Below are 125058 nucleotides of genomic sequence, written 5' to 3'. Positions count from 1 at the left end.
TACCACCTGAAGGGTATTGTAACCATGGGCACTTCCAGGAGTAGGGCCAACGATAGCCAACACAATGAATTCCCCCGGGAATCTGATAAAATGTATGGCATCAGCGTAGACTGGTCTCCCTTACTAGTTGAGTCAGAGCCCGGTCTGTAAGTGAGAAATATATGCCATGGACAGAGAAATCATACCAGAGTAGTCTCAAGAGACCTCCAGCCGGACAGAAAAAATATATATACTGAGAAGGAGATGAATCCTAGAGCTAACTGGCACTGTAAACACCCTGTACAGAGTCTGTGTAACAGAGTTCATATACCTGTAACTCACAATAACCTGCAATATATCCCATCAGGCACTCACAAAACCTGTTAATATACACTGACAGTAAAAAACTCACAGCGATCCGTGACATACACTGTCAGCAAAACTCACATCAACCTGCGATATACGCAGTCAACAGAAACACGCAGCAATCTGTGATATACACTGACAACAAAAACCCACAGTAAACCACGATACACACTGTCGGTAAAAACTCACAGAATCTGTGGTATCACAGTCAGCAAAGCAAACCAACATGTCATGTACACTGTCAGTAAAACAAATATGTGATATACACAGTCAGTAAAACTAATATGTGCTATACACTGTCAGAAGACTAATATGTGTTACACACCGTCAGTAAAACTAATATGTGTTATACACTGTCAGCAAAACTAATATGTGTTATACACTGTCAGTAAAACTAATATGTGTTATACACTGTCAGAAAACTAATATGTGTTATACACTGTCAGTAAAACTAATATGTGTTATACATTGTCAGTAAAACTAATATGTGTTATACACTGTCTATGTGATGTACACTGTGGGAAAACTAATTATGTGATACACATTGTCAGTGAAAAAACCACAGCAAGAACAGAATCTGTGCCAATAAAACTCACAGCAGATATGAAATATATATCACTAAAAAGGCTCAGACTACTATATATCCGACATGAAAAATGCCCTAAGACACACAGAAACTGTGGGATACACGCTGAAAATAAATAGCACATAGGAAAAGGGATAGCACATTGCCTTCCGGCAAAACTGAAGGGAATCCGCCGGGGAAAAGGCAGGGCAACAATAGCCGCGATCCGACCACCGTGGGTGGAGGAGGGGTCGCGAGTAAGTGCGTTCTCCTCCACCCGGTCGGCCGCCTGCGGCTCTGTGATGAAGTTGAGCACGGCGGTCGACCACGTGGCGGACGGGGCGGCCACGAGAGTGAGCGGAGCGGCCGCCGGGTACTCGCGCCCGACCGCGAGTACCTCGGTTGCCGGTATGAAACTAGGGGGTCGGGAAATCAGGAGGCAGCCAGAGGCTAGTCTCCTGAAACCCCTATACCGCGCAGGCAGCCCGCGGAAAATGGCGGGCAAAGAGAGTGGGCGGGGAGGGGGGGGGGGGGGGGAAGGCATGGCGAAACAGAGAAAAACCCCCAAGACTCCCCTAAAACTACCCCCTGAAAGGGAAAGAATCCCTAAGAAGACAGGGGAAGCAAATGCAAGGCAAGTAGTAAAAATGTATAAGCAAAAGTAACACGAAATATAACCAAAAAAACACAAGATACTAGATAAAGGTACAAATAACAAATAAGAAAATATACTGAGATATCAAAATAAATCCCAATAAGTCATAAAACAACCCAAAGCCACCCACTATAAGCAGGAGGCAGTGGTACTCTGACCTGTACTGGTGCGGAGCAGCAAAGAAAGAGGAAATGATGCATGGGGAGGGGAGTTTTATAGTATCTAACTTTTTTCTGATTGGTTGTTTTTCTGTGCTGCTGTGGAGTTCTAGTAAAGAGAGACTTAAGCAAATACGAAGCCTCCTGTCATGTTATAAAATTAGCATATATTAAACACGATTTAAAAATTTAGATATCGCTACAGGAGTTCCGTAGTAATACAGTTATTGTGGACAGCTGCCTGATGTATAATGAATATAATGTGCATGCTCCAACCATTGGGGACTCATTTTTTTTTGTCCCAACCCAGGATTTAAAAACCAATGGCTTGGAACACGTTTATTCAAGTCTGTATGATAAAACTCATACACAATCTAAGAGGCATGTTATCACATAAAAAAGAGAAAATCGAATTACAATGAATACTTGTCAAATATTTTTCATTAAATAGGTTTTCATTTTTAACAATAATCATTGTAAAACAATGAAATATGTGGAATAAAGAATAAGAATGTGTAGCGGATTGGTACCGGGCTGTCCCACGACATGTATGAGAATAAGTGTATTTGGTCATATGGCTGGTTTAATGTGTATGTACATGTATAGAAAGCATGGTATCCGGGTATAATGACAGTTAAATGTATGTAAAGAATTGTATTCCTCTAGTTGTTCGGTAGAATCATTCAAATAAAACAAGGGAATGAAACTACCGAACAACCAGACCACCCAGGAATGAGTGTGCCTCCAATTACCGTTTGCAACAATGTTGCAAACAGGTAATTGGCAATCAGTGCAGTGTGGTCTTTGTCCTCTGGGTGGCCGCCATTCGGGAAACAAACACGTGGCGGCGGCCATCTTAAACTACCGAACAGCGGTGTTTTGCCGTCGAGTGTCTGGAACTAAAATCGGACACTTGACTAGGCAAACACCGCTGAGACCTCCATACTTCCAGAAATTCGTATGGAAACTACCGAATGACCCGCCGTTCGGTAGAAAGAGCCCCATAAACAAGGGAATTCATTCAAACCCTCTCCAGGCTCTATAACACAGGCAATTCGACTGTTTTCATTCCCTTGTTTGTGACCGACCGCAGGGCCAAAATGCATGGAACTGTTTTCGGATACTTTACCCATGCGGTCGGTCAAATCTTTGGAACCCCATATCTCACGAACCATTCATCCGAATGGGCTAATTTTTAAGTATGTTGGTCCCCCAGAATAGAGCTATCTGGGGATGTTGGATTTGTGGATGTACCCCAAGTATTTAGGGTACATCCAAAACTCGGGGAAAACTGTGTACACAATAAGGGGATTATGATGCTAGAGGAGGGGAGGAGATCTGTGGGAGGTTACTACTTAGAGATTGGATAATGTCTTAAGTGTTAGAACCTCCTCCCTTGCATGGGAGAGGGCTTTATAAGGAACTGTGGAATAAAGCTTGTCAGTCTACTCCTGAAACTGTGTGTCGTCCAGTTATTGGGATTGCGATGGGGATACTGCTGTATTACTTTACCTGCTGGAAACCTTGCCTATGGACTTAACATCACCTTGTTCCTGAGCCTCACTGGAATCTCTAGTGGAGAATAGCTGTGCAAGATCGGCTCTCCGCTACATTGGTTGGCAGCGCTGGGATCCAAACTCACAGAGGAACAAGCGTAAATGGAGTACGGATGGAGATTGATTTTTCATCGCTAAAACGCTCCACGCTAAAGGACCTCCTAGAGGCAAGGGGTATACAAGCCAGCAATAAGAAGAAAGCAGTACTTGTTACAGAACTCATGGCAGAGTACAGAATGGAGGGCGATTCAGTTCCGGCACAGAGGGAGCCGGGAGGAACACCACAAGGATCGGAATTCCAGAGGCAGGTTCAGTTCAGGCTATCCTTTTATGGGGAAAACCCCCCAACAGAAATTGTTACCAGGACAATGGCCGAGGTACAAGAATTCATCCTAAGGACACAGGCACCAGAACAAAGCTCTGCAATTAATGTGCCACAGGAAGGTAAGCCTAAAATACCATACCAGGCTTTTAAAACATATGTGGAGGCAGAGGAAGATATAGACGCTTTCCTGCAAGACTTTGAAAGACTGTGTGCACTGCATAAAATTAACGCAGAGGACTGGGTACCTATTTTGGCCGGAAGGTTAACCGGGAGGGCAGCAGAGGCATATCGGACTGTACCTAATGACGAAATAAGGAATTACAGTAAAGTGAAAGAAATTATACTCGCCAGGTATGCTATAACACCCGAGGCATACCGGCGGAGGTTCCGGGATCTAAAGAAAACAGAGAAGGACTCGCACGCAGAGTGGGCATGCCGATTACAGGGGGCAGCGCTCGGGTGGGTGCAAGCTAGCAAGGCACGTTCTATGGAGGATGTAATACAAATGTTGCTGATGGAGCAGTTCTATGAGGGAGTAACCAATGAGGTCCAGGAATGGGTAAGGGACAGAAACCCTACTTCCCTTACCGAGGCGGCTAGGAAAGCGGATGACTACCTGGATGCACGCAGGTCACAAAAACCTGCAGCTCCAAAAGCAACCTTTAAAACATTCGGGGGAAACAACTACACCCCAGCTCCACCGAGACCGCTACCACCACCTCCACCACCCGCTGCACAGCCCCGGTTCCGACAACCCACCGCTGGCCCCTGTCATCACTGCCAGAAGTGGGGACATTATAAAAGGGAATGCCCACAGCTACGGGACCGTTCCACCTGGATTCGTCCAGGCCCACCTCCACCCAGGGCGGCCGCAGCCCACCACTACCAGGACCTAGTCACCACCCCATATGGTTCCGCAGTCCCCATTACTACTGTGGAACAATGGGAGGTACTGCACGAGGCAGATCCGGTCCAGGCCAATGTGGATAATCTACGGCACCATCGACAGACGGTATATCTGAATGGTACAGCAGTCCGGGGATTACGAGATTCGGGAGCCACCATCACTTTGGTACAGAGCCACCTGATTTCAGATCAGGCAAAACTGAACAAAACTGTTGCCGTCCGGGTAGCTGGGGGAGCAGTGTACCGGCTACCTACAGCAAGGGTACATTTACATTGGGGAGCGGGGACAGGGGAAGTGGAGGTGGGGTTGATGCCACATTTACCGGCGGAGGTTTTATTGGGGAACGATCTGGGGAGGCTCACTTCTGCTTTTGAGCCCCAGTCACCCACCACAGGAGAGGTCAACCCTGTAGTCACCCGACAACAGGCCCGCACCCAGGACCACAACACACTGCCGGAGGTCCAGGTAAGCAACCCTACCCCCCCTCTAGAATGTGTCCCCTGGGCTCCACCTAATGAATTTGTAGCTGAAGTCGCAACAGACCCCACGCTTCAGGTGTATAGGGACAAGGTTGGCACGGGTTCCCCCGGGGCGGAGGGAGAGAAGTTTATCTGGGATAAACAACTTTTATACAGGGAAACAACCAAACAGATTACGGGGTTAGACCCGATAGCGAGGAGACAATTAGTGGTACCACAGCGGTACCGGGCTGAATTACTCCGGATAGCGCATGATATTCCGCTATCCGGACATCTAGGGGTTAGTCGCACCAGGTACAGACTAACCCAGAGTTTCTTCTGGCCAGGGATTAGCCAGGAAGTACGCAGATATTGCACGACTTGCGATACCTGCCAGAGAGTGGGAAAAAGGGGGGATCGCAGGAAGGCTAAACTTCACCCCTTACCCATAATAGAGGAACCTTTTAGCCGAATAGCGGTGGATCTGATAGGCCCCCTCAATAAAGTTAGCCCGTCAGGAAAACGGTATATTTTAACGGTCGTAGATTATGCCACCAGGTATCCAGAAGCAGTGGCTCTGACCAACATCCACGCTGAGACGGTCGCGGATGCCCTCATGCGGATATTCTCCCGGATGGGATTACCCAGGGAGATTATTTCGGATCAGGGTACCCAGTTTACCGCAGAATTCACCCAACACCTCTGGAGGATCTGTGGCATTAAGCCTATTATCAGCGCCCCTTACCACCCCCAGACGAACGGGCTCTGCGAACGATTCAATGGTACCTTGAAGCAGATGCTCCGAACCTTCGCAGAGACCCACAAGGACTGGGAACGATTCCTGCCGCACCTCCTATTTGCATACCGGGAGGTGCCGCAGGAATCCACAGGGTTCTCCCCGTTTGAATTATTGTTTGGAAGGAGGGTCCGAGGCCCATTGGATCTTATTAGAGAGCATTGGGAGGGAGACCGGAGCACAGATGGCACTCCCATCCTACCATATGTGTTGGCCTTTCGGGACCGCCTAGAAGCGTTGACCAAGACGGTACGGGAAAACCTTCAGGAGGCCCAGACCCGCCAGCGTACATGGTATGATCGGGGAGCCAGGGACCGTAGCTTTCAGGTCGGGCAGAAGGTACTAATTTTAAAACCTGTCCGACATGATAAGTTACAGGCCGCCTGGCAGGGCCCATATAAGGTGGTGGAGCAAAGATGCGATACCACCTATATTATCGGCCCCTGCACAGGGACTGGGGGGCGACGCATGCTCCATGTGAACATGCTGAAGCCCTACCACGAGCGTACTGAGGAGGTAACCGCCATCTGTGCCCCTAACACGGAAGAGTTTGACAGCTTACCCCTCCCCGATTTGCTGGGGGATGGGCAGCTGTCCGGAGATTTAGGGGAGGTTACGCTGGGAGATCGGCTGAGCCCACAGGAGCGGATCGAGGTACAGCAACTATTGGAAGAGAAACGCGACACGTTCTCTAATGTACCTGGATACACGCCTCTGGCAACTCACCGGGTCGAGACCCCAGGGCAACTACCCATGCGCCAGACGCCATACCGCATTCCAGAAGCGGTACGGGCAAACATGCGTAAGGAGATCGACGAAATGCTCCAACTGGGGGTGATTGAACCCTCAGACAGTCCTTGGGCATCTCCTGTAGTCCTCGTACCAAAGCGAGACGGTACGACCCGCTTCTGCGTGGACTATAGGAGATTGAACGAGAAGACTGTATCTGACGCCTATCCGATGCCCCGGATAGACGAGTTACTGGACAGAATGGCCAGGGGCCAATACCTCACCACTATTGACTTGTGTAAAGGGTATTGGCAAATCCCCCTGGCCCCAGACGCCATCCCGAAGTCGGCCTTTGTCACCCCATTTGGCTTGTACCAGTTTAAGGTCATGCCATTTGGGATGAAAAACGCCCCAGCCACCTTCCAAAGGATGGTGGATCGACTCCTAGATGGATTCCAGGACTATACATGTGCCTACCTGGACGATATTGCTATTTTTAGCAATACGTGGCAGGAACACTTAGCTCACATCGGAGCTGTACTAGATAGGATAAGGGAAGCAGGTCTGACCTTGAAGCCGGCCAAGTGTAGTATCGGCAGGGCTGAGGTACAATACCTGGGACATAGAGTAGGGTGCGGTAAACAAAAACCCGAACCCGCCAAAGTAGAGGCTGTAGCCCAGTGGCCCACCCCTAGGACTAAGACCCAGGTTTTAGCGTTTCTAGGGACAGCAGGGTATTACCGGAAGTTTGTTCCCAATTATAGCGCCCTGGCCAAACCCCTCACTGACCTGACCCGTAAGAACCTTCCCAGCCAAGTAAACTGGACCCCGGAGTGTGAGCAGGCATTCCAACAATTGAAAAATGCACTGATAGATGCCCCTGTCTTGGCAGCTCCCAATCCAACTAAACGTTTTCTTGTTCACACAGACGCTTCTATGTTTGGATTGGGGGCAGTACTGAGTCAAGTCGGGGCCGATGGCGGGGAACATCCAGTGGCTTACATCAGTCGCAAACTGTTACCTCGAGAAGTAAGCTACGCCGCCATCGAAAAGGAATGCCTGGCTGTGGTGTGGGCCCTAAAGAAGCTACAACCCTATTTATATGGACAGCCCTTTTCCTTGCTCACGGATCACAACCCGTTAGTCTGGCTGAACCGGATGGCTGGAGACAACGCCAGGCTGCTGCGCTGGAGTTTGGCGCTACAGCCTTTTGACTTTAATATCCAGTACCGGCCGGGTAAGCAGAATGGAAATGCTGATGGGTTGTCAAGACAAACTGACTTAGAGAAATGATCCGTGAGCCCCCGGACATCCCCAAGCCGATCCGTGTTGGATCAGACTGTGTATGCCGGCTTGTGGGCAAGGGGGAGCAGTGTAGCGGATTGGTACCGGGCTGTCCCACGACATGTATGAGAATAAGTGTATTTGGTCATATGGCTGGTTTAATGTGTATGTACATGTATAGAAAGCATGGTATCCGGGTATAATGACAGTTAAATGTATGTAAAGAATTGTATTCCTCTAGTTGTTCGGTAGAATCATTCAAATAAAACAAGGGAATGAAACTACCGAACAACCAGACCACCCAGGAATGAGTGTGCCTCCAATTACCGTTTGCAACAATGTTGCAAACAGGTAATTGGCAATCAGTGCAGTGTGGTCTTTGTCCTCTGGGTGGCCGCCATTCGGGAAACAAACACGTGGCGGCGGCCATCTTAAACTACCGAACAGCGGTGTTTTGCCGTCGAGTGTCTGGAACTAAAATCGGACACTTGACTAGGCAAACACCGCTGAGACCTCCATACTTCTAGAAATTCGTATGGAAACTACCGAATGACCCGCCGTTCGGTAGAAAGAGCCCCATAAACAAGGGAATTCATTCAAACCCTCTCCAGGCTCTATAACACAGGCAATTCGACTGTTTTCATTCCCTTGTTTGTGACCGACCGCAGGGCCAAAATGCATGGAACTGTTTTCGGATACTTTACCCATGCGGTCGGTCAAATCTTTGGAACCCCATATCTCACGAACCATTCATCCGAATGGGCTAATTTTTAAGTATGTTGGTCCCCCAGAATAGAGCTATCTGGGGATGTTGGATTTGTGGATGTACCCCAAGTATTTAGGGTACATCCAAAACTCGGGGAAAACTGTGTACACAATAAGGGGATTATGATGCTAGAGGAGGGGAGGAGATCTGTGGGAGGTTACTACTTAGAGATTGGATAATGTCTTAAGTGTTAGAACCTCCTCCCTTGCATGGGAGAGGGCTTTATAAGGAACTGTGGAATAAAGCTTGTCAGTCTACTCCTGAAACTGTGTGTCGTCCAGTTATTGGGATTGCGATGGGGATACTGCTGTATTACTTTACCTGCTGGAAACCTTGCCTATGGACTTAACATCACCTTGTTCCTGAGCCTCACTGGAATCTCTAGTGGAGAATAGCTGTGCAAGATCGGCTCTCCGCTACAGAATGCATATACCGTATATACTCGAGTATAAGCCGACCCGAATATAAGCCGAGGCCCCTAATTTTACCCCAAAAAACTGAGAAAACGTATTGACTTGAGTATAAGACTAGGGTGGGAAATGCAACAGCTGCTGGTAAATTTCTAAATAAAATTAGATCCTAAAAAAATTATATTAATTGAATATTTATTTACAGTGTGTGTATATAATGAATGCAGTGTTTATGAGAATGCAGTGTGTATGAGAATGCAGTGTGTGTGTGTATGAGAATGCAGTGTGTGTGTGTGTATGAGAATGCAATGTGTGTGTGTGTATGAGAATGCAGTGTGTGTGTGTGTGTGTGTGTGTGTATGAGAATGCAGTGTGTGTGTGTGTGTATGAGAATGCAGTGTGTGATGCAGAGCCTTGGTGGGGGGTGGGCATTTTTATTTTTTAATTATTATTTTAATATTTTTTTTGTTTCATTACATTTTTATGATTATTTTTATTTTATTTTTTTTATTTTTTTTATTATTATTAATATATATAAATTTTTTCGTCCCCCCTCCCTGCTTGCTAGCTGGCCAGGGAGGGAGGCTCTCCTTCCCTGGTGGTCCAGTGGATGGGCACTGTGTAGGAGGGGGCTGTGGGGGCTGCAGAGAGATGTTACTTACCTTTCCTGCAGCTCCTGTCAGCTCTCTCCTCCTCTGCCGGTCCGTTCAGCACCTCGGTCAGCTCCCAGTGTAAATCTCGCGAGAGCCGCGGCTCTCGCGAGATTTACACTGTGAGCTGACAGAAGAGCTGAACGGACCGGCAGAGGAGGAGAGAGCTGACAGGAGCTGCAGGAAAGGTAAGTAACATCTCTCTGCAGCCCCCACATCCCCAGTCTGTATTGTGGCAATGCAAATTGCCATAATACAGACTCTGACTCGAGTATAAGCCGAGTTGGGTTTTTTCAGCACAAAAAATGTGCTGAAAAACTCTGCTTATACTCGAGTATATACGGTAAATCCAACAAACAAAAAACTGGGGGTGGGGGGAATATTCATCTATTATAAAATTGATAGCATATACTTTATGAACACTTCACATGTACCAGCGATAAATAGTATACAAACAGAACAAAAAGAGTAAAGGGAGAGGCACATAAACTACAATCCGGCAAAAATTTCATCATAAGAGTATTTTCATTTGAAATTATCGTCCTGTATGTTCCAGTGGTAAGTTAACGTATATTACAATGAATACTTAAAGGGACACTATATTCACCAGAACAACTACAGCTTATTGAATTTGTTCTGTTGAGTAGAATCATTACCTTCAGGCTTTTTGCTGTAAACACTGTCTTTTCAGAGAAAATTTAGTTTTAACATTACAGCCTAGTGTTAACTTCACTGGCCACTCCTCAGATGGCTGTTAGAGATCATTCCTGGGTCATGGCTGCCTAAAATGAATCCAAACATTCAGTATCTCCTCTCTGCATGCAGAGACTGAACTTTCCTCATAGAGATTCATTGATTTAATTCATCCCTATGAAGAAATGCTGATTGGCCAGGACTGTGTTTGAATTGTGCTGGCTCTGCCCCTGATCTGCCTCTTTGTCAGTCTCAGCCAATCCTATGGGGAAGCATTGTGAATGGATGAGGCCACCACTTCTGATGATGTCAGATGAAGTTCACAGGCAGAGGCAGCAGCTTCAGACTTGAATACAAGTAAGATTTTGCTATCTTTAGGGAGGCAAATGGGGGCTAGATAGTGGTTTTAACACTATAGGGTCAGGAACATATGTTTGTGTTCCTGACCCTATAGTTCTTCTTTAATCCTATTATTTGTCTCCACTATTCCTGGTATATTTAATTTGACTTGGCAGGGCTTGACAAATTTGTTTGGAATCTAGGGGACAGCTAAAAAAGTTAGGAGCCAGTCTTTTTTTAAACTAACAAAGTCAGCTTAACCCGTTACGGCATTCCATGCTATCCCCATTATAATGGACTTTAAAGCTGTTGCAGTGGCATGGAACGGCTCTCATGTCCAGGAGCTCTGTTACTTACCTCTGCCACGATCTGCTTTGGGAGGACTGCCTAACAGCCCAGGCAGTCCTCCCCTGGCAAATCAGGCCCCTTGAGGCTATGTGATTGCTCTCACAGAGACATCGCCTGGTCACAATAGCAGGCTGTGGAGATGTGCTGCAAAATAAAAACAAAAAAAATAGTGATCCCCAACATATATTTAACCCTGTCTCTTTCCAAAACAACATGGACAGGGGGGTACTTTTGTACTTGTGAGACATTACTGTACACAAATGAGTTTTTAGGAGCAATAGAGTAAAACTGAACAAGTAGAAGGAAAGTAGTGCAACAAATGTGCAGGCAAGCCTCTATATAGGGATCACTCCCCAAATCCCCCAATACAAAAGTGTTCAATCACACAGAATATACAAAAAAAAGGGCGCCACAATCACAATGGTGTGATAATTACACTCAAATGATGGATCCATATGTAAAAGGAAAAGAAAATAATCATAGTATAGTAATTTATTAACAACAAATAGTTAAAATCCCACTCACAAAAGACATAGCACAATTAGAAATACTCCTAAATTGTGCAAAAGAGCTTTCAAGCCACTAAATGGGCTAGGTTCCCTGGTGTAGCCTATGGTTCTTCTTGACACCAGCAGTCTCACTTTCTTGGATGTCCAATTAGTACTGAAGGGTCCATAAAAGTTCATCAAACGGAGATAAACACTATAAAAATCCTTTTGGGGGAAAAGCTCTTACTATTGCCACTCAACACGTTTCGTCCTCATCGGCTTTCTCAAGAGCCTCATTCTTGAGAAAGTCTATATATATATTTCCTGGCTAATCATGGCAGCATATACACATGGGTTAGCTCCGCCCCATACAGCCGATAGGACAGGAAAAACACCAAGGCTTTAAAAGGAGGCTCCATTCCTAAGGTCCTCAGTCTTTTTCCTGTACTACAGCTCTTAGGATGTGAGCAATTTGCTCCCTTTGCTTACGGACATGTGTGTTTTTTCTTCATTACTTTATTTGCTTTTTTTGTGATTTAGGGTACCTTTAAACTGTGGTACATTATGCAGTTGTGCTTTTATGCTGTGATGCATTTAATCTATGAGGAATATAGACTGTGATGCATTTAAGCTTTGATGTCTTTAAACTAGTGCATTATACAGCTGTACCTTATGCTATAATATCTTTACTTTGTGGTACATTATGCAGTTGTGCTTTTATACTGTGATGCATTTAAGCTGTGTTACATTTAAGCTGGGTTGTATTTAAAACTTGCATGTAAAACTGCGGTACTTTTGACACTGCGGTGCTTTCAAAACTGCATTTTGCAGGTGTGCCTTAAGGCTGTGAGGCCTTTTTATACTATGAGGCATTTTTCCTACCTTTCAGTCACTTTTACATTATCTTTTTGCTTCCTCTCGATCCCAGTGATTTTTCCCGGTTCTCTGGATGTTCAGGGACCATGTATGCTACAGACCGAGCTCTCTCCCTGGTCTCTAAACAACACACACACTCAGAAAGGGCTCCATGTGCAGTTTGTGCCTTAACCCCTTAAGGACCAAACTTCTGGAATAAAAGGGAATCATGACATGTCACACATGTCATGTGTCCTTAAGGGGTTAAGGACCTAACACAGATGACTTGCATTGTGGGAATACAAGTTGTGGCAGCCATCTTGGATAAGGGCAATTGCCAGAAAGTACCTAAAATGAAGGGAGAATTACAGTAAACATCCCAAACTTATTTGGTAAGTATTTGAGGGTGTCCAGACAGGGATATGTGCTCTCTACAGTCAGTTTTTAATGTTTCACTGTTTTTTTAATAGAACTACTTTAATAGAACAGTGCACTTTTTTACTTTAGTGCTTAGCCACAGGTAAGATTTATTTTCTATTTATTTATTATTTATCTGATGTCTGAATCTACATCAGGTTCTGGTTATGAGGGGAAGACAGTGGAAGGAAAACGGCTATGCACTGACTGCCTCCAGAAGGTAGCCATTTCAGCATAAAATATCACTGTGCAACCTCATGACATGCGGCCATGGCTTACAAAGGAAGTTCTAAGGTCTTACCCTGTGGAGGAAGGTATTTCCAACCCCTGAACTACACCACCTAAGTTGCAAACTTATGGATCAAAAGTGGACTCAGACCTGTCCAAATTTATACGCCTGCCAATGCAGGATGTTAGCCAGCTGTAGCTTTCGCTGCTGTTTCTTCAACCATGAAAAGATTATTAAGCATCTGAAGGCTACTATGAAGAGAGATATTAAGAGCCAAGATTGAAGATGCAGTCTGAAGTCTTCAGGTTACAACTGACTTCTTCACAGAAGCTTCCCTAGAGGTAACTAGGATATTCTCTTGATCAAATGGCTTTATCTATAGCAGCTAGGAAAGTATTGTGGTTCTGTTTCTTGGATGATTACTCATCCTTCAAGTCTGCCCTCTACACTATTATTTTGAAGGGGAGGTGCTGTTTGGGAAAGCTTTGGATGAATCCATTGAAAAGGCTATTGAGCGCTACAAGGTATTTGTACCTCAGGACTGAAGTTCCAAGAATCCCAGCTTCTCATAGTCTGACCGGAGAACCTCCAGTGACCAGCATTTCTGAGATACATGGAGCTACTGACCTTGCAGGGAATACTCCAGAGGTAACTCATGGCAGTTGGTAAACCTGCCTTTTAAGGTTCTAATGGAGCTATGAAGCAGTAATTTGCTCTTTAGCAATGAACGGGTCTCCTCCAGTACTAGGAGCCTCATTTTCTGATCAGACAGACCTGGGCTCGTCACATTCTGGAGACTTGGGTGGTATCCATAGTCCAGATTGATATAAACTGGAGTCTTTTTTTCTGACACAGGAGTCTCTATACAAACAAAGAGAATTAAGACAGGTGAATAAAAAGTTAAGCACTGAAGGAATATGTAAGAAGCCTTCTGGACAAAGAGGTGAAATTCTTAGGTCCCATAACAAGAGCAGTTCCAGGGACAATATTCGCCTATCTTGGTGCTAAAAGAAAAAGCACATGGAAGCCTACACTGGACCTATGAAGGGCCAACAAAAGGCTGAATATAGCTATATATATATATAGCTCATGGACACTTACTATCATTCCAATCGACCTAGATCTTCAGCATTATCTCTGAAGAGAACTTCCAATTGAGTACCCTACCATTTGGCCTCACTGCAGCCCGAAGAACCACCTGGTTCCATTATCTGGATGATCTACTTCTGGTAGCCTTAGACCCACATAAGGCAGGCACACATAGGAAGATAGTTCTTTCAGAACTCCTGAAGTTTGTCTGCTTGATGTATATCAAGAAAAGCAGTTTCACACCAGTTCAGTGGTTGACATTTCTGGGTGGAAGATGCTATGCTCTGCTCTTTTGATAACTCAGGAACAGTGGCACAGATTGTGGAGGTTTTATCTCCCAGTTTCTTTATTTTGCTTGGTAACAGCAAGAAAGTAGATGCAACTACTAGAACTCCTGGCTTCCACCATCAGACTTGTCTGATGTGCCCAATGGCATCTCTGCATTTCTCAAAGATTCTTCCTATCTTGGTTTAACAAGAGAAAGATTATTGGAGCCAGCCACTGACTAGGTCCCCATTAGTGGAGTTACACCTTACTTGGTAGCTGAAAAGAGAGAATATATCTCTGTGTTTCCAGTGAACAGATCCTCATTGGTCAATTATAAGTTCTGATTCCATTTTTCAAAGATTGGTTGCACAGTGTTTGGACCATGTTGCACATTATTTCCATTCAATTGTATGGAATCACAAGTTAATTTCAGGGCTCTTTTTCACTTCAGAGGGTTGCTGAAGATCAAGTGGGTCCAAATTTGCTCAAATTTCAAGTACCTGTATCCTATATCTATCAAGATGGGTCTCACAGCTACGTATTGATGGAATTACAGTCCATGATGATCAGGGCACAGAAGAACAACCAGTGGCTCAGAAAACAATGGCTGATTACCTGAGCCGAATAACTGTGGACAAGGGGGAATGGCAACCATGTCCTGAAGTATTCTCAGGGTTACATAGTTACATAGTTACATAGTTAGATAGCTGAAAAGAGACTTGCGTCCATCAAGTTCAGCCTTCCTCACACCTGTTTTTTGCTGTTGATCCAAAAGAGAAAAAAAACAAAAAAACAAAAACCCCAGTTTGAAGCACAATTTTGCAACAAGCTAGGACAAAAAATTCCTTATTGACCCCAGAATGGCAGTCAGATTTATCCTTGAATCAAGCAGTTATTACCCTACATTGAAAGATTATATCCTTGAATATTCTGTCTTTGCAAGTATGCATCTAGTAGCTGTTTGAACATCTGTATGGACTCTGATAAAACCACTTCTTCAGGCAGAGAATTCCACATCCTGATTGTTCTTACAGTAAAAAAACCTTTCCTTTGCCTTAGACGAAATCTTCTTTCTTCCAGTCTAAACGCATGGCCTCGTGTCCTATGTAAAGTCCGGTTTGTGAATAGATTTCCACACAATGGTTTGTATTGGCCCCGAATATATTTGGTTGACGCAGATTTGTCTGATACCCTATGTAGATCTGCCAGGTCCAGAAGTATTTTCTGGATTTTACGACCAGAATGCTCAAGGTCAGGATACGCTGACTCAAATTTGGAATTTTAATCTGATGTACATATTTAGATACACTTATATAGTTTCCGGTTTTCAACTTTTCTAAAGGTAATTCAAAAGGAGACCATAGAAGGCCACGTCGACTCTAAATTCCTATGATGAATAGATGATTCTGGAACCTGCAAGGGAAATTCCAGTATGTCTGGACCTATTACAAGGTCCCTTGACACACCATGATCCTCAGATTCTGGTATTGATGCGGGAGTCCCCATAAGTATGGGCATTCCTGAGACAGTCATTGAGATCCTCTTACTGTCCTATAAATACTTAGCAAAACATGGCATGCATTTGTCTGTGGGAATTACTCCTCAATCAGGCCTAGAAAGGGTCCGAGTTATAACACTCTAGAGGAGCACATATCTGCACTTCTACATAGGTGGGTGCCCATTGAACATTGGGGCCCCTGGTGCTTTGCTTCATGTTAGCATTGATTAATCTCAAGCCTCCACTAAGTGTGGTGAAGCCAATATGTGACGTACCACTGGTCTCACGGGCTCTGATTGAACCATTATTCGAACCTCTAGCAGGAGCTTCCATGGTGGTAGCACAAAAAGTGCTGGTGACTGGTAAATCAGCAAGGAAAATATGTAAACTCCAGGCCTGGTCCTGTGAATCCCCATTCACTGATTTTCAACAGGTTATGATTGTCGTGCATTTAACACCTGCGATCCTGCCCATTGTGAATGCTTATCAAGGTCATTATCTACCTGTACTGAAGGGTACCCATTGAGTATTGATGCCCCTGGTGCTTTGCTTCATATAAGCAGAAATTGAACGCAAGCCTTCACTGAGGGTGTTGAAGACAATATGTGACATGCCACTGTTCTCTCGGGCTCTGATTAAACCATCATTTGAATCTCTAGCAGGAGCTTCCATGGTTGTGGCACATAAGGTGCTGGTGGCTAGTACCTCAGCAAGGTGAATGTGTGAACTCCAGGCTTGTTCCTATGAACCCCATTCACTGATCTTCAACAGGATATGATTTTCTTGTATTTGCCATCTGAGTTCTGGCCTAAAAGGAAAAGATTATTGATGCCATTCTCTACCTGTGCCGGAGGGTATCAGGGCACTCTCCTCTCATGCTGTTTGCAGCATCGTGGGCTGCCATGGCAATGGTTTCTGCTGACACTTTTTGTAAAGCTAGCATTTGAACCTCTTTAGACACATTTGTCCAGCATTTCATACTGTTCGTTAAAGCAGTCAATGATGCACAATTTGGACGTCAAGTACTTCACTCAGTTCCTTCTATCTATGTTGAATTGTTCTGATTATTTGATTGGCATTTCTGTCGTGGCATTTTCTTACGTTTCTGTTCCTCCCTTTGTAAGCTTGGGTATTCCCCGTGTGTATATGCTGCCATGATTAGCCAGGAAAGTGGAAAATGTATTCATACTTACCGTAATTTTATTTTCCTGGCTATTATTCCTGGCAACATATACTACCCACCCATTAATGTCTCTACTTATCTACTGTAGCGCTTGTAAACTGACTGAGGACCTAGGAATGGAGCCTCCTTTTAAAGCCTTGGTGTTTTTCTTGTCTTATCGGCTGTAAGGGGCGGAGCTAACCCATGTGTATATACTGCCATGAATAATAGCCAGGAAAATAAAATTACGGTAAGTATGAATACATTTTCCACTATATTCGTATCAAAATACACTTAGAATGAAATTATATATGAATCTTTAAATATATTAATAAATATATACATACAAGTACATACTTACATAAGTATACATGTAGAGTTTAAATCGATATACATATGTATGTAATATTTTTGCATAATTATGTGATTTTACTAATTAACCTTTGAGGGACCTTCCTGATAACCCAAGCAGAATGTCCTGAGAATGTAGTTTGCAAGCTTAATATTTAAACCTGTAACTTTCCAAAACACCATAAAACCTGCACATGTGGAGTACTATTGTACTTGAGAGACTTCACTGAACACAAATATTAGTGTTTCAAAACCGTAAAACGTATCACAACGATGATATCAGTAGAAGTGCAGTTTTTGTGTGAAAAATGCAAAAATCAAATGTTAACCCTAACTTTGGACAGCGTTTATGACTAAGTGGCTACTAAAAAAGACTGAACATACCAGTGGGAAAAAAGTTGAGTAAAACACCTTTCCCATTCGATAGGAGGGGAGCAGATACCTAAACAGCCACACCTATACCAATAGAGACACACAAACTTGACAGAGACGGACACACATTTTCTCTTCACTTATAAATGAACATTTTTATTTTAATTTATGTCCACCCAGCCTCTCTACCTGTGCGACAGCTGAGTGGATCTTTCCCTGGGGTCCGGTGGTACTTCTCTGATCACCTCAAGTGGATGGGCATTCGCTAAAGGAATGCCAGGACAAAATTCCAGGCAAAATTTCTAGTCGCCCGGGATTTGTCGAGCCCTGTGACTTAGTATTAGTGCACCTTAAAAATAGCTAGTGACTGTTCCCATCCCCGCTATACCCACTCACTCACAACCCTTACTTTCAAGGAGGTTCCGCGGGTATCCTACACGAACACCAGTACAACTCCATCCCAATACAGTTACGAGATGTAATTCATGAAGGGAAAATCAAGGACATCAGCCAACTAACGCGAAGCACAACCTACACAGGGAATCAACAATTCCACTATCTCCAATTATCTCAATTTATCAAATCTCAAACACTCCTACCTAGAGGAGACAGACAATTGACAAAGTTCGAACACATATGCTCCACTCATCCAATATCAAAAAAAATCCTCTCTACTATGTACACACTGCTTAGGGAAACACAAGACTCGAAGCTCCCAAACTACACTAATAAATGGGAGACCGAACTCCATAAAGAATTCACCCCTCACCAATGGCGATTGATACTCAATACCACCCATAAATCTTCTACCTCACTAACGGCACGAGAAAGTAATTATAAACGTATCTCCCGCTGGCACTACACACCAGTTAAAATACATAAAATACACAACACAACCTTAGACATATCCTGGAGATACGGGCAGGAGGCAGCACATCATGCTCACATTTGGTGGCAATGTCAATCAAAAACTAAATTTTGGGATAGGATCCACAAGATCATACAAACTATACTACAAATCAAATTCCCTCTTGCACCAGACAATTATATTTTCCTCCTAAAACCACCAGGTCTCACAAAACTTAAGACTGACTTATTCTACCATTTAGCTATGACTGCCTCACAACTGATCCCCAAAAACTGGAAATTACCAAACGCACCCACTGTCAGGGAGTGGATCCAGAGAGTAGAGAATACAAAACAGATGGAAGAAATAGCACACGCCAAACACAGAAATTTCGAAAAATTCACCAAGATTTGGAAACCCTGGATAGAGTTTATCACCACAAATCACGCAAAATAACCACTAGAAAGTCACTTAAATCTAAAACTCGACCTCCTAGATGAAGTCCTCGACAATAATTACCCAAAGCTTGAACAACTGGATAGCTAAATATCAGGCACGGTAGGAATACGCTCGACAGATTGGCACTTTTAATACTACACCAGACACCAGCGTAGAAGAATCTGCTGACAAGAGACACACACCCAGACAACAACGACTCTTATATACATGTAAAAGCCTTGTGTAGTATTCTCTTCCTGACCCAAAGTCATATTGACCATACCTTCCTTATGAAAGATCACGAGCGGTAACCGCGAGATTTCAGTATTCATAGTCCACCAGGTCAATTCGGTACATTTACCGTATAATATATTAGTGTTTAATCTTCTTTTACCATAGTCTTATCTCCCGTTATCAAGGCGAATTTGATATCACCAAGAAACATGTTGGACACTGTAACTTGCTATTCCCTTGTATAATAAGGTATCAATGTATCTACCGTACCTTTACGATTACTGCCTGTATCTGTACCATTACGTTATTCATTCAAACCATTGTATGCATTACTTTGTCTGATAAACATACAAAAACAAAAAAAAATTTAAATATATAAAAAAAAAAAAATCCCAGACTGCCGGTGCACCACAAGGACCAGCCAGGAACCAATGCTCTAAATGTTGACGAATGTATTCCATAAGCCAAAATTTTCCAGTACCAGAAAACTGAAATGTCAAACAATGAAAATAATTTAGCTCTCCGTAAATCAGCTTGACTTCTTCTCTCACACCACATCTGAAAAAATACAAAAGCCTAAAACCAATTATTATTATTGTGATGGGATTCCAGCATGGTCAAAATTTAGTAGGCCGAAATCTCCACATGGCATATGCTAATTAGTATCTGATTACAAACAGTTGGATGAGTCATCAGTGTAATGCGCATGTACGGAAGTGGATAGTACATTCCTTTGTCTGTAAGTGACATGTGGTCTGCCCATATAAGGTTATCCTGAATATCCTGTGTGCTGATTGGTCTGAGGAATATAGGAGGGGTTATACTGTATGGGAGGGGATATGCTGCTAACAAAAGGCCTCTGCACCATACTTTCGGCCTCTCAGATATTTTTGGAACAGGAGTTCATCTGAGACCCGATCGGTGTGTAAATAAAAGACCTGTTACTTCCTGAATAGACTTGTGTCCATCTCTCTATGTTTGGCTTCTGCAATTGATTACGGTAACATTTCTGGTGCATTGGCCGGGAATCTTATCGCACGGAAGCCTGTGCAGATATTTGAGACGGTAAACTTTTACCAACTCTTCCATGGCTGCACCCCTGGACTTCTACTGCGTGGACCTCCTTTCGTCTCGGCGCCACTGGCCTTTTGTCCAGGAGATCATCGGCTTCTGCGCAGTGAGTACCGGGGTGTCCCGTTGATGAGTGTGAGCCCAGGTCCAGGAACTAAAAGGTAAGATTGTTACTGTTAGACGGTGAACCCACAAGGGGTTGAATTTGTATCTGGAACCGGTAATCTGGAACCTTTTTAAAAAGGGATGAAGCAAAGGCGAACCGCTTAACTGGAAATTAGATGCTCTGTAGACAGCCCGTCTAATATAGGTGGATTGGGTCCGGCTGAATTCTGGTATAAAATATGTTCAGCCGGACACCGGTATCCTGACTTGACTAAGTGGAATCTTGTTGTAAATTCAGTACTTAGATCAGGGGATACCTGCAGGACTAAGCAGATCCTGGTATATATTTCATCTGCTAGCTCTCACACTATCTTGGCTAAGTGTGTCATAGAAACATAGAATGTGACGGCAGATAAGAACCATTCGGCCCATCTAGTCTGCCCAATTTTCTAAATACTTTCATTAGTCCCTGGCCTTATCTTATAGTTAGGATAGCCTTATGCCTATCCCACGCATGCTTAAACTCCCTTTACTGTGTTAACCTCTACCACTTCAGCTGGAAGGCTATTCCATGCATCCACTACCCTCTCAGTAAATTAATACTTCCTAATATTATTTTTAAACCTTTGTCCCTCTAATTTAAGACTATGTCCTCTTTTTGTGGTAGTTTTTCTTCTTTTAAATATAGTCTCCTCCTTTACTGTGTTGATTCCCTTTATGTATTTAAATGTTTCTATCATATCCCCCCGTCTCGTCTTTCCTACAAGCTATACATGTTAAGATCCTTTAACCTTTCCTGTAAGTTTTATCCTGCAATCCATGAACCAGTTTAGTAGCCCTTCTCTGAACTCTCTCTAAGGTATCAATATCCTTCTGAAGATACGGTCTCCAGTACTGCGTACAATACTCCAAGTGAGGTCTCACCAGTGTTCTGTTCAATGGCATGAGCACTTCCCCCTTTCTACTGCTAATACCTCTCGGGTTTTTACGTCCAAGATGCATTATCTTGCACTTATCCACATTAAATGTCAGTTGCCACAACTCTGACAATTTTTCTAGTTTACCTAAATCATTAGCCATTTGGCTTATCCCTCCTGGAACATCAACCCTGTTACATATCTTAGTATCATCAGCAAAAAGACATACCTTACCATCAAGACCTTCTGCAATATCACTAATACAAATATTAAAGAGAATGGGTCCAAGTACAGATCCCTGAGGTACCTGACTGGTGACAAGCCCAAGCTTCGAATATACTCCATTGACTACAAGCCTCTGTTGCCTTTCACTCAGCCACTGCCTTACCCATTCAACAATATTGGAATCCAAACTTAAAGATTGCAGTTGGAGGGCAGAGCCAAGCCAGCAAGCTGACAAGGCGTGCCTCACATGAGCTCCTGCTGTATGAGCCACACACTCGACGACTACTCGGGCTACAGTGCTGGAAACCCCACGTAATGCAACTACATGGATGGGGGAAGCCTGTAGGTACCCGTGGATACAAAAATCGACGCCCGGAACAACCGGGAACAGCTGCTGCATTTCGAGGCCTAAAGGAGGCAGCAGAGGGGAGGGACGGCAGCTTTCCCCGTACTGCTGCTAACCATAAGCGAGCAAACCACACTCCCCCCCCCCCCCTATGGACCGGTGGGGGTTATCCCGGTCCCCACTTGGGCAACAGCAAACACAGCCTCAGTGCACCATCAGGGAGCTCTGTGTAGCCGCACCAAAATCACGAGCCACAATCAAAATGGCCGACGCATCAGGGAAACAGCCTGAGACGAACTGGGAAGCCAAGTTTCTTGCTGACTTTGATAGAATCTGCATGGAATTCTGGCAGCAGATTGAATCCCGAGCATTGCAAGCACAGCCACCTGCAACCCATTACATAAAGCCCACGACGGAAGGCCCCATACATACCAGCTGTCCAACATCCCCCACTACTCAAGGGGTTGACGTTGTTCCTGTGACTGCACAATTTTCTTCCGAGCTGGGAGCTCACATGGAGGTAACTCTCCAACACCACCCATACACCCAGGGAGGCTGCCGAGACCCGGTGGAACCTTGAGCCCACGACCCTGATGATGGGGTCAATGGACATGTGGTAAGGGCTCCCACTAAGGCCCCAGGCCGAAGATACACGGCACTCAAGCGACGGAAAACCAGGAGGTGCAAGGGAAGAATCGCAGCACTGAGGGTCAGCCGACCGGATGGTCAGAGCAGACATGCAAGAGAAGCAGGGTAGACCCCAAATCATATGTGGGATCGAGGAGGTTTCCCCCCACAACCTGATGGACTAGCTTCCATATATTATAGCACCATCACACCCTGTGGTGTAGGCTGAACACTCTTGTGGACTATTGCAATGCTCATTACCCTGGTTTATTGCAAGTAATTGAAATGTCACACTGACACTGCTAGAGGGTTTTAGGGCATCGCTATAAATTGATACATTTACACACATTCTTAAAAAAGGAATAATTGTCTTTATAACACAGATTACCCTAACTACTACTGTTATATTGCAACCTAGAATGTGGGCTGTAAACCAACTGGGCTTAGCGAACTTGCTTACACACCCAGTGGCATTCTCAACAGAGCAACACGTGGGCAGTTGAGCCATAGCGTATTTACACATGGCATATGTGATTGGTTGACATGTTAGACCTACCTACCCTATAATCTACCTGGTCCCCTGGACAGTTAACCTCCCCCGATACCTAAGGGCTGGGCATACCAGCATAGCCAGCTACACTAACCTGTACAGTACTCTGACAGGGGCCTAGCTTGTTATCTCTAACATAATGTCAGACTCTGTAGACTGTAGAACTAGCAAAAATTAAGACATGCCGTACTCAGTGAAATGTTCTCTTAATCTCAGGGGCAGAACACCCACCACATATGCGACCCCAGGCTCAATTGCCCTTACTAACTGTAACCAATCTGTATCTACCTGTTTAAAAATGTATAATAATACTCAGTTGAAACTTGTAAAATATAGGCTGTTATTCACAGGAGTTCCAGCAGTGACTTTGCTATCTTTATGTTTTACACACCGTGTGATTTATGTGCACTAACTCCATGCTTTGCTTTCTGTGTCGTTGAAAATGCATGATAATACTCAGTTGAAACTTGTAAAAAAGAGGATGTTATTCGCAGGAGTTCCAGCCGTGATGTTGCTATCTTAATGTTTTACATACCATGTGAATTATGTGCACTAACTCCTTGCTTTACTTTCTGTATTGTTTTACTGTATTGTCTCAATAAAAACAAAGATTGACAAAAAAAAAAAAGATTGCAGTTAATTGATAAGCCTTCTATGTGCAACAGTGTCAAAAGCCTTACTGAAATCTAGGTAAGCAATGTCTACTGCACCACCCTGATCTATAATTTTAGTTACCCAATCAAAAAAATCAATAAGATTAGTTTGGCATGATCTCCCTGAAGTAAACCCATGTTGTCTCTGATCTTGAAATCCATGTGTTTTTAGATGTTCAACAATCCTATCCTTTAACATGGTTTCCATCACTTTCCCCACTACTGAAGTAAGGCTTACTGGCCTATAGTTGCCCGACTCCTCCCTATTACCTTTCTTGTGAATAGGCATAACATTCACCAGCTTCCAATATTATTGGACTACTCCTGTTATTTAATAGCTTTGGGTGTATTCCATCAGGTCCCATTGCTTATTTGTCTTTACTTTTGACAGTTGAAATAGAACCTCTTCCTCTGTAAACTCACGTATAATTAATGACCCATTTATCCTTTTTCTTAACTGAGGTCCCTTTCCTTCATTTTCATCTGTAAATACCGAACAAAAATATTCATTGAGGCAGTCAGCTAGACCTTTATCCTCTTCTACATACCTTCCTTCTTTTGTTTTTATTCTAACTAATCCTTGTTTTACTTTTCTTTTCTCATTTATGTATCTAAAAAATGTTTGTCCTCCTTTTTTTACTGACTGTGCTATTTTCTCTTCTGTGTGTGATTTGGAAGCTCTTATAACTTGCTTAGCCTCTTTCTGCCTAATCTTATAGATCATTCTGTCTTCCTCACTCTGTTTTTTTTTTATAATTACTAAATGCTAACTTTTAGTTTTTTACTATTTTGGCCACATCTGCGGAGTACCACAGTGTCCTGTTGTAAATCCTGCCACTAGACAATTGATAGAATATATAGACTAAGTGGATCCTGGTGTAAATTCCGTCCACTAGATCGTGGTGCCTAGGCACCGAAGGCTAGTTGAATTCTGGTGTATATTTCGTTCACTAGACCTCGAGGTGCTGGCTAGCTAGAATAGTTGAGTTTGTTGTAAAGATTGTTAAATACGTTGTAATTGGTGAATTTTATGTCCTGCTAGAAAGCTTGAGCTCTGCCGTTTAGCGGACGTGTAAATTGTGTGTATAGTGTAAAATAGCGCACGGTACCATAACCACTGACTGGTACCATAACTACTGATATTGCGTGAATACTAAAAAGTACTGTTTAACATTGTATGTGTAACACTTACTGTTACTGATGGATATTGTAACTCTAATACCATAATTATCTAACTGTACAATAATTACTAACCGTACCATAACCACTGACTGTAGAGACAAAATTGTTGAAATGTTATGTGATCGGTTAGTATATGTGGATTAATAGTGTGGATAGTTGTATGGTTTGATTAATAGTTACAGTGATGAGTATATAGTGTTTGGTGAGACTTTTTGATTTTACTTGTGTGTGCGACAGCGTGATATTGTTGAGTGTGTGAGGATCCTGTGCGTGTGTGCACGTGTGTGTTTTGGCCTAGTAACTGTGCCACCTGGTGCTGTTGCTAAGGAAACAGGTGTGACTGTTGGACGTGTGTTTGAATACTTGTTGTGTGCTTGAATCAGATACTTCATTGACAGTATGGGTGCGTCTGATTCAAAGATCGTTGATTCCTTGTCCTGTATGTTAAAAAGAGTTTTCTAAGGGCTATGCTGCTTGCGATTATGGTGTAAAGCTGTCCCCAAAACGATTGACTACACTGTGTAGTAGGGAGTGGCCTATCCTGGTGGCCGCATGGCCTCCATGTGGCAGTCTTGACCTAAATTTAGTGCAGCGTGTACATGTGGCTGTAACTAGTAGGCCGGAATTCTATGATTGGTTTCTGTGTGTTGATGGTTGGAAGCAGATTGTTGAGAGACAGCCTAAGTGGATCAAGATAGGCCATAAGGAACAATAGAGCCACATGGTAGTTTGTCCACTAAGGCCTTAATTCCACCGAGTTTGGACACCTCCCCCCGTTGCATCTGATTACCAACCCCCTTATTCATCCTCTAGAGCCAGAGTAGCCACTCCCCCACTCTTCCTCCCACGCTAAAACTGGTATAGCTGGTATTTGCACTCCCCCTGCTCTATTGTCCCCGCCTTCCCAGATACCGAACTCAGACTCTGTTCTTTTGTTTCAAGCTCTCCTATTTCTGTACCAACCCCCACTGGTTCTTTGTATTTTGAACGGGCCCCCTTTTGGTAGGAGTGTATTTTAGCATTGAATTTTATTAACAATTAAAATTGTGAGGAGAATTTTAATAACAGTAACTGAGTCTATTGGATCAGATAATTCTCAGCAATGACATTGTACCAAAATCACTGAAATAGCACTACAACTACTGAACCCTGTGTGCCTACAGTAACAGTCTAAAATACAACTGGAAGAAATGATCAATGGTATAAGACGCTAGAATATACTTTTATCCTTTTTAGTTACTGGTTGGGCCCCTCCCAGCTTTGTCCAAAATAACCCCTTTACTAAAATACAAACTGAGATGCTTAATTTACCTTAGAAGCACTCAAGAGCCACCTACTGGCCATCTTCAGGGGTTACATTGACTTACATTGTTTAAAATACTAATGACTGTTTACAACAGACAAAAGTAGGACTGCTTACCCTATTTTAATATTTCTTGTTATAAGGTTTTATTTTAGGTATAAATATATTAAAAGTTAAGTTTTATTATTAGACCTATAAAGACTGTATCTGTGATAGGAGCTACTGGGAGAAGCGCTGCTAGACCGGTTCTCAGGAGTCGCACTTGCATTCTAGGAGGCCATTTTGTTAAGCACCAGTTCCTATAAATGCCAGAGTGTCCAATCCAACTTCTAGGACGAGATCTATTATCAAAGCTTCAGGCTCAGATAACTTTTCTACCTAATGGATCAACATCTGAAGTTTAATAAATCACCAGGCATGATAACGGTATTGGTGCCAAAAGAAGAAGAATGGCGTTTCTATTCTGTAATGATAAATGCAAACTCTAAGAGGGACGGAACTTTATTTGACATTCCAGGAGTATGGGCAGAAAATAATCCTCCAGGACTTGCTCGTAACATCCCACCGATACATATTGAGTTAAAGCTTGGGGTGTATCCTGTTAGCCTTCGTATGTTGTTCTTTTATCTACCCCAACAGCTGTAAAGGTGGCAGAGGTGACTCTTTGGATCCATCACTCTAGGGTTAAACCAGGGGCAGATTCCTGGCAAGCTACTCCAGATCCTGAGAATCCTTGCAAGATCCAGTTGAAGCGCATGACCCAATCGGATTGAGCGTGACTTGAGAAGTACGAGGTGATTTTTGAAGTATCGTGGTTGGAAACAACATCGGAAATCATCAAGTAGGTGTTTTGACGGCCATAATAAAGCCTGACCACCTGCCTACTTGTCATAGTCAGAGTGTCTCAAACGGACCTCTGTGAAGGTAAGTGAGGATCAGAAGGACAACAATCCTTGCAGCCCTCACAAGCGGGAAGCTGAGGTGCCGTCGCACGGTCGCAGAACAGGATGAGGATCACACGAATGATGTGCTTAATTATGTGTTTTAGTATTTTTATAATTTTTCAGGAAGGTAAAGGTGAGGATATTCCAAGCTGTGTTAGTTGTATTAAGACTACGAAAACAGGTAACCAAATATCCCAAACTCTTATTTGGCACTCACAGTATGAGTGTAGAGGATCCGTGTCTAAATGTAGATATCTAGATACTGATTATAGTGTGTGCCAACCAATATCAGGAAAGCCTAAATGTTTTGATCCCCAATTCCAACCCCGTACAATTTGGTTGGTAATCCAAAATAGTAACTCTCAGGGGACATTGATATATAGGACTTTGATAAGCACCATACATTCTACGGGTATTCTATTATTTGATGCATGTAAGGCGATTTCGGGTAGCAGAAAACCCTGGAATGTATGCGGTAGTCTTAAATGGGAACGGACTTATGGGTTTAACAATAAGTATTTATGCCCTAGCAAAAGATCTACTGATCCTGATTGTCCAAATAGAGACTTTAACTTCTGTCCATATTGGTCATGTGTAGTTTGGGCGACCTGGGGAAAAACAGTAGATCAAGACATGATTATCCAAAGGTTGCCCACTACACTGTATTGTAAAACTATGGAGGGTAACCCCGTGCATATGACCATTTCTAATCCACAGCACTTCATTGACAAGTTTGGGAATCTCTTTGGGTTTCAAATACATGGTAACCAGGGACCATAATATATGTAGGTCTTGAAACTGAGACGATAGCTACTCAAACTCATCAGGTTTTTCATTCCTTCTATGAGGAGATGAGTGTTGAGGATAAAATTCCCCATAATGTTAAGAACCTGTTTATTGATTTGGCTGAGAGTATTGCAGGTAGTCTTAATATAACTAACTGCTTTGTATGTGGAGGCACAAATATGGGAGACCAATGGCCATGGGAGGCAAAAGAAGTATGGTACCCTGGTTCGGAGACAGTTGAACAACAGATGCCTTCCCAAACTGGCCATCAAGTAAATGTAAGGGGTCACAAGGGGGGGAGGAGCGATGACGTAGGACGCGAACGCACGGGTGCGTACGTCCTCGCTCGCGGAGATGCTGGCGCCCTAGGGAGACGAGCCGCAAGACGCCTGGACGGACGAGACGAGACCAACCTGAAGGTGAAGCCCTGAAGCCCTGAAGCAGTAAAAAAAAGGAAGCTGGGGGCGAACCGAAAAGCTGACTGTAAACGTGTTCGCAAGCCCGCAAGCCCACAAGAGAAGTCACCAGGCATAGACCCACTCGAAGGGAAGCACTGACTGCTGGAGCCTTGCTTAGCCGACAGCTGGGAACAAGGGAGAGACGCACCAACGGCACCCGTGGGGGCAAGGGGAGCGATTACTGTCTGTGCCCCGATCAGTACACCCAGAGAAGAAATGTAAGTGCCACGGTGGGAAAAAAAAAGCCAGAGGGCTCCTGTGTATTGAGGCAATACTGTAATGAGGTAATAGCCTCAAAGCCTCATTAAGCCTCATTAAGCAATTTAGCCCCACTAAGCAAGCTAAGGGAGAATCTCCTATAAACAATACAATATCTATTTACATAAGACGGATGAATTAAGATTTATAATAAAAGAGAAAAGATAAAAGAGAAAGGAAAAGAAAGGGAAGGGGTAAAAAAAAAAGAAAAAAAATACATATATATAAAAGAAAGAAAAAGAGAACATTTCTATGTGGGCAGCGAATACTGAGACAGGAAGGCTGCTGAAAGTAAATCAGCGAGGCAAAAAACTGGTTAAGACAAGTGAAACCGACACAGAAGTGTATAATCTGCCAATCAGAAACAACTAAGAATTGATTTGCAACTTAGAGGCCTGTAACACTAGGAGGGAAAAAAAAAGAGAAGGAAAAGATTTAAAAAAAAAATGACACATGGAAAATACAACTCCTTCTGCTGGCCCTTTTAAAGTATAACACTTAAGATACTGGCTTTAGCAAAAGAAAGCTAATGATTGATATATCAACGGCCTCAAAGAAGCGATTTAATACTATAAAGGTCCGTCTGAATCTGGTTTAAAGGGAATTTTTTTTTGTTTTTTTTGGGGGGGTGTTTTTTTTTTTTTTGTGTGTCCAAAATGGCGTCCAGGAAAGGGCAAGATAATAAGCAGCTAATGAAGAGAGAAAGAGATAAGAAGCTAGAAAGCAAGACAGACAGAAGGCTCTCCTCCTCTGCTCCGGTTCAAACACAGAAACAAGAAATAGAGCAACAAAATGTATCGGACTCCTCATCCCAATCATTTAAAGAAGCAGATAACTTATCCCCAAAGAATATATTTACAAAGCTAGGCCCAAAAGAATATAGCTCGGACGAACTACTCCTGCATCTCGAGTCTTGCTTTGAACGCCAACTAGAAAAAATTAAAAAAGAGATTCATGAAGGCTTTATGGAATGCAAAATGGAGCTAACAAAGATGGGAAAGAAACTTAAGCAGAACGAAGAAAAAATAGAATCGATGGAATTTCAGCAAGCTTCAATAGAAGACACCATGAGAAAGTCAAACAAAAAAATAGAGGAGCTGGAACTTAAAATTGCAGAGCTGGAAGATCGCTCTCGGCGCAATAATCTCAGAATTAGGGGAATTCCAGAATCCATTAACATCGATAAACTGCAAGACTATATAATGGAGATTTTTTCTCAACTGGACATACAAATGACAGGCTCATCAAACTGTTTGGAAAGATGCCACCGAGTTATGAAGCCTGACTTTGTGGCTCAAAGTGAACCTAGAGATGTAATGATATGCTGCTCGTCATACAAAATGAAAGAACAAGTGCTAAAAGCATCAAGACTCATTAGGATGAAGGACTCCTATAGCAAAATTATGATCTTTCCGGACATTTCCTATCATACTAGGTTTAAAAGAAAACCGTTCGCAAATTACACAAGGATTTTGCGTCAGAAGAATATTAGATATGCTTGGCGATACCCCTGCAAAATCATTGTTTCGCATGACGCAAGGACATACTCCTTTTCGGATGTTACAGCAATTTCGAAATGGTTCACCGAGCAGAATTTTGATCTGGATAACACAGCAGAGGAGGATAAAGGACGGAGGAGAGAAGCTGCAACATAGAAAGAAAAGAGTTTTTTTTTTTTTTTCTCCGCCTCTCCCGCACTATCTACAGCCGACCAAAGAGATAGACAAGCAAAGGCAAGGAAGAGATACTACACAAAGCTCAAAGGACCACAACCACTGAATATCCAATGCTTATGATGAAGGATAGGAGATTGACCCCATTTCCAGAGACTCCTTTAAACTCCGCTCATCTAGGGCGCAAATTGACTTTGAAAATTGAGAATCAGTACTAATGTAGCTAGAGGGATTTACTATACTGTAGACACAAGTAAAATTAGGATACACAAAGAATTAGAATTTAAGAATGAAATTTTTTTTTTTTTTTTCACTACTCACCTGAAGATAATAGTTCTCCACAAAGTTGGTCCACTTAAACTTTTTTGAATGCATAAGCACTGGAATTAAAGGCTTTCTGCTACTGAATTGTAAAGAGACAGAGCGGGAGATGAAGCCCAGGGGATAAAAATGTCCCTGATTTAATAAGTTACAAAAAAGCACGAGCTTTAAGAGGATGGAAGGATTAATTAAGCTTAACACTGAGAAATTTGAGCACTGAGCACTTATAGATATAGCTTGAGAAATGTAAGGCGTCATTTAAGAAACGGGTGTAATTTGATAAACTATAGTTAGAAGAATTGAAGGATATATATAGATAATTGAATGTAAATAACTAGAATTAATTAAGGATAGAATGACACTGGTGGATATGACATATTAATTCTTGATAGGGGTCGTTTAAAATATCAAGGGACATAAGGAACTCTATAATAACATATATTTAATAGAGTGCAAAGGATGAAGAAGGTCCGGTACGATGATAAAGAGTTAGGTGGAGAGATGCAGTGGAGGGGGGGGGGGAAAGGTAGAGGATAAAGATAGCTTTAATGGAGACAGGGTCTGTGTTTTTTTGTTTTTTTTCCCTTTCGATAGCTCGAAAAATGCATAAGTCCGGGGTATAAATGAAATATCTGGCCAAATGCTCTCTAAGAGGGGCAGCATAGCATCACAATATTGATCCTGTACTGGATCTGATTGGAGGCTCTGCGGAAGAGGGTATACCGCAGGTCCATCCATACTTCCTTGAAGGGATGATTTTTGTAAATGTGTTTGTGAGTGTAAATGTTGTGAGGTTTGGTGAACGGTATAAGTTGACTACGAAAGACAGAATTCAATTTCAGAAAACAGTAACTAAAGATATCTTTCCTGATGGGAACGTAACCTTGAGTAAGTGGAAGGAAAAAGAGAAAGGGAGACAAGGAGAAAAGTAGGCTAAAAAACCACATGCTAAATGTTGTTTCAATCAATGCGCAAGGTTTGAACTCCCCACAGAAAAGAAGACTCCTATTTGATCAAATTAGAAGGGAAAAGGCGCAAGTCGCAGGCATTCAAGAGACCCACTGGCGCAGAACAGACGAAGGGAAATTTACTTTTAAAGATTTTCCCAACTCAGTATGTTCTTCTCTTAAAGATAAAAAAAAGCGGGGAGTAGCCATTTTTTTTTCATCGACATTAAATGTCGTGATTAAACACGTAAAAACTGATGCGCTGGGCAGATGGATTATTCTAGTCTGTATAATAGAAGATAAACTTTATACAATTGCTAATATATATGCCCCAAATACCTCGCAGATTCAGTTTCTATATAAATTCTTTACACAATTAAATAAAATCAAACAAGGCCATACTTTAGTTATGGGGGATTTTAATCTGGTAACAGATCCCAATATAGATAGAAAATCCGAAAAAGTCAAAACTCCTTCAAGGAATGTTTTTAATTTGGCAAAAACATTTCGGAATATAATACAAAGAGAAGCCCTCCTCGATTGCTGGAGGACCTTCCACCCCACAGAGGTGGATTTCACTTGCTTCAGTAAGACTCATTGTTCTTACTCAAGAATAGATTTTATATTTGGTGATCGAAATTTAATAGAAAATGTGAAATCTACAAAAATAATTACGGTGACATGGTCAGATCATAACATGGTGAAAATACAATTAAAGAACAACCGCTTAAAATATAGGACAGACTGGAAATTGAATGATAAACCTAATAGGGAACAGATCGCAAAGGCGATAGACATGTACTGGTTGGATAATGACAATAACGAAGTCTCCTCAATTACAAAGTGGTGTGCATTCAAAAGCGTCATAAGGGGACACCTTATTAGTTTAGAAGCACAGGTTAGGAAAAACCGACAGGAATCCCTTTCCAGTCTATATATTGAACTAAGTGACTGTTACAAAAAAAATACTACGGTACCGTCAAGAATGACCTCGAATCAAATTAGGATAATAGAAAATAAAATAAATGAAATACTGATAACTAAAATAAATAAGAATCTCCAGTATATGAAAACAAATTATTATTATAGGGGAAATAAGGTGGATAAATTACTTACTAATAAAGTTAAAAATATACAAAAAACTAAACTAATTACAAAAATAAAACAGGGAAATGAAATTATATTAGAACCCAAAAAAATTGGAGAAGCATTTAGAAATTATTATTATAAACTTTATAATTTGTCGGCCACATCTTCCCAAGAGGAGACAGATTGTTATTTTTTAAATATTCATCTCCCTAGGCTAGATGATTCTCAATTAGAACAACTGAATACAGAGATTTCATTCCAAGAAGTTCATGACGCAATTCTCGCCATGAAAAAAAATAAAGCACCGGGCCCAGATGGGTTCACAGATTTTTTTTTTCAAAACATATAAGGACAGGCTGATTCAGAGACTGGTAGACTGCTATAACTTAGCGATGAATACAGGTAAACTACCTAAAGAGATGCTGGCTGCAAATATTCTACCTATTTTAAAAAATAATAAAAATTCGGAAGAAATTAGCAATTACCGGGCAATAGCACTCTTAAATAATGACTATAAAATTTATGCCTCTATCATCGCTAAAAGGATAAAGAATATAATCTCCTCCCTGATCTCAGAAGACCAGGTAGGATTTATACCAGGAAGGATGTCCTCCAATCATATTAGGAAGATATTAAATATACTTACAAAGATTCATAAGAACAAAATCCCCTTTCTAACGATGGCCTTAGACGGAGAAAAGGCATTCGACAGAGTCGGATGGAATTTCATGCAAGCAACTCTGAAGGCTTTCGGGTTTTCTGGGCGCATTATCCTGGCAATTATGGCCTGTTACTCCTCGCCATCCAGTAGGATTGTTGGAGGGGGGATCAAGTCTGACTGGTTTATGGTATCAAACGGCACCCGCCAAGGATGCCCTTTATCCCCATTATTATACATCTTAACAGCTGAACCCCTGGCATATGAAATACGTAAAAACCCGGCAATAACAGGGCTAAAAAAAAGAGACAAACATTTCAAGATATGCCAATATGCGGATGATACACTGCTAATGCTAACCAACCCTCTCAAGTCTGTACCAGCTGCTATGCAGGCAATTGAAAATTACAGCCGCCTGTCAAATTATAAACTTAACGTCCAAAAAACGAAGGTTTTACCCTTCTATATGCAAGAGGAAGAGTATCAGTATTTATCCGAACATTTTGCCTTTAGGTGGGAAAAAAAGGGATTTGTTTACCTCGGGATCAATATAGTGAAAAACCCTGCAAATATAATGACGGCTAATGTAATCCCCCTGATTGAAGAATGTATCCAATCTTTAAAACACTGGAACTCCATGCAGTTATCCTGGTGGGGGAGGGTTAACTTTATTAAGGCATACATTTTTCCCAGGTTTATTTACCTCTTGAGGATGATTCCGATTCAGATACAGCCTCAACGACTTAAACTTATAAATAAGATTTTTAGAGATTATGTATGGCTACAGAAGAAACCTAGACTGGGCCAGGATCTCCTGTATATGAAACACAAACAAGGAGGCATTGGCTTTCCAAATATCTTTATATATCACCAAGCGGCTCAGCTAATGCATACCCTGCCATTAATCAAACAGGATAAAATTTCACAAAACTGGTTTGAAATAGAAGGGGAAGATATCACTACCCCTTATAATAGTGTAGATCTAATGTGGCCTATAAGGAAAAAAAGTCGAATTAAAAATACAGGATGTACTACAGATAACATGATAACAAAACCCCTTGTAAAATTTTGGACTCAACTCAAAAATCAATTAGATCTAAAAAACAAAATATTACCCGCTGTGCCCTTTAAAAGTTTAGAGGTCTGGATAGAAAATCTGGACACAACAGAATGGATTGGAAAGGGGATTAAAAAAGTAGCGGACATATTAGAGGATGGTAGGATTATACCTTTCTCCGAGTTACGGAGAATTTATGGTCTCTCAAATGCACAGACTTTTAACTTTATTAGGATCAGGAGCTTTCTGTTAAGCTCCCTCAGTAGTAAACTGAAGTCTCCTTTAGTAGTCAAATTAAACGAATTAATTGACACAGAGAAGGACATAAAACTACTAACCAGATGTGCTGAGATCATGAAAAGTATAAAAGGATATGTTCAGCCCCTAGCAAAATGTAAATGGGAAAGAGATCTACTGATAGAAATTAATATAAGGGATTGGAACAGGGCTCTCCAAACAGTATATTCTACGATACACTGTTTAAATATTAGGGAAGCTCATTATAAGCTTTTAAATCGATGGTACCTGACCCCAAAAAAGATCCAGAAGTTTTCGAAGGGAGAGACCTCTAGCTGCTGGCGATGTGGTGGTGAGGGGGCTAACGAACTCCATATATGGTGGGATTGTCCTCCAATTAAAGCAGCATGGGTTCAATTTATGGGACACATTAACATTCTTTTAGATACTACGCATAGTTGGACTCCTGATACTTTGCTCCTTCATATAAATTTACCGCAACTAACAAAGGAGAAGAAGTGTTTATTGATACACGCTTTGATGGCATTTAAAGTAGCCATAGCAAAAAATTGGAAAAAAACAAGAATTGAATCTTGGCCACACATTAAGGCGATTATCTTAACCCAATGTAAAATGGAAAGGGGTATAGCATCACATTTAAATATTAATACTCGCCTATTTGAGATATGGGATGAATGAATAAGGGTGCTTGAAAACCATAGGTGCTTGAAAACCGAGGATAGTTTCCTTAACTAGGAGAGGTATAATTTACTAAATGACAGATATAGAAAAGAAATGTCAACTTTACTGTTTGTATGTTTGTATATGTATGGGTTCAGGGACAGTATGGCTGCAAAGTAAGAAGATAGGGGCGGAGCGCACTATAATTTTGGCACTCCTTCCTCTACCAAAGCTTACTTGTTAGAAGTATTTTGTGGAGAATAGAGAAATGCTCAAACATTCTTATAGGGTAATACGATTTGTATTATTGAGTATATGCTTCTATAATCTTATCTATATACACAATGTACTGTACTTGTTTGTCTTTTATATTGTAAAAAAAAATACCAATAAACAGAAATTAAATTAAAAAAAGTAAATGTAAGGGAAAAATCAGTATGGCGTTTAAAGACATCTATAATAGGTCATGTATGTTTAGCTAGAGGAGGTCCAATGTATAATACACCTGTTGGAGAGTTAACATGTTTGGGACAGAAGGCCTATAATGCTAGTACTCAAAATACTACTTGGTGGTCAGCTTCAAATGTCTCGGAACCTACTAATCCGTTTGCCAATTACACCAATTTGAGAGAGGTATGGTTTGATCTGTTATATCTAATTGGAGAGCCCCATCGAATTTCTACTGGATCTGTGGTAAGAAAGCATATTCGGAGTTACCACAAGATTGGGAGGGGGCATGTGTGCTAGGTATGCTAAAAACATCCTCCTTCTTGTTGCCAATTGAAACAGGAGAGACCTTGAGAGTTAAGGTTTATGATGTGAATCATAGAAAGAAGCGAGCTTCATTGAATGTAGGTAGCTTGGTAAGATGATGAGTGGCCTCCCCAACGTATCATTAATTATTATGGACCTGCTACTTGGGCAGAAGATGGTACATATGATTATAGAACCCCTATATATATGCTCAACTGCATTATAAGATTACAAGCGGTGGTTGAAATTATCACCAATGAGACAGCGCAAGCACTTAACCTCTTAGCTAAGCAGAATACCCGAATGAGATCAGCCATTTACCAAAATAGGCTGGCTCTTGATTATTTGCTGGCAGTAGAAGGAGGTGTATGCAGAAAGTTTAACCTCAGTAATTGTTGTCTGCATATAAATGATGAGGGGCAGGCAGTGGCTGATCTTGCAAGCCACATGGTTAAACTGACGCATGTACCTACTCAGGTCTGGAACGGGTATAATCCAAATAGTTGGGTTAGAAGCTGGTATGAGCAGCTTGGTGGGATTAAAGCATTAATTGGAGGAGTAGTGTTTATTATATTCTTATGCCTCCTCCTGCACCTAATCCCACTAGTGGTCAGGTCTATACGCAGTGTTATAGAGAGCACTATAGAAGAGCACTATATGAACCCCTACCCCAGAGAGAGAATAATCAGGATGAGGAATGTTGAGAGAGCATGAAGTTAAGTTAGAATGATTACAAGGTCTGTACTGGTTCATGATTACTTGAGTGGTGTTGGTAGATTATGATTAGTGATGCATCTAGAATTATATCAGAGGCATCAAAGGGGGGAATGTGATGGGATCAAAATTTAGTAGGCCGAAATCTCCACCTGGCATATGCTTAATTAGCATCTGATTACAAACAGTTGGATGAGTCATGCCTTTGTCTGTAAGTGACATGTGGTCTGCCCATATAGGTGATCCTGAATATTCTGTGTGCTGATTGGTCTGAGGAATATAGGAGGGGTTATACTGTATGGGAGGGGATATGCTGCTAACAAAAGGCCTCTGCACCATGCATGTCAAACTCAAAGTCTGGCACGGGCCACATAAACAAGGTTTAAGTTTATGTGGGCCGCAAAAAAATCTTAAATTTTCATAGAAACGAAGGTTTATTTTAAAAAGTACAGTATATAAAAAAACAAAACAGCATCGCCTTCTACTAGATACCAGTCCCCCCCCCTCTACTAAACCACAGAACCCCCCTCTACCACCCTGTGCCAAATCTTATCCACCCAACTCTCCCCTACAGTAAATAAATTGAGAACAGTTGACACCCCTTAACAGCCCACAATCCAAGACAATCTCATGGATGTACAGTTTTTATTAAGGTTAGGGTCTCTACCTTTTAAGACTACTGACAGGTCCTTGTATGTGTAAGACATGTTTTCTATTATTTATTAGAGAAGCAATCAGTAATGACACCAAATAAATATATTACCCTTCTAGAATGATCATACTTAAAGTAGGAGGAACAAGGGGTGCTGGTGTAATCATGTTTGGGGAGGGACAGATGATCGCCCTGCTCTGAAACATGATACATGCCAAGAAGACAAATAACCTATTAATCATAAAACACTTTAAAACAAAAAAACCTACACTTAACTGGCAAGCTACTTTGTGCCACCAGGCAGAATACGAACTATGAAGGATGACGAGTGAGGCCCCAAACGACTGACAAGCAGCTTGAGAGGCTCTACTTTGATTGGGTCAAGCCACTGAACGTTGTGGCAGGGTGATGACCTTTTACATGTGAATTTTACAAAAAAAAATGGCTGTGACAGGTGAGGTCCCGCATCTAGACAGATGTGAGGCACTAGCAGTAGATTGGACCAAGGGGCGATGTGCCTTTGTAATGTGGCTGGGTGTTGACCTTGCACAGACCGCTAACTATGGCGAAGAAGCTTGGATCTTAAACTATGGGATACCTTAAACTTACTAAAAGGTCAGTTCAGCTAACCCTACACACTCAGGAATTAGCAAAGTATAATGTAAAAGTACATGTTGTAAAATGGGATCACGGAGCGAATTGTACCTAAATTTGTAAAGTTGAGGACACAAAAATTATTTCTAAAACTATGTAGGGTAAAGGAACCTAGCCACCTGAATGAAGAAAGTGAAAATAAATAAATTCACTTAAAGAGAATAGGAACCATAATAAGGAAACAGAAAATATAGTTGAATGGTGCAACATTTCTGATTGTTAGTGCAATGTAAGAACCTATTAATTATAGTTCAACTAATATTACAAACCTTTATTTCATGTTTCTTTGTGTAAAATTATATAATTATTCTGTGCATTTGTAATTTATTTTATAAGCAAAAGCTTAAAGAAACACTCTAGCTTGCCCTTCGCTTATGTGACGAGACCAATCTCGCCACTGTGCATTGGAGGAGCCTGGTTGCCTGGTTTTAAATACTTTATTTTCCTATGCAGAAAGGTCTATTCACGTATTTCTGCTCTGGCGTTCGGTAGATTCTCGGATTTAATGAATGAACTCATTTAACCCAGATAACTATGCCATGGAGCCTATTCGTGTAATAAAATACTTTGTCTCCATGGCAATTGAACTGTATGTGTGTGGTCTGAGAGCCATTCAGTAATAATGTGTGCTCAGACCTAAGCTATCTGGGGATATGTTGCATGTCTGTATTTTATGTGATAAATGTAACCTTGTGTATTTTATTGTATTTTTTTGTTTTTTTACTGCCATGTGCTTAATGGAGTTTTGCCTCTGTCCTTGGAGATAATTGGATTACTTCCCAATTATCTCCAGGATAGAAGACTCTGTGGAACTGGTTTTGGGCAGAAAAGCCATGCTTCATTTGGTCACAAAGGACTGCGATCTATCTTTTGAACCACTGGACCAATTTGTATGATTTTGATGTATGTTTGTATTTGGAGTATGCTGGTTCTGAAAATGTAATTTATGTAAATGTGATGCATACTTTTAAAGTTATCAATAATGTGGAAAAACTATTTCTCTGCCTGTGATAATTACATTACCCATTGTGTAAGGCAATTGTATCACAGGCAGAGGGGAGGATTTTGTGTGGGAGTGTCTGAGTGTATTGTACGTGTTTATTGGTTGTTTTCCAAAACCCCGTGGCTTGTACTAATGTGTAAGAATGTGTTTATAAGAACAATAAACCCACAGCTCTGTCTGTTCCTGCTTGACCCTCAAAACAGAGCCTTGTCTCGTTCTTGGGGGGGGGGGGGGGGGGGGGGGGAGATTTATGGTAAGCTGTTCCAGTTTGACTGCTAGGAGTGTAAACCTATTCTTATGGTTTTTCCTATTCGACTGTTTACAGCATTCGTATGGTTCTGGTTCAGCTGTTTACGGCATTCATATTCTCCGGTTCGCTGTATTGGTGTCTACAGTAGCTGTGCCTGTGTCTCTGGAAGGGAAGATCTACTAAATGGCTGTTAACCACTTTTATGCCTGGGGGTCCGTTACAATTGGTGGCAAGTGGTGGGATCGTTCCTACAGCCAGAAGGACAGCTACAGGAGACACCATTGCGTGGATTTTACAATTTGAGGGCAACGCATGTCCCAGTACAGCGACCCTTACAGCACCGGGATGGAACCAGCAGTGGAGTACGATGAGGGTGTCATGGATGACCGAGATGCAGTCCGCAAAGGCATCTGGTACCAGGCACTGGGTATTGTGGAATATCTGCGGGACGAGAGGCTCCCCAAGGACGAGCAGCGACAGCAGAAGCGACTGGCCCTGCGGATGCCTTTCCTGGGAGAGCAGCCCCTGGAAGAGTGGGTAGAAGATCTGAAGTACCTGGTAAGGCAGGAGATGTGGCTGAAATGATGCCTACCAGGCGCTATGGTGGTATGAAGCTCAGTACCTACCCTGAACAGCGGAGCATGACAAGCCAGAGGGAGACGAGTTTGATGGTCCTGGCTTGTTATGGGAGACTTTTGCAGAGCCTGAGTTTGGGAGCGCTACACGCCCGATTCCATGATCTCTTTGAGTGGAGGGAGAGCAGGTATGACTGGGATGACCTTCATGAGATTGAGCAAGACCTGGTCCACCTAGTGACCCGAGAGATGGAGCTGGAGCAGGGCTACCAAAATCTGTTCCACTCAGCAGGGAAGCGGAGACCCAGATCCAGACCCATTCAGCTGGGCAGATATTGTAGAGTGTTACTGGGAAGAACCCCAGGTGGCCGGTAGAGATGGGACCGAGGTCTCTCCACCGGTCCTGCAGGGAATTGGGAGCCCAGTCTCCATTCCCCAGCGGCAGTGTGATATGCAGGGAATTGGAAGCCCAGTCTCCATTCCCCAGCGGCAGTGTGATCTGCAGGGAATAGGGAGCCCAGTCTCCATTCCCCAGCGGCAGTGTGATATGCAGGGAATTGGTATTGCCCAGCTCTGTCTGTTCACTGCTTGACCCTCAAAACAGAGCCTTGTCTCGTTCTTGGGGGGATTTATTGTATGCTGTTCCAGTTCGACTGCTAGGAGTGTAAACCTATTCGTATAGTTTTTCCTATTCGGCTGTTTACAGCATTCGTATGGTTCCGGTTCAGCTGTTTATGGCATTCATATGCGTCTCCGGTTCGCTGTATTGGTGTCTACAGTATCTGTGCCTGTGTCTCTGGAAGGGAAGATCTACTAAACAGCGGTTTAACCCTTTTATGTCTGGGCTTGCCGTTACAGCTTAGTCCAGTCAGGTCTCAAAAATGTTTTTTCGTCACTTGCGCCATTACAAAGAGAACCTATGCCATATGCATATCAGACTGATCCCACCCAAAAAGGGCGTTGAGAACCGAAATACTGGCAAGTCCTTTCTGCACAAAAAATACAGCAACCTTAGACAACTTTGTGTTTCTTTGGGCCTCATCAGGTGTAGTTGGTACCCCTGTAAGCACAGTGCGCACGGAGTCCATATCTGGATTACCCTTTTAACTTTGTGAGAGCCGAAGCAATTGCTTTGCAACAAAGCCTGAGAATATAAAAACTCTGGGATCAGGAATAGAGAAATACTCAGCTTACCCGCAGCTTACAATGTGATGTGAGTGCAAGAGTGTGTGTCTGTCAGTGAGTGTGTGTGTGTTGGTCAGTGTTGCATTGGCTGCGACTGGAAAGTGGAGTACCTGGAAGTGCATGGAGGCACGCAACGCCATGTCACATTCCGACATGACATAGGCGTGCTCCACCATCACAGGGTTTCAAGAGATAATGAGAGGATCAGATGTGGCACAGGGTGCGGACGGCGCCATTTGGGGTATTCAAGAGGCCGGTCTGGGAATTAGTAGATGGGGGTGCGTTTTTTTTTTTTATACTGTACTTTTAAAAATAAACCTATGTTTCTATGAAAATGAAATTTTTTTAGTTTTGCGGTCCACATAAATTTAAACCTTGTTTATGTTGCCCATGCTAGACTTTGACATGCTTGCTCCACGTCCAAATCCTACTAGTTAGTTGATAAAATAAGCAGGACAGGAGAGTGCACAAAACATGTAACACCAAACAGCCACATTACACTTACAATGCACCCACAATGGGTACAGTGTGACTTAAACATAGGAGTCATCCAGGGACCTAATTAACGTGTCCATCTTATGCGCCCAGTGATGATGACTGTCACTTTACATACATAGTATCAAACAAAATCCAACATTTGTATCTCTAAATTTTATTTTGAGAATTGATTTAAACACAAAAAAAAGTATAAAACATATAAACTTTACAGACCGTATGTTGAGAATTAGTGTTTTAAATGCCACATAAAACATGTAAAAATGTAATGTGCAGGTTTAACAGGTCTAGGACTTAAACAAAGAACATATTTACAAATGTTTACAAATTTGGTCACCAGTAAAAGGTTTTGGTGAGGAAATTGGCTGCAGTATTAATCCAGCTTCCACGACAGTTAACCTTTAATCCAGGGCATGTTATAGCTCTTTCCAGATCTTTCTGAGGGCTCTCCTCTTCAGGTAGGTAGTCTGGCAAGCAGGAGTTTTTTTCTACAGGCAAATCTATCTTTGGAAGGGGAACATAAACCTATGGACAAACAATAAATCAGTGGATTAATTTGGACTGCCAAGAACATCAGATTGTTTCCATGCTTAAACAAAAGGTGCAAAGTATGTGCGGAGATGGGGAAAAATACTCACTGCCACCCACTAAAAGATCTTGGAGACCTCCCGCATGGCAGCAGCAATCCCATGTCTCACCTTGGTGGTAAACCAAGACAAGCTGCCATGACGGTGGTTGACTGAATGCAAACATTAAACTCTCCAGTCAAGCCAGGAGAAGTAGGTAATTTGCTCTGAGCTTGAGAACATTGAATGCAAGCCTTTCCTCCTTTAGTGACCCAATTCCCTCAACCCCTTTGTAGGCTTTGTAGTTCAATTACGGCTCCCAACTGGTTAGGTTTTGTCCATAATAACAACCAACCACTAGGGTCTCCTGAAGGAACACCTGTTGAGGGGGTCCAGCACTGATGGATCCCAGCTGTGAGAGATTACAAGAATTCCCACCCCACTGGCAGAGAAAGGACCCCTGAAAGGGTCACAAGTGGAACTTCTGAAATGGAATCGCAAAGGACATCACCATGAATCACAAAATCTCCATGCAATACACTGCCAAAGCATAGGCAAACCATGACGCTGAGAGCCAGTAAAGAGTAGTTTGTCCTTCATTTCCATGTAGTGCACAATAGACTCCAGTAACTGAACTTACATGTGAGGCACCAGTGAGCTCTTGGGGAGGTAGATACATCACCCATGCTAGAGGGTGAAAGAGGGATACTAGCAGGTTGCAAGAGGCTACTTGTACCTGGATATAATCAGGATTGATCAGAATATGAAGGTATGAATCCTTCAGATCCACAGTTATCATGAATTGGCCTTTCTGTATTGAAGGCATTACAGAGAGAATTGAGGTCCAGGTTGACAGACATATGACAACTGATACAAAAGGAGATGTCACACACTTGTAGGAATGGAAAAGACCAAAAGGTGCCTCATAGACCAGAATAGCATATTTCCTCTAATGACACACACAAATAGGCCAGGCACACAAGGACTGTTAAAAGGGTTACTCCAAAACCCCTCAACAAATTTAGATTGCTGAAAAGCTTTATGTGTCAAGAGTATGTCCTATTTTTTCATTTTTCAAAAAGTGCAGATTTCAATAGAAATTGGATTTGTTAGCTCATGGCAGCTGACCGCAAGAGGCAGCAATTGCCCAAAGCACCTGACTTACAAAGACTTCTCATTGAGCTGTATTGGGAAGTCTGTGATTGACAGCCATAACAAGTCTGTGCAGAGTTAGAAGAGGAGGGCTTGCAAAGGCAGACAAGAGAACTGCAGGTTTTGCAAGCTGATTTTAAATATATATCCCAATTGAAAAAATGCATAATTAAATGCATGCACAGTTTCATTTGGGGCATATTCCTAAACAGTGATTTTTATTTATTTAGGCAGTGGAGTATCCTTTTAAAATTCAGATTTAATTGGACCAATTCCGCCTTTATCAAGCCCAACAAATAGCACTAGAGTTATAAAACAAGGTGATACAAAGTACCGTAGGTTCCATTTATCTCCTCATATTTCGATGTACAGGGACATTTGATCACAGTGAAGTTACTGACATATTTGGCCCCTAACATGTAACTTTAAAAATGTATATTATATGCTTGAAAATGTATAGCTGAACAGTTACTACCATTTTTTTTTTTTTCCATATCCTCATTGTCATAATGGATGAGTGGACATACAGAAGAATTATTTGCAGTAAAACTTGTAGAAGTCCATTATAAAATTTGCAGTGGAATGTTTGCATGCCATACATTTTAGGTGCTGTAGAAGATTCTACATGAATTGCTATAAAATATAAAACATATCACTGCTGAGAATGTGTGCATTTCAGTAAATAACAAGCATACCTCATTTCCAGATTCATTCTTAATCACTTGCTGTGCTTTTAAAACTTTTGTTTCTGCAATTGCAGATGCTAAACACTGTGAAACAAAGAGAGAATGTCTTAAAATACATATGAGTCAAATGAATAAGAAAGGGTCGCACTTGTCATATAAAGATTTACACTTCGTGCTTCATTTTCAAAATAGGTCCTGACACACAAGCTATAGAATTAAACAGATTTTAATAGGAACAACGTGCTAAAGACTCTAGGGATGCAGTCGAAAAGTTATTTGATCTGTTTCTATGAAAATCTACTTTATTCCACGGCCTATTAAATACATAGGAAGCATCCCTCAGGATTACCAGTGCAAGAATTCACCAAATCCATGCATATAACTTATGAAAGCAAACTTCTAAAATCCTAACGTGAAACACTATACAAGTAGAAAACAGTACAGGAAAGATATAATAAAATGTGTAATTTGTCCCTATAGGTTATTGGAGATGTTATTAGCCATGACAGATATAAGTGATATTTCAGGATGGTTTCTATTCTAACCCATTAAAAAGAGGATAGAAAAATTACAGTTTATTCGAAAAGCCAAGAATGTGACTACCAGTGTGTTTAACTTGTTTTAAATAATATCATTTAAAGTGGCTCTGTCACCATAAACTTGCGATTTCCGTCTCTTAGAAACATAAGACAAATGTTGACAAAGGACGGAGCTTAAGGCTCCACTATTTTGACAAAGGAAGTTAAGCTAATGTTACACTCCATCCTTTGTCAGAATTGTCAAGCATAGGACAGATATATGAGCTAATCAGTTGTGTATTGATGGAAGGTTCCAGGTAGAGTAAACAAACTAATTACCAGTGTGTTGAAAGTTTTATTTTAACTATAAAATATCCTGACAGATAGCATATGAGAAATATATGAACAGCTTAAAGGAACACTATAGTGTTGGACTACAATTTTTAGGCCCCCAACCCCCTTCAGATTGGAGACTTACCTTTTCTCCATCACTGCTCTGGCCTTGCTGCAGCTGGTCCCGCCTTCATGGCTGAGATCATCAATCTGATGATCTCAGCCAATCCAATGCTTTCCTATAGAAAAGCATTGGGAGGCGACTGCACATGCACGGCAAAAGATCTGAGTGACTGCCACTAGTGTAATCGCAGCTGGTTCCCCTTTTTACCACTATAATGTATAGAATTTAGCAGGGCTCACAGTACAGATATCTTAGCTATAAAATTATATGGTAAGTAAGAGTTGCTCTATATAAAATATATAAATAATGGAGAATACAATAAACATAAGGATTGTCTTGGAAGCAGTAAAGTTTTGTCTTTTAAAATATTTTATTAAATAAAAATATAAATATGGACATATGAAAACTTAATCCATTACAATAACTTATAGCAGAGTTTAAAAGTTTAAAGCATATGCTTGCAATATCAGAAAACTAGAATAACATTTACCTAATATAAACAAGACAGGAGAGCGCAACTCTATTTAAATAAAAACTAATAAACAGTTAAAATATAACTCCAAATAAATTAAGCAGCTATACACATATAAAGTTTCCTGAAAACTTCACATATCATGGTATTTTAAACTTAAGTGCAAGCGCTATATTTTGAAAACCTTAAAATAGGTGATCAGTATCAATATGAAAGACACATATATGCATTCTTATGATTAATAAATAAAACCATATAAGCCACAGTGTGTGTAATTTCAAATGACCATAAAAACCGCTAAAGGGTCCAAAAGTCTTTGGGTAATAGTCTCTTTAGGGTTAATCTTGTCTCGCAGCTATGAACCAGCGTCTATTAATACACTGTATAAAACAGTGAACGTTGTTCCTTAAAAAGATACAAAAAAAAATTCATAGCATAACACTGTAATTTTTTTTTTTTTTGTAAATCTTTTTATTGAAGTATTAACATGACATAGAGAATGCGCAGTAAATAAGCAGTGTGAAACACGCAGGTTTCAGGCATTTGAAGTAATATGTCATAACACGAGATATGCAAATCTCAGCGGGATTATCAATAAGGAGATACGCAGGTCTCCTGGTAGGTAAACATAATATTCGTGCTTTATGGATAAAGTAGGCACTTAAATAGGTGTAATGAGGAGATCTCTTGGAGCACCAAGCAAAGGATACCTGTAGGGTTTCCCAAGGCACATCAATACGTTAAGGACAAGTGTGGCTAGTGTTGGAAGAAGCTGTTTTCAACTAGGTATGGGACACGGGAGGGATACGTAAGTATGGAACTCTAGAGTCTTTGGCGGAGTGCCAGGGCAGAAATAAGAAAGGTGGTCTATGTGTCTTTATCGAGTCAGGCGCACCAATCTGTAACTATGGCGTCTATCAGTCATTTGGACCCATGGATGTCGGGGTCACCATGGGTGCCTTTCACAGTCTGCTACGGGGTGCTCGGGATGACATCTATTCTCTTCAGTGTGTGGATTGGGGCCCGATCGCCCTCTCGAGACAAAGTGGTCGGAGAAGTTGCCCCTGCTAAGGCTTCGCGTTCCCAGGGGCCTTTCCCTCATGTTCAAAGACGTAAGTGGTCATGGGTTGAATCGTCGTCCCTATCGACAGAGCCTGCGGGTCGCGGGCGTCTCAGGTGTAGGTCACTTGTAGTTGTCATGGGTAGGTTAAGTGTTTGGAGTGAGAGATTATGTTGTAACTGTAGTGTGTGTGTCAGTGTTGTCAGGGGGGGAGTGTGAAGTGATGTGGCGCCTCATCGTGGGCAGGGAACCAAAGTCGTCCATCACCACGGCATTTGTCGTGAAGATGCGAGATGGTAAATGTATTTCGCAATTGCTTTGGTGCAGGCGGTCGTCTGCGCCACATAATGGCCGGGGGCAGAGGCATCCGTGGAATGGAGCCTATAATTTGGCAAGGCGGTATCTCCCCAATCCCGGTCTCCAACCCCGGGACCCCTAGGCCTAACAGTCGAGCCGCAGCAGAGTTAGAGAGAGAAGAGGAGAAATTAAAGGTGGGAGGAAGGGAGGGAGGAGGGTAAAGAAGGTCGGTCTGCGTCAAGGGGACCCACTGCCGCCGTCCCTCCACTGGGGTGGCCGCGAGCACCCCTCGCTAGTCTATAGCGGGTGATGTATGTGAACCATGGGAGCCACATCTCCAGATGTTTCGTTGTGCGGCCGGTCAGAGAGGCATGGATGTCTTCCGCTCCGTGTATGTCTTCCACCCTGTTGATCCATTCATTCTTCGTCGGTGTATCGCGCGTTTTCCAATGTGCCGGTATGTTGGCTTTGGCGGCGTTCAGCAGATGGCGTAGTATGGACCTCTTGTAAGTTCGGACGGGTTGGGTCGAGATGTGCAACAAGGCAAGCTCAACACTCCACTCCGGGATGTCACCCAGGATGTCGGTAATGGCGTTTTTTTATCATCGCCCAGTATGGGACTATGTCTCTGCACTCCCACCAAATATGAATCAATGTACCTCGTTCTGCCTGGCATCTCCAACACAACGGTGTGATTGATGGGAATATCCTGTGTAGCAGGGTCGGGGTCCTATACCATAATGAGAGCAATTTGTAGTTGACCTCCTGGTAGTATGAGCTCATGGAGCTTTTCTGCTGCCAGAGTAGAGCCGTATCCCACTGTGCTGGAGTCAGAGTTTTCCCGAGTTGTGTTTCCCACTGTCGGCGGAAGGTGGGCGTCTGGGTCCCGTCCCCGGCGATTAAGTGCTGATATAGTGCCGAGATTGTATGGTCCAGTCGGCTGCCCCGGTCGCATAGGTCTTCAAACCAGGTAAGTTCCCGATGCAAGCGTTCTTTATGCGGTATTGAGTTGTAATAATGTTGTAGTTGTAGGTATCTGAGAACATCTAGGGGGGTCCTAGGGGCAGTTCCCAACAGCGATGTCGAGTCGCGCAGTCTGCCTTCTGTAAGGACCCGGTAGATGGGGATGTATGCCCTGTCGCTGACGGCGGGCCATGCCCTCGATGAAAGACCTCCTGCTAGGGTCGTGTTATGTGTGATAGGGATCATGGGGCTGGGAGTAGGCGATACGTGGCTTTGGTTTCTCAGTGATCTCCAGCCCATTAATGTTTGTTGTATTGATCCGTTTGCAATTCCTCCACCCATCCGCCCCTTTGCGGTTCCCCATATCTCCATTTCAAGGGAGGGTCCGAGTAGTCCTTTGTCAAGTGTAACCCATTGTTTTGACGTGGTATCTGTGTGCCAGTCCAGTATTCGCTGCATTATCGTGGCCTGGTGATATTTCTTAATGTCCGGGAGTGCTAGTCCTCCACGGTGCCTTGGTCGGCAAAGGATGTCGTGTCGAATTCTAGAGCGACCACCTCGCCAAACAAATTTAATTATCGCCGTCTTCAGAGAGGAGAAAAGGGCATTTGGTACGGCTAGTGGGATGGTCTGCATGAGGTATAAGATTCGTGGAAGGACATTCATTTTGATGATCGCCACTCTGCCGTGCCATGTAATGTGGGGGTACGACCATTTATCCAGGTCGGTCACAATTGCCTTCAAAAGGGGTGTGAAGTTGAATCGGTAAGTGTCCTCAGGGTCTGTGGCCACCCAGATCCCGAGGTACTTCATCTTACCGTGACACCACCGGAAGGGGAATTGCGAGTCAAGGGAGATGTAGTCATCCGTGGGGGTTGTGATATTTAGGACTTCGCATTTTGAAAGGTTGAGCTTAAAACCCGAAATGCGTCCAAACTTGTCGAATTCTGAGAGGAGGCACGGTAGCGTCGTTCTTGGGTTCTGCACAAAAAACAGAAGATCGTCGGCGTACGCTGCTACTTTATGGTGTGTGTCTCGCCAGTTATACCCCTGGATATCAGGGTTTGAGCGAATTGCCTGGAGTAATGGTTCGAGGGACATCGCGAACAGGATTGGCGAAAGAGGGCAGCCCTGACGGGTGCCATTGCTAATCGGGAAATCAGCAGTCGTTGACCCGTTGACTCTTACTGTCGCGTGCGGTTTACTATATAGAGCTGATATCCAGGTGAGGAACCTCTGCCCGCATCCCATCTTCTGTAGGGTTGCTTGCATGTAAGTCCAATCAACTCTATCAAACGCCTTTTCGGCATCGGTTGATAAGAGTAGTAGACGGGTCTTCGTTATTCTGGCGTGTTGTTGGATGGCGAACAACCGCAGTGTACTATCCCTGGCCTCACGTCCCGGGATGAAGCCCGTTTGGTCCGCGTGGATCAGGTCCGGCAAAAGGCGGTTGAGTCTGCTCGCCATAACCTTGGTAAACAGCTTAGCGTCCACGTTCAACAAGGAGATGGGGCGGTAACTTCCACAAAGCAGCGGGTCTTTACCCGGCTTAGGCAGGACCATGATGGTCGCTGCCAGGGATTCCGCGCCCAGGCGACCACCCTCGCCCACCGCGTTAAGCGCTTTAGTTAGCCATGGTAGTAAAAGGGTGGAGAAGCTCTTATAGTAACCAGATGAGAAGCCATCGGGGCCAGGGGCCTTGCCCGATTTTGTAACTTTGAGGGCCGCTGCCAGCTCCTCCAGACTGATCGGGGCGTCGAGTGCGAGCGCTGAGTCCTGATCGATCGTGTTGGAGACCGTGTTGGTCAAGTAGGCCATTATGCGGGAGTTGTGACTGTCGGCTCCAGTCCCCTGAGGGGGTGGTGGCAAATTGTAGAGGTTCTTGTAAAAAGTCCGGAAAGGAGGTTCTCTCATTCGGAGCTAGTTGCAGTTTTCTTATCTGCCTGCGGGGTGCCGGGCCCTTCAATAGCCTGGCTAAATATTTTCCCCCTTTGTTGGCATGGGCGTAGTAAAATCCTTTCGTACGCTGCAGTGTGCGGAAGTGTTTACGGGTGATGAGGTCCCTAAGTTTTCTCCGGTGTTCCATGAGCTCCCCGTAGACCTCGTTCAGCTGTGATCTCTTATGTTGACATTCCAGGGCTGTTATCTTCTGGTGCAGGTCGAGCATCTCAGACATATTTGCCTTACGTTTTTGTGAGGCAATGCGGATGAGCACTCCTCGGATGGTACTCTTGTGGGCCTCCCATACGGATATTGGGAAGATGTCAGGCGTGTCATTTTCCCTGAAGTATTGTTCTAGTTCCTGGTTTATTTGGTCTTTTGTGGTGGGATCCAGTAACAGTGCCTCATTGAGCCGCCAGAACCAGGATGAAGGGCGGAATAGAGGGGATTCCAACTCTATCCAGACCGATCCGTGGTCCGACCAAGTAGCAGGGTCTATGTTAGCTCTAAGTAAGCGGGTGAGTCCCTCTTGTACGATGAATATATAATCAATGCGGGAGTATCGGTTGTGGAGGACGGAGTAGTAGGTGTAATCCCTCGCCGTTGGGTTGAGTGCTCGCCAGCAGTCGACCAGTCTCAGATCTTCCAAGGATCTGCGGATGGAACATATACTAGTCTGTGGGATGCAGCTGTGTCCCGAGGAGGAGTCCATTAACGGGTCCAGGGGTACGTTGAAGTCTCCTCCAACTATTAGTATACCGTCTGTGAAGTCTTCCAGGATGTGCAGTGCATTTCGAACGAAGGGGGCTTGCCGTCGGTTAGGGGCGTAGATATTGGCCAAGGTGTATATCTTATCGGCGATGACTCCCTTGAGAAAGAGGTATCGACCTTGGGAGTCCTGCGCCTTTTCGAGTTCCTTGAATTCTAGTTCGGCTGCCAGGAGGATAGCCGTGCCAGCTTTGTGGGACGTCGGGTGGTTGGAGAAAAAGTTAGTTGGGTAGTGTCTATTCCGTAGTGCGGGTGCCGAGTTCTCTCGGAAGTGGGTTTCCTGTATCATGGCCACCATAATGCGTTTTCTCTTCAGTTCACTGAGGAGTTGAGACCGTCGCTCAGGTATGTTGAGGCCTCTGCAGTTCTGTGTGAGGACCCTCATGGGCGTCGTTTGGTAGGGGGGGAGGGGGGGAAGTCAGTTGTGATTTCAATGTGTCTGCTTGTCGGGAGGGGTCTGGCATCCCTCCCAGGGTTACTGTTTGGTGCGACTGACTCTGGGTTGGGGTTTTACGTAGGTCCTCGTGTGGGTGAGTGCCATTACCAAGCAAATAAAGAAATTACATAACATCATGTAAAACACAGTCAAGCAGTTTATCAGAGGCAACCTACTGTTGCCGAAACCCAGCTCCCATACCATAATGTCTGCCTATGGGGGGGGGGGGGAGTGGAGAGGGGGAGGGGAGTCACAATTCCAGGCACCGGCACTAACCCAGGGCCTCTCGCTGGTGAGGGTGTGTTGTTCAGCCCGGGGGGGGGGTTGTCGGTTGGTGGGACTGAGTCAGGGCTGGAGCCTTGTATAGGCGGACGGGGGTGGGAATGTTAGTACCATGTAGACACATAAAACATACAATAACAGGGTATAAAATGGGATTGAGCAGTGTGTCTAGAGCAACCTTAGGCAGTGGAGGACCGTCCCCCATGCAGTAACGTCTGTGCACCTGTCCATCAGGTCCTTGCGGGCACCCGAGTCTCGTGTGGGGGGGGGGGGGTGAGGGGAGGAGGGGGGGCAGGGAGGGAGGAAGGGAAGAGGGGGGGGAGGTGAGTCTGAAGTTTGCTATTTGGCTGGACCGGCTCAGGGTTGGAGCTTTGTGGGAGCACCTGGGGGAGGAGGTGCTAGAATAATGCAGGGTAACAAAACATATAACAACATCGTGCGAGACAGAATCGAGCTAAACATTACCAGTAACCGAAACCCATCTCCCATCTCATAATGCCTGTCCGTACAGCAGGCCCTCTCAGTCACCTGGGTCTCGGGTGTCGGGGTGTGTAGAGGAGGCTTCTTACAGTTTAATTTACTAGGCTATACAAGATCATACTTAAGCTGCATCACATAACTCACCCCCGACTCTCCTAGCCATGCAGGGGGCAGGGACATAATCAAGGCAGTTCCCCCCCGACCCCTTGTGAGCCCCCCTCCATCCCCCGCGCACTTGCATATACGTAGGTAAAGCTCTCCTAGACATAACAGGGAATGGGAGACACAACCACTGGGGATTACCGAGGGTGAGAGGCTCTGCATTATTACGTTAAGTTCCCACCCCCACTCCCCCAGTACATACCCGTATGGTTCAAAAACACAGCCAGTGTTACACGTTACTGCCTCCCCCAGATGTGCACCCCACCCCCGCCCCCCGCACATCGGCACATGCATGAACAACCATAATAAAATAACAGCAGAAATATAGTTACTGTGCCCCGAGGGAGCCAAGGGGTGCGTTGTAGTGTTGCAGCGGCAAGTGATGCGACCGAAGCCCATGTTCTCACCCCGTGGTCCCCACCTCCCCAAACAAAGGTACCCCATCCCCTGCATCAATGCCGTTTAACCTGGGAGTCAGGTGGCAACTGGACTAGTCCAGGAGACGTTACTCAGTAAGGCTGGAACTTTCAGGGAAAAAGATAAAAAGGGGAAAGTTCTGAGAACCCCGGAATCAGTCCCCTGAGCCCCCCCACGAGCCCCCCCAAAAGGAGTCCCATCAAACCTGTGGGTAGCCATTACCCCAGCCGGGGCCAAACACATGACAGGTCCGGAATCAGCAAACCAGCGAAGGGTCGTCAGCCAGGATAGGAGGCCGTGATGGAACGTCCATGTTAGCGGGGGTGTACTCACTCCTCCGGGGATGTCGGGTTTCTATGCCGTCTTACAGGTTGAGCCGATGGAGAGCGGGCGTCTCTCCGTCTCGGTGCCCGTTGCGATCTCGTGGCAGGGGCCGTCTGGCCTAAGATCCAATTGGGAACAGGTGGCGGTGGAAGGCCTAGTTCTTCCATGAACCGCAGGACGTCCTCAGGCCAGCGGATGGAGATCCAACCATTGCCGTTTCTGGCCATCAGGGCGAATGGGAACCCCCATTTGTAGGGGATAGCTCGTTCCCGCAGAGCTGCTGTCACAGGGCGTAGAGCTCTCCGTGCCTCCAATGTGATAGGGGACAGATCACTGTACAGGGCAATTTGCGCGCCTCGGAAGGGCCACGTCGGTCGTTCCCTGGCCTTCTTCATGATGGCGTCTTTAACGGGGAAGGAGTGGAGGCAACAGATGATGTCTCTAGGGCCCTCTTCCAGTGATCTGGGCCGTGCAGCTCTATGCGCTCTCTCGAACTCTATGTGTTCCGGGGAAGTCGGTTGCAATATTGCCTGGAAGAGTTCGGTGAGTATGCTAACTACGTTTTCGGCCGGACCCTCGGCTTCAGGGATTCCCCGGACACGAATATTGCACCTCCGACCTCTGTTGTCTAGGTCTTCGAGGTGTCTCCTCATGGATAATAGCATCGATCCCTGGCGGGCAATTGCAGTGTCCGCAGATGTCTGGCGTGCCGAGAGGGTTTCAGCCGCTTCCTCAACACGTGCGATGCGGCCCGCGTGGGTAGTGACTTCAGACTGGATCCCCACTAGTTCTGCCCTGAGGGTGTCCTGTATGACAGTGGTAAGGGACAGCAGGTCGTCTTTTGTGGCCATGGAGGCCGTGAGGCTCATCAGCTTCTCCTCAATCCTCTCTAGGGCTGTGCCTTCCGTCGCCGGAGGGGTAGCCGGCGCCATCTTGGGGCTTCCCACGTCCCCGCTAGCGCCCGGTTGTGGGTGTAGGAATCCGTCCAGGGGACCTTGCTGGAGGTTCCTGGGGGTCTGGGGTTGCTCCGGTTTCTTGTTGCGACCCATTTAGCAGGTGAAAATGCTATTTATACGGCTATATCGGGTCCGGTGGAGCGGAGCTCTTCTTCTATGCGGCCATCTTGGTCGGCACCGTAACCACGCCCCCAACACTGTAATTTATTAACAATAAAAACAAGGAACCCTTACATTAGCATATGGTGGTACTCGTCGCCAAGATACCACAAGATATATCAGATGCTTAGAAGCGGTTACCGTCCGTTATTCTGCTAGTGAAAACTCCTGCTCGATCTCTATGCTGATAAGGCAAGTGTCGGTGCAGGGAGGAAACTGCAAATAGGGATCGGTATTGATGAATTGTTCTTCCTCCACCTCTGATTCAGCAAATATCACTCACGCTTCAACGAGTTTCGCCCATAACACCGGGCTTTCTCAAGATAGTGTAGCTGCTAATGGGAGCGTTATTATATACGCACCTATCAATTTAACTCATGAAGTCCCATTTACCTTATCCTTCCGTAAATAGGGCTCCCCTTACACGGACATTTCAATTTAGGGTTAAAAAACATTTCAATATACATTGTTAAATAGTGCTAAGCGTATATAAAAAGTTGAACTTATTCGAATGGGTACATTTCATAAAAGTCAAATTGTTGTGCAAATACATTCATTACATAGAATACACCAACTTAAATAAAGTTGTTAGAAAAAATAAAATATATAAATATGTCAATGTAAGAAAAGACTTGGTTGAAAACTACAATTACATTGACATATTTATCTCTTATTTTTTTCCTAACAACTTTATTTAAGTTGGTGTATTCTATGTAATGAATGTATTTGCACAACAATTTGACTTTTATAAAATGTACTCATTCGATTACGGTAAGTTCAACTTTTTATATACACATAGCACTATTAATGTATATTGAAATTTTTTTTAACCCTAAATTGAAATGTCCGTGTACGTTGAGCCGTTTTCACGGAAGGATAAGGTAAATGGGACTTCAAGAGTTAAATTGATAGGCGCGTATATAATAACGCTCCCATTAGCCGCCACACTATCTTAAGAAAGCCCGATGTTATGGGTGAAACGCATTGAAGCGTGAGCGGCATATGCTGAATCAGAGGTGGAGGAAGAACAATTCATCAATACCGATCCCTATTTCCAGTTTCCTCCCTGCACAAACACTTGCCTTATCAGCATAGAGATTGAGCAGGAGTTTTCACTAGCAGAATAACGGACGGTAACCGCTTCTAAGCCTCTGATATATCTATGCTTATTTGTGGTATCTTGGCGACGAGTAACACCATTTGCTAATGTAAGGGTTCCTTGTTTTTATTGTTAATACATTACAGTGTTACCCTATGAAAACTTTTTGGGTATCTTTTTAAGGAACAACGTTCACTGTGTTATACAGTGTATTAATAGACGCTGGTTCATAGCTGCGAGACAAGATTAACTCTAAAGAGACTATTACCCAAAGACTTTTGGACCCTTTCGCAGTTTTTACGGTCATTTGAAATTACACACACTGTGGCTTATATGGTTTTATTTATTAATCATAAGAATGCATATAGAAGTGTCTGTATTTCATATTGATACTGATCACCTATTTTAAGGTTTTCAAAATATAGCGCTTGCACTTAATTTTACAATAGAATAACATGCCCTCTTGAACAACCTTTCAGTCATGATAAAAATGGAGCAGCATCTCTGCATTCAAAATTCTCTCCTCTGTATTTTTAATATTAATAAGTACAGGTATTTAGACCTTAGATATTCAATTAGGTCATGTTAGGATCTACCTTAAGTTGGCAAGCATTTCAGATGGGAAAATCTTAATCAGTATATTGTCATGACCTAGACATCTTATCTATGTTTGGAGTAAAACTTAAGGTTGCACACGACATGAGAAATTCCCTGACTTGGTGTGACACCAACCTAGGGCAAGATGGCTTCCTAAAGTCTAAATACCATATATTTACGTATCTAGACAAGTCATTTGATAAGTAACGGAACATTGTATGAAAAACAATATTTTTTAATTTCTAACAAATGGCTAGTTTGCGAAATAGCTTAACCCCTTAGTGACCAGACCGATTTTCAATTTTCTTAACGTTTTTCAGAGCGATCACATGGCTTATGGGTACTAGGTACGTCCGCGGTCGTTAAGGACCGTTTTTTTGTTGGACGTACCTAGTATTTCCTCGGTCCTTAAGGGGTTAAAGACAAAGTTTAAGAAATACAACTTTTCATTCTAAAAACCTGTAATATTTGATAATGCCCATAACACTAGAGGTATTACTAGGCAGCAATGTGAAAGGCAGAGTTTATATTGCTGAACCTGCAGGTACATGCTATAGATACCAGAACCACTAAATTAAATTGCATTAGTTCTGGTGACCATAGTGTCTGTTTAAACAAACTATCAAAGATACTCAGTTATATACACATTGAAAGTACTGTACTATACATTAGCATTAAAATTATCTTACCTCTGTTGCCAGATCTGATTTTACTCGGATAGTGCATCGTCGCACGGCTAATTGAAATGTAAAGCTTATTACACCTCTCACTTTCAACAATGCCTCTTCACAAATATTCTTCTTCTCCTAATTTGAAGACAGAATAAAACCATTATCCGTGTGCAGTCTTTTTTGTTTAAGGTCACACATTTCCTCTGAAGTTCAAATTATTTTTTTTAAATGTATCTTTACCCCCCCCCCCCCCCAAACACACACACACAGCATCCCTAGCCCCCCAGGCACAGCACCCCTACTCCCCCCCACAAACAAAGCACCCCTCACACTCACACACACAAAGCTACCCTTACAAACACACCCCACCCCACACAAACACTGCACTCCTCAATGCAGTATGTGTGTGTATGTATTTAGCAGTCTGCGTGTATGTATTCAGCAGACTGTGTGTATGTATTCAACAGTCTGTGTGTACTTCACAATCTGTGTGTGTGTGTGTCTTCAGCAGTGTATGTATTCAGCAGTCTGTGTGTATGCAGTGTGTGTATTCAGCGGACAGTGTGTGTGTGTGTGTATTCAGCGGACTGTGTGTGTGTGTGTGTGTGTGTATTCAGCTGATTGTGTGTATGTATTTAGCAGTCTGTCTGTGTGTCGGTGTGTGAATGTGTTCAGCAGTCTGTGTGTATATATTGCATTTGTTGTAGATACTAATACATATAAGCTTAATTTTATCTATTTATATCATTAAAGATTTGTATCATTAAACTCTCTGTTGTGTTCTTCTTTTAAAACAGAAGATGTTAATTAGTTCAGACAACTGTACGAGTTGTTTCTTCTAAACGTAAAAATATTCAGGTTTAATTGCCGCGTTGGCACTTTTAGGAAAAAAAAGTTGCCATGTATTGCGGTTTGGGCACTCGGGCTCAAAAAGGTTCGCTATCACTGTTCTAGGGACTCTACATATTTTAGTGATGGGGATTTTTCAAAGGGGACAGCGGCGCATATTGTGCAGTGGATCAGGGTGCAGTAGGAGTAAGTTATACATATTTGATGAAGTCCCCCACAGGTGCCAACATCTTCATTCTACAGCTCCAGGCCCTTTGGCCACCAGGAGCCCACGTCAGTGCTCCAGTCTTACACATACTCATAGATTGCAAGTTTGTTTGGGCAGGGCCTCCTTCACTTCTCGTTTCTGTTAATATTTTTTATGTCAACTACTTTATTCTATCACCTCAGTTCTATGATTGTAAAGAGATGCGTAATATGTTGGCACTATAAAAATAATAATAATGATGATGCACAAGAGTAAACAATGATGTCCATGGAGGATCCCATGAAAGTCTCCGTTGGATATTATTTCACTTTTGGAGAGGGAAGGGGGTGTGGGGGCAGGGCATGACTTGACAATGTTCCCTACTTTGACTTATGATATCTTATTTACTGTATTGGAATTTCAAGGGAATTCAAACACAGTCTTTATGAGCATTTCACTAAGATTTTATCTTTCTAAAATTGAATAATTTTTTCTTAAATGTCAGAGCCTCTTGCATTACTTTGAACAGTCTACACAAATAAAAAAACAAATAAAAGACCCAGAAGGACAATAAAAGTAACACTGTAGCAAAAGGCATATGTTAAGTGGAGAAGGTACCCGTTAATGGATTTACAATTCTTATACCTCAAAAAAATGTCTGATAAACTAAGACTACTTATGTATCAAAACACACACACACAAGGTTCACCAAAGTAAACTACAGGATCTTTAGTCTATCTAAATTTAGGATACATTTGTGTGTGAGTCTTTGTGTTATGCGTTTATGGCTCCTACATCCCACAGAAGGTGGAATGGAAGGTAATTTTTTTTTAGTCATGTGGTAAAAATACACAACTGAGAAACTCTTATTATGGTAAAATAATGTCATGGTTGTCTCCAAAACAACCAATTATATTTTCATATAATGCACCGTTTGTTGTTACGTATTTTATTCTAATAGCCAACAATGTACATTTATTAAACTTTTATATTTGAACTTGCCACAAAAGCACACAAAAAACTCTAAAATACAAAACATTTGTTTTATTGCCAGGATTGCCTGAGTCTTTTTAACCATATGTAATCTACTACAGGACAAAATGACTTGCCCTGATGTCAAGATCTTGTCCACACAGACAGCTGATCTAGTGAACACCAGTTAACTCCGTATAAGTAAAGAGGCTTTGAACACATCATTACATAGCTCCTATTGAGGGTATTAGCATTGTCCTTATGGTCAGAAATGAGTGGACAGGAAAGAGTAGAAACAAATTTATTTCTGTCCATTTATCAATTACTTGAAAGAATTGTGTATGCGAGATTGACAGACTTCCTCGAGTCCAACTCTCTGCTAGACCCGCTTCAGTCTGGTTTCCGCGCTAAGCACTCTGTGGAAACGGCACTGACCAAAGTATCCAATGATCTACTCGCTGCAAAATCTCGTGGTCACTACTCTATCCTAATTCTCCTTGACCTGTCTGCGGCTTTTGACACTGTTGATCATCAAAAGCTTCTTCTCATCCTCCGCAATATCGGTCTACAAGATATTGCTCTCTCCTGGTGCTCCTCCTACCTCTCCCAGCGCTCTTTAGTGTTTATCTGCTTCTTCTCCCCAACTCCTCTCTGTTGGTGTCCCCCAAGGTTCAGTCCTTGGTCCCCTACTGTTCTCCATCTATACTGCCTCCCTTGGTAAACTCATTAGCTCTTTTGGCTTCCAATATTCTATGCAGATGACACGCAAATCTACCTGTCCTCTCCCCGTCCCTCTTGACTAGTGTCTCTGACTGCCTCTCTGCTGTTTCTAACTGGATGGCTGCCCACTTCCTTAACCCCTAAAGGACCAAACTTATATAATAAAAGGGAATCATGACATGTCACACATGTCATGTGTCCTGAAGGGGTTAAACTAAACTTGACCAAAACTGAAATTCTGAAAGTGTTGTTACTCCTGTGTCTGTCTCCCTCCAAGTCAACGGTTCTACCATCAGCTCCACCACGCAGGCTCACTGCCTAGGTGTTCTCTTTGACTCCGACCTCTCCTTCAAGCCTCATGTTCAATCTATCGCCAAATCCTGTCATTTCCATCTCAAAAACATTGCGCGCATCCGCCCCTACTTAACGCCAGATGCGACTAAGGTGTTGGTCCATTCCACTGTCCTTTCTCGCCTTGACTACTGTAATCCGCTTCTCAGTGGTCTTACGTGCTCCCAACTTGCGCCGTTACAGTCCATAATGAATGTCGCGGCGAGGCTCATCTTCCTGTCCGCCCGCACCTCCCATGCCTCACCCTTCTGTCAGTCCCTACATTGGCTTCCTATAAAATAGAGAGCTCAATTTAAAATTCTGGTTCTTGCTTTCAAATCTCTACATAATGCTGCTCCCACCGATCTATCCTCCCTTATACACAAGTATGTCCCGTCTAGGCCCTTACGATGTGCTGAAGACTTATGTCTATCTTCTGTCCGTACTCCCACCTCTGATGCTCGCCTTCAAGATTTCTCGAGGGCTGCACCATTCCTGTTGAACTCGCTTCCCTCCTCTGTTAGATGCTCACCCAGTCTCCACTCCTTCAAAAAATCGTTAAAAACCCACTTCTTCATAAAAGCGTATCAATTAAACTGTTAATAGCTCCCAACTGATTCCTCTTCTGCAACTGTCACTAGTCTAATACTATCCTTGCCTTTTTGTGTCATTTTACCCCACTCCCTCTAGCATGTAAGCTCATTGAGCAGGGCCCTCAACCCCCCCCCCCCCGTTCCTGTGTGTCCAACTTGTCTGGTTACAACTACAAGTCTGTTTGTCCACCCATTGTAAAGCGCTGCAGAATTTGACGGCGCTCTATAAATATCATAATAATAATAATAATAATTATTATAAACTACATGGAGAGTGCAAGATAAACATAACACATAAACAATACATAACACAGAAAACCTTTAAAAATTAGTACACAAATAAGAAGAAACCTACATTAGATTAAGAACAGGGAATCCCCTGCACAGAGCAGAGATACGTGTGGAGGGGGTGGTAGGCTCAGGCTTAAAATGACACTATAGGCTCACAGACCACTGAAAGCTAAGCTGGTCTGGGTGCAACGTTCCTGTCATTTTAGCCTTGTAACTGAAAACATTGCCGTTCTGTAGGAATGGCGTTATTTACATTGCAGAGTTAACATGCCTTCATTGGCTGTCTTCCAGACACCTAAATAGGTGTCTGGACACTAACATTAGGAATACAGATTTGTATTCCTATTGATATAAAGTTTAGGTTGGCACACTTAATGCTACCCACTTTGTGGTCTGGGCCTTGCATACTGCCTTAAAATTTACTGGGCTGCACACTATGCATGCTTTGTGTAATGGCATAATATCAACTCCCTCAAACATTATTATAAATGCATATAGCGGAAAACAGAATCCCCAAGGTGGTACCTAGACACAGGAGAGCTCCCTAAACAGGTTCGCTTACACCCTTTCAATGGAGCATCTCTGTCAATCTGACATACAGGTTTTCTTATCAACAAGCCCACATTACTGACAGCACTTGATGAAAAACTTTCCACTTCTGATAAAAGGTCTGTCACGGTTTGTTGAAAAAAACAAAACATAGCGTTAATGTTGACCTTCTACTCCTGTCTGATACAGTAACAGACAAACAAAGAACAATTATGGTATCATCAACGAAGACATTTTTAAAATTCTATTTGATCTTGGTCCTTACTTACATAGTGTAGCGGAATGGATATTTGCAAACTACTTTTATCCCATATATTGGCTGTCCGTATCTTCCCCCTGTTATGTTGTGTATTTTGCCCTGGTTATTTTGTGTGTTTCTTCTTGGGCTGTTCTGGAGACTTCATACGAACGGAGTCCATTCGTCTCCCAAACAAGGACCACCCCTGTACCCTATTAGAACGTTAACACCAACCACTTAAGTGTAAAACCGCAAGGGAAACAATTAATGAGTGTTTCTCCTGGGTGGCTGCCATTTCGTATAACTGAACATGTGGCCAGGGCACCTATTCTCCTGGAACTATTTTTGGCTACCACCTCGTGTCTGGCCAGTCAAATCTTCCACACGATGCAGTTCTCGTTCAACCGAACCGATCTGAGTGATTCTTGGATATGTTGGTCACTCAGATCGGGGCTATCTGGGAATGTACTTTTTGTGGGGTTCCTATGTATGGTTGGGGGAATTTTGGGGTACGTGATATTCTTGGGATTTCTTTGTACCTGAGAGATTAAATTGGAGGAGTTTACTCAGGCAATTATCTCTCAGGCACAAGGGATCCTGGGATTGAAACCCTTGCATTTTCTACAGGTGAGACCCCTTGCATGGGAGATGGCATAAAAGCTGTGTATGTGTGAATAAAATTCAGTTATACCCTCAGAGCTGAGTGTGGTCCAGTTGCTGGTGAAGAGGTGGGAGATTCTTGGAGTATTTTACTATGCCTGACTGTTCAATTGGATTGTTTTACTTGTTCCAGAGTATATTTTGGAGTAACCAGCAGAGGAGAGTTCCTGCTAGGACTAGGGCACCCCTACACATAGGCTTATGACATTGTTTGAGAAGCTCTGCTATCATGCCAAGCTGCTGCAGCTCTGCTTAAGTTTATGTCTTACTTGGAGGAGGTGTTACACATGGCATTCACTAAGCAACAGGGAATAGCGTGGGCAATTACTTGCTTTAACCCCTTAAGGACCAAACTTCTGGAATAAAAGGGAATCATGACATGTCACACATGTCATGTGTCCTTAAGGGGTTAATACAAATCAGTTTGATGCATGAAATTATATTGTGAAAACAATAAAATTTTTCAAAACATAAATATCAAGAGAGCAATCACGAAACGCTAATAACATCCCTTAGAGGCTTCATATGATCTTCTCTAAATTTGCACCTTTGGAGATGCCGGTGGGTTGTCAGATCGTTGCAAATTGTTTTAGGGAAATGTGCTGTCATAATCTCCTTCTGGAAGAATATTTATGAAGCTATGACTTTAATTATTAATATAGGGGTATCCCTTACACCTAGCTGATATGCTGCTAAGTCACACAAAACCTCCCATTTTTGGATAAAAAATAAATTAAAAAGGTGGGCGTGGCCTGGCACCGCTACAGCCTAGACGCCATTACTGACAGCTCAGCTACGAATCGCCTAAAAAACGCCGAAAATAACTTCAAGCCGCCGACTACAAACACTTACAGTGGGAAGGGGAACCCCTGCTGCATCGACCCATGCCATTCCGGTTCGGATCCGCCTCAGCACCACCCTGCAAGACCCGGCAGAAGCTCCGGTCTGAAAGCCTGAAGGCCGCAACTTACCACGCCGAGCTCCTCGCGGACTGGAGTGAGTATTTACACCCCTACCAAAACGACCCTGACACACCAATCATGGGTCGAAAAACGCAGAAACAGACAGGGGCACCCATTCCAGAGGCGAGAGACATAGGGACACTCCTCAAATGCTCCAGGCCCAGAACAGCAGAACCCTCACCACCCCCAGCCGTCCCAGACGCCATAGAGCCTCAGGAGACTGAAGGGGGGAACGGGAACGGCAGCAAGTACCCAGACACAGCGACAGCCGTCGCAATAGAGTCCCCAAGCCCAGCACACGCCACTAAAAAGGACATTGCAGACCTTTATGATAGAATCAAACTGCTATTTGACACTGACATCGCCCTAGTCAAAACTGAAGTGCAAGCGGTCACTGACCGTGTACAAGCCACGGAGGAAGACGTGATCGATCTCAAGCAGGGCCTGGCAGCCCTAGGGGACACTGTGCAACAAATGAGAACTCTGCACTCCTCTTTGACGCACAGAGTGGACACCCTGGATGACAGGAGTAGGCGCAAGCACATAAAAATCCGCGGAGTCTCCGATGCGGTGACCGCGGAGGAACTGCCGCACTTCCTTAGGCGGCTGATGGCCTCATCCCTACCCGCCAAACAAGCTAAACAAATCCCGCTGGACGGAGCTTACGGGGTCAATAGACCACAACGCGCCCCGACGAGCCTGCCCAGGGATATTATCCTCAAATGCCAAACCGTTACAGAAACAAAAGCTCATGAAGGCGTTCCAAGAAAGGGCCCCCATGGACTTTGAATCACACCAGCTGACATTCTACCAGGATGTCACCAGGGCAACACTTCACTGGAGAAAGACCATGCAACCTATCACAACTAAGTTGCGAGAAGCTGACGTGGCCTATCGCTGGTCTGCGTCCCGAACCCCAACGGTCCTCAAGGACGGAAAGGTGCACACAGCGTCTTCTCCAACGGTTGCCCCCACCTTTTTCGCAGCCCTGGACCTGATGAGAGGCGCTGGAACTCCACCGAGACCGGCAACACATCACCAATGGGACATACCCAATGTGACACCCTTTGTTCCAGCTCGGAATCGCAACCCATCTCAGGATCAAGACTCAGTGACTTAAGCGCAGCTTGAATGGCACTACCTAAAGTACCTCCCCAATGTTGGCGGCAAAGAAAGAATCATCTACCACCGAGCCACACTATAGTGGCACCCTGCAAAGCGGACTGTAGCAATTGAATAGTCCATGTTCTTCTCTCTTTTCTAATGTATTTAGTTTTGGTTTAATTTCATGTTTTTAATTTCGTGTTTTAAGTTTCATGGCGCATACTGCCAGATATTCCACTAATGCTGACACACAAACAGACGAACCCGTTAATTCTTTTCACAATCTCCCCCCCCGTCTCCCCATAGGTTAGGGGAACACAAGAACGACAGGGGCCTCTGCCACTGCCCCTCACCAACTACCTACCTAAGAGGCACACGCCTACAAACACACTGCACCACTGATGTACCCACCCTTCAACCCCTCATGGGTGGCCAGACGATACGACCCACGAAGGCAGCCGACCCCTGATAAGGCACCACCAGGAACCCACTCATCATACCCCGACCGCCACGGAAGCCCTTTACACATACACCATATAACAAGACGTTATAATATACCTCTGCCTGAAATCAATAGCCTAACCGGGTTACTTCTTGTTAGGTATTAACATCGACGCTCCAACACTAAAATGTCACTCACCAGTTTATTACGCTACTTTCTGACATCATGCTTTACGTTGGTCTATACTGTTTGAATAACGTTCCTGTTAATATTGAATGACATATAAAAAGAAAAATGAGGCACTTACTACCTGGAAATGTAATTAATGATAATATCTATGTACTAATCCATAAATGTGGAACACCCCTGCACTTCCCTTTTCTTCATTTTGTACCCTTGATATATGCCTTAACAAAATAAAGAATTAAAAAAAAAAAAAAAAAAAAAAACTATCGTAACACCTGTTAACCGCTACCAAATTCGGATCCCTGTGCCCCCTGGATGTAACCTACTGCCCCCATCTTCTGAAGAAGGCTGAAAAGGGTTGAGGATATACAGCTGAGGCTTTGATGAATAGGAAAGAGAACTACCTAGAAACTTTGACCTGATTGTTTTTCCTGTTGGAGCAAAATTACCTTAACTAACTGGGTAGAGTGTTTTTTTTTTATTAATAGGGTTCTACTTTTACTACATCAGGTAACCAAACTGGCTTATTAACCTTTTCTGGGATAAGCACCTTTCTAATTTTGATGACGTTTTAATGATGCCTGATGCGACGTACTCCTATAATGTCCATCTTGATATGATTTCTTAGTATAGATTTTCAAAATATTTAGATTTATAAAAAATAAAAAGGTACCACCAATAAAAATGACCACCACCACCAAGTCACATAATGTCTGTCATGTTACCAAATCTTACCATGTCATCAAGTCCATGAATATGAAGAGTTACAGTTTTCACTCTCTTGTTACAGCTGGAGATAAAAAATTGTGGCTTTGTCTTTTCTGGTGTGTACTTTTGAGAAGGGAATGTAAAAGAAGCATATATGCTCTGTGCAAGTTGTTTGAGGTCATCATTAATATCACACCTGTAAATACAGTTCACCGGAACATTAATCAGTATGTTATAGTAAAATATCCACTGGATCAGACCTCTACATGGTAGCGATAAATTAAATGCTAAGTACATTTGTCTTTCAACCACCACAATCATCTATTTTAGGCAAAATAAAGTATGAAGTATGAATTTCATATTAGGCTTAGGGTTAAAATGACAATGCTTTATGGAAAAATTTTACTAAAAGAAGCAAAACTAGTCAATATATGGGGAAAGAGAGTCATGTAGGGAATACATGTTCTGCACGTGAGATACAGCAACCACAGACGACTGTTTAAGCCTTCTTTGGGTCTCACCATTGAGGTATAGCCGATATCCCTCTAGGCACAGTGTTCACATCTGGATTACTCTTGATTTAGGGAGTGTGAAGAAATTACCTTATTCTTTCAATTATTTAACTTTTTTTCGTTCGGTAGTTGAAACTACCGAACACAGACCACGCCCCTGGTTCGTTAACTACAAAGAGAACAAGGAATTAGTGCTATCCCTGTGTGGCCGCCGTTCATATAGTTGAACGCCACGTGCAGGAGAAAACGGTGGCCATCTTGTTCGCAACAGGAGGGGGCAGCAGGACTTGGTCGCCGAGTGTCTGGAACGAAAATCGGACACTCGACTTCCCGAACACTGGTCAAACCATACGAACGCCTGCTTCCTTTTTTCCGAACAGCTAGGAGAGCACTGTTCGGTAGTTTTGTTCCCACGAACTAGGGGAACAAACGCTACTATGAGCCAGGGGGTTCTTTTCGTGGATTTATTTGGTTTTATGACTTTCTGAAATAGACCGACCGCACAACCTGAACTCATGGAACGGTTTCTGGACAAGAACCTCATGTGCGGTCGGTCAAACTAAGACTTCCATGCAACTCCTAAACCCTTGAACTGATCTGGGTGATTTTTGGATATGTTGGTCACCCAGATCAGGGCTTTCAGGGGATATAACATTTATGAGGATTTTATGAATTTTTGGGAAAATGTGTTTTTTTTCTGCCTGGAGATAATGGAGTTATTACAGTATCTGACTCAATTATCTCCCAGGCAGGGAGGAATGATTGTGTGTTTACTATGGGAGTGTTATACTTTGTAACCATGTTTTGATTGCTGTATAACTTTGTGTTGGAGTCCTTGCATAAAAGCCAGTGTGGCACCAATTAAAATCATTCCTGTTACACCCTTCATTTAGTTTAGGCTGATGTTTGGGTACCTGTCTACTTTACCAAGAGAATACACTTGGGAGACTGCCATTCGTATGGAGAATCGTTCGACTCAACACCTGAACTGCGAGCGATAATCACTCAGGCTCAGGCAGTTCGGAGGAAAATAGGTGAACGGGTATCTACTATACCAGCGTTTGTTACAGGCAGTCCCTAAGTGAATGCATTCAAGCAAAAACAGAATATGAGACCTACTTTGTCTTATGCATTTTTCCTACGCTTGACAAAAGACAGATCTACCTCTGCCAAGTTCTGTCATTTTCCCCAGCCACCACTATTGACGGCTGTAGGGAAAAAGGCACTGTCTATGGCGGCAGAGTACAGCACTGATGTTGGCTCCTGGCAGATAAAGCACCAGCACTGAAGAGGATCCAATGCAGATGGGATGCAGTTGCAAGGAACAGTTTCAGGTAAGTAAAACTTACCTTTCAGTTAAAAGGACCACTATAGGCACCCAGACCACTTCAGCTTAATGAGGTGCCTGGGGGGGGCGTGGCTTGGACGCCGGACAAGATGGCGGCGTAACCCGCGAGCTCCCGCCAGGCTCTCCGCAAAAACTCGCCGAACTGGCAACTACACCCGGCAACATGGGGAAAACACATCGGGCCACACAGGCCGCCCACGCAGCTAACACCCCGCGGGGATCCCAACCGGCGGGTATGCGCCAATTTCTCACGGCGCCGGCGGAACACGCCGCACAGGCCTCAAGAGACACAGAGGCCTCCGACCTCTCCACGCCAGCATCCCCGCTGGAGAGGCAGCCGGAAGAACCCACACGGGATCCTACATGCTCCCCGCAACCAGACTGGGTGGCCCTGATCAATAATCTGCCCACAAAGGCAGACTTAAAGGAGGCAAATGCTGCACTACAGCAAAGTATCACGGGTGAACTGCACGCTCTCCGAGAAGACATGCAAGGTATGCAGACTAAGTTAGCACAACTGGAGGCGGATTGCGACCACATGACAACGGCGCAAGCTGCAAATACAGGTGTAATAAGGCGCCAAGAGACACGACTCCGGCAAATGGCGCTGCACCTTGAAGACCTAGATAATAGGGGACGTAGACATAACCTAAGAATAAGGGGCCTGCCTGAAGAAAAGGATCAGGTCACTTCCATAAGAGACAGACATTCTTACAGAGCTGTTCAACGACCTCTTGAACAGGCCGAAAACCACGCACATTGAATTTGTTAGGGCGCACAGGGCCCTTCGACCGCGTGGCCCGCCAGACTCCCCGCCTAGAGATGTAATATGCTGTCTCGCCCACTTTCAAACGAAAGAAGATATACTCCGTAAGGCGAGAGACACTAAACAAATCCTACTCAACGGGGTGGAAATCCAACTATACCCGGACCTGTCACCGGCAACGCTGGCGTACCGCAGGGCACTACGCCCGCTCACTAGGACATTACAAGCCAACAAGTTCAGATACCACTGGAACTTTCCAACAGGCCTACAGGTCACCACAGCTAACGGACCATTCAACGTGAAAAACGGAGAGGATCTTGCCGACCTACAAAAGGAACTACAACTACCACCAATTCCAATGTCATGGCCGGACCCGATGACATTCTATGCCTTCCAGACAGATCCGCAGCAACAACCAGTGCAAGCCGCTAGAACGAGGAGAACCCGACAACAGGCTACTCGCCCATCGGGAGCTAACGTCTAAGGTCCAGCACACAGAACGCCCTCCCGGCGCATCACGGGCTCTCACCTATGGACTACACCACCTCCCGCACAGACACCCCACGAGATACCGCACGCAAGACTCTATGGACTAATTAAAGAGACACTGAGCACCCAGCAAACCGCAAGTATTCCGCCAAGTCGGCGGTCCCACTAGACACTTGCCTGGACATCATACCCACCACACAGGGGGGGGGGGGGGGTAGGGGACATGAAAAAAGGTACCAAGGGGGCTGATATTAGTGCTAGGGTTCCCCCCCCTTCCTCTTTCCGGACCCATAGAACAGGCTAAGATTAACAAGGATTTCCAACAGGGAAGATGAGAGTCTCTTGTATTACTGCAATATGGTTATAAGGTTCCCTTAATGAGAGTCTATGATGGGGAACAGGACACGCATAGGGGGAACCCGCACACTGGCCGAGCCTCGTGGCAAATGCACATGACGAGCACATAGGAAGGGTGGGGGGGATGACCGCCTGGCTGGGCCCGGCCGCCGAGGCTACCCGACCTGTGACGAACCTAGGGGAGCAGGCGGGGGGGGCAGCGCCGGGGGGGCCCACCCGGGTGGGGTCCAGCACCCACGAGGTAGTGGAGAGGATGGAGCCAGAGACACACGAGGCCTGAGTCTCTTCATGGGAAGTAAGCGTGTAGTAGGGGGAATGAGACACTCGGGATGGGGGAGGGCGGTAACTGTCACTTGCTTTATTGTTTAATAATAGTTATGCTGTCATACGTTGATAGAATGTTATTGCATGTTGATGCTTATGTTATGTTATGATCTGCTACCAAACAGAGACACACCCATAACCCGATTTACGCACACCCATGCCGGCCTTCGGGCCAACGTACACCAAGGCGAGGAAACACAATGCATCAAATCATACACCATTCCACAGAGCCGAGTAGGGACGAAACGGGACACAGTCCGACACACCCCGAGGACAATAGGAATCCCTGACGGTATTGGACCAGAACTATCCCATACTGACAGGTACATCTGGACGTCCTTCCGACGCACCCACAGGCAGAGGCGTCACCATACAGGTGAGCGAACCACGCAAACCACAGGTGGTAGCGTGAGACACCGCTCCCCGACGCCTGCGCCTCCACCGACGCAGACTAGCGACGGACATTGGGGTAGGTTACCACAACCCCCCACTTTGCACTATCTAGACCTTCTTCTCACGACCTGTCTACTCCTGACCCCCGAGACAGACGACGGACACTTTCCCCCGACCGGTATAACCTGCCCACCCTCAGAAGAGACCGCCACCGGACAGAGACGATTAAGGTAACCCCAGTTACAATACCCAGACGACATGGCGCTAACACCCAAACCCCTTACTATTCTAACGATTAACGCCAAAGGACTGAATAAACCAGAAAAACGATCAGGTGCACTGAGAGACTTCCACCGACGCAAAGCCTCCATAATAATGATCCAAGAGACGCACTTCAGGGAGGGAGCTAGACCCAAAATGACCAATCACCATTACCCACACGGATACTACAGCGACTATAATGGTGGTAAATCCAGGGGGACAGCCATTCTCCTCCACAAAACGGTGCCGTTCCAGGAGGGGGGATGCAGGGTGGACAGAGAGGGCAGGTATATATTCCTCAAATGGAAAATTGCGAACCAATCGTACACATTTGCGAATGTATATGCCCCGAACAAACACCACTACCGCTTTCTTAACCACACGCTACGCAAACTCCAGGACTTCACAGAAGGGATACTCATTCTGGGAGGGGACTTTAACATAGCACTTGACCCCACATGGGACTGCTCCTCAGGCACCTCACAGGCCCCCTCATACCAACTTCAAAATATAAAATCCTTACTCCGCAAACACCGACTCATAGACAGCTGGAGAGCCCACCATCCGGACGTTAGGGACTACACATTTTACTCCTACCCCCACAACTCCTACTCCCGAATTGATCTCCTCTATGTAACACACCATAACCTACCCTTGGTAACCGACGTGAACATAGGCGAGGCGACGTGGTCGGATCACGCCCCGGTCACACTGACACTAAAATGTAACCTCTTTCGCCCCACCATCACCAAATGGCGCCTCAATGAATATCTACTCTCTAAAATAGACACCAAAGCCTCCATAGGAGAGGCGATCAAAGAATACTTTGAACTTAACACCTCAGACCAGACATCGCCAATGATTAGATGGGAGGCACACAAGAGGGTGTTAAAAGGCCATTGCATCCAACAGGGGGCGATCTTGACAATCCGAAGCCCGCCTATCGGAGATTCTGGCTGACATACACAAACTAGAGGAGTTAAACAAACATACACAGACAAACACACGACAGACCCAACTACTACAACTGAGACGGGACCTTACCACGCTATTGCACTCCAAACATTACAGGGACGCAACCAGACATAAAGCCTTCTTTGCCCTTCATGGGAATAAGAGTGGCAAATTACTAGCCAGGATGCTGAACAAGCGGAGACAACAAACATACATTGAAAAAATCTGAGACAAACACGGGACACTGCACCGACTCCCGACAGATATAATGACGACGATACGAACATACTACTCAGACCTATACACCATACCGCAACCGCAGACCGAAGCAGCGAAATTGCGACTGCAAGACTCTATACGGACTTACCTCGCTAAATTTCCAATGCCATCCCTAGATAGGGAGACGGGGGCATTGATAGACGAACCTATCACAATAGAGGAAATAGCGCTCGCTGTCAAACGCACGAAACAGGGCAAAAGCCTGGGCCCGGACGGACTCCCGACAGCATACTACAAAACCTACGCAGAACATCTATATCCCCCAATGGTAGAGGTGTTCAACGCAATTAGGGAAGGGCAACGAATACCCAAACAAGCCTTAACGGCTCATATCACTGTTATCCCTAAGGAGGGTAAGGATGGGGAATATTGCGGGAACTACAGGCCCATCTCGCTCATAAATTGCGATATTAAACTCATGGCCAAAATCCTAGCAACGCGGCTCACACAACACATCCCCTCACTGGTCCACCCAGACCAGGTGGGATTTGTGGGGGTTAGGGAGGCGAGGGACAACACAATTCGGACACTGACCCTCATGCATGGAAAAAGAGGACAAGAGAGGGGCCTTCTCCTGCTGTCTACAGACGCGGAGAAGGCGTTCGACAGGGTCCGATGGACGTTCCTATTCGAAGATGGGTAGAGGCACTTTATTCGGAGCCAACAGCCCAGGTCCTAGTCAATGGAGCACTTACAGACCCATTCCCCATATGTAACGGCACCCGGCAGGGTTGCCCCCTATCACCGCTGCTATTCATACTGGCCCTGGAACCTTTCCTAACCCACATCAGACAAAACAGGGACATAACCGGGCGTGAAATAGATAAAACACACTATAAGGTAGCCGCGTTCGCAGATGACCTCCTGTTCATAGTCTCCAACCCGGAAATCACACTCCCTAATATCATAAAAGAACTCCAAGTGTTCGGAGATGTCTCCAACCTGAAAATTAACAACTCCAAATCCTTCATCCTTAATATTAGCATACCGACCAAACGAGCCGAATCGTTACGCCATAGCTTCCCATTCCACTGGGCGGACAGTAAGATAAGATACCTAGGCATCTGGCTAACGAGGAAGAGCAGCGATTTATTTAGGGAGAACTTCGCAGACATGCTTAAAACATTCCAAACTGACATGAGAGACTGGTCGTACCCACACATATCGTGGTTGGGACGTATCCAGGTCATTAAAATGAATCTCCTCCCGCGACTCTATCTCCTACAGGCTATCCCAATAACTATACCTAAAAGTTTTTCACCACACTTAACTCCGCGATGACTAGATATATATGGAACGGGGGGAGGCCCAGACTCAAACTCACTACCCTGATGCAACCCAAAAACAAGGGAGGGCTGGCCCTACCGGACTTTCATCTTTATTATGTCACCACACACTTACAAAGGGTAATGGAATGGTCGAAAGAGGGAGTCTCTAAACTATCGAAGACAGCGGAGGAGGTGGAGGCAGGTAAGCCGATATCCGGGATTCCCTGGAGGAAGGAGAGCACCGATAGCCAGGAAATGTCAATATAAACGAGACACACCCTGGAGGTGTGGCGACGGACCACGAAGCAAAGGGGACTAGCGCCGTACCCATCTCCCTTAACCCCGTTAACCCATAACGAGGCCTGCCCACCTGGCCTAGACCCACAAGCATTTCGACACATCCTCCCAATCCCCACGCCGCGCCTACACCACATAATGCGAGACGGGAAATGCAAACCGTTACAGGACATGATAGGAGACACTACCCCCTCATTCATGCACCAATTCAAACATACCCAACTCAAGAACTTTGTCCTCACTCTGCCCCAGGGGTCAGCGCTCACCAGGAGCCCTACCACATTTGAAAAGATTTGCATGCAACCAACCCCAACCCCACACGGCATATCCCTACTATACTCCATGCTCCAAGCTGAGACACCACAGGAGACGCCCCAATGCATGGGCAGATGGGAGACAGCACTGACCACATCATTCTCAGACACGGAGTGGGACACCATATGCTACCTCACTCACCACTGCTCGGTACATAGCAAGACACAGGAGACGGCCTATAAGATATTGACAAACTGGTACAGGACGCCACACATCCTCCATGCCATAGACCCGACCCACCCCGACCTCTGCTGGAGGTGCGAAAAAGACGTAGGTACAGCAAGACACATCTGGTGGGACTGCGAATTAATCAGACCGTACTGGGAGGGGATCCACAAAGTTCTGGAGATGTTCTCCGATGCACCCCCCCCCCCCCTGGAACCGGCGGCAATGTTACTCCACCATACCACTATATCCAGATCGCGGTACAAAAAAAATCTATGACCATTAGAATATTAAACATAGCAAAACAGGTCCTTCCCCAATTATGGAAGCAGAAGAAAACCCCCTCACTACTAACCTGGTTCAACCAAATGGAGGGACTCAGAGCTATAGAAGAGCTGACCCTGACGACCACGACAAACCCAACAATTTACACTGACCTATGGACACGATGGATCCTAGAGACAGGAAGGGAAGACTTCCAACGTAAGCTCCGACAAGACTACCAACCTGACACCGACCACTAGACTTCTAGTCGACTGAACAACTCCCAGTCGTCTATAGACAACTGACCATTCAGGACGCCTTCCACCATCCCTACCCCCCTTCCCCAAACCCTCCACGTCATCGGACTGGACACCCCAACCCCACCGCACAGGACAAATCGACCGACAGGGAGAGACGGGGGAAAGAGCGCCCCCGACCACTTGAAGGGCCAAAGGTACAGGAGGGAGACGGGTCTAAATGGGAATGAGGAAAGCATGACTGTTCCATAAGCACGACATATCGGGAAGGGGATTCACAAAAGGGCGACAGGCAACATACCCAACAACACCGGAGGGGTAGAACGATCCGATCCCGGATGCAGGGAACTGCATGAGCTCCCACCCTCCCCAACCACCAGATACCCGCAGAGTTGACACCGACACAATAAAAGGTAGCTACCTAACCCACAAACAACACACAACACGCAGGAATTACCCCTTGAAACGTATATTGTAATTGAGGCCTGCGAGCCAAAAAGCGAAGCACCTAATCATGGACCTGCGAGTCCAATACATGCTGAACAGCAAGGTACCCCTATACAGCCCACTGTATATATTATGTAGTTACAGTAAGCTGCATTTCCCAACCCAACACAATACAGTCAATGGAATTCTCAAACTTACTGATGTTAATATAAATGGAAAATCTCACTCAAAATGAAACCTACTAAAAAACGGGAGACCTGCGCGTCTCAAAAGTATGTTGTACGCAGAAGTGACGAAACCTGCGAGTTTCGGAATTTATAAGTGTAAAGTTAACACTAAAGGTTAAAAAGCGAGACCTGCGAGTCTCAATGTTTACTTTTCCTATACGAAAATAAATAAAAACATATTTACAAATGAGGTGCCTGGTCCAGCTAGGATTAACCCTTTTTTCTATAAACATAGCAGTTTCAGAGAAACTGCTATGTTTATAAATGGGTTAATCCAGCCTCTAGTGGCTGTCTCATTGACAGCCGCTATAGGGTTTTCCACGCTTCTCACTGTGATTTTCAAAGTGAGAAGACGCCAGCGTCCATAGGAAACCATTGTGAATGCTTTCCTATGGACTGGCTGAATGAGCGCGGCTCCTGACGCACATGCGCATTTAGCCGAAGAGGAGGAGAGGAGGAGGAGGAGAGCTCCCCGCCCGGCGTTGGAGAAAGAGGTAAAATGTAACCCCTTCCACGCCCCAGAGCCCGGCGGGAGGGGGACCCTGAGGGTGGGGGCACCCTCAGGGCACTATAGTGCCAGGAAAACGAGTATGTTTTCCTGGCACTATAGTGGTCCTTTAACCACACAGCCACCAAGTAGCAATGTCACCATCGGGTGTCTTTGCAACTTAAAAAAACAAAGTGCAACTGAGGGAGTGCAATGTGGAAGGGAGGGTGGGAAGGCATAGAAATCTTCCCTTTGCAGACGCTCTGCCTGCAAGGGGAAGATTTTCTCATCTGTCACAATGACAACAAATATTTTATGCACATTATTGACAGGGCAGCCCAGAAAATTTCAGGAAAATATAGTGCTCTGGAATTTCCCAATACAGTCACTGAAAATATCCATAGAGAAATCATTTAAAAAGCTTTGACAAATGATCTTTTGAAAAACATAGCCAAAATAATTAAATCTAGGCCATAAGTGTACGTGTGCCTGCATTTCAGCAAAAAGATTATAAACTAAAAATCCATAGTTCCGAAAAATACCTTAATCCCATTGTTATGGATCTACTAATCTATGTATACATAATGAACATCTTTGATTTAAAGGGACACTAAAGTAACCAGAACAACTACAACTTATTGCATTTGTTCTGGTGAGTAGAATCATTCTCTTCAGGCTTTTTGCAGTAAACACTGTCTTTTCAGAGAAAAATGCAGTGTTTATATTACAGCCTAGTGATACCTCCACTGGCCACTCCTCAGATGGCTACTAGAGGTGCTTCCTGGGGCAGTCCTGCCTAGTATGCATCACAACATTCAGTGTCTCCACCCTCTGCATGCAGACACTAAACTTTCCTCATAGAGATGCTTTGATTCAATTCATCTCTATGAGATGCTGATTGGCCAGGGCTGTGTTTGACTTGTGCTGGCTCTGCCCCTGATCTGCCTCCTTGACAGTCTCAGCCAATCCTATGGAGAAGCATTGTGATTGGCTCAGACCACCACTTTTGATGATGTCAGAGGCAGAGCAAGCAGCTCTGCAAGTAAGATTTTACTATATTTAGGGAGGCTTTACTATATTTAGGGAGGCAAGAGTGGGCCAATGGGGCTAGATGGTAGTTTTAACGCTATAGGGTCAGGAATACATGTTTGTGTTCCTGACCCTATAGTGTTCCTTTAAATTTTTCTTCAACTATAAGTGATTAACCTATTAAACTGGCGAAAGTTCACCTTGCAATAATTGTATAATCATCTATGTATTTTGAATGGTATATAAAAAACGTCCTGTCATTCTCCTGTCAGCTCTCTCCTCCTCCGCCGGTCCGTTCAGCTCTTCTGTCAGCTCACAGTGCATTCTCATACACACACACACTGCATTCTCATACACACACACACTGCATTCTCATACACACACACACTGCATTCTCATACACACGCACACTGCATTCATTATATACACACACTGTAAATAAATATTCAATTAATATAATTTTTTTAGGATCTAATTTTATTTAGAAATTTACCAGCAGCTGCTGCATTTCCCACCCTAGTCTTATACTCGCGTCAATAAGTTTTCTCAGTTTTTTGGGGTAAAATTAGGGGCCTCGGCTTATATTCGGGTCGGCTTATACTCGAGTATATACGGTAACTGTTTTAATATTCTGAAATTATCTTTCTAAAATGCTATATTTAACTGGTTGAAAATATTAAAGATTAAAACAACCAGCAAGAATGAGTTCTTACATTTAAAATCATGATATAAATCGTTTCTTAAAGACAGATTTAAAGCATGATTCCAATCAAACCCAACCTGGTGTGAACTATACATTTCCACTCAATTTGCTGCTCTCTCACACTACCTGAAGCAGCTACTTGTGCACTATTGGTTGAAGAATAAGGGGTATAGTGTCTAAACAATTTATACTATAGCTCTAAAATAACACAATGGCTATAAACCTGACTAATCCTTCGAGTAGAACAATATTGTCTTATGTTTTTTTTTTATTTCTCTTAAATCTTACCTGTTTTTTATGCTCTCCAAGCTAACCATCATACCAAGTTCATTTCGCATTATTTCACAGTGGGTTGGATCTTCGCTTAAATATGAAATTGTCTAAGTTTAAAAACATAAAAAGTAAATATGTAATTAATTTAGGAACTAGATAAATGCCGACCAAGTTAAAATCTAACACCATTTAATGTGGAAATGTGCTACACAGTGGTTGTATTTGTGTATTACATAGTAACATAGCTGAAAAGAGACTTGCATCCATCAAGTTCATCCTTCCTCACTTTTGTTTTTGCAGATGATCCAAAAGAAGGCAAAAAAATCTACCGTATATACTAGAGTATAAGTCGAGTTTTTCAGCAAATTTTTTGTGCTGAAAAACCCCAACTCGACTTATACTCGAGTCAATGTCTGTATTATGGCAATTTACATAATACAGACAAGGGGCTTTGTAGGAGGGGGGCTGGCAGGAAGCTCTTACTTACATTTCCTGCAGCTCCTGTCAGCTCCCTTCTCCTCCGCGTCGGTCCGGTCAGCTCCCCTGTCAGCTCCCAGTGTAAGTCTGGCGAGAGCTGCGGGGTCAGAGCGCGGCCGCGAGACTTACACTGGGACTTGCAGAGGGAGCTGACCGGACCGGCGCGGAGTAGAAGGGAGCTGACAGGAGCGGTAAGTAAACGCTCTGCCAGCCCCCCTCCACTGAACTGCCAATGCCACTGGACAACCAGGGAGTGAGAGCCCCCCTTCCTGCCATGTATCAAGCAGGGAGGGGGGACGGAAATAAATATATAAATAATAAAATAAAAATATTTTAAAAATAATTAATTAAACAAAAAAAATAATTAAAATAATAATAAAAATGCCCACCCCCCACCAAGGCTCTGCAACACATACACAAACACACACACTGCATCACACACACACTCACACTGCATCACACAGACACTGCATTCATACACATACACTGCACTCTTTTTATACACACACTGTAAATAAATATTCAATTACTATAGTTTTTTTAGGATCTAATTTTATTTAGAAATTTACCAGTAGCTGCTGCATTTCCCACCCTAGTCTTATACTCGAGTCAATATGTTTTCCCAGTTTTTTGGGGGTAAAATTAGGGGCCTCGGCTTATATTCGGGTCGGCTTATACACGAGTATATACGGTAGTCTGAAGCGCTTTCAATTTTGCAGCAAACTAGGGAAAAAAAATCCTTCTTGACCCCAAAATAGCAATCAGATGTCTCCTTGGATCAAGCAGCTATAACCCCACTAATTAGAAATTATATCCCTGTATGTTATGTTTTTGTAAGTATTTATCCAATTGCAGTTTAAACATCTGTATGGACTCTGATAAAGCCACCTCTTCAGGCAGAGAATTCCATATCCTTATTAAAAACGAACACTATAGAAATAGGAATAGAAATCTGTATGACTAAAACGCTTTCCCTACATTTATTCAAGTTGCCCTGTCAGGGTATTTATATCGGCAGACATTTTGTGCTATGATAGAAATTAAAAGTGTATATTCTGAGTCACTCTGAACAGAACAGACTCCATTTTGTTATTTTCAAGTTAACAAAAGACACAAGATTTCTATCCCTTCTGTAAAACTAACCACTTTGCCAGAAGCTAAGGAATGCTTAGTATATACAAACCTGTTTCCCCATAGGAAAGCATTGATTCCCGCTCGTTGCGGGACTTCGGAGGAGGCATAGCCAAGACCCAGCACCGACAGACATTGGCGCTGGGATCAGGTAAGTAAATAAAGAGTTTTTAGCCCTTTATTCAACGGAAGGGTGGGCGCGAGTGAGGGGGGAGTCAGAGGGCTTATAGTGGCAGGAATACAGCTTTGTATTCCTGGCACGTATAGTATGCCTTTAAGGTAAATTATACAAGTCTTGCGTGCTCTATTATTTAAAGGACTCCACATTTCTATTCTGCTTTATCTCCAGATTATGGCCATGCTCCATAAGTATAACGTTGCCAGGATTACGAGGAATTTATAGGGCCACAAAAGAGACGGGCCCTTATATTGACATGCTTTTTTTCTAGATGTGCTAGTTGAAGATGATCTGTATCACCATACTGACCAGTGTACAACTTTGACACCATTTCTAACTCTCCCTTTATAACAAAAATACAATTAAAATAAAAACACTATAAACACCCAGACCACTTCAGTGAGATTAAGTGGTCTGGGTGCCATATTCCTGTAGTTGTAATTCTGCAAGTAAAAACACATTTGTCCAAGTGACCAAAGTTGTTGCCCAATCTAATTCTCCAAATCTACTAGACGTGAAACAAAATAATTTAATTTACAAAAGATTGAGGCAACTGCCAAGAGTCCTGGAAAAATTCTCAAACTCTGCTATACACTGATCACCCACAACATTAAACCTACTGTGTGGTTAAATAATAATGGATAATATTGCTACAAAAGAAATGTAAAGAGGGGGTGTGTATTAGGCAGAAAGTAAACAGTTTTTGAATTTCATGTGTTTGAAGCAGGAAAAATGGGCAAGTGAAAAGATCTGAAACAAATAGTGATGACTAGACGACCGGGTAAGAGAATTTCCAAACATGGCAAGTCTTGTAAGGTGTACCCAGCATTCAACGAGGACATGAGCATCAGAACTGGATCATGGCACAATGGAAGAAGATTGATTGGTCCAATGAATCAAGTTTTATTTTGGATCAGGTGGATGGTCGGGTGCATGTGTGTCGATTAGCTGGGGTAGAGATAGCAGCAGGATGCACTATGGACTAATATACTGTCATTCATATGGATGTTACTGTGACACAAACCATTTACCTAGAGATTGTTGCTGACAACTTACACTCCTTCATGGCAATGGTGTTCTCTGATGGCAGTGGTCTCTTTCAGCATGATAATGCACCCAGCCACACTACAAAGATTGTTCAGGAATGGTTTGAGGAACTTGTCAAAGAGTTCAGGGTGTTGCCTTGGTTTCCATGTTCCCCAGACATCCATCCAATTGAGCATCTGTGGGATGTGCTGGAACAACAAATCCAATACACCCCTACTTCTAAGAACTTGCTACAAGATACCATAGAACTTGTGGAGTCCATAACTCAACGTATCAGAGCTGTTTTGGCAGTACGATGGCACTAAGCTTAGCCATGGGGTGCAGGGTTAGCTTATTGGTGGAGAATGATCAGCTGGCATTCCCAGCCTATGATCTATCCCTGCACTGTAAGCTATCTCAGAATAACGAACAGAAGCTCCCAAGCAGGATTTTTCTGTTCTCTTTTAGATAAAGTGGAGGTAGGGAGTGGCACCTAGTCATGTCAAGCTGTTCTAAAATTGTTTAATTACTGACAATGTGTGTATGGGGGGGAATTTGTTAGCACTATATGAATAATAGTACATAAGCATAACAGAGCGCTGTAGCATTATCGTGCTTGTAGTGTTGCCTTAAAGGATCACTATAGGGTCAGGAACACACACATGTAATCCTGACCGTATAGTGTTAACACCCCCATCTAGCCCCTCTGGGCCCCTCATGCCTCCATAAATATAGTATATATTCAAGCCAGAAGCTGTAACTCTGCATGCTGTTTGCCTAAAAAAAAAAGCAGTCTGCTGACATCATCAGAAGTGGTAGCCTGATCCAATCACAATGCTTCCCCATAGGATTGGCTGAGACTGACAAAGAGGCAGATCAGGGGCAGAGCCAGCCCTGGCCAATCAGCATCTCCTCATAGAGATGAATTGAATCAATGAATCTCTATGAGGAAAGTTCAGTTTCTGCATGCAGAGGGAGGAGATACTGAATGTTTGGATGCATTTTAGGCAGCCATGACCCAGGAAGGATCTCTAGCAGCTATCTGAGGAGTGGCCAGTGAAGTTATCACTAGGCTGTAATGTAAACACTGCATTTTCTCTGAAAAGACAGTGTTTACAACAAAAAGGCTGAAGGTAATGATTCTACTCACCAGAACAAATTCAATAAGCTGTAGTTGTTCTGGTGACTATAGTGCCCCTTTAAGATTTGGTTCTGAACAAAAGGTTTCACCTCCGGCAGCAAAGGGCTATAGTGAAACACTGTACAATAAGACTCCAAGCACCATGGCCAACTCAAGCATTGGAGAAACCCCTTAACCTCCCTGGTGCTCTGATTATGTTAAAGCAGTACATTGTAATTTTGTATGTAAATTTGAAGGCTTGTAATTCTTAGGAATAAATAAAAGCGCAGGCAGGACGCTGGACAAAGCACTGGGACAAAACTGAGGTGAAAAAGTTTGATACAGTAATGTAATCATATCAGATTACACTGTATCACAATGTATTACTATGTATTATGTGGATTTGTACTTTTTTTTTTTCACCTATCAGGCGGTGCTCGCAGTGTCAGGGTATTTATATCGGCAGACATTTTGTGCTATGATAGAAATTAAAGTGTATATGCTGAGTCACTCTGAACAGACCAGACTCCATTTTGTTATTTTCAAGTTAACAAAGAGACACAAAATTTCTATCCTTTCTGTAAAACTAACCACTTTGCCAGAAGCTAAGGAATGCTTAGTATATACAAACCTGTTGATAAGAGATGAGAACGGGGGATGGACAGACTGTTAGCTAAATGCTAATGGAATATAAATTTTAAAACCCAGACATTTGTGACAGAGAAGATTAAATAATTTAATTTTACTTTCGATGTTGTGTAACGTCCCATTGTAAGTTTAGGGGTCATACTTAGTTATAACTGTCATATTAGAAATTATAGCAGAATTTGCCAGACACATAGTCTGAAGAAAGCCCAAAGAAACTCTTGAACTGACAGAAAACTTGAGTTATAGACAACTATAAAGATAAGGTAAATGACGTCAAAATAGCCACCAGGAAAAGTTAACTCTTTCCTGGATAGGAATGTTTAGTGGGACGAGACTGCCCTCTATCGACCAAATACTTAAATTGTTATCTGGAAGGTAACCACACCCCCAGTGTTTCTATTGGTCTATCATCTAGTGAATTTTTCTTTAAAAAGTTAAGACAAAGGGAAGAGAGAGGTATGCAGAGAAAGCAAAGCAGAGAAAGCAAAGGGCAAGGCAGTCGGAAGCAGGCTAAGAAAGAAAAGCAGAGTGAGAGCGAGAAAGAAACATTCCTTGACACTTAGCTACCTGAGAATATCTGATGAGAATATCTTTAACTGGTAAATATACTGGCTTCATTTAATCTAAATTAATTAAAATTTTGTAATAGCATGATATATGACTGGATAAATCACGATTAGATTTCGATATTTAGAAATCTTAGTTAACTAAGAAGTATATATTTATAAACTTTCTATTCTGCAGATAGAAATGAATAATTATGTATTTATGTGACATAACACATGTTAGCATATCGTGATATTTATCCAGGTGTATTGATTTGCTCTAAAATAAGATAAAATATCTGTTTAGGCAAGTTAAGATTCTGCTTATAGAACATAATAGATTACTCTTATTGGATGGTTCCAGGAAATGACTAATGAGCTGCTTTAAATGTTATTTTATTTAAAAATTACATGAGAATAGGTCTTAATTACCTAGGAGGTCTAGCTGTAAGCTAAAGTTTTTATGGCTATTCGCTGGAAGCTTTCTCTGTGTGAAACTTTCGTTTCTCTGTGAAGCCCATCATAAATCATTGTCTTGACAATTGCTATGTTAGCCAGTGGAATGTATTGCCATTAATTGCATACCATGTTATACAGAATATTCATTGATTATTGTCACGCATGTTACATATTATTATTATTTAAATTGTCACAATAAATTGTATCTATTTTTATAACAAATTGTGATGTTATTTATATGGAATACATTTCACTTACACGATAAGAAATAGTGGGCAATTCTCAACTGTTTACTACTATTATTATCCCATAAATATCCCCACAGCAGGGAAAGGGAACTCAGAATACGGATGCCAGCATCGGGCAGAGGACACTGCGGGAGGACACCAGGGGCTCATAGGGACAAGGTAAGTGATACTACAGTGTAATCCCGAGCATGGCTCGGGGTTACCGCTTTTGGTACTGAAAATTAACCCCGAGCCACGCTCGGGATTACCGCCAGGGAGGTTAAGGACATAAGGGAAAACTTCCTTTTCACAGTAAATGCAGTTTTAACAAAGCAAAGGGTGCAGGGTCTCTTTAACTGATGGTTATTACCTATAACTAAGTATCAGTTAATGATAATTGAGCACAATATCATCTGTGACATGTTTCATTACCACTCACCTTTAGTGCAGACTCAACCACACATGCTTCACGATGGTCAAGAAACAGAATGAGACCTGCAAGGCAGCTCTTATCTCTCATAATACTTGCTCTATTCTGAGGGTCTGAAGCAAGATTCCTCAAATGGTTCACAACAGACATAGCCTCCATCTTAAATAAAATCAACCTATAAAGAAACAACACAGGACATTTCACATCCAACTATATATAGTAGATATCAGTCAAGTTTTAGCTTCACCTGCCAGTAACAGTGTTGCATTAACTGATTTAACTGTTTCATGAGGCCCTTGGGCAGGGCGCCTTGAGGCCCTTGGCCATGTCTCCTAGGAATTTTGCCTTGGCGCGTGGGATATGCAAGCCCCTTACCTACGAGGTGGGCGGCTGTCGGCAAGTTGGAGGATTATGGAGGCGGACAGCATGCTGGGGGGTCGTGAAGAAGGGTGGCTGGCTGCGCAAATAGAAGGATGGCGGCAAGGAAGCTGTGTTGTCACTTTCTCTGCTCCCCTGCGCACCATTTAATGAGACCGGGGCAGGGATATGACATCATATTCTGGCCCGAGCCTCACTAAGGGGCGCGCAGGGGTGCAAAGCAAGGAACATCACAGCTCTATCGCTGTCAGCAACAATACGCAAAGCCAGCTGCCCACCTCCATGACCACCCGCCTCCATAATCACCAGGCATTCCGCCTGCCTGCACAATCCACCAGTCGGTCGCCCACTGGATCCCTATAGTGCCAAGAAAACAAACTTGTATTCCTGGCACTATAGTATTCATAGGTCTCCCCACCCTCATGGCCCCCCTCCTGCCTGGCTGAAGGGATTAAACGTTTACCTTTCTCCAGCGCTGGGCTCCCTCAGCGCTAGGGACTCTCCTCCTCATCCTTTGGCTGAATGTGCATGCGCGGCAAGAGCCGTGCGCGCAGTCAGTCCATAGGAAAGCATTCTCAATGCTTTCCTATGGACGCTGGCGTCTTCTCACTTTGAAAATCACAGTGAGAAGTGCGGAAGCGCCTCTAGCGGCTGTCAATGAGAGCCAATAGAGGCTGATTAACCCATATGTAAACATAGCAGTTTCTCTGAAAAGGCTATGTTTACAGCAGGCAGGGTTAACCCTAGATGGACCTGGAACCCAGACCACTTAATTAAGCTGAAGTGGTCTGGGTGCCTATATTGGTCCTTTAAATCAAGCAATGTGTGAGTGTATGGGTCTGTCCCTCGTGGTGTGTGTGTGTTTAGGTGACGACCCCTTCTGTTCGTAAGGAAATGGTGGTTTTACTCCCCTTTTTTTTCCTATGCGGTCTTACCTCGACTGGCCCTGCCTCTATGGCTGAATTATCAAGCTTGACGATCTCAGCCAATCCAATGTTTTCCGTAGGATTGGCTGCAAAACGCTGCACCAACCAGGATCTCCTCATAGAGATGAATTGAATCAATGTATCTCTATGGGGGAAGTTCAGCACCTCCATGCAGAGCGTGGGGACGCTCTGCAATGTAATCACTGTATGTGTACAAAATACATTGTATCTACATAGCAGGACTGACAGGGACACTGCACCCAGACTGCTTCAATTACACCATCTGGTCTGGGAGCCTACAGTGTCCGGTAAGGTGACAGTTGCCCTTTCAGGGTGTTAGGAGAGACAGAGCCGGGTATGAGTGGTTGGGAGTGGGACTTGGGAGAGAGACAGACAGGGCTGGGTGAGTGGGTAAAATCATAATGTACAATTCTGAGAGGGTGACAATTTAATACGGGGTCTCTGCCCAGCACACTATGCATCCACACACAGAGCTCGCTCTACCTCTGCTCCAGTGACGCAGTCCGTGTCAGAGCGGCCGTTATATCGCTCCCGTGTCCTGGCGGTCCGGTCACCACACAGTGCGCTCCTTGTCCTCAACACCCCGGGCAGTACACGCTGACAGGCTGGATGGAGCCCGACCGACACCGCAGCAACGTCTACACCCTGCGTATGATTGGCTGAGCAGCGCACGCAAAACAAAACCGACCAATCAGAGTGTAGTGTGCGTTCTCGCGGCGCTGAGTTTGAATGTGTCTCGTGCGTCTCTCAGATTAGTACTTCCTCATACAGTGCATCCTTCCAGCCAACCGTCCTGCACCCGCTACTCCGACTGACTGCACCGCCAGGTAACAACCGCGGGCAACACTTCCCCACACACTGCCCGCACTGCATGCAGCCCGACTGACACAGACCGCCCCGCACTGCCCGCACCCTGACTGACCCCCACTGCCCGCACCCTGACTGACCCCCACTGCCCGCACCCTGACTGACCCCCACTGCCCGCACCCTGACTGACCCACACTGCCCGCACCCTGACTGACCCACACTGCCCGCACCCTGACTGACCCACACTGCATGCACCCTGACTGACCCACACTGCCCGCACCCTGACTGACCCACACTGCATGCACCCTGACTGAGTCACGCTGCCCGCACCCTGACTGACCCACACTGCCCGCACCCTGACTGACCCACACTGCCCGCACCCTGACTGACCCACACTGCCCGCACCCTGACTGACCCACACTGCCCGCACCCTGACTGACCCACACTGCCCGCACCCTGACTGACCCACACTGCCCGCACCCTGACTGACCCACACTGCCCGCACCCTGACTGACCCACACTGCCCGCACCCTGACTGACCCACACTGCATGCACCCTGACTGACCCACACTGCCCGCACCCTGACTGACCCACACTGCCCGCACCCTGACTGACCCACACTGCCCGCACCCTGACTGACCCACACTGCCCGCACCCTGACTGACCCACACTGCCCGCACCCTGACTGACCCACACTGCCCGCACCCTGACTGACCCACACTGCCCGCACCCTGACTGACCCACACTGCCCGCACCCTGACTGACCCGCACCCTGACTGACCCACACTGCCCGCACCCTGACTGACCCACACTGCCCGCACCCTGACTGACCCACACTGCCCGCACCCTGACTGACCCACACTGCCCGCACCCTGACTGACCCACACTGCCCGCACCCTGACTGACCCACACTGCCCGCACCCTGACTGACCCACACTGCCCGCACCCTGACTGACCCACACTGCCCGCACTGCTCAGACACTGCGGTGTGCATTCAGCTAACCTGAGCTACAGGCATCACACAGCACAACCTGGAAAATGGGCATTTATAGAGAGAGACACACACAGGGTTAGTATGTTAGAGGGCTAGATTAGTAGGAGTAACATTTTGGCTCCTTCCCTGGGTCCTGCCAGCCGCTGGGACGCAGCACTGACGGTCACCGTCTCCACTCATTCGCCTGACATTAATCTCTGAGTAAAATACATTTTCAAAGGGAGGCAAGGGGGGTTGGGCACCTAAATAGTGATTTTGTAACACTCTAGTGTCAGGAGTAATGTTTGTGTTCCTTTAATATTATGTTTTGTAAGGTGGATGTTCTAAAGATTTACAGCACCTCAGTATCAGATGATTGGTTACTCCAATATCCACGACCATTTCTGTTTTTAGAAGTGGTCATGGTGCAAGGAATCCTCTGTATGTGTAATTCATTTGATATGCTGCTCATACAGAGCTATTTGCACTTCTGTGTAGAAAGCATGTCTCTGATCAGACATACGTAATGAGCTTTAAAAAACCCATGCAGCAAGGGTATGGCTAGATTTACTCTCACTCATTTACTCTTGGCGTGCTCCCTCCCTGCATTCACAGCTATTTGTGTTTTTGTTTTTAAATAATGATCTCCCTTTTTGTTCATCCACTCCCGCTCAGAACACACTCATGCACTCTGAGTCTGGTAATTAGTCCAGTCAAATGTTTTCTATGAGAAACATTTGTTTGGAATACGGAGAGGGAAGAAATGATGTGGCATGATGATTGAACGGGCATGGAAAAACCTTGCCCGGCATTCTTTTTAGGTAAGTATTTTTTTTTTTTTTTTTTTTAACAGGTTTTTCGTGTAAAGGGGGTGGACATGCTGTTAGTGCCCAATAGGGCATTAGAAAGTAAAATAGATTTTATTATTAAAAAAAAGGAATGGAGAGGGGTCGGAGCTAGCAAGGGAACAGAACAGATGTATTCTCTTAGCTCTGTCTCTAAACCGGTGAAAATCGCAATCGATATACTGGGCTGCAAAACGAAAAAATCAAGAGCCGATAAACTCCCTACCAGCATGGATATAAGAGAGATGGTTTGGAGTTCACACAAGGTCACATGGGACAAGATGACACTGGCAGGTGACTCTTACTCATCATTGTAATTTACTATCGATCCTAATGAGGCGGCATCATCTGACTTACCAACAGAGCATAAAGCAGAACCCTCAAAAAAAACTGGGACCCGGTAACTGCCGACCTGCTCAAATGGATGCTGGTAGAACATTGCTTCCGCGAGCACCGAAGACATCCGACTTGCTGTAGTTGAACAATGGCTGGCTTCTAGTGAAAGCTACTCACTACCACAGTCTGAACGCAATATAGGAGCAACGGAGACAACACAACCTAAAGATTAGGGGCATTACCGGGTCTGTGGGTTTCGCTGATTTACCCCACTTCATCAGACGCCTGTTTGCTATCCTGATGCCGACTAAACAGGCGAGATGGAGTGTTTCGGCTGTCAAAACAGGCAAAGGCACCAGTGACGGCAACTACAGACTTCATTCTCTGCTTTCAGTTTCTCCAGAATAGGGCCTTGCTGCTCTCTGGTGGAAAAACCACTGCTCTTTGAGAGCTCCTCGCTGTCAATATTCCTACACCTCACGGAGAGCACTCTTACATGGCATAAGGCTGTGCAACCCTCCGGCAACACCTTTGCATAAGAGACATTCCCTATAGATGGGAGACCCCACGAGTACCTCTCTTCATCCACAGAGGGACTACCTTCTGAGTGCGTATTTCTCAGGAGCTAAAATCGCAACTATGCACCTGAGGACACCCCAAAACCAGCCGGAACAGGCCTGGCCCAGCTGGACCTAGCCGCCATGCGGGAGTTTATGCACTGAGCATCTCCACAAGCTTTACCTGACAGAGCCCCAAGCTGAGGGACTGTGTCCAGAAGCAAGGTGTTGCTTCTCCTTCTAGAGTATCCACTTGCCACCAATGCTTACCGTTACGACTAACCACTCTTAGACATTGTTCCTACTTTTAAACTTTTTATGTTGATTGCCATGATACCAGTTTAGTTATTAAGGGCTAGGCATATTGTTCCATTCTCAATATTCGTGTGTAATAGCCGAGTTACACCGGTCACTAGTCACACTCACCTAGCTATACACTGTACATTTTTTTTTTTTACTGGCATTTCACTGCTTCTCCCTTCACCCCACCACCCACCAGCTCCCTGGCAACTTCTTCTTGGTTACCACTTAGTCTCCTGGTAGGGGGGGGGGTGCATCCCCTAGTGGGCATGATGGATTTTACTTATCTGAACCTGTCCTCAAATGCCGCCATCTTGTTCCACCGCACCCTCTTCAGCTCCTGGCACTTCAGCTGCCTGGAGCTGATGTCAGCACTGTATTCTCACATATGCGCGCACTGTGTACAGCACTGAGGTCTATGGAGGAGACCACTGGTCCCTCCATAGGCTGCTTTTTCACTACAGCTGTTATTGACAAGCTTGACAAAAGGATGCTGTGCAAAATACGAAATATACTGAGACAAAGTAGTCTCTATTTTGTCTTTCTATATATCGATTGAGTTGGCATTAAAGGAGCACTATAGGGTCAGGAACACAAATATGTATTCCTTACTCTATAGGGTTAAAACCACCATCTAGCCACCCTGGTCCCATCATTCCATTGATAACCATTGATTTAAATGAAGCCTTACTAACTAGTAATTGAAAACATATCCACCATGTTTTGTAATTCTCTAATCTTTCTATGTATATAATAAACCTATCCTTTCAGGGCTCCCTACTATGTATAATCACATTTTTTCCATTGATTTTCAGATGACCGAATGCTTAGAATGTGTGCAATCTGAAGTAATCTAGTGTTCTCTGCATTGATTCATCTGAGGCTTCTAAATGTCTTTGCTTTTGGATCTTATAAGACAGCTTTTGGAATATCTGGGAATACCAGGTGATCAGGTAAGCAAACTGCTCACTGTTCACATTTCATCATTGAAAAATGTTAAAGGGTCACTATAGTGTCAGGAAAACAAAGCCACCATCCTCAGGGTCCCCCTCCTGTGACGCTGAAGGGGTTAAAACCCCTTCAGCCACTTGCCTTAATCCAACGTCTGGCTCGCTCGGCGCTGGTGACCTCTCTCCTCCCTGTCCGACATCACTGGAGCCGAATGCGCATGCGCGACAGATGCACCTCTAGTGGCTGTCTGGAAGACAGCCACTAGAGGCTGGATTAACCCCAAATGTAAATATAGCCGTTTCTCTGAAACTGTTATGTTTACATATGAAGGGTTAAAACCTGAGGGACCTGATCTCCCCACCGGCTGTGCCAAACCTCTCATGCTTGCCACCTGTAGGCCACGGACTCTGTAGCCTTCTAGGAAATTCTACCCTGGCTGTGCTGATTTATGCTCTGTGATCAGAATAGGGTTGCCACCTTCCTTGGAAAATACAGGCTATACTCATTTGCACGATTAATTATATATTGCCGCGCATTCAGCCGATGACGACCGGAGGAGGAGAGTCCCCAGCACCGAGCGAGCCCGGTGCTGGAGAAAGGTAAGCCTTTAACCCCTTCCTCCTTCAGCCTGGCGGGTGGGGGGGACCTATTAATACTACAGTGCCAGGAAAACGAGTTTGTTTTCCTGGCACTATAGTGGTCCTTTAACAATCATGCTAGTAAAATTCCAGCATTGTCAACCTTGGATCAGAATAACTTTTTTATTTTTATTTTGTTCTCTCTCTTGAATAATTTTAGAAACAAATGTTATTCATCCGATTTAAAATTATTTTAATAGTTTCTCATATATATGATGGATTGTGTATGTGTTCCTTTATCATTTTGGATTAACAGTGCCCACAGACTGACTTTTGTCCATGCTTGGAGGGCAAAAGGTGCATGCACACAATCGCCTAGATCCTCCAACAAAGCCCTGCATACTTTGTATCTGAACGCCAAGTCAATAATTGTATGTTAATAAAATACGTTTTCTAATACCTAATATATATTCTAGCTGCTTGCTACCCACTTATATGATTTTTTCCGTTTTACTCAACTAAATGGACACTGGAGTTGACTCCATATAATACTAAATACAACACATGAACACTCAATGAAAGGGACACTCTAAGCACACTTTATTTTCCGACAGGGGGACCTAATGCGCAGTAAGCGCCGCAAGCACATTAGGCCCTCCCCATAGGAAAGCATCAAATCAATGCTTGGAGATTTAACTGAAGCTGGATGTCTATTGCAGAGCGTAAGGAAATCTAGCATAAGGCAACCAAAAGTCACTAGGGGCTGTCTTAGTCCTGCAATGTAAACATTGCAATTTCTCAAAAAAAAGCAATGTTTTACATTGGAGGACAAAGCAATAGGGACATTGTACCCAGACCACGTCAATGAGCTGAAGTGGTCTGGGTATCTATAGTGTCCATTTAAGGAACACTATAGTTTCAGGAATACAAATGTGAATTCTTGACACTATAGTGTTAAAAAAAACATTCGCTGTCCGGATCTCCTTTTCACTGTTTTAAAGGTTTCAAACTTACCTTTATTTCAATGTCGTGCAGGTGGCTCCACCTAAGATAATTAAAATTTAGGCTCTCAGTCAAGCATATGCTTTCCCATAGGAAAGCATTGGGAGGCTACTCTGTATGCGCAGCAAGAATCAACATCATCTTCTCATAGAGGTGCATTGAATCAATGAATCTCTTTGGGGAGCATTCAGTGAAAAGTACATTAAGCTTTAGTTCAGGTGACTATAGTGCGCCTTTAATAAAGCATTTTTGGTTTATAGATTGTCCCTGGATTCTCACTAACCAATTATCTGTCTTTTAGGAGTTAAATCACTTTTGTTTCTAGCTAACCCAGCTTCTGTGGACGCACATAGGGGGGAAAAGACACAGGTGCTGGGGGTAGACACAAAGGGGCAGGGGGCAGTTAGACACACAGGTGCTGGGGAGACCATGGGAGACACACAAAGGGGAAAACCGGGGATAAGATACACTAAGGGGGATGTAAAACAAAAGCGGGTTAGACATTCAAAAAAGGGGGGGATGGGGGGGGGGGGGGAGTTAAGAAACACACAAGTGAAATATGCGTCACCTGTGTAGCCAAAAAACTTTTTTAAAATCTGCTTAAGTGAAGTAAAAATCTATTTCCTTTCAAAACTTGATGAAAGTGTTATTACATTAAAATAGTTTTGAGGTGACCGTTGGTTTTTAAGACCGCTCATTAAACATTTCTGGTATGGCTTGTTTGCCGTCCAACAGAAACCAAAGTAAACACACACCAGAAATAATGAACATACCCATGTAACATTACTATGGATATATCAAATAATGCTACAGTGCTTTCAATAATTAATTATAGAGAGCAAGAACTTGTAACCAAAATGAACTTGGCTTTTTTTTTTGTTTCTTTTTGTTTGTTTGATTTTTTTATTTTGTTTTTGTTTTTATCCCCTGAAGTTAGTTTAGTTTGAACCTTCTCCTTTGGGTATGATTATTGCAGATAAGTAGAGCCAATAGAAATATCAGTGCAGGGTATTCTTATATTTTGGGTAATTAGGATTTATTAAAATTGATTGATATGTATTTTTAACTTTGCAATATGTAAAAATTTTATTTATCTTTTATCCAGCTTGATCAATTATGGGAGAATTACGCTAACAGGCTCACTATTCTTCGCGCTCTCGAGTCTCCTATATTTCCAGTGTTATTACGAGGAATTAATCTGCCGGTATGAATTTTCTTGCAAACCTTTTTCCTAATATTCTGCTATGCTTTTCTTTGTTTTCAATTTATTTTATTATACACTTTCATTTTCAGTTTATTACATAATATAATAATATGAAAAGCTGGAGGTTGGAGAGTTCTTGTCATTTTTGTTGCATTATGAAAATGCCAAAATAACTAAATAAAAATGAACAAAGAATCATATGCCTTTTAGTGAGCAATTCATGTGTTTTTGCTGAAACATGGGACATTCAGAGGTTTATCTGTTTAATGTGTTTATAACCATACTGCATTAAAACCGTGATTACGATTGTAAAGTGGTTCTGTCACCTTAAACTTTCTTCTAATGTTTCATTTTCTTTTCCTGTTTCAGAATCAGTTCTTTTTTTTACTTCAGGTCTGATCTATTTCTCTTTAAAATATAAGACAAATTACATTATTTGCATTTTTATGGTATACTAATTGTAAAAGGTTTGCTGTCATGGTAGTTCTACGTGGCTTTGAGAGTGACGAGCCCAGGGGGGCAATGTTCTGACCCAATGGGTCACCTAACACTATGTCCTGACCAGATATGGGGGGGAGATAAAACCCATAGATGGCTTTCTCTTGTATTCTCCCCAAGACCTCGAACTGTAGGCACCATAGGGGTAGACGGGACTGTATCGCTTGCTCGGGGATACCCAAGATGGCAAGAGTTGTTTCCTTTATACTGAGATACTTGACCTACCCTACCCACATGCTCAAACCTTATTTTTTTAATAGCTCAGCTACGGCTGTAGACCCCCTCTAATCTGTCACCCATAACTACAGGCCACATGGCTATCTAAAGGTGCTCCACAAAGTTTAAAGGACCACTCTAGGCACCCAAACCACTTCAGCTTAATGAAGTGGTCTGGGTGCCAGGTCCAGCTAGGGTTAACCCATTTTTTTTATAAACATAGCAGTTTCAGAGAAACTGCTATGTTTATAAATGGGTTAAGCCTTCCCCAAAATCCTCTAGTGGCTGTCTCATTGACAGCCGCCAGAGGCGCATGCGTCCATAGGAAAGCATTGTAAATGCTTTCCTATGTGACCGGCTGAATGCGCACGCGAGGAGGATCGGAGGCAGAGCGCTCCCTGCCCAGTGCTGGAAAAAGGTAAGTTTTACCCCTTTTCCCCTTTCCAGAGCCGGGTGGGGGCACCCTCAGGGCACTATAGTGCCAGGAAAACGAGTATGTTTTCCTGGCACTAGAGTGGTCCTTTAATACAAGTTCTCCTACCCTAATTCTGATATTACAACAGTTAGGGTTATCACACAACCCTTTTTGAGGGAAAAGGAAGCAATGTAATGTTATTCATGTGCTTTACACTGTCATCTAGCACACGCTTCTTGGGATACTATGAGCAATGCACTTAGAGACGCAGTGGATTGTGGCGGAAAGCTGCCAACCCTGGTGGGACCATGGTTTTGCCCGACAGGGGTTGCGCACCCCCCCCGAATTATTCTGGCAAAATGTAAGTCCAGCGATCTATGTACATGGTTATGTTTTTGTTACATGTTTCTATAACTCTTGTTTTCTACTTAACTCTCTGACAATCCTATACTCCACCTGGATTCCACCCGTAACGCTAGGGGACACTCCCCAACACCCCACCTCGAATGGCCCTCAGCAACTCACCCTAAGTAGACATGACATTGACAATTCTATCCCTTAATGTTAAGGGTCTCAACACCCTAAACAAATGTAAATTACTGTTAAGAGACCTCAAAGCTAAAAAAAATGGATATAGCACTCCTCCAGGAGACACCTCTCCCTAGGTCAGCACCCGTCATACTGACAGACAGAATATATACTGATGGCCATGAAGCACGAACACTACATAAAAAGGCAGATGTAGCAGTCCTGATCTATTAGAGATGCCCTATCCAGATCACTGTAACCCAACCTGACCCAGAGGGACAGTACTTGTACGTTGCGGGTACCCTCTGTAATACAAAGATCCACATAATCAATGTCTATGCCCCCAATGAACCAGACTCATCCTTTTGGTCTACCCTTCAAACTCTCATTTCTAGTGCTGGTGGGTGGAGACTTTAATGCTGTGCCATGTCCGGCGGACGACACAAGCTCTAAACCGGGTACCTTTAGATCACAGGGATGAGAAGGGCAAGATAAACTCATGCATGAATCAAAACCCATTCAGGCCTTCTAGGCGTATGGCGACTCCAACACCCTGACACCCAGGACTTTATGTTCTACTCCAATCCTCATGACGCATACTCTAAAATAGACAATTTTTTTTTAATGGGAATGGGGTGACTAAAGCCATACACTCAGAAATTAATAGCATAACCTAGTCAGACCATGCAGACATTACGGTCACCCTCGACAAACTTAAATTATTGTAAAAAAAAATAAAAATATTATTTTTAAAGTGCAGGGTTAAATACACGTTTTAATGAGGACATATAGCACAAGAGAGAATAACAAAGCATAGTTAGGAGTATTCACAATATGCTGCACTTTTTCTTTTGTTTACAAAAAAAAGCGAGAATATCACAGGGATCGACCGATATTGATTTTTTTCAGAGCAGATACCGATAATCTGTGAACTTTCAGGCTGATAGCCGATAACTTACCGATATTCTGTACATTTACCATTTAAAAAAAATAAACTATTTCTAAAGGTAAATGCACAAAATATACATGCCACATGTAGTGGATGCAGTGTGTATAGACAGGGGTGCTGTGTGTGTGTAGTGGATGCAGTGTGTGTATATAATGGATGTAGTTTGTGTAGTGTGTGTGTATATAATTAATGAATGCAGTGTGTGTTTGTTTAGTGTGTGTAGTGTGTGTGTGTGTGTGTGTATAGTAAATTCAGCGTGTGTGTGGGTATGTAATATGGGGGGGGAGGGGGGCGGCATTTTTTATTTTTAGTCCCGTCCCCCCTACCCCCCTGCTTCTTACTTGGCCAGGGAGGGTGTGGCATGGACTGTGCATTGGGGGCCCGCAGTAAGCTGTTATTTACCTTCCCTTCAGCTCCCCTGTCTAAATCTCGCGGCCTGTGTTTAGCACGAAGTGTTGCCATGGTAACCCGTAGCACTGCTCTGACGGCTGCAGGACTCGCGAGAGTTAGACAGTGGAGCTGAAGGGAGCTGCTGGGAAGGTAAGTAACTGCTTACCTTCCGGACTTCCAGGCTTGTAATGGGCCCGGCAGTCCTGGTATGTATTATCAGCAATATCGGTATCTCTATAGGCCGATACCGATATTGCCGAAAATACAGAATATCAGCCGATAATATCGGCGAGACCTAATCACAGGAATAAATTCAAGCTACACATGCACACTCTATATGTTAAATAAGACATGAAGAAAACTACACCTACATCTCAGTTACGCAAGTGGTAATGTTAAGGTAAAATGGTATCTAGACATGTAATGCTAATAGAGAGATATCGGATATGCATATTAATTACAAAACAGACAGAGTATAGGCGCTCGCTATAGTGATATAAGTAATATGAGATGGGCAGCAGTAACCAACACAAGGATTCCCCACCTTGTGATAAAACAATAGTGAACAAAAAGGAAAAGGAAACCGCGCCCTTATTGTGATACGAACATACGTACTCGAATCCTTATGGTCATACAATTTCAGTGGTATACCTCAAAAAGAGAAGAATATACAAAATAATAGTGTAATCCTGTAAATAATCCGTAAAGAAATAGAAAATATATAGATATGCACTCACATTTGTCAGAGCTAAATACAGAGCTCTGCTGTTCTTGCGCATAGACGGAATAATCCCCGTCCTAGGATGAATATGAGGTAGTCCACGTCTCTTGATGGTCTAAAACAAAGAACATATAAACAGACAGAAGAATCCACATAGTGTAGTAAATACTGGTAACTTTGTGGGTGACAATTGAATAGAAAGTATCGTACTCCCATTTACTAGAGCGTGCCTCGCTCTAGTTTGTAACGTGTAGGTGGTATAATCCCCACCAACACGTTACACGGATTATACCGTGCCCTTCCACCTCTCGACCCTCGGACATGGCACTAATCCAAAATACCTATCACTTCAAGATTCCACAGAAGAATTCACTTATTTGGGTGTTCGTCTGACAGCTGATCCTACATTATTATTTAACCAAAACGATGCCCCTCTTTTCCGCACCCTTGTTAGAGAGCTGTAACAGTGGACAGACAAATCGATCTCTTAGTTGGGACGCATCCACGCCATTAAGATGAACGTACTGCCCAGTCTACTATTTCTATTTCAAACCCTGCTGGTGAGAGTTACCAGGGGAGACCTAGCAGGGATACAAAAGGCAGTGGGCATGTTTATATGGCAAAACAAACGTCCAAGGCTTGCCCGCAGTCTTATGTATAGACCCAAAGCAGGGGGGGGATTGGGTTTACCCCACTGTGACGGACCGCCGGGCACTCCGACCGAGTACCTCCGTCAATCGCTACTGACGAGTACCATAAGCACTGTGCTGGAGCACCATAACTACCGCAGACCCCTAGAACCGCCACAGCTTGGTTGGGGTCTCGCCGTCCTCCACCCACTTTGGACCAGGATCCAGCTTCCAGTAGGTAGACCTCTCTTAATCCAGAGAGCAGGAACAGCTCATACAAGAGCTTAGTGATTATACTCTGGGGAGATAGTGATTATAGCAATACCCAGAGTGTAGGTCTCCAATTCCCCCAAACATGAGCCAAGACTTCATGAAGGTGCAAGATGATCTGAGAATTTAATGGTATAGGTTGGATTTTTATACAACTTTTCAGGCCAGAGGAACACCCAGTGGACCTGATGGGGCACAGGACACAAATTGTACAGACCAATAGAAACAATGTAACAATGCCTGACCATCCCACATACAGCACACAATCCCTCCCCTCTGCCTGTGATACAATTAAGGTAGATAATGTATTAACGTAATTATCCCCAAGCATAAAAAGCACATATTTTACAAAACCCCAAAAGTACCCCAAAACACAACATATCCCCATAAATCTTACATCTGAGTGAACTGACAACATATCCAAAAATCACCCAGATCAGTTCAGGGATTCAGGAAATCTTATTTTTGTCCCACCATGCACATGGCCCCATGCCCAAAACAGTTCCAGAGAATTAGGGCTAACGACCGGTCTCTCTGTGTGGAGTACAAAAGTACATACTTCACATGAACAGAGCCTTTTAAAGTGCATTGGGCAAGGTATATTGCAGGGCCCATAGTTCTGAGGCAGTAGGCTGGCCAGCAGGCCCCTCCAAGAACCCTGGACGAGGTTAGTTTTGTCACACCCACCGTTACTTTTTATTATTCATTCAATGGCACTCACCCCCTGATAAACGACGGTGGGTGGATAGCGTCCCCGATGACTGGAATGGACCTTTCCCAAATTTACATATGGGTACCAAAGATTCAAAGGTCTATTTTACTGACAACTTGCCCAGTGATTATCAACTAAATCCAAATATGGGACCAAACACAGCAAAAATATTCCCTTGGAGACCTCCCCTCTTCGCTAACACTAGTACTATGAAACTGGGTATTCCCACCAGGTCTGAGGGCAAGGGGCTATAAGGGGATTGATGCCAGGGGGCTGCTGAGATATGTACATATTTACATTTAATAAAGAAGTTGTCACTTATGATCACTTGAACAACTTGGCCCCTCTACAATCCTGGGACTATTTCAGATATATGCAGATACGCGGCTTTGCAAAAAACAATAAGGTTCAGAAAGCAGCAACAAAAGCGATCACGTTCTTTGAAAAAATGTGTTTCGACAAAACATCAGAGACCAAATCTCCCTACTCCATGGTCATCTTAGCTCTGAGTCCAACAAGTGGGGATTCCTGCACTACACAGAACAGTGGGAAGCTGACCTGGGGGAGATTCTAGAGCGGATAAAATGGCTGGATATCTGGGAGGCCTGTACAAAGAGCAGTTGTATAAAACATTATTTAGATGGTACACGACCCCAGTGAAACAGTACCATATGAAACTGAATCCCACTGACAGATGCTGGCATCAGTGTGGTGGTAATGGTACATACGTTCACGTATGGTGATCATGCCTCGTAATAGTGCACTTTTGGCAAAGGGTAACAAACCTATGCTCCCAGATTATGCAAAGGAGACTAGATCTGGACCCATGGGCTTGCCTGCTCTCGACCTACGGATGGCCTGACCAGACACGAATAGACACAGCTACCCGCAGGGCTCTGCCACAGAAGTAGTCAGGCTTAGAGGCAACAACAGTTTCCCTAATCCTTAATAAAATCAGAGACCATTATATTGACAAACAAACTACTCAGGTCAGGAACTCTGCGTCCACTTTCACCAAGGTCTGGGACTTATGGGAACAATTTAATACGTAATTAAGGCACTTGCCAATACACTGCTGAAGAGGATGGTGGGAGGAGGACCGGGGTATTCACCAATGTCGCGGTGCGGTAATTTTTAATCTAGTAGGTGCAACTTTTTTCCTTTCCTTGTTTAAGTATCCTGCAATATATATAGGTAAGCTCAAGCACTCTAGACCCCCTGTAGGAGGGTGCGGCACCTCTAGAACCAGGGGCCTCTAGCTAATACTCTCCTTCTTGTATCTTTCTCCACTGAATACCTTTCTCCTCTAATTTACCAGAAAAGAAAAAAGGGCTGTAGGGGGAGAGTATGAAAACAATGTATCAGCATATCACAATGATTATTGCCTGCGTGCAACACCTACGTGCTATTGTAAATCAAGTGATTCTAATCTGTAACTGATACTGTGTACAATATGATGTTGATACATTATATATCTCTCGAATGTACTGAGAACTTAAAGGTTATGGTGTTGTATTCCTCTCTACCTGAATGCTTATTCACAAATAAAGATTAAAAAAAAAAAAAAAAAAAAAGAGCAACCTAAGGAAAAGTAGGGACTACTTTGTCAAGATTGTCAAGTGTAGGAAAAATGCGTAATACGAAGTAGTCCCTTTAAAGCGGAACTGTCATGGCCACATCAGTTTTTTGTTCTGTTTTGTTTTTTAACCACCTCTCCCGACTCCACTGCATTTATTTGTTCCCGTAGTCATCCCTAAATGCCTCTAGATTCCCCATTTCACGCCCATTTTTTTTTTTTTAATCTATTTATTTCATGCCTAGATCTTGGTCTTAGGCGCCGCCATCTTAGTGTGGGCAGGTGAAGGCCCTGCGGGACACATAATCTGCCCCCACTAGAGAGCACTTTGAAATTCCCGCGCCTGCCCAGTTTAACAAGCCCTATAGAATCCTTTTAAGTAAACAAAGCCTTTTTCCCTTCGTATAGTGGCAGTACTTACAAGTGGGATGTTCCTTAGGATTCTGGACAAGAAGCTCCCCCTTCTTTAGAATTTAAATGCTGTGCTCCGCCTGCTGCCTCCATATAAGCTGTAACTCAGAGACACTCACCAGTTCTTCTTGTCCCGGCAACGGGACGGACAGGTTCCCCCAAAGTGCAGGTGGAGATTTGGTGCGTTCAGCACAGGTTGCTGACCGGGAGGTGAGTGCCCGATAGTTTCCCGGGCGGGAACTGAGCGGCAACAGTACTTCCGGGTTCGCGTTACGGAACGTGACCGGGTACTGTCTTTTGTGGTTTTTTCTGACGGAGTTCCCAGGCGGTTCTCCTTCATTGCTCATTACGCATGCGCACAGCGGTGGAACGCACGCCCGGGAGGCTTTGCGTTCCACCAAACACAGAATCACGCTACTGAGCATGCGCGAAACGGTGTTTGGCGCCAAATTTAAAATTTGGATACATGGCTGTGCAGGACCTTCCTGACCCCAAGGGTGGGTGTACAGTTCTGGTTCTCCGTGTCACCTGCCCTCCTACACGGATCTTAGGTGATTTGAGGTGAGGTTTAACTATTGAACTCTCCTTTTTTTCACCTTTTGTTTTTATGCATGCTTCTAGAATAAGTCCTATGTCTCCAGATAAGACAGATATAGACAAGATGTCAACTTCTGTTCCAAACACCACAAGTAAATCTAAGCACTTATGTTGTCTGGAATGTGCATTACCTCTACCTGACGGATGTCGCAAAAATACATGCAATCAGTGCGCAACGGATCGGCTAGTAAAAGCCGAGCAGACTGATATGGCATCCTTCCTGGGCTGGTTTCAGGAATATTTGTCCCAGACATTTGAAGCTATTCGGGAGAAACTGCCCACACAGCGTAGGAGGAATAGATCTCCTTCTGTGTCTGACGTCTCTTCGCCTTCGGATATTTCCAGCCTGACTTCAAGTGTGGAGGAGGGGTTTCCACCAGAAGAGCTGAAGAAATTTATTAAAGAAGTGACGACGGCGGTACAAGAAACTGAACCTACCAAGGGTAAGGTTAAAGGTTTCCCAATGTCTCCTTAAATCTTGGATCTCCATCATAGAGAATGAAAGAATCTTGAAAGACGTACGTTCAAGTCAAGCTACAGTCTGGAGAAAAATGGGAAGATCTTCCTAAGTGGATGTTCAGATTGACCAGCTATCAAAGAAAACCACTATACCCATTGGCGAAGTCTCAGGGCTTAAAGACCCAATGGACGAACGGGCCGAAACTTCGTATAGTAGAATATTCCAGGCCGCAGGATATCAGTGCAGAGCTGAATTTGCAGGTTCAGCGGTTCTCAGAGCTCAGAGCGTTTGGCTACAAGCCCTGGAAGATTACATTATGGGAAATCTGATACAGATCCTTCCCATCTCTTGTTCCTACTGAAAGATGAGTTTTCTTTGTTTATCAGCGAGGATTATGGGTTTGTCGTCAGTAGCCAGAAGAGCTCTTTGGCTACGAACATGGACAGCTGACTCTGCGTCTAAAGCACCCTTATGTGCATTACCCTTTGAAAGGAACAAAAAATTTTTTTTTGGCACTCCTTTGGAAGACATTGTTAGACAGATGTCTGATACGAAGAAAGCCCTGCCTCTGGATTAAAGAACCCAGGGATATTAAAGTTTTCAGTACAAGGGTCAGAGGTCCTTTCGTTACCAGGGCGGTTTTGCAGGTTTCAAAAGCATGATGGCCTATGGCCATACCAGCCTGAAAATCCCTGATCTCGTCAGATCTCAGAAGCCATCCAGACTCGGGCCTGGTTAGTACTTGTATGGGAGTCCAACTATGTACCTTAATTAAACAGCCAGTGGTCTTGACAGGAATCAACAGGCATGACAAAAGGGGAAGTTTTGACGCCATAAGATGGGAGGACGCCTTCGGTTCTTCACCCAAGACTAGGAAAGAGTGCTTCATAGGTGAATTACAAGAACCATTTCAGAAGGTTACAGAATTAAGTTTCATCGAAACCACGTCCATCCTTCCTACGGTCAAGCTATCCATCAAGAGTAAACAAATTCTCTTCTTCTTTAAGAAATGTGGTAGAGAGGTACCCAAACGTTGAGTATTTCAGGGAGTTTACTCACGCCTTTTTTTCTGGTTCAAATACCAGATGGAATCTAGTAAACACCTGCTTACATGACAGAAGTTCCGTATGGAACGTATTTTGTCTTTTGACACACATTTTTACAAAGGGAGATTACATGGCGGAGTTGGTTTAAATATGCTTATCTCCAGGTACCGGTTTCAGAATCTAACCGGAAGTTCTCAGGTTTGCGGTTCTAGCAACACTGGCTTGTTGGTCTAGTGGTATGATTCTCGCTTCAGGTGCGAGAGGTCCCGGGTTCAAATCCGGAAGTGCCCAAGCATTCTTGTTTCAAGAAAGCGAAGGATTCTCCATTTACATTTAAACTCTTCCCTTTGGCCTGTCCTCAGCTCTTCGAGCTTTTACGGAAATCCTGGCATCCATAGCAGTGGTTTTACGTCTGAAAGGTATCTCGATTTGTTCCATACCTGGACGTTTGGTTCCTGAAGGCCCAATAAAGACAACTGCTAAATCTTCATCTCACGATTACAATGAAGATTTTAAGAGATCACGGTTGGATCCTGAACCTGGAAAAATCCAAGCTGACTGCGTCACGAAGTCTAGAGTTCTTGGGTCTTAGAGGAAATTCACAGTCCCTCTCTCTTTTTCTACCATTAGTGAAACAAATGAGGATTTTTAAAGTTCAATCAGAGATGCTATGAGGTTCTAGGCCTCCTCGCTTCTGCAATCCCAGCAGTGGCCTGGGCAAAGGCAGAAGCAAAACCATTGCAATCGGACATCCTTTCCCAATGGACACGAAAACAGGAAGATCTAGACTCTCCTTCCACCTATCCAAAAGGGTGAAAGGACTCCTGAACTGGTGGAAACACAGAAGCAAAATCTCAAAGGGCCTATCGTTTGCTCAGAAACAATGGTTTATGATATCCACATATGCCTCCCAGATGGGTTGGGGCGCCCATCTAGCTTCTCAGTTCCGTCAGGGTCTTGGAACGGAGTGGAGTCAGGCGCTTCCTGAAGTTTCAGGGTTTAATGCTGTTTGGAAGGCACTGGTTTCCTTCCGTTCAGCCATCACAAATCAGGCTATGAGGATTCAGTCGGACGACGCCACTACAGTGGTTTTTTTCGCCAGGGTGGCACGAAGGTAAAAGCTCTTCAAGAGCTCTGCTATCTCATATGTCTTGGGCTCAAGCGAATCTTCTCGCTATATCAGCTATCCATGTCAGAGGGTCTCTAAAGTTAGTTCAGACGGCCTCAGCCGTAGACTTTGGTCTCAGGCAGACTGGGCACTGTCAAGCTAAATTTTTTGGGCGCTGGGTTCACGCTTCGGCAGGCCGGAGATAGACCTGTTTGCCACAAGGAGATACAGGAAAGTTCAATGTTTTGCTTCTCTCCATTCAGGAGAGTACCCAGTTGTCCTAGACGGTCTATCGATACCTTGGACCTTCGACATGGCTTATGTTTTCCCTCCTGTCGCTCTTATACCACGGATTGTTCATAAGTAAGATGAAGAAGGCAAGTAATTGGCAGTCCTGCCCTTCTGGCCGAACAGGAGTTGGTTTTCGGAAGTGGAAAACTTGACAATCTCACGTTAGCATCTCCAGTCTCTTCTCAAATATTGGAGAATGTGACTCTCCCCGTGGAAACTCTGGATATTTTTCACCTGACTGCATGGTTGCTGCAAGGGTGATCCTTCAAGGCCATGGTCTCTCTGACCTTTATGTGATGTGTTGCTGTCTTCTGTCCGCTGGTCCACTTCGTAAATCTATTTCAGAGTTTGGATGAAGTTCAGAACCTGGTGTTCACTTCGAGGTTGGATCCGGCCAAAGCCTCTATCCCGGAAAGTCTTTCTTTTTTGCAAGATGGGTTTGAAGCCGGCCTGGGAGTTTTCGCTCAAAGGCCAGATTTCAGCTCTAAATCACTTCCTGGTTCGTGGCTTTGCCTCAAACCTGCTTTTTCTAAGATTTCTTAAGTCCATAAGGCTTAAGAGGCCTCCTAAGTAGTACCTTTCCCTACTTGGGATCTGTCTGGTGCTTCGAGCCCTTTGTGAACCACCATTTGAACATTTACTGGAGGTTCATATCAAGTTTCTTACCTTCAAGACGGTTTTCCGGGTGCCTATCGCCTCTGCTAGTTGAGTAGGTGTGATCCGAGCTCTCTCTTTCTCTCCGGAATTCACCTTTTTCATCGCGACTAGGTGGTCCTGCACACCAAGCCTTCTTTTTTGCCTAAGGTTTCTTCTGGTGCTGCAATTACCAACCTATTGTCCTACCGGGGTTTTATCATTTTCCTACGTCGGATCTAGAAAGAATGTGACATCTCCTAGATGTTGGAAGATCCCTGAAAATCTGTCTTCAGATGACTCAGGGATTAGATCCTTAGATCTATGTGTATTCTTTCATGGCGCTAACAGGGGTTGTGCTGTCTCAGGACCCTCTTCGGCCTGATGGCTAACGTATACAATCAGGTTGGCTTATCAATCCAAAGGGATTCCCCTTAGTTTCCCTTTCAAGGCTCGTGCCTCTAGAGCTATGACGACCTCCTGGGCTGAAAGAGCAGCCGCCTCACCTGAAGACATCTGCAAAACTGCTGCTTGGTCTTCCTTACATACTTTTATCAAGCATTGTAGGCTGGACGTATTCTCATCATCTGAAGCTGCTTTGGGCGTAAGGTGCTACATGCTGTGGCCTGCTGAGTTCCCACCCTTTGTTGTTTGCAGGGGTCTTGCTATATCCCACTTGTAAGTACTGCCACTATACGAAGGGAAAAACAGTAATTTTACTTACCGTAAATTCCTTTTTTCTTAGTATAGTGGCAGTACTGGCTTTCCCTCCGCTTTCAAATAGATAAAATTCTATGCATCATTCGGTCTCCGTTTTGGTTCTTTTGTATTACTGGTGAGTGTCTCTGAGTTACAGCTTATATGGAGGCAGCAGGCGGAGCACAGCATTTAAATTCTAAAGAAGGGGGAGCTTCTTGTCCAGAATCCTAAGGAACATCCCACTTGTAAGTACTGCCACTATACTAAGAAAAAAGGAATTTACGGTAAGTAAAATTACTGTTTTTATAATGCAGTCCCCTTTTTATTTTTATTTTATTTTTTAATTCACTAAAAATCATGTTTAAGATATGTTTAGGTTTGTAATTTTGTTAATGAGTCCATGAAATGTATGTGTTTCCGCTTGTAAAACAGTTTTTAAAATAAAAATTATAATAATTTTTGTTATTATACAGGGATGGGAGCGCAGGGAGTATGGCTGGACTCGCAGCATTGTTCGAATGATTGGCACGGTCCTGCCACTGGAACCATGCCCAAGACCCCATTTTCAGGTTTGTGCCGCTCAGCTAAGTGATTTGTAATGAAACGTATACGAATGACCCGATGAAAATATTTTCTTTGGAATTTTGTAACTTAAAGGAACACTCTGGGCACCATAACAACTTGATTCACTGGTTTAACCACAGTGTCTTCTCTCCAATGCCGTTTTTAGCTCTGATATATACTCTATGAAAACAAAGCACTATGTTTATTTACAATAAACCTATCTCCACCACCAAACGTGGAAATACAAATGTACATACCATTATAAAAGAATGTTGTCAATCCTGCCAGTCAATGGAGACTTAATAATAATAAATATTCTAGTCTTTAATAGCTTAAAAAGTGGAATAGGTTCCATAGTATAATCATGTTAAAACTATAAGTAAAATACACACAGATTTATACATTTAATAACAGAAATATGTAAAATGGTTAGAGCAACAAGAGCTTTATGGCTGCTTCTGGTCCCTGGATACAAAATCACATCAGCCAAGTAATAATACAGCTCCCACAGGTCTGGATAACAGGAAAGACTGTCTAGATATCCTTCTCACAAGATCTTTAAATACCCACTAAGTTGTCTAGTACTCAAAAAACAACAGTTATTATGTAAACCCAAAAAAACGGCCACTTCAACTTCAAATTGGCAACATATCCTTGCGCACCCGCGTCTCCCTGAAAAACCAAATCATGGCGTTCCAACGTCAAATTGGCAATTTAGGTTATGGTTAGTACCAGGCCACAAAGTAACTATGGTGCTAACCGCACCATGTACAAATCTTAAACCACTTTTAGCAAGATAGTAACATGATTCGCTCTATATCCCCTTAGCTGTGACCATGATTTTTCAAATAAAAAAACACAGATAGAAGCGCCACTGAGAGTGTCAGCTGATGCGCTAAACCAATAAGTACCTCCCCATTCACAAAACTTTTAAAAAATATATATCAAATTATTTTAAAGATTTACTTTCTCACTCCTTTGGGTGCTATTTTTAATGTATTCCTCATTCTCAGGTCCTCTACCAGAGGTCTGGGAGGCTGAAGGTTCTGCACTGTATTTTAGCTGTTCCTAGAACTGCATTCTTCTAGACAACAATCTCATGTCCCACCTGAAATCTGCTGAAGCCACTCCCGCTACTTGTGGGTCACAGCCAAAGTTCTCCTATTACAACTGGAATTACTACTGCCTTTCCACATCCCTTCTAGCTCCAATATCAGTCCTTGGTATTTGTCCACGCTGTCATATTCCTTCTTCCTTAAGTTATGGTCATTTGGTATTTTCACGTCCACCACCTCTGCAGTCGTCCATTCCTTGTCTACCACCATGATGTCAGGATCTTACCACACAAGGTAGTTGAGAATGACAGGGCAATCTCTCATCTGGACCAGGATCAGCCCATATTCTGCGCAGATATTTCTGTACACAATTCCAGAATCTGTACATTGGGTCCTGTCTGGTAGACACCCACTTATATTTATCTGGTGCTGAGTGCCTGTTTCTGTGCTGATAGGATAAGTGTCACAGTGCTGTCTTTTAGTCCTACATTTTCAAACTACTGGTAGGATTTTGGAATGTGAGCCACATCAACTATCTGCTGCTGGTAAACCTCATGGAGAGGTTTGTCTTGCCATGGAACCTCATCCTTTTCTGTATCCTCTGTATGCTGTTGTTGTCTCAGGCATTCCTTTAGCAGTTCATCTTTGGGAACCATCTTCATGATGTACATGTGGATGCTGTGTTTCATCCAGGACTGTGGCCTTGACGCTCATCGGCTCTGTCCACCTTCCTTCTAGCTGGTGCACAGTCTCTGGGTGCTGGATTTCCTGTGGAATCCTCAATTCATATTTAGTAGTTTTCAGGTCTTAACATCCCTGGTGACGGCTCTTCTTTTGGCCAGGTTATTGTTCCAAATGGGTACCTGATAACTGGTAATGCATATGTGTTGATGGCTTGGATTTTGTTCTTAATATTGAGCTGGGACTACAGGACCTGTCTGACTCTCTAGAGATACTTGGATGTTGTTATCCTCCTTGCCCCTTCCTCATGACTGTCATGTGTTTGTGGTACCCCCCAGGTACTTGTAGTTGTTCTCTACATCTCCTATTTGACCTTCTGGTACTTGAACCCCTTCTGTCCTGACCAGCTTACTTTTTTTTTTTTGCTATCATCCACCCACACTTATCTAGTCCTAACCACATTCTGATGTTCTTGCTGTATATCCTTGTGAGGTGGATAAGTAAGGCCATGGCCCGCTCATTCCTGTCATACTGCTTGATGTCATCTATGTAGAGTAAATGGCTGGTGGTAGCTCGACTCCTAAACCTGTATCCATACCCACTTTTCATGATGATCTGGCTAAGAGGGTTGAGGCCTATGCAGAAAAGAATTTTGGAAAATGCATCACTTTGGTATATGCCACATTTGATGTTTACTTGTGGTATTGCCCTTGTGATGTATTCCTGATCCTATAGTGCTAAACCCACCATTTAGGTGGCTTGCCCACCACTTAGCCCCCTTAAAAGCAATTAAAACTCACCTTATTTCCAGCACCGCACAGGTCTGCCAGCACTGGCCCTGCCCCCTTGGTGACAGCCTGAGAATTGCCAAATTTTAACCAATCCAATGCTTTCAAAAGCATTTGATTGGCTAAAATCGGCAAGGTGGCAGGGCCAAACACTGTTTTGGCCAATCAGCACTTCCTCATAGAGATGCATTGAATCAATGCATTTCTATGAGGAAAATAAGGGTCCCCATGCAGAGCGGGGAGATGCTGAACGGCAGTGCTGCCTACTGTGCAGCACTAACCCAGGAAGCACCTCCAGTGGCCATATGCGGAGTGGCCACATGGAGGTGTCCCCTGGGGCAATGTAAACACTGCCTTTCCTCTGAAAAAGCAGTGTTTGCATGAAAATGCCTGCATATAATCCTTATACTCACCAGAATACCTAGATTTAAGCTGCTAATTAGAGTGTCCCTTTAAAATTCGTTTCTAGAGTTGTTTTCTATTTGCACAGTCAGTTCTTGATGAAGGCTTTTAGTGTCTTCCTGACCTTGTATAGGTGTTAGCATTCCAGTATCCATGTGTGTGGCATTAATTGGCATCCATGCTGTGCACAGATTGGTCTGTCTGGTCTTCGAATCCTGTGTGACTGTTGGGTTTACCAACAGCTGGTGTTTTGATGCTCTAGTGTTGTTTCCAATCCACTTTTGAGTATTGCTAATGTACTGACACGTATCCTATGATGCCTGACTGGACTTTCTATGTTGTGGGGAGGAAGATGATTGGTCGATATTTAGATGGTGGTGGTCTTTTGTGAGGGTCCTTCATGACCACTCTTTTTTTGGCCTTGTGTTAGCCAGTCAGGGAGCTTGTTGCTAGTAGCTGATTTATTTGGTTCATGCAGCATTGTTAATGTCTTTATCATGTCAGATCCTTGGATGGATTAACAAAGTTTTTTGTGGGCTACTTGTTGTATATCTCCCACTGTGATGGTGACTGGTTCCTGTTCTGGGAGCATGCAGTGGTCTGCGTTCAGGTCTATTAGCCACTGGCCTTGGTGTAATGTGATGCTTCTTTTTGCTTTTCTGGTCGCAGATATTCCGTTGGCAACTCTCTACAAGTATAGGAGTGGCTATGGGAATTTTCTACCCATGTTTTGATCCTCTGATCCATCTATTTCCAGTTGTAAGATTAGCTTCCTCTTGACAATGTTCAAATTTTGTGTAACTAGCTGTTTTGGTGTTAGTGTAGATGAAGGCCTCTTATTCATCCACCATTTCCACATATATTTCATAAACCCCTTCTCACTGGGTCTGCTGTCGTAGTAGCAGTCAAACAGGTCTAGGTTTTCTCTTTGTGTCCAGGAATGGTTTGTTCTAGTAGCCCAATTGTCACTAGATTGCCCTGGTTCCTTAGCATCTGACACTAACCTTGGCAACATCCGAGCTGGCATGACTTTATTTGTTTATGTTACTCTCATAATATTGAATATATATTCACCAATATTTTATATTTCATTTTTGAATTTGTAATCAAGCATATGACTAATCATTTGTGCATTCATTTGTCTGAAGAAAAACCAGGCTTATGAACCTCATGAAATATGGGCTCCAATTTACTATAAATGTTTTAATTTTATATATATTTATTTTTAAATATTGTCATATATAGAAACTGGTTGCAAAATGATGTTAAGAATGATTGCCAAATATACATGTATAAAATACAAATGCTGCACAGAAACTAGGCAAGAAACTGCAATGTCTACTGTTTCGCCAGTGTGTACTTGACCTCAACGTGCACAAATATAAGGAGAATACAGCTGTCTGCAAGCCTGGTGTTCCATCACTAGCAGATGTACCATGGGTCTCAGAGGAAGATCGTCTATCTTACACTACATTTAGGTAATTATCCACTTTTGATTATTTCTGTTAAAATTAAGTCTATACTTAGTAGTAAAGGAACACTCTACACAATATAAACTCCTCATTCTATTGAAGTGGCTATAGTGCCTGTAGTAGCCAGGCTCTGTCCCTACATTGTGTCCAAATGGTTTAATGAATTAGTGTCCCTGGACACTGCACCCTCTGGAGGTATGACTAAGTCAAAAATTACTCAGTCTTAGTCATACCAGTGATAGGCACCTGTAATAGTATGAGATTGGTCAGCTGATAGATTTGCCTGTCACTGGTGTCCATCACAATTCAAGCCAATATAGAATCATTGAACTAAACCATGCATCGGGGCTAGGCTGTTGGTGGCCGGGATTTTCATTCAATGTTAAATCATTCAATATACCGGTAGTTATAAAACTTAATCATGGATAATGGAATAGTGCCAGATATTCCATAATTATAACCACTTTAATAAAATGAAGTGGTTGTAATACCAAGAGCAGTTAAAACCCCAAATCTTTTAAATGCTGTCATTTTTCCAATACCAGCATTTAAAAGAATGCAGGTATGTATGGAGTGTGTTTGTGTGGTAAACTTATGAGGTGATGTGTTTTTGGGGAGTTATTGGTTAAATCTTATTTCCTGGCTAAACCATGCCAGCATCACTTATAAGTTAAGCTCCTTTCTCTCAGCTGATAGGGCAGGACTTTTTAATTTTTTTTCTAAAAGAACACATCTCCCATTAATGGTCTCTTTTTCCTATCCTCCAGCTTTTAGGTAGCACATTTCTTTTTTATGTTCACCTGCTACTAGTATTTTAGTATAGCACGCCTAGGGAGTTTAGCTGCTCTCCCTTGGGAAGAACCAAGATACAGCTCAAGCAGTTCGGCACTCCCTGGGCTAAGGTTACTATATAAGTAAATAAAATAAAGCATTAAAGTAATGATCACATTTCCTAATTTATTTTTAATTTGACAGACATGATCTATTGGCGAATAAACCTAAATACATACATTTGGAAAAACCATGCGACAAGACTCCTGGTTTGGTACCCATGATTCTTCCAAGTAATGGCAAAGCATACCATGGTGCCCTTTCCCCAAGCAACAATACAAGCCAAAAAATTGCAGCCCTGGAGGATGAACTGATGCAGCTGAGAGCACAGATTGCTGCAATTGTAGCCATACAGGATACAAAAAGCATCCAGTCATGTGAGTACTAATCTGTATTACAAGTAGTAGACAGTCTATGCTAACTCTGAACATCTTTCTAGGACAAATAATAGTAAAAGAAAGCAATATCACTGCTATTTATTTGTCCATCTCTAATTTGGAGTTAAATGACTATCCCTGTTCTTTTTCTGAAGGTTCAGAAACAATGTGTTCCTTTGGGAGTCCCATAACTGCTTTACCACCACCATCCCTAACTTCCACTCCTGTTCCTGCCCAGCAGTTGCCTTCTGCGGCTCCAATACCACCACCTCCACCACCTCTCCCTGTTCCATCTATAAAACCAGACCCTGGAAAATCTGCAAGAGATCTAATAAAACAGCGGAAAGAAGCTTATAAGCGCAATGTGGGACAAATGGTGACAGTAGAAAAAGACAGTGGGGATATGCTTCCTAGCATGATGGATGTTTTAAAAGGCATGAATACTATCCGACTGCGTGCTGTGGAAAGGTAAGCCCAGCTTAGGTCTCCAAAGTTAATTAAAGGATTGCTTTTTTTGTTTTGTTGTTTTGTTTTTTCGTTCTAAAAATGAGCTGTGATATAAAGTGGTGATTTATATTTTGAAAAGTGTCTTTTTTAGATAGGGGGTGTAACAAAAATCTGTTCTGTTTATCAAAGTGTTTTAAAGGTATTCTGAAAAGTGTCAGCTTTTGGAACCCTGAACAATTTAAAGCTACAATCTTTATGAAATGCTCAAGGACTGTGTTGGAATTTCATTGAATAGGATGTTCTTGAAGTTCATATAGACAAAGTGATCAGAATAAACTGTGGAAATAAATTAAACAAAACAATAAGAAATACAAAATAAAATGTATTATAAATACATATAGCCAAAATTATGTCATGTGAAGATTGATGCCCTAGGACCCCTTGATGATGGCATTATACACCGTTCATTGTTATGCAATCCATAACCATTATTTTATGTGCTAGTTACTATGGGTTGACCAATATAATTTTTATAGAGCCACTGTCGATACAGATTATCGGTTCCTTTTTGGCAATTTGCCGATAACCTTTGCTGATATTCTGCACACAAAAAGGTTTAAAAAAGGAATACAACTTCTTCACAAATCTTTCATTAACTGAACTTGCTAAAAGCAATCACACTCCTATCACTCTCAAGCAGCCAGCACATGTTTGGATCAATGAGACCCTGGCAAGTACAGAGCTAATATGGTAGGAGTATGATTGCTGACAGAACTCAGACTACTATCATTCTGTCAGCCAGCTCCCTCCCCCCCGTCCCTCCATGTGTCACATTTACACCCCAAAGGGTGAGTTTGGCTTGGTTGGGGGGGTGGGTATGACAGAATTGGAGGGGTTAATGTGATAGGGTGAGTGTGGCCGGATGGAAGGGGGCGAGTGTGACAAAGTGATGGAGAATGAGTTAGACAGGATGGGGGGGGGGGTGAGTGTGATTGGGTGAATGTGGCAGAGCGATGGGAGAGGAGTATGGCATGGATGAGTGACAGGATTGGAGGAGTTATTGTGAGTGTGGCAGCGTGAAGGGGGTGACCGTGTGTGTGTGGTGGGGTACAAGTTGCGCAGACACACAGGTGCATTTACTGACATATGCACATACACAGACAAACATACACAGACACACATGCTGATACACATACGATGCACAAATACACACACTGAAACACATGCAAATATACAGACACACAGGTACAGACACACACATATATATATATATATATATATATATATATATATATACACACACATACACATACCTGCAGATGTACCGAATGACACACCTCCAGATGCACAGAATGACATACATGCAGACAGATACACATATATACACATATACAGATACACAGACACTTAATGACAAACATTCAGATACACAGAATTACATTCATACAGATACAAACTGTGATATACATAGGGCACACACATAGACCTACACAAACACATGCAAAATGTTTGTCACCCTCCTGTTTCCTACCTCCTAAAGTGACCGGCTGTCACTCCCTCCATCATCACTGCCTGGAAATACATTGCATCGGGTGGCTGGGCCCCTGAACGTGTGGCCCCTGTGGTTGTACCATGTGGGCCAGGAGGCATCATATGTCTGGGGACACCCCAGTCGCAGGGGACCACAGGCCGGCTATGCCCCCTGGAGTGACGGACCCGGTCGCAGCAGCAACCGCGGTAGGTACGCCACTGCCAGTACATTACAGTAGATTATAAACTATATCACCTTCCTGCCTTCAGCTGAGCTCTACATGCAAAGTCTTACTGGGAGGAGTTATGAGGTTGCAACTTGGCACGCATTATTGGCTGGTAGCTGGAGTTTCTAGATGTGGAGGCCAGCATGCGGTGAGAGCTGAGTAAGTTATCTGTAATCTTAGTAAATTTACAAGGCTGATGCCAAATATATGCTCTAATTCTTGACAAAACTAATTATTGGTCTATCCTTTAGTTACTATTTACTAAGTAATTCTGTATAGTAGTAGCTGGTACATCATAAAATAATTTACACTGTATATAGAATGCATACCAATGAACTGGAAAAATATTATGGGAAAATAATGCCAATAAGTGTTCTGGAGCATGATAATCATCACATAACTATTTTTTTTTTTGTATTTTTTTAATATAGCTTAAAAATATAACATTTTCCTTCTGTTACATGTGCACATTTGTAGTCAAATATTTCTATATTCTACAACACATACACACACATTTTGTGAAAACCTCTGATAAGAATGGGACGGATTTATCTTTGTGGCTTTTTTGGATCTTTGTGACTTTTCACAACTCTGACCGGTATGACCATGTTTTTTCTTTTAATTTATATGATACCATTTTCTGCTCTTTACGCACATATATATTATATCTTTATATACATTGGCAATATATATCAATATTTCTAAACAAGCTCATAACTAATAATTCCAACATCTCTAAAATGATTAGAATTCTAGTCAAAGTTAGCAGTTTCTTAAAGTAACTTAAACCATGAATGTGCTTAACGTTATGTAGGTCACATGTCTTTCTTGGTGTAATATTACACTTTATTATGTAGAATGTTAAGTGTGAGCATTCATTCAGGTTTTTATTTTAACAGATCTCCAGGGGGTACACCTTTGACACAAAAAGGCAAGAAGAGACGTTCACTTAATGACCCAGCATCTATTATAGCCCATGCGTTGAAGCAGAAGTTTGCACACAGGCACAATGATGACTCCTTTGATAAAGAAAACAAATCACAAGAGGAATTTGCATTTTCAAGTCCAGAAACTCCACAGGTAAAGCGGTCTTCATTTTTACTCTTTAGAAAATATTTTCACAACAGACATTTTTATTCAAGTTCCTCAGTGCCTGGAAAACAATCCATTTCCCTGGCACTGCAGGTCCCCTCTCCCTCCCACCTCCCATCCCCGGTTACTGAAGGGGTGAAAACCCCTTCAGTCACTTACCAGAGGCAGCGACATGTCCCACGTCGCTGCTTCTTCCTTCGCTGCCGCTCCTCCCCTTCATTACGTCAGCCGGCGGGGGAGACTGATCCGCCCGCCGGCTGGGGAGACCTATGCACAGCAATGCCACGCATGCGAATTAGACCTCTCCATAGGAAAGCATTGAAAATGCTTTTCAATGCTTTCCTATGGGGATTTTAGCGACGCTGGAGGTCCTCACATAGCGTGGACCAGAAAGTGCCCTCTAGTGGCTGTCTAGTAGACAGCCACTAGGGCAGAACTTAACCCTGCAAGGTAATTATTGCAGTTTATGAAAACTGCAATAATTACAGTTGCAGGGTTAAGGGTAGTGGGAGTTGGCCCCCAGACCACTCCAATGGGCAGAAGTGGTCTGGGTGCATGGAGTATCCCTTTAAAGAACCACTCTAAAATCCTAATGAAATGGTATTGGTGCAAAGATACTGTCTCTTTTGTTTGACAATGTTTCATAAAACTTGTAATATTTAAATTTTGCCTAAACACAACTCTAGTGGGTATAAGACAAACGCTAAGCCTGCTTCCTCATTGAAGACCTTCACATTTAACTTTATTGCACACAGCAAGATGATACCAAGCCTGTTCAGTGCTTCTTTCTGAATTAGCAGAGTACAGATTTTACCACATATGCACCATATGTCTCCAAAAGGAGAGGAGACTGTCCTTGCACTGGAATACACATTTGCAATTATAGCTTGTGTATTTATTTATAACAAGGGGCCCCAGCAATCTAAACATGGTAAGGAAGCCGCTCATAATGACTCTAATAAACATTTAAAAATCAAGGATTTTTCAACATTCATAGGTTACTCAACCGTTTCAGATTTATTTACTAAAGAGAAAATTCAAACATATTTTAATTTTTCCAGTTCTATTCTGTTATTATATTTTAAATTCATTTAGAATTTTCACTTTAGTGAATAAATCTAAAACCGTCGAGTGAATTAACCTATGAATGTTGAAAAATCCTGGATATTTTTTTTTATGTTTATTAGTGTTTCAGATTTATTCTATTCAAAATGAATTTCAAATTTAATAACAGAAAATAACTAGAACAATTCATTAAATCCGCTTTACTTCTGGTTTGGCTACTTTTGGCCTTAAATTTTAAATTCAGTTTAAATTCTAACATTGGATAACCCTGCACATGTGAGTTAAGATCCAAGTTAGGGGGGGCGGGGCCTGACAGCCAAGATGGCCGGACGTGCTCTCTGAGAGCTCCTACACCAGCGGGCACAGAAACTATGATTTTGTACAATCAACTACAGCCAGCAGCACACGGAGCCCAGAGAACGAGGCAGAACAACACGAGGAACGGATTAATGCCGGTCAAGCACCGACCAACAATGCAAGCGTCCGAACCGGCCATGCAGCCTAAACAGGTGCGGAGCCTGAAGCATGGGGGAGGCGGCCAATTCCCTGGCACGGGTACTGCCTGCAAACAAGAAGTTTAGTCCCTAACATGGCTATTCTGAGCTATACATTATATCACTCTATTATAACTACAAATAAGCAGAGTATGTTTTTTCTATGTTATTATCTACAAGTAGATTCTTAAGCAAGTTATCACGTTATATTCCATAAAATATAGTGCACAGTAATAACCTGCCATAACTATGTACCAAAATGTCTAACTGTGATGCTGTTGTGGCACCATAAACATGCCTGTTATCACCTGCACTGCAAAAATAAAGAATTAAAAAAAAATCCAAGTTAGGACTTGGGAGACTCTGGTAATGGTAAAATCAGTTTGACTCTTAAAAGATGAATAGCTCCAGGAAATCTTGACACTGTAACCTCTATAACATGCTATGGTGCTTGGTGCCTGTTAAAGCAAATACAAATTTTAACTTCCATTACACTAAAACTTCTATTTAGTATACAACAATGGAGCAAGACTTCCTCCTACATAAACCAAAGTAAGTGAATGTGAACTCTTACATGGATAAAATATTTTTATAAAAAAATCTTGACGACTTCTTCAGGATTTCATTGAAATCACACTGCAAATAAAGGTCCTTTTTGTCTTATGTGCAAAGTCCAAGTTAACAAAAGTTCTTGTTTTTTTTAGACACACTGGCACAAAGCTACTGTTTCTGTAAAAATAATAGTCTAGATTACTTTATAAAGTTAATTTGTTTTCAAAGGCAAACTAATTATATAAAACTACTGTTTCTTTAATATAAATGTTTCCTCCATAATTGGTATCAGTAAATGTTTTATAGTGTATCACTTATTGGCTCTTCTAGTAGTGTATGTATGTTTGTATAAATAGATATATATTAAAAACATATGAGCTTGTGTACAAAAATAAATAAATATAAAGCTTTATTTCTTGTCAAAGGATAGACAATAATCTTACATAACTGATTTCCATTAGCCAATTTATTGGCTCTGGTTTGAATTAAGTTTTTTATTAGGCATCAGTATCTATCTATGATCACATTGAATGTGAATAGTGACAAAGAGAGACTGGCAACAGTTCCTTTTTGTATTTATCTGATTTTATGCAATAACGATTTTTGACAATCACATACTTTGTACTACTAGAAGGTATTCAGTTATGCAGTAGTAGGTATTGGGTATCATTAAAGCTCTTTGTATTCCATTGTTAAATATTGTTTACAATTCCTTATTGGGCATTATTCAGCTATAGACACCAGAACCACTACATTAAGCTTTAGTGGTTCTGGTGACCACAGTATAGTGTCCTTTTAAGTCACGGGCACTGCATGTATAACTAACCCCTGGCTGACATCTAAGTGTGTGCAGCTTTTAAAGGAAAAACACTGCACATATATATTTCTACCACCATAACCACTTCTCAATGCAGACATTTTCATGGAGGTCTGTGTAACCCTTAATGGTTCCAGTATTGGTAATATATGTTAAACATTTTTGCTCCTATATTTCTGAATTTCAAATTTTAGACCAAAATACCCAGAAAAATAGAAAAATTATCAGTTAGAATTTTTTTTTTTCGTTTTAGTTTAGCCTAACATTTTCAAATTCACTTTGAAACTACATGAATTCCCATGTTGGTAAACATTCCTGTTGCTTTTCAATCTATTTTCAATCTTTTTTTTTTTTAGAAAATAACCCGTTTGTTGTCAAGATGGTCGTCTTGTTCTTAATTTTTTTTTTTTGTCACATCTGGTTAATGGTTTATTGTTGTATAACATAACCATATCCCCTCTTTTAATAATTTTTTTGCTCCATGATATATTGCTCTAAGGAAGTGCAATATCACTGAGGGCAGACTTAGAGCTGCAATGTTTTACATTGCAGCACTAAGTGCAAAAGGATCACAGCACCCAGACCACTTCAATGAGCTGAAGTGGTCTGGGTGCCTACAGTGTCCTTTTAAATAATGCATTGTTATGTGTCATTATTTGCCATTATCTTAATTTATTTCACATTTTTTTTATTTAGTTTGGACGTCATCTCCTCAAACCAGTGGGAAGGCGACCCCAGAAAAAGCAGGTGTTGATGGCATCTCAACAAACTAATTAATTTTAACAATGTCATAATGAATTCCAGACCCAAGAAGCTGGGAAAACGGTGCAAGAAACATTTAGTGGTGTAACACCTTATTATATGTGAGGTTGTGCTACAAACTTCTAACCATATTCTAGGATGCTGCAAGGTTCTCCTGTATCCAGTTTAAATACAAAAAAAAGTGCAGAGGTTCTTAACAGGTATTGCAGGTTTTCTTTTGCTCTTCATATGAGTGATTAAAGGGGAACTGCCATATTCTAGGGATTTTTATATGATGTTTACTTATGCCTAAATCTAACAAATGTGTATTTGTGAGGTGTGAAGCATCAAACAAAACGTAGAAATTCGCACCTCTTTATCCTTTAACTGGGGACATAGAAGCATCTCTTGAAAAAGGGTTACACGTTAGACATAGTTAGGTATATTATTAAAGCATTATGCTTTTTATTTGAAAGTCATTGAATCATGCTTTAAACTTCACTTTATCATGACATCACAACACTTGTTTTCAGCAAGTAAATCTGTCTTCAAAATACTTTAATGTTAGCCAACTTTGAACTGCCATTTACTGTTTTGAGTGTGCTTGAATCCTCTGCTCTTTAATTTTGTATCTGTATGTCAGAGGAGCAGACACAGTATGCTTGATATATACACAACACACAGAAAAAAATACGCAATTTGATAATGTAAAACAAAGTATGCCTGCAAATGTATCTTGTGTGTCGGACCCTACTTATGTGTGAAGCTTTCTTGTTTCTCTGTATGTCTCTATCTCCACGTATGTGTCTTTGTTTCAGAATAACATATTGAAAGTCTGTTTCTGTAGACCTTCACCTAAATAAAACTGACCAGGTTCCATTGTGATGCAGGGCACAAAAGTTCCCACCCACTCATTTACCGACCATTGGCGAATATAAATTCACTCCTGATGAGTGTCCCATGGACCTTCAGACTTGCTATAGCAAATAACTTTTAGGTCTAGATAGTAGAATAAGTATTGAAACTGAGCCCTGATTAGTGAATCTATAGAATCTAAAACTTCAACCTCATAAATGACAGTAGTCGCTGGAAAACACTCTGCTGTGGTGCCATCAAAATGCAGCTAAGGTTATGTGGTTCATTGCTTTTATGGGTAAAAACTACATTTTAATTGAAAAAGATTGTAAGCTGCATTGCAATAGATTTAATAATGTTTACGTTTTTAAATTAAGATAAGACCGCGCCTTTAAACAAAATCTGCCTACAAACCTAATTTTGATAGTTGGAGTTTCGTATTGTTAAACTGCCACCAATCTTACAAAAACAAATAGAATATCATATTTCCATTTTACTCTTTTATTCATACTTTTGTTTCTTTAATAGAAGCAAAAATCTTACTTTTAGGTTGCCTCCACAATGTTGAATAACAGTCATATATTTTAAGATCCTGTTTTTGTTTGTGTTGTCTTTCCATTGTGGATGATCTGCAGATGCATTTGGTGCAATGTCTGTCATTGGGTGTGTTTTGTTTACATTTTCTGCATTGAGAGACTCCTATTCAAATGCTATTGTTGGAGGAGCTAGTGAAGTTCTGTATTGCTCATATTTGAAAATTAGGGTGTCATTATTGTAACATGAAATGTAATTGTCAGACCATTATGTATGCATACTTCACCTTGAAGTATGCAGGTCCTGGACTTTTTATACACACAGTATATATTTTAAACCTGTAATGCTTTTTTTAAGCAGCAGTGGGAAAATAGTTTGGTCCTGATTCTATAAATAAAGCAGTGAAAAAGGTTAGGGACACCTTAAAGGTGCACTCCAGACACCAACACATAACTTTGATTAATTGTGTGGGTTAGTTTGCAATGCATTTCTGTGAGTGTTACTCAGCTGGTAGATTCTACAGTAGAAAGTGTCCTGTAACTACAATTACCTGAAATCCATGCTCTAATCATAGAGCACTACTTATGGGATGAACTGCACAGTGCTTGGAAAGTTTAAGTGAACACTTTTCAGTAACTGGTTTAGTAAGTGCTCAAAGCACAAGCTGCCCAAGCTAGGAGTTTTTAGAGTAAATGCAGGACTTTAAACGTCTGCTATTATTGCGTTTGCTACATTTGCTATTAGATCTGTCTACTTGGCTCTGCACCCAGACAACTTCAATGAGATGAAGTTGTCTGGGTGCCTCTCGTGTCATTTTAATCCTGTTTATTTCCCTGTAGTCACATTAGTGCTGTTATCAGGTTTCATTAACAGTGGATATCAAACAAACTTCTACTACTAAAAGTTGAAAACTTAAACTTGTCCTTTCAGGATCAAGGGCATGTGAAGATAGTTAAAGTGACAGTGATTTGTTTATCCCAGGTCCTGGTTTGCTTGATGTGACAGGAAACCTCTATCTTTCTAGTTTCTGGTTTCATTTTGTTAATTTGCAATGCAGTATTGCTAAGTGTCACAAGTGCCCTCCGTGTCCTTTCAGATGGCAAACTATACCTGCTTATATGGTGTCGGGCAGAATTTACTGGGCAATGCCGGATAGACTCTTTTCTCTGCTGCTGTGATATTATAGCACGTGGTAACTCATCACATGACTCTTTGTAACTCTATTGACTCTATTATATATGTGCACATGGAGCTCTTTAGGTTACAGCCTTTAACCTGATGTGCTGGTATAAAAATAGCTGAGCGGGGAAGACCCCACCTGAGACTATGATTATCAGGAGTGCTAGAGAAAAATCACAGAAGGTAATAGCCATGGCAAAAGAAAGGGATAACTAGGAAGAGAAAAAAGGAATGGGATAAATAGAAGATGGTTTGATGAGTTGCTGGTGTGACTGAGTAAGAGGAAATGGAAAGACTGGGAACTCATGAGTGGGAGGGGAACTGATAGGTTGACATGGAATGTGAGGTAAGTGAGATCAGATGGAAAATGGGAGCTGATAATGAATGCAAAATCTGGGTTTGATATGAAGATAGTGAGGAGGATATTAAAGGGATACGCATCACTTAATATTTGTTTTAAGTCAGCATGCAAACTTAAAAAAAATATATATAAAATATATTATATTTAATATCCTCTTATATATTTAATATATATATATTTAGTATATATTGTATATATTGACCCTCGCTATGTGTTAGGGGTCTTAGCACAGTCTAACAGGGTTATAAACGACAGTTATAAAAATGGTATTGTTTTAAACCGGTCCAATATCAATATTTTTCTAGCAATTACAAAATCAAAATAACAGAAAATATATCCTAGCTCTCACCAGAGCACTAACTAGTACAGTCACTCCCTGACTATTGCTGGATGGCTAAATCAATTTACCAGCCTTGACAAAACATCACTTTTACATAATTATCTGCTACTTGCAGTGCAGGTCTAGCAACCAGCCTTTAGCCTTTCTTTCTTTATAAAGACCATTTCTACTTTTAATAAGTTAGGTGTGGCCCCTTAGTTATTCCTCACCTAGAGTGCTACTTGCTGGGGAATTTTAGTTTTTCCTTACCCCATGAAGTAGATACAGACTATGTAGAATTCTAGGACCTAAATATCTTCTTTCGAAAACCACACCTTTTACACTCACAATATATAAATCAAAATAACAAACAACAATAAGAAATATTTTCAAAACTATATAATGTTTATAAACTTTATCAGATGGCATTGTTGGACCCACCTCTCAACTAGTGGAGTTTCTTCACCCCCCACCCCCTTTCCACCTCTACTTTTACAAACCCATTAATCTATATCAGTGCACTAATGACAGAGAACATCACTGTGTAGTGATCAGACTGATCTTTTTCGCCCTGTCAGGATGTTGCAAGGTGTTGAGATCTGCCAACTGCACATGTGTAAATCTGTCAGGCATGACCAATCCACTTTTCCAGCATTCCTAGGAATAAGGGGGTGGGGGGGAGTGGAGTCATGCGCAACTTGATATTTAAATGCACAGCCTGGTGCTACCACATTTTATTGGAAGGATAAAGTACCAACCTTTTTGGGCAGTGGCCCTTTATCAATGCTAATGTCCTCATACTGTATCTAGGAATAGGCCACTGATTGGTTAAATCATTGTGTGCACCCTGGAGTGGGTGTGGAAATCATAGAGAAGAAGCATGTAAATATGAAAAGGAAAATCATATTTACTTTTTTCAGCCTGCAGAGTAAGGCAACCGTCTCATTCAAAGCAAAATCTTTTGAATCAGATCGTTGTTTCAAAGTAATGCATGTCCCTTTCAGTTAGTTAAAGGAATGGCAAATAATGGAAAGGAAAAAGCTCAAAGAGAGCTGTGACTGTGAAATACAGAAAGGTAAATTGGTATGTAATGCAGTAAATTAGATCTTGCAAAGAGAAGCAGAGAACTGGAATATAGGTAAAGGGGTCGGCTTGACACCAAGATGAATGAAAGGAAGCAGAGGAATTTGCAAAGACAGAGTGCCAACAGTTCTAACCTTCAGTGTTTTGTAGTGACCAACATTCACAATTAAGCCATAATGTTTTTATTTTTTTTTATTTTTTTTACTAGCTCAGCTGTAATAAAAATACACAAGATTCCAATTGTTTGTGCAAACCAGATGCATAGGCTTTAAAGGCTTTGTCTTTAACCATATAAGCTAAATCAGTGTGACTCCACTTACAGTATCTGGCTAATTGGGACCATGGGGACAATTTAGCCTTACATTTTGAGGCACCCACAGTGCACACACACCTATGTACTAGGCTTAAACCGGTATATATTTTGTTGTCCTTTAAAACATTCTGTTTTGACAGGCCCATCATGAAATCATATCAGTTTTCAGTTTGCACTTTTGTATCTGTTAAACTTATTCCCTTTTTTCTCATTTGTGTGTAATTTTCTATTTGAAGTTGTGAAAACTTGAATGTTGTATGTAAAATGCTGCTGCTTCACATATTTTAGTTTACTGTATTACGATGCTACAAAGTTGTAAATATTTTTTCTTGTAAATACAGTTTTAAAAAAAAATTGTAATGTTTCTGCTCCTTTCTTTCCTCTTTTTCACATTTAAATTTGAAAAAATACTTATTCCACTAATCTTTAGAATTGGCAAGAAAGGGTTTATAAACTTAAAATATATGCGAAAAGAGATTGTTTTAATAGAACACATAACTGTTGCCGCTTCCCACCTTAAAACAAAATATCAGAGGATTATTAGTTGCATCCAAAATAATGTAATATGGGCATAACATTTGTAGTCCTCCAACTGGTTTAATTTAGGATTGAGAGGGAAGCAAAGAACAGTGGTCCTCTATGAGCTACAGTCTAGGTGTCTATCAAGGGAGCAGGGGAACTACAGCAAAGGCATCCCTTCCTGCTGATAATAACCAGCCCTTACACGCGGTTTTGAAGTCCATATTAACACTATGCAGTATCTATTAACAAGTATGTTCAGTTTATCAATTAGTTCAGCTATAAATGTTTTTGTTTCTAAGTATTTTTTGTGAAGGATCTTATGCCTGTTCATATTTTTCAGTTATGTACATTTTTGTTGTTAGTTGGCTTTAAACTATCAGGACTCTGACTCAATATGCAGTGTATAAGTAAAATAAAATATAACAAACTCTAAGAGTTATACGGCCTTAGAGTGGCAGGACTTAACATAAATAAAAAATGGTCAGGAAGAAGATGAGGGAAGGATACAGATTCAGACAGAAATGAGGAGACAAGCCAATAGATCAAGGATACCAGAAATAAGCATAGTAAAGAACATGATGAAATCAAAATACCAATTTGAAGATAAACTCACTCTTCAATAAATAAAAATGGAAACCATGACAGGGCACTGAAAAAAGTTTATTTTGAGTTTAACTAACCCTATGAAGATATTATTGGTCAGAACTGACCTTGTGATCCCAAAATGCATGCACATCGATGATGCAATGACGTACGTCATTCTCATCATTTTCGGGTGTGGCAATATAAAGCCCCATGGATTCGCAGTGGCTAGCGGCCTTCTGAATGACATTTCGGCAGGGAGCGGATTTGACAGCAGACTGGATGGTGAGCTGCCGTGGATTAGGTATGGTTGTATTGATTGAGGGCTGTCTCGTAATCGCATCGTGCCTCCCTTGTACAATTACATGAACTAAATAGAAATTTTGAAGTTACAAACTTTCAGAAAAACCTACTATATAATTAAATATTAAATAAAATTAAAAAAACAAAACAAAGGGGATCCCTTAATTTCCGAACTATTTTATTTGTGTTTGTAGTAAAACTGGTAAACCACTAGAGAGTAGTAGAGAGCTGCATACAATTCATTACTAGACATCTGATCCAATGTAGGAACAGTAAATATATAGTTTACTTTTTGTTTTTTCTTAGTCTTGCATATGTCTAAACAGAATAGAAAATACAGCAACACAAACGTAATTAGGCTTTGAACGTGTGTGTAACATGTACACGGGTTCAATGTCTAATACAGCTTGCAAAGTATATAGCACTTGTTGACATTGAACAAGCAAGAGAATGGTATTAAAACAAAGGAAAGAACGAACAAACGTACAATAGGGTGAGTTAGGAATTTTTTATTTATTTTTTGCATTATGTATTCTGTTTGCTATGTCAAGCAAAGCCTCAATAATATCTATTTCAAAATGTATTCCCGTATAGAGAATAGATGTGGTCAGTTTTACACTATGTGCATAGATACTGCATACAAACTTGTACATTAGGTCTGGTTATACTATAAATAATTTATTCAGGTGGTGTGGTTGAAATTAGAATATTTTCAGCATCAGCAACTTATATTAAAGGAACACTATAGGGTCAGGAACACAAAACATGTATTCCTGACCCTATAGTGTTAAAACCACCATCTAGCCCCTCTTGCCTCCCTAAATATAGTAAAAATCTTACTTGTATTCAAATCTGCAGTTGCTGCCTCTGCCATAGAACTGTCTGCTGACACCATCAGAAGTGGGGGCCTGAGCCAATCACAATGCTTCCTCATTGGATTGGCTGAGACTGTCAAGGGGGCAGAGCCAGCACAAGTTAAACACAACCCTCGCCAATCCGCATCTCCTCATATAGATTAATTGAATCAATGCATTCAAATCAATGCAAAGTTTAGTGTCTGCATGCAGAGGGTGGAGACACTGAATGGCAATGCTGCACACTAGGCAGAACTGCCCCAGGAAGCACCTCTAGCTGCCATCTGAGGAGTGGCCAGTTGAGTTAACACTACATTTTCTCTGAAAAGACCGTGTTTACTGTAAAAAGCCTGAAGGGAATGACTATACACTATAGTGTCCCTTTAAATCTAATATGCACCTGTTTTATGATTTGGAACTGGTGACCTCTACATTAAACTTGATTTTTAAAGTTATTTAATATTCACATAAAACATCCCATATGGCTGAAGGCTCTGTGACAGCTGGAAATAGATGTTTTCAACTGTGTGGCTGCTTTCCACAACATAGTTACATAGCTGAAAAGAGACTTGCGTCCATCAAGTTCAGCCTTCCTCACATATACTTTTGCTGTTGATCCAAAAGAAGGCAAAAAACCCAGTCTGAAGCGCTTCCAATTTTGCAACAAACTAGGAAAAAATTCCTTCTTGAACCCAAAATAGCAGTCAGATGTCTCCTTGGATCAAGCAGCTATTACCCCACTAATTAGAAATTGTATCCCTGTATGTTATGTTTTTGCAAGTATTTATCCAATTGCAACTTAAACATCTGTATAGACTCTGACAAAACCACCTCTTCCGGCAATGAATTCCATATCCTTATTGCTCTTACTGTAAAAAAAACCTTTTCTTTGCCTTAGATGAAATCTCCTTTCTTCAAGCCTAAATGTGTGACCTCGTGTCCTATGTATAGCCCTGTTTATGAATAGATTTCCAGATAATGGTTTGTACTGGCCCCGAATATATTTGTATAATGTTATCATATCCCCTCTAAGGCGCCGTTTTTCCAAACTGAAGAGATTTAAATTTTTTAACCTTTCTAAATAACTAAAATGCTCCATTCCTTTTATCAATTTTGTAGCTCGTCTCTGCACTTTTTCTAGTGCCATGATATCCTTCTTTAGAACAGGTGCCCAAAATTGCACAGCATAATCAAGGTGTGGTCTTACCAGCGATTTATAAAGAGGCAAAATTATATTTTCATCTCGAGAATTTATGCCCCTATTTATACATGACAAAACCTTACTGGCCTTAGCAACGGCAGATTGACATTGCATATTGCTACCTAATTTGTTGTCTATAACAATTCCCAAATCCTTCTCGTGTGTGGTTATCCCTAGTTTACTACCATTTAGGGTGTAAATTGCTTGTGCATTCTTAACCCCGAAGTGCATAACTTTGCATTTTTCTACGTTAAATTTCATCTGCCATTTTAGTGCCCAG

The 125058-nt window shown here is 42.9% G+C and overlaps 2 protein-coding genes across 3 annotated transcripts; one reads left to right on the top strand and one right to left on the bottom strand.

The window, feature by feature from the left end:
• Positions 1-41789: 41789 nt before the first annotated feature.
• LOC134585733 (armadillo repeat-containing protein 1-like) lies at positions 41790-84543 on the bottom strand. 2 transcript variants are annotated; one of them, XM_063441194.1, is made up of 7 exons: positions 84319-84543; positions 82520-82685; positions 76285-76376; positions 64882-65050; positions 56082-56198; positions 44014-44088; positions 41790-42125 (listed from the first exon to the last, which is right to left on the bottom strand). In XM_063441194.1, exons 2-7 carry the CDS (start codon positions 82667-82669, stop codon positions 41934-41936), a joined length of 795 nt encoding a protein of 264 aa, XP_063297264.1. In that variant the 5' UTR covers positions 82670-82685; positions 84319-84543; the 3' UTR covers positions 41790-41933. The 2 variants fall into 2 exon arrangements, with proteins under 2 accessions (XP_063297264.1, XP_063297265.1); XM_063441195.1 differs by lacking the exon at positions 44014-44088.
• A 9-nt stretch (positions 84544-84552) lies between these two features.
• Positions 84553-116868, top strand: MTFR2 (mitochondrial fission regulator 2). Its single transcript, XM_063441193.1, has 9 exons — positions 84553-84662; positions 88469-88606; positions 91290-91388; positions 104011-104106; positions 108381-108505; positions 109475-109707; positions 109863-110175; positions 112811-112991; positions 116628-116868. The coding sequence occupies exons 2-9, from the start codon at positions 88544-88546 to the stop codon at positions 116706-116708; spliced, it is 1191 nt and encodes a 396-aa protein (XP_063297263.1). The 5' UTR covers positions 84553-84662; positions 88469-88543; the 3' UTR covers positions 116709-116868.
• The last annotated feature ends 8190 nt before the right edge of the window (positions 116869-125058 follow it).

The sequence above is a fragment of the Pelobates fuscus genome, chromosome 2 (assembly GCF_036172605.1).
Source record: "Pelobates fuscus isolate aPelFus1 chromosome 2, aPelFus1.pri, whole genome shotgun sequence".
NCBI classification, from domain to species: domain Eukaryota; kingdom Metazoa; phylum Chordata; class Amphibia; order Anura; family Pelobatidae; genus Pelobates; species Pelobates fuscus.
This window is presented reverse-complemented; position numbering and strand designations above follow the sequence as displayed.

Excerpts from the sequence above, each read along its gene's own strand:
- LOC134585733 (XM_063441194.1), bottom strand. The coding sequence starts at position 82,669 with ATGGAGGCTATGTCTGTTGTGAACCATTTGAGGAATCTTGCTTCAGAC. Across the intron at positions 76,377-82,519 it reads TGGTTGAGTCTGCACTAAAG|ACAATTTCATATTTAAGCGA; the intron begins GTGAGTGGTAAT and ends TTTTAAACTTAG. Across the intron at positions 56,199-64,881 it reads TTCATGGACTTGATGACATG|GAGAAGAAGAATATTTGTGA; the intron begins GTAAGATTTGGT and ends TCTTCAAATTAG.
- MTFR2 (XM_063441193.1), top strand. The coding sequence starts at position 88,544 with ATGTCTTTGCTTTTGGATCTTATAAGACAGCTTTTGGAATATCTGGGA. Across the intron at positions 104,107-108,380 it reads GCCCAAGACCCCATTTTCAG|TGTGTACTTGACCTCAACGT; the intron begins GTTTGTGCCGCT and ends CTGTTTCGCCAG. Across the intron at positions 110,176-112,810 it reads CGACTGCGTGCTGTGGAAAG|ATCTCCAGGGGGTACACCTT; the intron begins GTAAGCCCAGCT and ends TTATTTTAACAG.